The 139,345-nt window shown below is 55.3% G+C and overlaps 3 protein-coding genes across 7 annotated transcripts in view; 2 read left to right on the top strand and 1 right to left on the bottom strand.

Moving 5' to 3' along the window:
- Positions 1-8,366: 8,366 nt before the first annotated feature.
- SERPINH1 (serpin family H member 1) lies at positions 8,367-18,045 on the bottom strand. 3 transcript variants are annotated; one of them, XM_028115738.2, is made up of 6 exons: positions 17,190-17,353; positions 15,617-15,660; positions 12,520-13,184; positions 12,025-12,123; positions 11,686-11,918; positions 8,367-9,375 (listed from the first exon to the last, which is right to left on the bottom strand). In XM_028115738.2, the coding sequence occupies exons 3-6, from the start codon at positions 13,139-13,141 to the stop codon at positions 9,073-9,075; spliced, it is 1,257 nt and encodes a 418-aa protein (XP_027971539.1). In that variant the 5' UTR covers positions 13,142-13,184; positions 15,617-15,660; positions 17,190-17,353; the 3' UTR covers positions 8,367-9,072. The 3 variants fall into 3 exon arrangements, with proteins under 3 accessions (XP_027971539.1, XP_027971537.1, XP_027971538.1); XM_028115736.2 differs by lacking the exons at positions 15,617-15,660; positions 17,190-17,353 and adding an exon at positions 17,977-18,045; XM_028115737.2 differs by lacking the exon at positions 15,617-15,660.
- A 30,596-nt stretch (positions 18,046-48,641) lies between these two features.
- On the top strand, positions 48,642-131,613 carry GDPD5 (glycerophosphodiester phosphodiesterase domain containing 5). Of its 3 annotated transcripts, XM_028116013.2 has the most exons (17): positions 48,642-49,407; positions 80,285-80,368; positions 91,310-91,485; positions 104,834-104,937; positions 107,935-108,028; positions 108,661-108,720; positions 114,865-114,963; positions 115,272-115,365; positions 115,746-115,891; positions 120,594-120,676; positions 121,855-122,005; positions 122,517-122,735; positions 123,258-123,415; positions 123,664-123,811; positions 125,146-125,228; positions 127,868-127,980; positions 130,616-131,613. In XM_028116013.2, exons 3-17 carry the CDS (start codon positions 91,369-91,371, stop codon positions 130,762-130,764), a joined length of 1,818 nt encoding a protein of 605 aa, XP_027971814.2. In that variant the 5' UTR covers positions 48,642-49,407; positions 80,285-80,368; positions 91,310-91,368; the 3' UTR covers positions 130,765-131,613. The 3 variants fall into 3 exon arrangements, with proteins under 3 accessions (XP_027971814.2, XP_027971817.2, XP_027971816.2); XM_028116016.2 differs by lacking the exons at positions 48,642-49,407; positions 80,285-80,368 and adding an exon at positions 97,473-97,515 and having other exon boundaries at positions 91,409-91,485; XM_028116015.2 differs by lacking the exons at positions 48,642-49,407; positions 80,285-80,368; positions 91,310-91,485 and adding an exon at positions 91,649-91,792.
- Positions 131,614-137,126: 5,513 nt separating this feature from the next.
- KLHL35 (kelch like family member 35) overlaps positions 137,127-139,345 on the top strand; it is a 7,663-nt gene continuing 5,444 nt past the window's right edge. The window contains exons 1-2 of the mRNA XM_028115779.2: positions 137,127-138,004; positions 139,138-139,322. Coding sequence (XP_027971580.2) covers positions 137,133-138,004; positions 139,138-139,322 — 1,057 coding nt within the window. The 5' untranslated portion in view covers positions 137,127-137,132. The remainder of the gene's footprint in view (positions 138,005-139,137; positions 139,323-139,345) is intronic.

Below are 139,345 nucleotides of genomic sequence, written 5' to 3'. Positions count from 1 at the left end.
AGGCGCGACCCCGCCTTGGGGGGGGGGCACCACCTCAAGGCCGGTCTTGGAGGCCCTCTAGGAGCTGGGCCGAGGCCTCTCCAGAGCCCCTGGTGGCTGATCTGGGGACAGGCTGCGATTTTACTCCCGCCACGAAGTGATCCCCTCCCTTAACACCTGCCGGCTGCCCGCGAAGCGGAGTCACCTTACGCCGCGGTGGGGGATGAGGCCACAGTGCGTGTGGATCCACAGTAGGCGACAGGGGCCTGGTGGTACTGGGGCAGTACTATCGGTAGTCTTTGTCCCGGCCAGGACGGGTCATCTAGAGAAAAGGGAAGGGGAATGGACCCTGAGTGACCCAGTTCTCAGAAACCTGGAAATCTTCGGGGTTTGGTTTTGCTTTGGGGTTTAGTTTTGTTTTGGTTTTTTTTGCACTAATTTCCAACCCTCCACTTCCAATCCAACACTAAAACATGTCCACTCTACCTGCTAAGTAAATAGGGAATGTGCCCTCTTTCTCTATGGCCATCCCCTTTATACCTCGCAATTATCACGATTTGTAATTCTATATGTGAATTACATCATGGCACCGAGGGCACGAGAAATGTGCATTTCTTTATTCTGATAAATCACATGAAATCTAGCTGGAGTCCCCTGCTCTCACTGCCAGGGTTGGCAGGAACTCTACTCTTTGTCATTTACCAGGAGCCTACCCCTGTCCCCGTGGCCAGTCACGGACCCAGGAGGCTCAGGCCATCCTGAGGGGAAGACACACAGGCTACCACGGCAGCTCCGCCAGGCAGGCACTCGTGGCCCCAGACCCCTAGACCATGCTTGGCTGGGAGATCCCAAAGCCTGCCCAGATTGAGGGATGTTTATGTCATTTCTCTGGGCACCCCTGTAGCCCATCCCTCAGCTCCCCAGCTCCCTGCCTTTTCTACACACACCCACCCCCTTCCGAAGTCAGGCCACTCTACCTCCTCATCCATCAAAGCACCTACACTTTTTTTTTTCAGATTTTATTTATTTATTTGAGAGAGAGAGAGAGAGAGAGAGTGTATGTGTGTACACACACACGGGGGTGGGGAGGGGCAGAGGGAGAGGGAGAAGTAGGCTCCCCCCTGAGCAGGGAGCCTGATGCAGGGATCGATCCCAGGACCCTGAGACCATGACCCGAGCCAAAGGCAGACGCTTCACCAACTGAGCCTCCCAGATGCCCCCAAAGAACCTACACTTTAATCCCTTTTCCTCAAGCAGGCCACTATAACATCCTCAGTGGGCTTAGACCTGATTCTTGGGGGGCATCTCACACTCCCACCAGCAATGTATGAGCATTCCAATTTCTCCACATTCTTGTCAACACTTGTTATTGTCCATTTTTTTATTATAGCAGTGATTTCTTTGCTTATTCCAAACCTTCCATTTTTTCTTACACACCCAATGTGTAGAGTGGATATCCAGGAAACAGCAGGTTGGGGCAGGAGGATGGACTCAGTTCGGTACATGGGAGTGGGAGACACCTGTGGGACAGCCAGGGAGGGGTGGCTAGGAGACTTCTGGATATAGTGGTCTCAGCCTTGGACAGGGGTCTGGAATGAAGGCAGAGATGGGGACCTCATTGAAATTTGGGTCTCACCAGCCCTGGGAAGGTATGTGAGGCCATGAGAGAGGGTGTGTTTACCCAGGCAGAGTGTGGAAAGTGAGAGGTGGAGGATCTAAGATAGAGCCTTGGGAACCGCCAGCATTTAAGGGACAGGAGAGGAAGGCGCCCCTGAGGGGCGCCTGCCGCTGAGCAGCAGACAGGTGAGAAAACTAGAAAAGAATGTTGCCTTGGGGAAAGCATCAGGAGGAAGAGGCTCCGAGAGCAGGAGTGCTTCCCTCCCATGTGGATTAAGAAGTGTCCACTGAGCAATATGGGTAGGATGTCAATACATGTTGAAGTTTTGTGATGAAGTTCATTATACTATGTTCTCAACTTTAGTGTATGCTTGACATTTTCCCTATTTCCAAAATAATTTTTTTTTTTTTTTAAAGTACCCATTGCACTAGCCGTAAAGAGATCACCGGTGAACTTGGCAATTGCAGAATCTCTGGAGCGGAAGAAACAGGAGGCTGATTCTAGGAAATGAGGGAGGAGGAAAGAGAGAAACAGAGTGTATTTTCACCCTGATGCCTGACTCACTGACATCCCAGGTAGCGATCACTGAGCACATACACCCCAAGTATTCTGAGAAAAGCGATGATTACGGGTGACAGTCATTAAATACTTTATAGTTGCTGGTGCCTCCCACACAGGGACCATTCTCAGCTAGGCTCAGCAACAAGCCAAGAGCTCTTCCTCAAAAGGAAAAAAATTGTTCACCAAAGAGAGCCTGAATTTGCTCCTAAATCCTGGATGCTTCACTGTGGTTCTTCTGTCGCCCTCATCCGCTGCAGACACCTGAATCCCTTTGGGGTCATTGAAGCTATTGGAAGAGCTGCCTGCCCTTCCGCCTGGATCACCCGGAAGCCTTCTCCTGCTCCGGGCCCCTCTCAAAGCGGGCAGCTTACAGGCTACTCAGTAAATGCATCAGATGGCACACCGAAACGTGATATAGATCGACTCCCACATACACAGAAGCCCAGCAAGTGTACTTTCTTACTACGACTAAGGGGACGAAAGCACAGCAAGTTCTTTCCCTTTGCAGGATGTGATGTTAATTTTATGTGTTGACTTGACTGGGCCATAGGATGCCAGGATACTTGGTCACACATTATTCTGAGTGTGTCTGTGAGGGATGAGATTAACAATTGACTCTGTAGACTGAGCAAAGCAGACTGCCTCCCCAATGTGGGTGGGCCTCATCTAATCTGTTGAAGGCCGGAATAGAACAAAAGGCTGAGTAAGGGAGAATTTGCTCTCTGCCTGATTGTCTTCGAGCTGGGACATTGGTCTTCTCCTGCCTTCGGACTAGAACTTACACCGTCAGCTCACTTGCTTCTCAGGCCTTCGAACTTGGACTGGAACCATATCATTGACTCTCCTGGATCTCCAGCTTGCCAACTGCAGATCTTAGGTCTTCTCAGCCTCCATAATTGTGTGAGCCAATTCCTTATAATAAATCGCTTTATATCTATATCCATACCACATATACCTGTATCTTCTATTGATTCTGTTTCTACGGAGAATCCTAATACCAGTAATCCTGACCACTGAACACCCAGAAACTTCACTCAGGTGGCAGGCCTCTATGTTCTTATGGGATTTATCTCCCATTCTCAGCACATCTGTACCTTATCCATGCATCTAAAGTACCTGATACTTTCCACTCTCCAAATCCTAGGAACACTCTGTAATCGATGTAGCAGACAAGTATGCTGTCCTGTAATTTGGGAGGATAATCGAAATCCACAAAGATTAAATCATAGCAGAGAACCAGCAACTCAACGAGTTTCAAGACAAGATGAGAAATGTGTGCTGCTATCTCTGCCAAGAGAAAGAAAACTGCTTCTGGTGTTCTCTATAGAGGAAGAGAAAAAAATTAGTTTCAGATACATAGTTTCACATCAAGCGACAAAAAATATGTACATTTGCTTCCACCAAAACAAACAAACAAAACCTACACACCTGGAATAGCAACTGCAACTGCAACTGGAATCATCATCTGAGTAAGCCTCGGCTAGCTCCCTGTCACTCTCTGAGCCCCGCGCCTTCTGCACAGGCCACACCGGCGAGTGAAGGGACACGTGACAGACGCCACCCCTGCCACTTTCAAGTCTTTGATGGCGGCGTGAATTTCTGTGATTCTCCCGGAGTTGAACTATTGTTTCAGTCTACTTGTTTGTAAGAAGGGGACGTTCCAGGGGTTTCCACTTGTCCCTTTCTACGAGAATGACCCTTATTCCATAGGCCTGGAGAGTCATGTGTGAATTCCGCCTATAAATTTCAATTGTTCACCCTGAAACTAAGAAAATAATTCCAGGACGAGTCCAGAGTCTGACTGGGTGCAGCGTGCCTGGATTTGGGTCCAAACTCCAATGACCACCTGATCCACTTGAGCCCCTACACAGTGGTGCTCTGTGTCCTCAGAAATTAGCATTACATAGACTCAAGGTCTGCTAATCCCTGAAAAGTCTGTGTGTTTTCCCTTCACAGAGCACAGTTCTCTGGCAAATGGCCCAGGAAAGATTTACAGTATGTGTCTGGGTGTCATTGAAGGGTTCACTCTCAAGCATACTGGCCCCTCTTCCATTCAAGGGGCTTTGGGTCGGGGAAGAACTGAGGCTCTCTCTCATAATGGCTCAAGTCGGGCTTCCGCAGCCCAACCTGGAAGGGTCTGTTTGTTTATTGTTTTGTTGCTTCCGTTATACAGATGAAGGAGGACTTAGAGGCTGCCTGTTTGGTCCCTTTCGTCCTGTTTGGCCTTGGAACAATTAACCTCTGCTGAAGATATCTGTGAGTTAGACCCTTCTGATCACTGCCTGATGTCTGATGTTCCAGAAGGCCAAGTGCTGCTGTGTGTGCTCGCCTCTCCTGGGGCCCCAGCATTTCCACTGAAATTATGGAGCCCGTTTCCGTGGCAGCATGTCTTGCCAGCATCCCTAGCCTGCAGAGAACAAGTAGCACATCATGTTTCAAAGACACTCCCCTCACTAACGTAGTTCCCAGTGTCTTGCTGAAGGAAGTTTCCTACAGGCTCTGTAAGAGGAAGTCAGGAGTGTGAAACGTGGCTAGGGGCTATGTGAGTGGGTCACACGGGGTAAACCCACCTCAACCTTCCTCCCTCCCTTAGTCTTTGGGTTCCTTCCTCTATTTAAAGCAAGAAATTCCTGGCATTTCAACATCAATGAAGCACAGTTCCCGATTGAATCCGGGGTTCAGTCAGCCAGCTAAGCCAACAGTGAAAACCACCCTTCGCTGCTCCAACTGGCACACTGCATCTAGGATCTCAGGTAAACGTATCCTGTATTATACATAAATTCAGGGGATGCCTGGGTGGTTCAGTGGTTGAGCATCTGCCTTCAGCTCAGGTCATGATCCCGGGGTCCTGGGACTGAGCCCTGCATCGGGCTCCCTGCTCAGTGGGGAGCCTGCTTCTCCCTCTGCCTCTGCCTGTGGTTCCCCCTGCTTGTGCTCTCTCTCTTGCTCTGTGTCAAATAAATAAATAAAATCTTTAAAATTAATTAATTAATTAATTCAGGCCAATGAAATGATGTTTCTCCCTCCAGGGACCAGCACCCACAGAAAACATTCCCACTTACGTTTTTCAGATTTTGTGCTGATGGAAATTAGCAAAGTCTTGCGATGCTTTGGCTGTGCACGCTTCCTCCTTCTAGACTTGACTCCAGAACTAGTCCCCTGAGGCCGGTGAGCATCGAACTCCCCTTGCGGGACTGGAGACAAGGGGACTGGGGCATGAGGAGAAGTGCCTGCCCCTGGCGGGTAGATTGAAAACACGCCCATGCTATTTTGCTGCTCCTGCCATCAAGAGATGGAGTCTATTCCTCACCCCTGGGATCTGGGCATGCCCACGACTTGCTTTGACTGACAGAATGTGATGGAGGTGACATGATGCCGGGCCCCAGGGCGTTAGCTCCTGCCTTCACCCTCTCAGAATCCCGTAGGCCATCGTGCCAGGGAAAAGCCAGGATGCAGGGCCGCAGGTCAGGTCTGTGAGGCTCCGATGCCTCGGCCGCCAAGCACCGAGCACCCACCGGAACACTTCGAGTGAACATCTCTTAGGCACTTCCTCCGCACCAGGCATTGTGCTGGGTCCAGGATGCGGCAGGACCCCGGCAGACCAGGGCCTGCTCTCAAGCAGGTCTCAGCTGGCGTCCATTTCCTCTTCCACGGGTGCAGGATAATGAGCTCTGTGCTTGCAGGGCTGGGGTTAGGATCGCATGGAATCCCACTGGCGACTGTCAAGTGCGGCACTCGTGCCTCCTGTCCGTGACCTACTCCTCCGCAGCCAGGAGATTTGGGTTTCCACAGAGGCCAGGCCCTGTCGTTGACCTGCTGGGTGGCCTTGGGCCGGCTACTTCACCTCCCTGAGCTAGTTTTCTCGTCCGTAACGTGGGACAGCAGTAACTATCCCTTAGGGAAACTCTGCGGAATTAATGAGATCGTCCACAGCAGGGCCAGGCACATAGTCAGCGCTCCCCATCTCCCCACACTTGCCCTACATCCAGGATCCCCGCAGTTCAGCAGAGTCCTCTCTCGGCAACTTTAACAAGCAGCGTGGTGGGAATTACAGGACCTCCCTCCAGTGGCCTCCGTCGGAAAGCTCCACACAGGACCTGGATGGGCCCCTGGAGACACTGACCTGGTGTCCAGCCCCAGCCCACCCTTGACCTGTCCCCCTCTGCCATCGGCCCTGCCACCCTCCACACCAGCGACTCCACCCTTCACTGTGAGGCGGGAGCACAGACCTCTCACCACCTCCCGGCATGTGCCCGAACGGCAGCCAGTGGCCTCAGGGCCCCCTTTGTGTCATCGGGGGTGGCCCCGCACCCAGGCCTGGTTTCTTTCACTGCGAGCTGCCAGCTGGTGAGGGAGCCGTTGCAGCCGGAACTCTGGGTCCAGGAGTCCTGCGTGCTTGTCTAGCCTCTGCCCATCTCTGAGCTGCACTTGTAGGATTAGGGTGACTTCCCACCTAACTGGGCTATTGTGGGGAAAAAGTGGGATGACATTTATAGGCTGGAAGAGGGCTATGCACCTTGAGAATCTGGCTAGTTCTTCTCCTGCCCTTCCCGGGTGGCATGGAGGGAGAACTAGCCAAAGTCCCAGAAGCAATTTCAGCTCAACCCCCCCTGGCCGTGCTGTGGGGCCTCGGGCAGGTTGTTTAACCTCCCTCGGCCTCGGTCATCCCACCACTAACACAGGGATAATTCCACCTAGCCAAGCTGCAAAGAGGTTTGGATAAAATTATATATATCAAGTGACCAACACAGCATTTGGCATAAACATGATGTTAGAAGCAAAATGCAAAGGTAGTACCCGCTGATATTTAAATCATTATTCTAATTTAAAAAAAAAAATACTAATTCACCCTTCAAGGCAGCCCATATGTCCCCTCTTCCTGGGCGCCTTCCTTCTCTCCCCATGGCAGTCATGGCTTCCCTCTGTACTCTCACAGCCCCTGCACCCTTTAGCACAGCTGCTTCACTTAATCAGCAGATATGTTAGTGTCTTCTGTGTGTATGATGCTGAATCCAGGTGCAGGACATACAGGGGTGAACAAGACATGGTCCCTACTCTGGTGGGGCTTCCATTCTAGCAGGGGGGACAGACCGTGAATGCGTCAATAGGTGGAAATTTTCACAGCATTAAAGGGGCAGTAAAATGAGAAAACATAGTACAGAAACTGAGGTAGGGGAGGAGCTGCTTATATTGGGTTATCAGGGAAGGCCCTGATGAGCAAATGACATTCAAGCTGAGTTCTGGATGACAAAAAAAGCACCCGTGGCAAAGAACCACTTGCCAGGCAGAAAGAAGAGCTAGTGCAAAGGCCCTGAGGCAGGGGATAAGTGTGGCAAGTCTGGGAACAGAATGATCACTGGAAGAGTGAGGAGGGAGCCCACTTGTCACTCTAAGTTTCCACCTCCAAATGAAGCCCCTTGAGAGCAGAGATCTAATTTCTTGGGCCCACAGCACAGGACAGACCCGGAGCTCTGACAGCTGTGTTAATATTCTGTGGTGGTACTAACAGGGAGTCAGCTGGCCCTTCTGCAGCCCCATTCGCATTGTGGAAGGACCCCAGCTAGGGTTGTCCAGCTAGGCAGGGACTCCTTCCCAGGACCAACAAACCCAGGGCAAAGTTGTTGGAAGAGGGAAGCGAGAGAGGTGCCCAGAGAGAGGGAGTGACCTGCCCAAGATCACACAGCCAGCAAGCAGCAGAGATGGGGGCCAAATCCAGTTTCCTCCGCTCCTCTGCCAGGGGTCTTCGGCCCTGTGCATCCCCCTCACCCTGTCCCTCCCTAGCTATGGTGTCGGGAGCCCCAAGGACCGTGAGAGGGAATGGGTGTGAGGACTCTCCTGCTATAAACCCGAACAGAACCAGGCTCCCACCAGCTCCTTCCCGCCCAAGCCCTGCCCAGTCAGGCAGCCCGAGCTTGTAGTCTGGCCCTGGATATGGACGAGGTCAGCTTCAAGTGGAAAGCTAGGGGGTTACAGACTGCACAGCCAGCGTTCGAGTCTGCAACGCCCTGGGCTCCAGGCCCAGCACTTCCATTCCATCCCTGCAGCCACGTGTCCAGGGTAGCCAGAACCAAATTTCCTGAGTCGCTATGGACCAGGCCTGCAGTCACCTGCCGGCACTTCAGGGCCCGACGTGGGCCCTGGCTCCACAGCAGGAGCCCTTGTCCCCTGGGAATCTCTGATCCAATCACCCTCCGTGCTCCAAAAAAACTTCACTGGAAAAGTTTTATTGAAAAAAAAAAAATTGTACAAATAAGTCCTTGGTTTGACAGCAACAAAGGCTCATTTTCCCCCTGCCCTCCCCACCTTTGAAAATCTACAAAAGGAGAAAAAAAAAGTTCATCCCCATGATGCCTGACCAGAGTCTGCCCACGAGCGCCCCCATGAGCTAGTTCCTGATCCCCCTCTCTGGGGCCAGGGCCATCATGGAGGTGCCTGGGCCAGGGGCTGCAGCACCTCATTTTAGAGTTGACGGGAATTGGGAGAGGACTGGAATAGAGCTGGAGAGAGGGCTGAGGCGATGGTAGGGTCAGGGAAAGAGGGCCCCCATTCCACAGGGCTGGGCTGAACCCCCCCTAGCTCGATTCCATCTCACAGATGAGAAAGCACTTGGCCATAAATATGAACACTGATTGAGGCAGGCTTAATCCCAGGACTCTGAGGGCAGAGACACAACGACTGCCCCAGGTCCCACAGAATGTGGGGTGTGTGGGCTCACCATCATGATATCTGGGGGCCCACGTCCAAGCAGAGTGAATTTTGCCTGGGAAGATCTGCTCAGACACACAGGAAGCCTGCTCTGTTTCCCCACCCCCACCCCATGGAACATCCAAGGCCGGTACCTCAGCTCCCCCCCATAGCACCCATGTGTCTCAGGAGACTTCGGCTGCCTCCTGCCATCCCGTGACCCTGGGGCCCTACAGCTCGTCTCGCATCTTGTCACCCTTGGGCCGGACCAGGCGCCCAATGAACAGCAGGGAGCCGCTCTGGGTGTCTCGAACCAGGAAGATGAAGGGGTGGTCAGCATAGAAGAGCTTAGGGCTACGCAGCTCCTCACGCCCATAGATGTCCTGGTCGAAGGGGTTGCCCTCCGTGTCCCACTCGAAGGCGGTGGCATGGAACACGCTGGCCAGGTACAGGTCCTTCTTGCCTGACATGCGTGACAGGTCGGCCTTGTTCTTGTCGATGGCTTCGGTCAGACCCAGCCCAGCCAGGTGTTTCTGTGGGACCAAGGGGGTTGCCAGGTGAGGCCACGACGGGCAAGGCTCCTAGACCCTCACCCTCTGCTCACACAACCCATCACCTCCTACGCCGTCTGTTCCCCTCCCGGTCCCCTTATGTGTGCTAGACGTGATGTGGGCCCTTCAGACCACTGCCTCCTCACTTTCATGACAACCCTCCAAGAGCTTCTAATCGCCACTTCATAGATGAGGAAACTGAGGCTTGGGGAAAAGGCAGAATTTATCCCTGGTCCTGCTGAGCAATCTGGGTCAGTGCTTCTCAAAGTACGGGTTGTGGGCAGCCAGTTTGGGCACCACCTGGGAGCTTATAGGAAACACACATTTCCTGACCCACTCCCTCCCAGAGCCACTGAATCACAATCTCTGGGAGTGGACCCGGGAACCTTCTTTAACAAAATCTCTAGGTGATCCTTGGCACACTCAAAATGTGAGAAAGACTAACCTAAGGATAGCTATGACCATATAACCTTGGGGCTAAAACCTGTCCAGAGTGATATATGCCTGGGATTTGCTTCAAAATAATCTGACGGGGGAGGAATGGGTGTGTACAGGTGAATCCTTATTGGTCATGAGTTAATGATGGTTGAAGCAGGGTGATGGATACATGAGGGCTCATTATGCTGATCTCTCTATTTTTAATATATTTTTATATATTTCCGTAATAAAAAATTAAAACACAGCCCCGCAAACATGCAGCCCCCTCAACACACACTTTCCATGGCTCTGCAAAGGCCCTGGAAGCCAAGTACAAGCTCTTTCACACATGAGCTATGCTTGCACCTCAGCCTCACCCCTTAGCATGCCTCACCCTGCTCCCCATCCAATAGCCTCAATGAACCACCGGCACCCACAACGGTGTCTCGATGGCCTACCTGCATCCTGGTGGGGTGCTTTAACCACCTCATCTTCCGGGAAGCCTTCCCTCTCCCCAAGACTGCAGCCCTGCCTCCCTGCGGCTCAGCACCAGAGCCTCTCTCTGTTTCAGTGTCTGGGCCTGTCTATCTCCTGCCCCTGGCTCAGAGCTCTCCCAGGGCAGGGCCCGGGGCCCACACCCTCCCTGGCTCTCAGTGAGGAAGACGCAGCCGTGGAGGACTGCCATCTGAGTCATCGGCAGCCCCGGAGTTCAGGCTTCTGCAGAACAGCCCACCTCCCCAGCAGGGCCAAACAGGCACCTGATCCGGGGTCCTGAGGGTCAGGGGTTCCTGAGACAGCGATTCCAGTCCCAGTGACCGTGACCCTATACGAGTCACACACACCACATTTCCCAACTCAGTGTCCCCCCTGGTCTGGTGTGTCCACCCAGGGTTCCAGGAAGACACGGGAGAAAAAAGGGGACAATGGAGTCAGAGAGCAGAGACTGCAGGAGGAGGAGCTGGGAGGGCCTGGGACGGGCCCAGGACACAGGGATGGCGCCCATCTGGAAAGCGCAGCTCAACCCGCACAAGTGCCACGAGCCTGTGATGTGGAGCCCACACCCCATTTCATCTCAAGCTTTCTGTCCACGGCGGCAGCAGTGAGTCTGAGTCAATTCTGTGAGGAAGAAGCCTGGCAAGGAACCCTTTCTGGCATCCAAGGCAGGAAAGAGATAAAAGCTTCCCCTTTGGAGCAGGTACAAAAGTCTCTCCTGACTGACAAGAAGGCCACCCTGAGTTTTCACCCTGAGGACTAACTACAGCCCCACCACTGACTAGCCAGGGTGGCCTCAGCAAGCCCCGGCTTCGAGAGACCCAGGGTGGTCATGAGGGGAAAATACTACTGAGCACATGGATTCGGGTTCCAGTCATGGCTAGTGCCGCACGGCTGACGGCCATTGTTGCTCTTACTGCTGCATGGGGGTCGACCGTTGGCTCGAACAGCCCCCCACTGGGGGCACCTCAGACTCTCCGAGGTGGCACAGCACAGGATCAGGGCACGGCCTGGTGCCAGACCCCTGAGCTACCGTCTGTGTGACTCTGGATAAGCTGTTTAACCTTCCCGAGACTCCGTTTCCTCATCTGTGAAGAGCTTGATAGTCCCACCTAACAGAGCTGTTTTGAGCATTAGAAGTTTAATATACGTGAAGTGCTCAGAAGAGTGTCTAGCATACAGCAGGCGCCCAGTTGTATTCAGCTACTGATGTCATCATCGTGTTCCCAAGGGCAGGTCCCATTGGACCTCCTCCCCGAGCAGTGCCCAGTCCTGCCTGGACACCCACAGAGACTCAAGACAGACCTGCTGAGCTGACGAATGGGTGCCCCAAGCAACCCTCTCCTCCAGGCCCTGCAGCCCCCAAATGGGGCCCCCCCTCACCTGCAGGTCGTGGGTCACCTCCACCACACCCTTGGGCAGGGAGATGGCAACAGCCGCCTTCTGCATCTTCCCCATCCAGGTCTTCAGCTGCTCCTTGGTCAGCAGCTTCTCCAGGCGCTCCAGGGGCTCCACGTGGTGCGGCATGAGGATAATGAGGCTGGAGAGCTTGTGGGCCAGGGGCATCTCCACGATCTGCAGCTTCTCCTTCTCGTCGTCATAGTAGTTGTAGAGGCCTGGGAGGAGAGCAGAGAGGCCGCTGGGCATGCTGGGCTGGGAGCAGGCCAGGGCCCAAGCACCCCCACAACCCCAGCTCAGCACACGGCTCCGCAGGGCACCCACCTGTGCGGTGCATCATCGTAACACCCACAGTATAGGAACGGGTCACCATGAAGCCTCGGTTGTCCACCATCTTATGGTGGAACTTCTCGTCCCAGTGTGCTGTAGTGGGAAGCAGAACACAGGGTCAGAAACAGGCCCCCCTCTTGGGACACATACCCCCAACTGCACTCCCTGGATTTCTCTCTCTGCCACAGGCCTTCGTTCCAGTCTTTGGGGTTCAGCTGCAGCCCACCTCCCCTCTGAGCACCCAGCCCCCAGAGTACATGCTCCCAGCTTTGGGGGACCGGGGTGCTGGCCCCAGGACATGCTGCCGGAAGCTAGGGCTCTCTACAGTCAGGGCCTGGATCTTTCCACTTGACAGGGAATTCCTTCCGAAGGAGGACCCCCAGCTCAGCCACCGCTGCGTCCGCCCTCCGCCCTGACACCTGTCAGGCATTTAGGCAACACGTGCTGAGCGGCAGCCCCACCCCGGCCGCCCCTCCCCTCCGGACTCACGCTTGAAGAACATGGCATTGACCAGCAGCGCGCCATCCGTCCGCTCCACGTCCTTGGTGACCTCGGGCAGCTTGCCGTCGGTGGTCTGCGCCGCCCACTCATTGATGGACTGCAGGGCGCTGCGCTTGTCGCGGAAGTTGATCTTGGAGTGCTCGCAGTTGTAGTGCTGTTTGCTACTGCGCACGAAGTCCTCGGCGAAGCTCACGGAGCTGGGCCCGTACAGGCGGCTGCCCAGCTTCCAGGTCACGTTGCGCGCTGTGCTGTTGCTGAGCGCCCGCAGCAGCTCGCCCAGGCCCGCGTGCACCTCCTCGTCGCGCAGCTGCTCGGCGCTCAGCACCGCCTTGGCCTGGGATGCCGTGGCGGCCTTGCCCCCCAGCGACACAAGCCCCAGGGACGAGGCCACCACCACGGGCGACAGCAGGATGTTCTCCACCGCCTGGTCCTTGGCCATGGCCTGGTACAGGCTGAAGGCCAGGCCGGCACTGCGCTCAGCCAGCGTGGCCGCTTTGGGGCTCAGCTTTTCTGCTGTACCGGGTGCCGCCGCGGCCGCCGGCTTCTTCACCTCGGCGGCCAGGGCCACGGCCAGGAGGCAGCAGGTGCTGATGAGCAGGAGGAAGCGCATGGCAGGGAGGCGGATTGGACGCACCACGGAGGACCTGTGAGGGCTGCAGACAGGGCGGCCCTGAAACCCTGGGGGTTCCTCCCCGACGACCATCCCCAGCCTACTGGCAGCCACCAAGTCCCCTGCAGATGGGAGCCAGAGAGCCCTGAGCTCTGGGGAACCCAGCCCTAACTCAGAGCTGCCCAGATCCGAGGTCTTAGTCGGCCCGCTCTCTCTGAGGCCTTCTCTGAGCTCCTTATCCAAAACAGGGTTTCAGGCAAGTCACCACCTCCTCCCTATTGATTTCTTACACTGAACTGACAACACTGAGTCTCATGCGTTTATTATGCATTATCTCCATGCCTAACTAGTCTGTGACCTCCAAGAGGACAGGAAATCTAGCCAGTCTGGTTTCCCCGTATATCTCCAGTGCCTAGCACACAATAGGCCTCAGCTGTTCCTGAATGAACAGAAACCAGGGCCGTTTGGCCAGACTTAGGGTCCTCAGTTCGCATAAAAATTAGCTCTCATCTCATACCACCCCGGCTCCCTTTTCCAGTAGAAAAAAGTGGCAGATGGACTGAGGGTCTGCATGAAGCACAGCTGCCTGGGCAAACGATGTCCTGTCAGGACAGGCTGAAGGCCGGCTTCTCCCCCACCCCATGCCTTTCCTTCTGCCCTGGGATGTTAATGAGTCACCGGTTAGCTCACTCATTAAGTGGGGGAGACCAGATGCTCCATTCTGCCGCCCCACGGGTGACCTTGAGTGTGTGTCCCCTCCTCTCTTGGCCTCGGTCCCCATTTTCCAAGCTGTTGGGGGCCTAGGTCTCCATGCCCAAGGCCTTGTCCTAGCAGGGACAGGCCTGCCCAGCTCTCCCCAGTCCCTGGCGTGAAGGGGAAATCCCAGGACACAAGTTGAGTGGGGGGTAGATTTCCTGAGAGGAAGGATACTGGAGGAGGGGTAAGTCACAGCTCAGTGGAGCAATGACACCCCCTCCCCTTCACCGGAGGCTGGCCAGATATGTGTCCGCAGGAAGCTGGGTCCACCTCACATTCCATTCTGCCCTCCCATCTGACAGTTGCTGCCACCCAGGCCCTCTGCTCTAGGGCTTCAGGGTGGCCCTCAAAACCCCTCCCAAACCACAGTGGTAGCAGTGGCCCCTAAAACAAGCCTCCCTCCCCTCCCTGGGGCCTCCAGTCAGGACAGTCTCTCCCCATAGGATACTTCCCCCGCTACTTTCATGCAGGACAGAAGGGGAGATGACCGGGCAAAGGGAAGGGTTGGAAGGACTCTGGTAGAGGCTGGGATCCCACTGCTCTGGCAGATCCCATCTCATGGTCCTCAAGAAAGTCTGAAAATTCAGAATCCTGGTGGAAGACTCTCGGGACTTCGGCCTGCCTGCGGGAGCACCGGGTTTCTGCGAAGACCCCACTGCTACAGCTACCCTGCGAACCCAGGCAGGTCCCCCCCCCCCTCCCTGGGCTGCCACCTCTTTGAAGGTGCAGTGTAAAGGGGAAGCAAAGGACACATGGGGAGAGGGGGGGAGAGGAGGAGGCAAGGCACAGAGAGACCTGTACCCTACCCAGAGTCCAGACTGGGGAGGTGATATATCCCAGGGCCCAGGCCGCCTTCCTCCCAGCCCTAGCTCCTTCCCCACCAGGCCTGGAGCCTCAAAGGCAGAGTGACCATAGGATTATTGTACAAACAAGGGTACCTAAGAAAATGAAATGGAGCGCTACTAATTATTACGCCAGGACAACAGGCATATGGCCGCTCTATTCAAAGGTCACCTCTAGTTCATACAGCTGATGCCAGAGCACAGACCCCGGGCAGAGGCCACTAGCAGCCCCCTGGGAAAGTCAAGGAGCCTAGCTCACAGCCCTGCCACGCGGCAGGCACCATCTTGACAGCCCCCACCCACAGCCAACCAGAACTTCAAAGGACTGGGAGGGGCCTTGCAAGAAAGCTCCAAATGACTAGTTTGGGATTCCTCTGGCAGCCACACAGCTGTGCTCCCACTCCCGCTCCCGCTCCGCTCTAGGTGACGTGGCAGCCTGGAAACAGAATTATCTCCATCCGCCGGCAGAGGGGGGCTTCCAGCCTGGGAGGCGGGAGGCCCGGGTTCAGGTCCCAGGGGGTGCCCCAGGGCCACCCTGGCCTTGGCTTTGAGTCTGCCCATCTGGCTCTGCAGGGAGATGCGTGGCTGTGGAGAGAGCCGCCCTGTTAACCCGGCAGCAGTCACAGAGGAAGACAAGTCACGGCAAGCAAGGCAGCCTCCCGCAGCCCAGAGAAATCCCAGCCCTGAGGCCACGGTTAGACGATTCACAGTCCCACAAAGGACACGAAAAAGAGAGGCTCAGAGAGCCGAGGCCTGTGCCCACAGCTAGCCAGACTCAGCTGAGACTGGATCCCGGGTTTCTGTAAGAGAGGAAGGTAAGCAAATTCTCGGGGGTCCACCAGAGAGGATCTCAAACACTTGAGGGAGTCTAAAGTACCTTGAAACTGCCTCAGAGGGAGGTCAATGCCTGCCTTTTTCATTCTGAAAGAAAACAGAAGGGTGAGGAGAGTGGGATAGGGCAGCGCTGGGGTGGGTGGTGGTGAGGTGGGGCCTGGAAGGCCCGCACCCCGAACGGGACTGGCTACACTGCCCGTGGCACAAAGGAAGGCTTACCCAGTCCCAGATCCACAGGGACTTTGGAGGCTGTCCACCTCACTGTGCAGTGGGAGCAACTGAGGCCAGAGGGGAGAAGGGAGCCACCCCAGGTCCCACACGATCTGTGGGGGTTGGGCCTCCCCGCCCAGGGCTCCTTCCTCCCAGAAGCACCCACAGAGCCCCTGAGGAAGCCTGGATGGGGTCTCCTGTTACACAGGGAGTAAAAAAAAAAAAAAAAAAAAAAAAAAAAATTTCTGCAGGGAATCCCGGTGACCAGAGACAAAAGGAGTGGCTCTCCGGAGGCCTCAGGAAGGGGGGATGGGCAGATGAACCATCTGAGGATAGGAGGGTGTGGTACCAGCCAGAGACTTCCAGGGAACCAAGGCCCCCTCATTTTCCTCTGGCCTCCAGCCTCCATCCGGGCCCTAGAGCCCAGAGGGACCTGCTGGAAACCGGGAAGAGGAGGGGCCGGGCCTCCTGGCCATGCTGGAAGTGGTTTCATTCTTCCTCCACTCCAGCCACCTCAGGAATGTCCCTGGGCTGGGGGCAGGGTACCCTGGCCTTTGGAAGTAGTAGCCTTAACCCTGCAGTTACTCCAAGAACCAGGCAGCAGTGGACAGAGTTAAGAGTGGGTGACTCAAAGCCTTCCGGTCAGCTAACCCTCTGCTCTTGTGTCAGGGGGTAAGAACCCTGCTGATTCCTCACCCCCTTTCTGGAGGGAGGTAGGGGAGATGGTGCTGGTCAAGTTACTCCTTCAGCTGCCAACACATGCAGGCTGCTGATCAGAAGCGGAGCCACCGTTGGTGACTCCTCCCAAACTGTAGGGACCCCAAGACACCCCCCGCCCGGTGAAAAGCCTAGACTATTTCACCTCCTTTCCTACCACCCTACCTTCAGGAGGCTCAGATGCACCCCTCCCCCACCCCCACCAAGCCCGTCCGGAGACTGGTCCACCCACCCCTGCTGTCCCCTGGGCCCCAGCCCCAGAGGCGGAGGCGCCCTTAACTCCAAAGCTGGCCTGGCTTCCTACCCCTACTGGAAAGGGCCCCAGACCCCATCTCCTCCCTTCTGGTTCCTGCACAGGGGCGAGTCTCGGCATCCTGGCTCCCAGCCCCACTGTTTCCTCTCTGCCATCACCACCCCTGCCCCATACTTCTGTGGAATCCCGCACTTTTTCCGAGCCTTCCAGTGCCCGACTCCCCGCCCCGCCCTAGCCCTACAGGCTCACTCAGCCATCACCATCCACCCCCAGGCTCCCGATCCCAAACGCTCCAACGACTCCCAAGGTGCCAGGGACTCCGGTTTGCGGGCTCTGGGTTGGACCCCAACCCCTCCCCCCAGGGCCTCCCGCCCCCTCTCACTCGCCGGAGCACCCCCACAGCGCCCGCAGCGCGCCGGCCGGCCCCCTCCCTCACCTGGGCCGGGCAGGCTGGCGCCGGACGAGAGTCCCACTGGAGCCGCGGACGGATTCCACTCTCCGCCGCTCCCGGCTCCCCAGGTCTATATATGGCGTTCCCCTCCTCCCGCCCGTCCCGAGAAACTTCTGGAAAGTTGGAAAAGCTTCCGGAGGGCGCCCCGGTTCCGCCAAAAAAACCCAAAGACCTCCCCCAGACCGCCCCGGCTCCCGCCCCTCCCTCTGCGGGCTCTCACCCGGCCCCTGGGTCCTACTGCCCCCCACACCGGGCGGGGCGCTGGGAGCCCCCGCAGAGAGGCCGGGCGCTAGGGCCTGCACTACCGGCACAGCGCGCTGGTGTTCTTGGACTCGCCCGACACTGCGGAGACTCCGGACCTCCCAGGTCCTGGAGATGGGGACCCGGCGGGGGGGGGGCGGGGGGGGCGGAGGGGGCGGAGTTCGGACCGCTGAGCTGGAGGGGACACTGAGCTCCAGGGTCCAGCTCCCCGGAGAGGAGCACCCTCCTCCCCACAAGGCTGCTTACCCCTTCCAGCAGCCTTTCCCTTTGCAGGGGCTCTGCCCCGAGGCGATCCACTCCCTCCCCCCCCCCCCGTTTTAGAGCGGAAACTTAATTAGGTCCCCTGACACACCCCCTCCTCAGTCAGGGTCCCTCTCCTTTGTCTTAGGGGAGGTGGTCAGAAATTGAGAGGCAGCATCTTTCTCCATCCGCAGCTTATCCTGAACGCCTTGGAGGAGCTGGACCTCAGTGACTGCCCTGAGGGGAAAAGGGATCCTAACCTAACCAATACCTGACCATAACTCTGGAAAGTCGTGATAGAGGCGGAGACTCCGGGAACGTCGTGGTTTGGCTAGGTCTGGAGGGGTGCACAGGAAGGATAACCCTGGCCGTCCACTAAGTAATACGTTGTATGATCCTAAGCAAGTTACTTTCCTTTTCTAGGCCGTAGTTCCTTCTTTGGCTGTGAAATGTGGTGCTGTCATTCCTTGCTTCCTTACCCTCTTCCCTGGTCTGTATGTCTGTCTCCCTCTCTCCTTGGTTATCCCTGCCCTCTACCTGTCTGGGTCCCCTCCCAGGGCTCCAGGGCTCACTATCAACCCCTCTCACCCCACCCTCCTACAACTGATAGTCCCTTGAGCTCTAAGCTAAGCTGGGTATTCAGGTCTGTTCCAGGTGCTAAAGACGCAGCTGAGAACAGGACAAAGTCCCTGCCCTCAAGGATGTACAGTATGAGGAGGAAATGTGCATGTTAGTAGGGAACTCAAGAAGGCAGAAGATGATTTAGGACATGCCCCTACCTCCCACAAGTCTTCTAATAGTGAAATGATGGATAACAGACTGGCACAGTATGGAGAGGGAGGGACAGGGTAGAGAGACACTTCATTCACTCATTCGTTCAACCAATCAGTAAGCTGTGCTGAGTGTCTTCTTTCTTCCAAGTGCATCCTTGGCTCTTGGGGATCAAATGAATCCCAGCACCCAGTGGATGAATCATCTGGGTCCCCAGCAGTAGGGGTGGGGGGTGACTAACTGTGAAGTCTGGGTTAGGTGCTGCTACTTCAAGTCTGATTACAAGGACGGTGGGAAATCTTCGATTCCAAGAGCTTCAGACTCTTTGAGTCAAGGTCAAAGAGGTGGAGAGGACTTGAATCCAAAAGCGACCATCATAGAAGCTGATATCTTCCTTGAATCCCCATAGAATCTGAATCTCTATCTAGAGAACCGTAGAGTGGTAAATCTCAGAGTCAGAGAATCTTAGAAGAGAAGGAGCAGGGGCTCTGGGCTGCAAGGCTTCTCAGAGGTCATGGATTCCTGTGTGCGGCCCCAGGCAGAAGCCTCTCTGCAGTATCCCAAAGGCAAGTGCACAGCGTCTTCTAGAACAGGGAGTTCAAGTCCCACAGAGGCAGCCCAGTATTCTTTCTTAGGACAGGTCCGATCATTAACAAAATTGTTCCTCTTTAGTGTGGTGTCCATCTCTTTGGAGTGGCTGTCCTGGTTTTCACGTGCTTCTTCCTGCCTCGACTGTGTATTGCTTTTAAGGATATGTCCTTGCTATCCAAGGAAACCACCTGGGTCACAGGCCATAACCCACCCTCTACCCCATCCCCACGCCTAGCTTGGTGCTCACAGGGTAATCAGCCCGTGAACGAAGAGTCCATCAAAACTGGTGGAATAAAGGAAAGGTCTTGGTTTCCAGTGGGTCCAGATGTCAAAAGCCCACAGAGATTTCCTTTCCTCCACACTGTTCCATTTCTTAGCTCTCTGAGGCCTCACCAACACTTTCGGAGTAAGCAGAATGCTATGACTCTCAGTGCCAGCCCTGAGGGGTAAGGGTCAACTGAGGCTCCTGCTGCTGGATAAACCCAGAATCCTAGAAGGTCAGAGTAGAAAGGACTAATGCCCTCCATTTAGAGAGAGAGAAGCTGAGGCCTGAGGAGAAGCCTAGGTCTGAAGACCAAACTGGGTCAGAAGCCTCCACTATGGCATTATTTCTGTGTCATCACCCTATAGTGTCACTGAGTGTCTCTGGAGACCTGGGCCGCCTTCTCTCTAGGAGTCCCCAGTACCCAGCACAGCGCAGGCCCAGAGGAGGAACTTGGTAAGACCCACCAGAGAGCCAGTGGTGGGTAGCATCTGAATGAGTCTGTGGGGCTCCAGGCACTGCCTCCCTGAAGAAAGACAACGGCTCCTTTAAATTTCCAAGATCAGCAAAAAAATGTCAAGAGCCTTTGTCACATTATTCTTAGCTCCGAGCCCAGCCCAGGCCCAGCTGTGGCCCTTCCCCCACACTTCGAGGCTGCACATTCTGGAAAAAGCAATCTTTCTGGAGGGAGGAAAGACTGAATTGCAGAGAGACTCTCCAGCATTTCAGGTCTGGATTCCTCCAGTGCCTTGGCTCCCTGAAGGAGCTGTTCCTGCCCTCCGCCCCATCCCATCCCCAAGAGGGATGGAAAGTTGCCCAAGGGCACACAGCAGGTCTGAGGTAGAGCTGGGTCAGAACCCAGGTGCTGGACCCCCAGCTCTCTTTCCCCCAAACCACCTTCTGATTGACCCAGCCAGATCGGCAGACCCCGTTTTACCAGAGATTACAGAAGCAGCTTTCTTTGGCTCCCGTGGCTGGATTCATGCCGTCCTTGCCCTGTAGAATCCTAGCACAAAAACTAATGTATCACTTAACTGCTCAGCATACCCGTATTTCATATTTTCAGAGTAAGTAAGAATGTCACCAGTTTATTTTCTTTTTAAGTATGATCCACACCCAGCGTGGAGCCCAGTGTGGGGTTTGAACTCACGGCCCTGAGATCAAGACCTGAGTTGAGATCAAGAGTTGGAGGTTTAACCCACTAAGCCACCCAGGCGCCCCAGAATGTTGCCATTTTAAACTGGAGGAAACTGAGGTCAGGGAGGCTCAGTGGAGTGTTTAAGGGCATACATGGAGCTGCATTCAGCACAGGGATTTGAACTAGGTCGGTTTGTCCAAAGGAAGGTAGGGAAAGGGAAGGACTGAGAAATGGCGTTTATGGGTCACTTTGCTACGGCTGGCCGTGCTGGGCACCTAAACCGTATCTCACTCTTAATTATAGGACGCTAATTGGAAGGAAGTGTAATCCCTTTCTCCTTTTCACATGGGATAAAAAGGGCAAAGAAAGGCTCAGCTAAACAGTCCAGGGCGGAACCTCTTCCTCAGAGTAGGGCCAGGGCTATCTCAGGCTGCGCTTTGAGATGCTGTCCGGAAGCCAAGAATATGCTCACAGCCCAAAGCATGAGTCAGGGAAAACGCAACTTCTGCAATCTCTGATTTTCTCTGTGGAGCGTGGGGCCTTCCGATGAAAGGGCTGTCCTGTAAGCTGCCACGTCCGAGGGTGGGAGGCCCCGTGTGGGGCTGGGGGTGGGCGGGCACAGGGTTTCTCCCCTCCTCCTCTCAGAGCCGGCTGCCCCACCTCCCCTCCACCCCCGCCCCCCGCAGCGCTGGTGCGGAGGGAAGTCACACGGGCCGTCCGGTTACTTCACTCACACGTCTGACACGACACCCAGGAGACATATGCGCACTGACACATGACGCTGCACATGCACGTGTCTGTCCACACGCTGTGGCCCCTTCCTGCAGTCCACGCACACACGTGGCTGCGTATTCCCTAGCAACACAAATGCAGCGCGCGGAGCACACGTGCCTCATAGGAACCTGTGTGCAGGGGGACAGGGGAAAGGGCACAGCCAGGAGATCTGGGGTTCCACTCTCATCCCTTCACCCCTTATCAGCTGTGAAGTACTGGGGAAGTCACTTCCCTCTCTGAGCTTCCATTTGTAAAATGAGAGGCTGTGACTCCTCCTTGCACCCCACTCCCTGCTGGCGGCCGGTTGTTCACCCTGCCTTCACCTCAGAACCTGCAGGCTTGGGGCGCCTGGGGAGCTCAGTCCGTTAAGCGTCTGCCTTCAGCTCAGGTCATGATCCCAGGGTCCTGGGATCCAGCCGCATCCGGCTCCCTGCTCAGCGGGGAGTCTGCTTCTCCCTCTCCTCCCCCCCCCCACCTCCTTAATGCTTGAGTGGTCTCTCTCTCTCTCTCTCACTCTCTCTTAAATAAATAAAATCTTTTTTAAAAAAATCTGCAGGTCTTTCTTGAGCATCTACCACGCGTGGGGTGCCCCAAACCCTAGGAGGCTAGGATATAGTTCCCATTGGGAAGTGGAAGGAGCCGGGTGCAGCACACAGGCACAGGACTCCTGAGCCCAGCCCAGGGCTCCATTCACCAGCTCTCCAGTGGTCCCTGGAGAAAGTCCAAGCCCCTTCATTGCCCTCACTGCCCTAGCATCAGGCATGCCAGTTTGCAAAGGCAGGTCCTTGGTGCCCCCAGGGCAGAGATGTTCTGCCTTCTTAGGGTCAGAGCAAGAGAGGAGGCTCTTAAGAAGGCTCAGCTTTAGGGAATGGGGCAGCACATTGTACTTTGGGTGGATTGGTAGCTCCCTCCCTTCTCCCGGCCTCCCCCTCCCAGGCCTCCTCTGGCAACTCCATGGAAATGGCTCCAGCTGCCTGCAAGGCCAAGAGGCCAAGAGGGCTGGTAGGCTGGTAGATGCTTGTTAAATATTGTCTGGTATCTACCAGGGTATGGGTTAGGGTACGGGTTAGGGTTAGGGTACGGGTTAGGGTTAGGGTATGGGTTAGGGTTAGGGTACGGGTTAGGGTACGGGTTAGGGTACGGGTTAGGGTATGGGTTAGGGTACGGGTTAGGGTACGGGTTAGGGTATGAGTTAGGGTACAGGTTAGGGTACGGGTTAGGGTACGGGTTAGAGTACTATATAGTGATGTCCAACTCAGCCACAGGGCTGCCCTCCCTTTCTCACCATCTATCTCTGACACCCAGGAAAGGAACCCTGAATCCTGACCACCCTACACACCCCCAGCCCTAATCTGATTCAGCCCAGGGTGGCCTCCCCAGTGTTATGAGTCCAAGAAGCCCTGGTTTGGAGGTCTGCTATATTTTAGCCTCGTGCCCATGATCTAGGTCCCCCCACCCCCCCGCCAAACTTGTAATGATCCTCTTGAAGATAATGAGAAGTACAGATGAAACAAGGAATTGGAGAGCACTCATGCTCTGCTCATCTCTTCATCATTGCCTGGTCCAGTCCTACCTAGCCACTCCTGCTCTGTCCTCTGAACACTGTCCTGTCGGTTCCACTCACACCTGTCCTTGCACACATACATGAGGATCCCAAAGGGCTGTGAGTGTCATGGTGACTGCCCTGGGGAGGCACAGGCAGAGGATGGCAGCCTGGCAGAAGGGGGAAGAACCCAGCCTGAGAGTCAGGAAGTCTGGGTGCCACTAGCCACTAGTCACTGAGTGACCTTGGAAAGTTGCTGCAAGTCCCTGTGCCTCAGTTTCCTCATCTGTAACATGGGGGATTTGAACAGGATCTAGAAGGATCTGAGGGATTGCATTTTAAACAGAAAGAAGGGTTCTGGCAGGAGAAGCAATGGGCACAGCCTTTCCAGAAGGCACTTTGCAATGGGAGCTTTAAAGACATGTTACTGAATAATTCCCTGCAACGTTGTTTGTAATAGCAAAAATTGGAAACAACCCCTCTATTGGTAGGGAGTGGGAATACCAAGAAGCTGGGAAAAACAAAAAGTAGGAGGTTCTTTATGTCCTGATCCTGATATGGAAGAGGAAAGTGAAGGAGAATGTGTAGGGTACACTGCTGCCTTTCAGATCTGCACACAGCATCCCTGCAGGTGGGTGAGAAGCTTGTAACATGCCTCCCTGCAGGGGAAGGGCCGAAGGGAAGGGAGAAAGGGAGGGGTGAGACTTATTTTTGGACTGCTGCTGACCGAGAACAGCTCTGGTTTGAACTGCAGTCCAACTTATATGCGGATGGGTTTTTTTTTAAATAAATACTGTACAATACTGTAAATGAATTTTTCTTCCTTATGATTTTCTTCAAAACATTTTCTTTTCTCTAGCTTTATTGTAAGAATACAGTGTATAATACATATAACATCCATAATATGTGTTAGCTGACTTTATCTTATCAGTAAGGCTTCTGATCAACAGTAGGCTGTTAGTAGTGAAGTTTTGAGGGAGTCCAAAGTTATTCATGGATTTTTTTGACTGTGTAGGGGGTCAGCACCCCTAACCCCTGTGTTGTTCAAGGGTGAACTCTATAGGAATGCATTACTTATTCACACATTTTTTTCTTTTTTAAATCAGCTTTTTGGAATTTAGCCTAAGGAAATTATTTTTGAAAATATGAGCCGAGGTACATGTACAAGGATGCACATTACAGCCTCATTTGTAAGGGCCAAAAATTGGAGACAGTATCAGTATGGGATGGACTCTTGGCGGCCATCATAAAGGGGGGAGCTATTTTAATCCTCAAGCAGAGAAAGACAGCTCAGTGGATTTGGTGGACAAAAAATAGAGCAGCTTATAAAACAGCATATTTATGAAAACTCTCTGTGCAGAGGCACAGATGTGTGGAAGTATGTTCACATTTCACCGAGAAGTCCACTCTTGGTATTAGATGATTTCCACTTAATTTTTAGAACATTTCTGCTGTTCAAAGTTGTTTTATTTACTTTTTTTATTTTTAAGGGTTTTATTTTTTTAGGGTAACGTCTATACTCAACGTGGGGCTCAAACTTACAACCCCGAGATCCAGAATCGCATGCTCTACTGATTGAGCCAGCCAGGTGCCCCTGAAGTCATTTTATTTTTTTCAATGAATGTGTGTTAATAAAAATATATAAAGAAATGTGTATAATACTCATAGAAAAAGACCAGAAGGAAAACTCTTCAATGGTTTATTACTGTTTATCTTTGGAGATGGAAATATACATTATTTCTATTTTCTCCTCTCTGCTTCTCTGAAATTTTTCAATAGCATATATCACTTCTATAATCAGTTTTTCAAAAAGTCAATATAGTGAATAGGATAGAAACATCCAGTGGGAGGTCAAGCCAAGCCTGAAGGCCACATCTGAGTTGGGGGTGGGAAAGTGCAGGCCAATGGGGCCTGGGGCTCAGGGTCCCTAATTGCAGCTCTGGGGAGGTTGGGAGGCTGGGGCTCGAGCTCTTCTGGCCAGGCCTGGCATTTTCCATGCCTGCAAGCCTGCTGGCTTTAGGCCTCAGGCTAAAATGAGCTAGATCCTGACAGTATTTCATGGGAAGCCGCCAGGGCAGGCAGGCAGGGAAGGTCCCGACAAAGGTCACCATGTGAGGGGTCAGGAGTATGTGTGGGTAAAGCTGCAGAAGATGGCCAGCCAGGGGTCTCCCAGGAGCTTGGGGCTGGGGAACTTGGAGCTTCCTCCTGAAGACAATTTAGCAGGGAACAGACAACGTCCCATTGGTGTTTTTAAAGATTTTATTTATTTATTTTAGAGAGTGGGGGAGCAGGGAGGAGCAGAGGAACAAACAGACTCTGCTCTGAGCCCGGAGCCCACGACCCTGAGATTGTGACCTGAGCCAAGACCAAGAGTCAGGTGCTTAACCAACTGAGCCACCCAGGTGCCCACCCCCCCACCTTTTTTTTTTTTTTAAGATTTTATTTATTAATTTATTTGAGAGAGAGAGAGAGAAGGAGGTGGTTTTTTTTTTTTATTTAAAGATTTTATTTATTTATTTGTTTGACAGAGACACAGCGAGAGAGGGAACACAAGCAGGGGGAGAGGGAGAGGGAGAAGCAGGCCTCCCACGGAGCAGGGAGCCCGATGCAGGGCTCCATGCGGGGCTCCATGCGGGGCTCGATCCCCGGACCCTGGGATCATGACCTGAGCCGAAGGCAAACGCTTAAGGACTGAGCCACCCAGGCGCCCTGAGAAGGAGGTGTTTTTAAAGTAGTTCTCTGCCTGCTGAGTGGAGAGTGATAGAGGCCAGGGGGAGAATGTCACAACAGCCCAGAGCTAGATGCTAATGCCTGCACCTGGATAGGAACCATCGGACTACAGAGGTCCTGGTGGTAGACTGAGCATGGAAGGGCCAGCAGCAGGAGGAAGGAGGACACTGGGGTGTGCAGCCTGGGGGAATGGGTGGCCCATGGTCCCCTTCCTGAGATGGGCGCTGGGAGGGAAGGTGTTGTCTGTAGCTTGGAGACATCTGGGAGGCTGTAGCCTCCATCAGTCTGGCACTCGCGAAAGAAGGCCAAGCTGCAGAGGACGATTTGGGAGTCAGGGCACAGGAGAGTAAGGGACACCATGGGATGGAAGGTGTGGGTGAGGGCAGGTACCGAGCGAGAGAAGAACTGAGCCCAGGGAGAAACAGGCCCACTCCAGGCAGAGGGGGCACCCCTGCCACCGTCAGGAAGGAGAATCAGAGTGGGGTTGGCAGGGCCACCGGTGAGGCCGAGGGGGGGGATGGGGGTACGGGAAGAAGGCCATGCTGGATGCGGTGGGGAGATACTGCCCTCGTCCCCTCCTCCGTCGCCGAGAATGCCGAGGGAGGACCCGGCGGCGGTGATTCCACGGTGGGTGGGCTGGGTCCGGGCCTGGATCTGTACACTCGGCCGGACCCCATTGGCTGGCGGGCGGGAGCTGGCGCAGAGACAGGCCCCGCTGATGCAACGTGGGCCTATCGTTGCAGGCCCCGCTGAGGGGGTGCAGCTGTGCAGGCCGCTGCCCAGAGGTTCCAGCAGGGAGGGGGGACCGCCTCCCGGGGGCAGGCTGGAGCGCTGGGACTGCAGCGCAGCCCGGCTCCAAGGCTGTCTGCTCTGCGTCTGCTCTGACTCACGAGGGAAACACGCCTTTCATGGAAGCACCCAGAGCCCTCAGCCCCGGTGCGTGGGCGTGAGGGTGCGTGTGGGCACGCGGGGGGGGGGGGGCGCGAACCATGCGCACGCTCAGCCGGCCCTCTCAAGCTCAGCATTCCTGAGGCCAGACCGGAAGCGGGAGAAGGGGGGTGGGGGAGGGGCTGGGTACCTGCAGAGCCCAGGCTGGGCGTCCGGTCCTGGGTTTCCCTCTGTGCTCAGCCTCTGACTCTGTATATGACTTTGGGCAAATCCCTCATCCCTCTGAGCCATCTCTTTAGCTGGGACAGAGAGTTGTGGAAAAGAACTCGGAGATTGGGGCTGGAGCGGGAATGGGGTCACTAGGGGGCACAGCTGACCAGTCTGAGCCCCCAAACCAGGCACAGAGGAAAGGAAAGTGGCACTTATGATGCCCACTGTGTGTGCATTCTTAAGTCCCATAACCCTGCTGTGAGGTAGGCATTTTTCATTCCCACTTTGTAGATGGGGAAACTGAGACCCAAACAGCCCAGGAATGATAGAACCTGGATTTGAAGCCAGGTTTCCCTGCTTGAGGTCTGGGGTTCTGTCCACTGCAGCACCTGGGCCGTACCTGAGGGCATCAGGAGGCTGACGCTGGCATCACTGATGGCCAGAACTCACAGTTGCTCAAATCGTGGACACTTTCTGTCCTTAAGCAATGAGCCTCACATGGGATGCTCAGCGGTATGACAGAGGAGAGCAGGGAGAAGGCATTAGAACCCAAAAGTACCTCACCCCATGCAGGGATGAGGGGCAGGGAAGACTTCCTGGAGGAGACTGTCTGGGGTTGAGAAGGCGCTCACAGCAAGCACAGAAATCTTGGGGAGGGTGAGGAAAGTGAGGTGCTCTCCTCACTTGCACAATTAATGGCAACACCCAAACCCACAGTAATCAAGGTAAGTAATATTTTCAAAAATCAAAAGCAACATGTGAAAAATAGCCATGATGAACAAAATATCAAAATTTTAAATAAAGCCAGGAACCAGGCCAACTTCATGAGTGTCCAACCTCTGCAGTCTCCCAGGGCCCCACACTTGGTTAAATGTTCTGCTGTTTCCATCTTGAAATTCTGAATGATTTTTGAGGAAGGGGCCCCAAACATCACATAGCCTGTCCTGGGCGAGATCAGTAAAACAGTACTGTGTCAAGCCGTATTGGAGCCTGAGCCAAAAGAGAAAAAATGTTTAAGATTTTGGTATATTTTTCATCGTGGATATCTTTTCACATTAACTTTGATTTTTTTTTTTTTTAAAGATTTAATTTATTTCTTTGGCAGAGAGAGACACACGAGAGAGGGAACAACTGAGCCACCCAGGAGCCCCAATTTGCAATATTTTTAATAGCAGTTTTTTTTAAAAATCAAAGTGAGGGGCGCCTGCGTGGCTCAGTCGTTAAGCGTCTGCCTTTGGCTCGGGTCGTGATCCCAGGGTCCTGGGAGCGAGCCCCACATCAGGCTCCCTGCTCCTCAGGAAGCCTGCTTCTCCCTCTCCCTCTTCCCCTGTTTGTGTTCCCTCTCTCACTGTGTCTCTCTCTGTCAAATAAAGTCTTTAAAAAATATATATTGCAAATGTTATTTCTTTTGATTACTGAGGTTTTTGATGCCCCTTTTAATTTGCACCCAGCTGAGTGCCTCCTGGCCTCCCCCTAGTCCCAGCCCCGAGAGAAGTTGAGGAAGGGCAGCTGGGGCAGATGGAGCAGCAGGGCAGTGGCCAGAAGCCGGCCTGGCTAGCAGAACTAGCCTGTGAGGAGGTTTTGGCAAGGTTGGGGGGCAGGTGAGCCACGGAGTCCTTGCAAGAGAGGCACCTGGAGGTCTCCCCGCCCTCCAATCACTGTCCAGAGCCTTAGTGCCCTATCTGGGAAGTGAGAACAAGGGTTCCTTTCAACAGCCCCTCTTCCAGGTTGTTCTGAGGGGCAAAAGGAAAAAAAAAAAGTTGCTCTGTAAACGGGAAAGTGCACAGGCAAGTTCTGTGTTGGGTGCCACACTGCTCCCACAGGCACGTGCACACAACCATCTCCCTCCCCCCCCCATGCCTTGGCCTTTCTCACCCTCGGGCCCTCCATTCTGCTTTCTCACAGCCTCCCAAAGCCTCTCCCTTCCCTCGCCCTCAGCGTGCACTGGACAGGGAGCATATTAAGGCTTTCCTTCCTTCCTTCCTTCCTTCTTTCTTTTATGGAACAAATATTTATTGAGAACCCACTGTGCACCGGATACTGTTCTAGGTGAACAAAACAAGGCCTTTGCTCTCAAGGAGCCTCACAATGCAGCCTGGGGGAGACAGGCTATGATTAAGAATCAACTGTGATAACTTCAGGTAATGATAAGGGCTCCGAAGAACTGAAAGCAGGTGGGGGGGCGGGGGGGGGCGGCTAGGCTGAGACCTGAAAGATAAGCTGCATTTGTATCCTGTGGCTGTGGTAACAAGTTACCAGGAACTCAGTGGCTCACTACAATATAAGTTCTAGACGTCAGAAGACTAAAATGGCTTGGCAGGGCTGTGTACTTTCCGGGGCCCTCTAGGGGCAAATCTGTTTCCTGCCCTTTCGAGCTCCTGGAGGCCGCCTGCATTGCTTGACCTGTGGCCCCTTCCTCCATCTGCAAAGGCAGCCGTGCAACAGTGCCCTGTCTCCCCTCTCTCTGCCCCCTGTTGTGCTATCGCACCTCTTTCTCTGACTTGAAGCCCTCTCCTCACTTCCTCCTGCAAGGACCCTTGTGGTTGTGTTGGGCCACCAGGGTAATCTCCCTATCTTAAGATCTGTAATTGCATCACCTCTACCATGTAAATGAACATATCCAAAATTAGGACACAGACATCTTTGGGGGGCCATTATTCTGCCTACCACAGAAGCCAAACCTGTGAAGGCCTTCGAGGGGAGGGTAGCAAGCACCCCAAGCAGAGGGAACTGCATATGCAAAGTCCTCAACGCTAGGCAGGTTCTCAGAATAGCAAGAAGGTTACCCTTCTAGAAAGTCATGTTCCAGTTAGCTTGATTTTAATCAACTTTATCCATGGGGCCAATCTCACCTCTATAAATGAATGTGATGTTCTCCAGGAACCCTAAGCATCCAGGACAACCCTCCCCTTGGCACTTAAGGTCATCTCCTCCAACTCCCCAACTTCTAGCTGGCCAACAATTCACATGCTTAGAATGAGAGCCCTGGATGTTTGAAGAAGGGGCCTGCCTGGGCAGCCACCTAGAGCTGGAGACCAAACTGATTCTGGTCAAGGAGTGGGCCCAGCCCCTGGTACCTACACATAATCCTGCTCTTTCTTCCCCCCTGAAGGCCAGGGTTGTGTGGCTAAGGGAAGATGGGAATAGGAAAGCCTAGACCTCCAGCAGCGGCAATGGCCTTCAATGGCCACATTGTTAGCTCTGGACTGTGGCAGGGAGGGCGCCAGGGTCTGGCTGAATGAGGCATCTGTGATCTCTAGGTCAGGGGTTCTCCTGGGATATACCTCCCACCACCCACCTCTGCCTGTATAGTTGGCTTCCTTAGCATCCTTTGTACTGTCCCACAGGGACCACGGCTGCCTCCCTGTGCCTGTTGGATGGTGGTCTTTCCTGTTAGAACTGAAGCTCTGTGAAAGCCAGAAGCTGTCTGTCTTGAGTGCACCGAGGCCAGGTCCCAGCCCAGGGCTTGGCTCAGAGAAGTTGTTCCATAAATGTATGGAAGGAGGGAAGGAGGGAAGGAGAGAAGGAAGGAAGGGAGGCAGGGAGGAAGGAAGGAAGGAAGGAAGGAAGGAAGGAAGGAAGGAAGGAAGGAAGGAAGGAAGGAAGGAAGGGAGGAAGGAAGGGAGGGAGGAGAGACTGTTGCCATCCTTGCTTCGTCTGATCGCCTCTTCCCTGGACCACTGCACCAGCTTCTTCATTAGTTTCCCCGCCTCTGGCCTCTCCTCCACACTGTTTCAGGGGGTGATGCTAACATTCTGTCTAGTTAAAACCCTCCAGAAGCTCCCTGAAACCCTCAAGATCCAGCCAAGCCATTGCCAGCCTCACTAGGCATTCACCCACCGATTCTCCTCCCGGCTCCTGCACTACCCCCTGAGCACACCAAATACCTCCCAGCGTGTGTGCCCTTGCATTTGTGGGTTCCTAAGCCCAGGATGCCCTTCCTCCTCTTCTCCCCCCCTGGGTGACTTCTACTCATGGTTCAGGAGACAAGCTCCTCCAGGAAACCTGCCTGACTACCCCCAGCCTCTGCTGGGTTCCCATAGCCTCCCCAACTCCACTCTGGGCTTCCCGCCATCTCAGCACCAATTCTGTCTCCTTCTCCAGACCCTGAGCTCCTCAAAGGCAGGCACTGAGTCTGACCCATGTTTTTGTCCTAGCCAGGGCCCTGGACGCGGTCAGGCACAGAGCAAATGCTCAGCACAGGTATAAGCTCAACCCCCAGACAGTGGGAGGCCTGAGGCCTGACTACTGGGCACTTCTGCCCTCTGGTGGCCATTTTGGGTCACTGCGCTCTTCTGTGTCCTATTTATGAGCTTCGCTAGGGTAATGGACTGGCTCCTAGAACAGCGGTTTTCAGAATGTGCCGCCAGGGGGCGCCCGGGTGGCCGAGTCGGTTGGGCGTCTGCCTTCTGCTCAGGTCGTGATCTCCGGATGATCTTGGCATCCTGGGATCCTGGGATCGTGCCCCGCGTCTTGCCCCGCGTCGCGTGGGGCTCCCCGCTCAGCGGGAAGTCTGCTTCTTCCTCTCCCTCTGCCCCTGCACCCCGCTCTCTCTGTCTCTGTCTCTAATAAATAAATAAAACCTTAAAAAAAAAAAAGAATGTGGCCTCAGGACCACACCATCAGCATCACCTTGGAACTTGTTAGAAATGAAAATTCTGGGGCGCCTGGCTGGCTCAGTTAGTGGAGCATGAGACTCTTGATCTCAGAGTCTTGAGTTCAAGCCCCATGTTGGGCATAAAGCGTACTTAAGGAAAAAAAATGAAAATTCTTGGACTCCACCCCAGACCTATGAATCAGAAACTCTGGGGGTGGGGCCTAGAAATCTGTTTTAACAAACCCTCCAGGGGATTCTGATGCAAGCTAGTTTGACAACCTGCCTCCCAGGAGCCCCAGGCAATGGAGGAGACAACAGGACCCACCTGGTGGACTTCCGGCTAAAACACAGGACTCCCAGTTAAAAGTGAATCTCAGATAACAACGAAGGATTTTTATTGCGACTGTTGCACCAGACACATTTATACTAAAACGTTGTTTATCTGAAATTCACCTTTAACTGGGTTTCCTTTCTTCCCCCCTTCTAAATCTGTCAGTCTTAAGCAAAGAACTCTTCTCTTGTTTTAATGCTCTGGTGTCACACCGTCTTGAAATTTTTTTTTAAGATTTTATTTATTTCTTTGAGAGAGCGAGCGCACGAGAGAGAACATGAGCAGGAGAGAGGGGCAGAAGGAGAGGGAGAAGCAGGTTCCCTGCTGAGCAGGGATCCCCATGCGGAGCTCAATCCCAGAACCCTAGGAGTCCAGAGCCAAGGGCAGCCGCTTAACCGACTGAGCCACCCAGGCGCCCCATCCATCTTGCAGTTCTTAATAATTTTTGGACATGGAGCCCTGCATTTTCATTTTGCACAAGTATTCAGTCATAGTAAGGACCCTCGCAAAGCCTTATCCAGAACCAGGGCCGAGAGCTCAAAGACGGGAGGGTTCTGACCTCCAGCAGCTGAGCCGCGCCTCTTAAGTTTTTCCAGATACCCTGTCTTCCACATCCCCCCTTACTCCCCTGCCAGATGGGTCCAACCTTCATTTCCTCTCCCCAGAGTGCACTGTGTCTCCTCGCTGTCTTGCTGTCCCCATCCTTACCCCTTCTCTTCCCCCTTCCACTCAATGCAGTCCCCCAAATGTCTGCCATGTCACCCTCCTGCTCAAAACTTTTCTCGGGGTGTCTTCTTACCACTTCTTAGCCCCCTGCCATTACAGAGCACTGAGCTGGGCACTTTGCCTCCTCATTTCCTGTGTTCCATGCAGGAATCCCACCTCTGGCCAAGGCCTTGGGGTGGGGGCACCGTGGGCAGGACCTGCTGTAGCCTTGACTGGAAGGCTATCATCTCCAGCTGGTGCGCATCAGGAGAGCCGCTGCCTGGGACAGCGAGAGGAACAGGTAGAGAGGCTCCGGAATGATTTATTGAGCACCTCCTATGTGCCTGGCACTGTCCTGGGTAGTGGGCACGAGGACGAAAGCAGATATGAGCTCCACCTTCAATGTAATGACTTCACGGGTCCTGCCAGCTTCGATCCCAGGTTTATGCCCTAAAATGAGAGCCCTAATCAAACCGTAGAGGATGCTGACGTTTTTATTTTTAATTTTTCAGAGGCAAGCAGGAAGTTGTTCTACTCTTTCTTGTAGATCTGATTCAAAATTACACTAGAGGGAGTGGGCCGGAAGCAGAGAAGAAACAAGATTGACATGACCTGATTATCGCTGCAGAGGGACTGTGGGTGATGGGGGTTTATTTTACTAATCTGCCTAATTTTAGGTACATCATCCACATGTGTATTTATTAATTTTTTCTTTGGCAAGGCAGAAGGAGAGGGAGAGAGGGAATCTTAAGCAGGCTCCACACCCAGTGCAGAGCCTGTCACGGGGCTTGATCCCACAACCCCAAGACTGTGACCTGAGCCAAAATCAAGAGTCAGACACGCAACTGACTGAGCCACTCAGGTGCCCCGCGCACGTTTATTTTTTTCAACACAGTTCAAAGTAATATTAAAACACCAAAATCTTTCCAGTCTAGAATTGAGACCCTTCTTTCAGGCTAGGCTTGAAACTGGAAACCTGGAGAGCGTGCTGCTCTCCCTCCATGGTCATCTCTGGCTCCCTATGGCCCCTCTAGAGTGGAGTGCAGAGTGGGAGAGAGGGCAGAAAAGGCCCTCCTTGCCTGACACGGTTGTAACCTGGCCTGGGGACCCTCTGGCCATGGTGGATGTCCCAAGTTATCTTAACTCATGGGATTCTCTTGGAGATTTTTCAGGAAAACTCCTCCTCTGGGGACCTCTCACCTAGATTTCCCCTGATAAAGCAGGGCCTCCTCTGGTTTGCCACTTCCCTGTCAGTCTCCAGCTGTCCCCACTCTGTCGGGATCTCCTCACCACCCCCAAATTGGTCCTCAGGCAGCGGGACACCAGCTTAGGCAGGCAGGCCCTCATTTTCCCCTGGAAAATCAGGCATCCTCTGTCTGGTCTACCCAGGCAGTGGGCCGTTCCCAGCAAGCCCCCCCCCCCCCGCCCCAGCTCTGCTGCACACACACAGCCCCTTGCTGTTAGACTGTGCAGTGTGTGAGAGCCCTTCTGGTCCCAGTGTCTCCCGGAGTGAGGCTCATAGGTCAAGCTCTCTGAACAGTGCTCTGGAAGCCCTCCTCACTTGGCTTAAAGGAGGGAAGAGAAGCAGAGCAGAATGACAACTCTCTCTTAAACAGCCCCTGTACCACGGGTGGGTGATGGCTGGAGGCTGGCAGGACAGGTCTGGGAGCACTCCCTCTGCTGGGCCTGCAGGATGGGCTGACACTCCATTTAGGACTCTGGGTGCTGGGGCCCTCTTGTCCACAGCTTTTAGAGCCCCTGGTGAGACACAAGCAGTAGGACGAGCCTTATTCCCACCCCACCCTGTCACATGACTAGAGAACCCCTGACTCAGAGAGTTGCCAGAGGCTCCTTCATCACCTGGATTTGCCTGGCAAAAACTTGCTCCTCTGCAGGCCTCCACACAAACTCTGCCTCCTCCAGGATGACCTCCCTGATTGCCCCATGGAGCACACTGAGACTCTCCTCCCTCGTGCTCCCACCGTACCTTGTTCTCTCCTCCTACAAGAACTGTTCTAGTTCCTGCATTTTTTGAAATGTCTTGTGTCATGTCTCCCCATCAGATTTTGAGTTTCTTGAAGAATCCCTGGATGGCTTCTGGTTTGTCACTGGGTCCCTGTTATCCAGCACAAAGGCTGCGGGACACAAAGAAGTACTAAAGCAGGAACAGCAATGATGACAGCCTCCACTGAGTGCTAACTCTGTACCAGGCCCTGGGGCGAGCTTCGTGGTACATTATCGCCTTAATCCTGGTAGAGTCTTATGTGGCAGGTACTGTTATCCCTGTTTTACAGATGAGAAAACTGAGGCTCAGAAGGTGAAACCACTGGCTTGAAGGCAGGAGAGCTGGGATTTGACCCAAGTCCTCCTGAGTGCGGGGCCCCTTGTGCTGAGTTGGGGCTCAGCCATGCTTGATAGGCACCTGGACGGGGGCAGGGATGGGTGGGCCCCCTTAGGTCAGACTGATGGCCTCAGACCCCACCACACTAGGACTCTGTGCTTTCTTGGGGGTCACAGGATATGCAGAGAGTCAGGGGATATAGAAGGGTCAAGACAGGTGTGGGAGCTGCTGACTTCTGAGGCCAGTGCAAGGTCAAGTCAAGATGTAAATGGACCTGTCACTTCTTGCCAGCGTTGATGAACCTCATTTCCTTAATCCCTTAAGCCCTGCTCCAGCCCTTAAACAGATCCCAGGGGCTGACAGCCAAGGCCCCAGCTCAGGAAGATCCCAGGGCTCCCGGAAGGAAGAAAACACATCCCTGGAAACGGGCAGGTTGTAATGGCTCAGGGCCTGGGTGCTCACAGGGCAGCGATGGGGGCTGGCTGGGCCATAGTTCTGTGTGGCCACCTGTCCGGGTTTGCCCATGACTGAGGGATGTGGGGCTTCCAGGGCTAAAACTGTCTAGGAATCAGTTGTCACCCTGCAACATTAAAGGCTTCTTCTCATTAGCTGCTTCTGGGCCCTGGATGAAGTGCTCTTGGGAGGCCAGGTGGTGTTAGCGCACGCAGGTAGGTCGGCCTGTCTGTGGCCCCAGGGGCTGGTGGAGAGAGGGGGGCCAGCAGTCAGAACAAATGGGGCTTGCACCCACTTCAGCCTTACACTGGCTGGGTGGCCTTAGGCCACTTGCCTAAAAAACATCCCTGAGACTCCTTCCCTCTTCTCTACAATGAGGTGGGTAACATCCACTCGGTGGGGCTCTTGTGAAGATGAAAATGAGATAACCTGGCAAAAGGCAGGCGTCATTGCAGGATTAGGTTCAACTGTGAGCAACAGATCCCCCGAATTGTTCCTGCTTAAAGAGGAGTTTGTTTCTCTCTCAGATGCAAGTCTAGAAATAAATGGTTCAAGCGTGGTGGGGAGGCTCTGCTTCATTAAGTGCTTGGGCATTCAGGCTCCTTCTAGCTCCTGGCTCCTCCAACCCTAGGGTATGGCCCTTGTCTTCAAAGACCAAGATGGCAGCTAGAGCCCCAGCCATCATGTCCATGTTCCAGGCAGCAGATGAGAGAAGGACCAAAGAAGGGCACGTCACTCCCTTTAAGGGTAACTTCCCAGAAATTGTACACAGCAATTCCGCTTACATTCCATTGGTCCTAACTTCAGTCCCGGGGCCACAGCAAGAGAGTCTGTGAAATGTACTTTTATTCCAAGGGGCCACAGCCCCAGTAAAAATCAGGAGTACTATTATAGTGGAAGAAGGAGGGCACAGAAGGGGAACAAGCTGAAGGGCCGGCCACCTGTACCTGGTATAGTGCCTGGCATACATCAGGATTCAGCAAATGTGAGCTCCTTGTCCCCAGCCTGAGAAAGCTTATGGCTCAGGCTCCCGAGCTAGCCAGACGTCCTGGGTGCTTCGATGGGACACGTAAGGAGGAGAAACTGAGCTGGGATTAGCTGGGGCATAAGAGGCAGGGACATCCCTGGATACCACAAGGCTCAGCCTGTACCACCCCACATCTGAAGGCCAGCACCCCGGGAGCTCAGCAGAGGGGTTCTGGGTGGCGAGGAGCCCTCAAGAGCCAGGCCAGAAGCTGGAGGCAGGAGATTCTCTAGTCAGGGGAAAGGGCTTGACCAACGCCAGGCAGGACATCAGAGTCCACCCAAGTGGCCTGAGATCAGGGTGGAAAGGCAGCGGGCGGGGCCCCTGACAGCCAGGCCTTTACTGATGGCCGCCACAGAGGAAGAGAACACATTGGAGTCAATTTTGTCCGGTTTTATTTTAGAAGCAAGCTAACAGATGTTAAGTCATCTAGGAAAAGCAGCCTCTGCCAAAAAACAGACCCAAAAATACAAAGACAATTAAACCAGACAGGGCAGCCCAACACTGGCTCTTGCCCAGGAGATGGGGGTCTTTTTCCTAAGGACATGACAGGGATAGTATCTGCTTTATGGGTACATTAGGGTCAGTGGCATAAGGGACCTTGTAAGACCACCCCAAAGCAAGGCCCCGCTCCCCACACGCGCAGTTTGGATATGGGGGCAGGGGAGCTTGCCTAAAGATGTAAATCCAGTCTTGGAAGCTTGAGGTGTGCTGGGCGCATTCCTTCTCCTGGACCCTGATCTGCAGCATGCTGTTAAGTCCCCGAGTTGCACGTCTGTCCACGCTGCATTGCCTGGCCCTGGCCCAACCGGGGCCAGAAGAGATTGGTGCTCTGGGGCAGGCACCTGGGCTCTGGGCCCTCCGGGCTGCCTGATGCTTAATGCATGTCTGCTCAACCCAGGGGCCTGCAAGTTTCCAGGCACACATACCAGGGCCTCCTTTCGTGCCTTCCCAGGCAACGGCTGCGTGGCTTCTCCTCTGCCCTCCCGTCTCCGAGACCCTTTCCCTGCCCACATCCCAGCTGATGGTCTTGCCTCCTGAGTCACTGCGAGAATGAAAGAAAACAGAAAGGACTCCCCACAGGCTCCCTCCTGGCATCTTGTGGGTAATACTGCCCTCCTCCGGCTCAAGCCAGCCCCTCCTCCCAGGCAGTCGGCTCTCTCCCAGTTGAACTGGGAAGGCACCGCAGAGTTCAAAGCAGTTGGGTGTCAGTGTTTGCCTCATGAGTTAAATAGACCGAGGCGAGTAGGGTCCTCTCGATCCTTCCCTCGGGCATACACACGTTCTAGTTCTAGCTCCTGAAGGCCCTCTCTGTTTCCCTCCTTGTGCTTTGTCTTCCCTTTCTCCCACAGCAGAACCCCTCAGAGGAAGGGTGCGGACCTCTGTCTCCAGTCCCAGCCTCCTGTTGTTTCTTCTTTTTTTTTTTTTTTAAAGAGAATGAGAGATAGAGAGCACGAGAGGGAAGAGGGTCAGAGGGAGAAGCAGACTCCCCGCCGAGCAGGGAGCCCGATGCGGGACTCGATTCCGGGACTCCAGGATCACGACCTGGGCCGAAAGCAGTCGCTCAACCAACTGAGCCACCCAGGCGCCCTCCTGTTGTTTCTTACCGCCTCCCTACCCAGTGTTTCTCCCATCACTCCACCGAAGGTCCTTCCAAGGTCGCCGTGACCTCCGTGATGTGGACCCAGTCGGTGACTAGTTCAACACGGCTTCCCGGCCCTCTTCGGGGACCCTTTTCGCTCTTAAGTCCCGGGACCCCACACACCCTCGGGGTCCCCCCTCCTCTTCTCCCAGACGCCCCCTTTCTGTCTCTGTTGCTCGTTCCTCCTCTTCTCCTGACATGGGAGCCTGGGGCTCGGTCCTCGGCCTTCTCTACGGCAGCCACCATTTCCTTGTTGGTCTCATCCAACCGTGAGCTTTAAATACCTTTTCCATGCCCTGACTCCCACTTTTCTGGACCTCTCCCAGACTCCGGATGAGTATCTCCAACTGTGTGCCCACCATCTCCGCTTGGATGTCTAAGAGATGTCTGAGAATTAGCACATCCAGCCCCAAATTCTGCTCTGCAGCTCCAAACCTACTGCTCCTGTCACCTTCCTCGAGACAGATCAGGGCCGCGCCATCCTTCTAGATGCTCAGGCCAAGCACGCGGGACCACCCTCGACTGCTCTCTCTCACCACCTATATTCAGTTCATCAGGAAGTCCTGTGGCTCCCTTCCCACAGACATCCCAGAATGCGACTCCCCCTCACACCTCCCTGCGGCGGCCTCCCCGAGCCACCTCTCCTTTGATTGTTGCATCTGCTTCGACCCTGCTCACCTTGGTCTGTTTAACTCATGAGGCAAACTCTGATGCCCTCCTGCTTGGAACTCTGCTGTGCCTTCCCAGTTCAACTGGAGCGAGAGTTAAATTCCTTACCATAGGCTCTAGGCCCTCCACGCTCTGATCTCTGTGACCTCCTGGACCGACCTTTCTCCCCCGCCCCGCCCCGCCCCACCCCTTCCATCACCCCCTTCTTTCAAGCCACACTGGCCTCCTGGCTTGAACATTCCAGGTGTGCCCCACCTCAGGGGCTTTGCACCTGTGTTCTGCTTCAGGTCTTTTTACTCAAATGCCACCTTCCCGGACCACTCCATTCAAGAGGATAACTCCCCTGCTGACCTTCCATGTTCTCCTCTGTCTATGGTTTTCTTTCTTTTCTCCACAGCACATATCTCATCAGATAGCCCATTTTTTTTTTCCTTGCTTATTGTCTACCTCCCTCCACTAGAAAGTAAATTTCACGGTCGCAGAGATCTTTCCCTGCTGTACCCCCAGCACTAGAACAATGCTGAGCACAAAGTAATCGCTCAATATGAATGTACTGAAGGAAGGAAGAAAGGCAAGGAGCAATGACTACGTGAAGGAATTGCTTTCCGGGCTCAGGAGGGCGGGGCTGCCCAGAGAGGGCACTAGAATGGGGGCAACAATGAGCATTGTTGTGAGGACCAAGATGTACCAGGTCCCGTGCTGGGGGCTGGGGGGCGTGTGGCCTGGTAGAAGCAGACACATACGCTGACAGTCACAGAGGCAGGTGGTAAATGAGAGGACAGAGGGAACCCCCAGAGGGAAGCCTGTGGCAGCCCAGAGGAGAGCCTACCCACGAAAGACTCCTGTGAGGAGGGGACGCCTGAGCCCTGCCCGAGTCCTACCTGGCCACTCTCTGCCCAACTCTCCTCTAAGCCCAGCAGAGACTTCGAGGCAGCCAGATGCGGGCGTCGGGGCTACCCGGGTTTGCATGCTGGTTTCTCGGCTGGGTGGCTTTGGGCAAAGCACTACCCCTCACCAAGTCTCGGTTTCCTCATATGTCAAGCATGCCAGCTGCTGAGCTGAGCTTCTCCTAAATTCCTTGCAACTTCAAGCCTCAATCAGATCATGGAAGCTGGCCACTCGGATCTCCCTTCAAGAGAGCCTACGGCGCGGAGTGGAATGAAGCATGGGATCTCTTGGCAGGGGACACTAGCACCCATAAGACTGACGGACCATTTGCAAACTTTGATGTTTATAGTTGAAGAAACCAAGACCAAGTGTAGTAAGCCATATCATTTGTTCTCCATTCTTCCTTCGACCGTTGCCATGGTCCACCGAGGGTAGAGCGTACTTCGTTGCTCTGTTGAGATTGGCTTGGTCGTGTGACTTGCTTTGGCCAGTGGAATGTGGCCAGAAGGGACTGGGTGATTGTTCTGAGCCCAGGCCTTAAGAGGCATCATGTGTTTCCACTCACACCCTGGGACTTTCTGTCATCCAGCTTGAGGAAAGCATGCTCAGGGTAGCCGGTGATCCCAGAGTGAGAGGCACGTGGAGCAGACCTGAGCCTGAAAGACAGCCTGAAGCCTTCCCTCCATCCCAGCCTACATGCAGACCGTGAGCAGGACAGAGGAATATTGCTTACAAGCCACTCAGATTTTTAGTTGTTTGTTATGCGGCTTTATTGTAGCAGTAGCTGACCAACGCACCAAGGTAAGAGAAGTCATATCACAAAAGGTCACGTTAGAAGTCACAGTGTGTGAATCTTATCAATGCTATGCATATAGAATTGTGTAGTAAAACAAGAAAAGTTCAAAATATTATCAGTAAACATCATTGTGACGAACAGAACCCACGTTTGTGTGCTGATCAGTATGGGACAAATTGGGCAGATGGTCTGCCAAGCACCTTGTTTCCGAGAATTGCCTCTGCCCCCTCCATCCACATTTGCAAACATAGATACCACAGTCCTTTGCTCTCAACCTCCACGATGAGGAATGAGGACATAGTCAATCTAGGCCACATGCCTTCTTTCCAAGAACTTTGGACCTAGGACCGAGATAGATAACTCAGTTTCTCTTTGGGGAGATGGACCATAATATTAATTTGGGACCTGTTTGATGGCCCTGTTTCTGCGTCATCCTGAGGCCTGACTGCACCCTGCCCTTCGAGGTTGGGGGACTCCCCCATATCCTTCCATTGAATTCCCCTTTGTGCTGAAACTTGTTCAGTTACAAAAACTGAATCAGAAGAGAACTCTGTGGAAAGTAGAAGGTGGCATTTTGAGTTTATGAAATTTTCTTTGGTGAAGTTCTTACTGTGATGTGGCACATCTGTCTCCCCCCACTAAACCGGACACTCCTCCAGGGCGGAAGATGGGGCCTGGTTCCATTTTGCATGTTCCTGTGCCAGCCTCAGGTCTGGTGTGGTCTGCAAAGTTTCCTTGAATTGAGTCATTATAGGAAGCCACAGTTAGTATCGCCTTTCCTGTGGTGTTGGTTGGTTGGGGGATACTTTTACTCCCATGTTCATAGCAGCATCATGCACAGCAGCCAAAAGGTGGAAGCAATGGATGAATGGAGAAAATACATACAATGGAATATTATTCAGCCCTCAAAAGGAAGGACATTCTGACACATGCTACAACATGGATGAGACTTGAAGACATCATGCTAAGTGATCAGTCTGTATGGTTCCACTTATATGAGGTAACTAAAGTAGTCAAATTCATAAAGACAGAAAGTAGAATGGTGGTTGGCAGGGGCTGGGCGGATGAGGGACTAGGCTGTCATTGTTTAACGGGTACTGACTTTTGTAAGACAAGGAAAGTTCTGGAGACGGATGGCCGTGATGGTTGCACAACATTGTGAATGGACTTCATGCCACCAAACTGGACACTGATAAACAGTGAAAACATAAATTTTATGTTACGTATATTTTAGCACAATTTTTTTTTTTAAGTAAAATGCTTGGACCAGTGCCGAGTACACAATACACACCCCAGAGCAGAGGGTCCAAACTCCTTGCATAATGATCCTAAGGCATCCTTTGCCTTTTTCACGGGGGTGATGTTGCACAGATGGGGGAAAACAAGGGTAGCGCAACCACGGGTGCCCCCATACCCATCAGAGCGCCAAACTGTCCTAGAAATAGCCATATTCTTTGCTGCCGTGCCCTCGCAGTAAAACACCGCCAACACCACTCAAGAAAGCAGTAACATTATTTTATTGATGAAACAATAAAATGTATTCAATTCATTCTATAGTGACCCTTGAATGTACACCTTTTTAATATTCTTTTTTAAAAAAAACATTTTATTTATTGGGACAGAGACATAGAGAGCCAGAGAGCACAAGCAGAGGGAATGGCAGAGGGAAAGGGAGAAGCAGGCTCCCCTCTGAGCAGGGAGCCCGATGCGGGGCTCGATCCCAGGACCCTGGGATCATGACCTCAGCTGAAGGCAGACGCTTAACAACTGAGCCACCCAGGCGCCCCCCCTTTTTAATATTCTGTGTGGCAAAATGGGAAGTATCATAAAGCTGTAGACAGAAGCATCATGGTTGTCTGCGGGAGAAGTGTTTGTGTTTTTTGAATTATTTGAATTGTGAGCTAAACTAGCCACTTTTTTCATGGAACACCATTTTTACTTGGAAGAAAACTTGACAGGCAAATTATGGTTACGCAGACTTGAGTATCTGGCAGGCATTTTCTCAAAAACGAATAAGTGAGCCTGTCATTTCAAGGTAGACTGACAGTATTTGCTGCTAATGATAAAATTCAAGCTTTCAAGTGAAAATTAGAATTTTGGAAAACTTGTGTTCACCAGTGTAAGCCTGACAGCTTCTCAATATGTAAAGATTTCTCTGATGAGATCTGTAGTGATATTAATGAATTTGATTTTTTGATATTATATGCTAAAATTTATCAGTATTTGAAAGATAACTTGGTGAACTTTTTCTTTTCCCCCCTCAACGGCCAATGCATGCTGTTACAAAATCATGCATGGGTAAAAGATATATTCAAAGAGCAAAAGAAGGGCACCTGGCTGGCTCAGCTGCTAGAGCATGGGACTCTTGATCTTGGTGTCGTGAGTTTGAGCCCCAAGTTGGGTGGAGAGCTTGCTTAAAAAAATGCAAGAGACTAATGGATATTACCGTAACTGAGGAAGAAAATTTCATTGATGTGATTTCAAATTCTAATAGCAACTAACTGTCAAGAAATTTGTAGAATTTTGGTTAGTATCAAAGGAGAATATCCACAATTATTTGAAAAGGGCATGAAAGTACCTCTTCTTTTCTAGCTACGAATCAGTATAAGTCTGTATTTTCTTTGTAAGCTTCAAACAAAACAATATATTGTGTCTGACTGAATGCTGAAACAGGAGAATCCAGCTGTCTTCTTTTTTTTTTAAGATTTTATTTATTTATTTGAGAGAGAGAGAATGAGAGATAGAGAGCACGAGAGGGAAGAGGGTCAGAGGGAGAAGCAGACTCCCTGCTGAGCAGGGAGCCCCATATGGGGCTCGATCCCGGGACTCCGGGATCATGACCTGAGCCGAAGGCAGTCGCTTAACCAACTGAGCCACCCAGGCGCCCATCCAGCTGTCTTTATTAAGCCAAGTGTTAAAGAAATTTGTAAACCTATGAAACAATGCCACTCTTCTCACTAGTTCTTTTTGTTTTGTTTAGGAAAATGTTTTTCATAAAAATATGTTAAAATTTAATACGATTGTTATTTTGAGTTAATGACGTAAATATTTTTAAATGTCTGTTTTTAATTTATAATACTGGAAATACCAATGTAAACCATGTAAACAGAAGTTCTGTGGAGTCCTCAATAATTTTTAGGTGTGAAACAGCGTCCTGAGATCCACAAGTTTGAGAGCGAGAGCTCTAGGGTTAGCGCTTTGAACTATTATTCTGTTATTCTGCACCAACCCATATCAGACAGCAGGGGGCAGCAGAGGCAGTCCGTTAAAGTTATCCCTTTGCCTTTAAAGCTATTAGGCACCTTTGGGTGTGACCCGAGCCCCCGTGTGCTGCTGAAGACACAGAAGAAATCCAACGTGGAGTTCATGGTCCAGTGATAAAGCAGGTGACAATAGGGGAGCCAAGATACCCACTCCTGTGAGCAAAGTAAAGTCATAATGATCGCTGTTATTCCCACCCACCAGTGCCGAGGCCTGGTGGAGGCGAGGGAGCCCACAGGAGCTGGGGGCAGAGAGGACCCTGAAGCTTCCCATCCTTTCAAGACTGGAGCGAGGGATCCAATAAAAGGAGAAGGAGGCCAGGTAGAAGTTTTTAGTTACTCGACAGAGACATTTCCCGGAGCCATCCCCAATCCGTCCACCATATGAAAGAGGCCAGCACAGATTTATGGCTCTCACCTCTGTCTCCCTTCTGCTTTCCACGGCCACGCCTCCCAACCTCCTGCCTTGGCTCCTACTTCACTGAGGCTTCAGGCCTGATCTTCCTCATCTGCCCTGGCCCCGCTCTCGGCCCCCCCCCCCCACCTGGAAGCGGGAAGTGCTGTCTCTCCTCAGTCTCTGGTCAGTGCCCTGTCTCTCTAGCACACTGCTACCGCCTCTCCTTCACATGGCTTTAGGCTTTAGGTCCTCCTCCAAAAACAAAAACTCAAAGCCTCCACCTCTGCTTCCTGCCCAGCTGCCACCCAAGTGTGCCCCCTTTGCCAGCGACCCTGGAAAAGGCCACCCACACCGTGTCCACATGCACCCCTGCTCCTGCCTTCACCTCTCCCGGGAACCACCCTCAGTCCCCAGCTGCTGACCCTGATGATTCAGTCCTGATGCTCCAGTCCTGCCAACCTTCTCCCCTTCTCTGATCAGTTTTTCTCTGACTCTGTCCTGGGCTCCATCCCCTGTGGGGTTTCCTGCTGCCTCCTTGTGAACCACATTCCCTCCCTGGGGCTGGTCCCCTCTTACCCCAAAGATAGAGCAAAACCCCACAAATTCTCTCTCTCCCTTATCCCACATAGACACAGTCAGTAGCTTGCTTCTTTCCCCCTAAATGTTCTTGAGCCCTCCACACCCACCCAGCTCAGACCCTCATCTCTCCTTGTCATCGGGACTCTCAGAAGAGGCCCCAGCTGCTCTCTCTGCCTCACTCTTCTCCAAAGAGTCACCAGGGCGAGCTCTGAGAAGCCAAGCTGACTCAGTCCCCTGCCTAAACCCTCCCAACACACCCCTCTGCTGGCAGCACAGAAGCCAAACTCTGTGACAAAGACCTGAGGGACAGGTCTCCCTGTCTACCTCTCCAGCCATGGGCTCTCTTGACCTTTCCGCCTGGGTACTATGGGACCGATGTGTCTCCCTCCCTCCCCAACTCCATGCTACCTCGGGCCTCGCTGACTGAGTGTTTTAGTCCTCATGGCCTTTGAGGGGCCGCCATTTTCATCTCCATCTTACTCATGAGGACACTGAGGCAGAGAGACAGGAGGTGACTGGGCCAGCCCCAGCATCACGTCCCACGTGCCCTACATCCTACGTTGCCTCCAGTGTGGGTAAGTGACTTTGTTGCCCCTCCTGCACCCCATCCACTCAGCACACACTCTTCCCCAGTCCCACCGTCCTTGAAGGCCAGCCAGGGTTTGGATGCTCTTCCTGCCCAGGCGTCCAACCTCACCTGCTTCAGTGGACCACCCTGTGCTTCCCACTGGGGGAGTCAGGCAGGCTTCTCGGAGGGCCCCTGAAGGACGGAGGAAATTCCACGGCCAAGGAATCCAGGCTGGCAGAGGCAGAGAGGTCAGAAATCAGCCTGTGTTGTGAGTTCAGCTGAGCCTCCCAGCCCCACCAGCAGGAGGGTGGTGGGGCTTCTGCCTGAGGCCCCGGGGCACTCCCCCACCCCGCCCCCTGACAGCGTCTGCTTGTGGTGGGTGCGCCAAAAGGATCTGTGGGAAGCGGAGCTCATGGGGTGTGAAGTCATATACAATTTGGTGGCCCTGTTTAGGAAAAAGAATGGAAGATTCCTACTACAAATGTAGGCATAAAAGTGAATCTTTGCGATGAGAATACAAAGGAGCGGTGCCAACAGGGTGGTGGCTACCTCCTCTGGTCAGAAGGCTATAAGGGGGGTGGGGGGCTCAGGGAGCGCTGGGGCATGAGGCTGAGCCTCTTCTGTCAGTCCCCGACACCCAGGTTCAGAGCCCGTCTCCGAGCCCTCCATCACCCTCCCAGACAAGCTGCCATGACCGTGAATCTGTCTCACTTTGTGGGTCTCTCCGGTGGCAAAAAGGCCCGATTCTCCCAGCTCAGGAGACTCCCTCCCCCTGGGAGGGTAGCCAGAGGGCGAATGTGGGTGTCTGAGAACTGTTTGCTGGTCACCTCCTGGTGACCTTGGGCACTCTTCTCCTGGGCCTCAGGGGTGATGGTGGGGCTGTTCTGAAAGCTCCTTTTCATTCTGGCATTCTGCTCATCTGACCCGCCTAGGAAGCTCTCCCAGGGGGCGGCCAGAGAGCGAGCTCTGAGAGCCTCATTCATTCCCCAGTGTTGAGGTCTTCCAGGGGCCTGCTCTGCACTCTGCTGGCTGCTGGTGGGTGGGGGCACGCTGCCATAGAGGTGCTCCCAGCCCAGTGGGGCCAACTAGACATGAAATATGTAATGAGCACGCCTTCCAGCCAAGAGATCTCATACCAGAGGCAGACTCCCTGGGGGGAGTTCAGGAAGCCTTCTCAGCAAGGAGACACTTGATTTGAGAGATGGGACATTCATTCAACAGTTACTTCCTGAGTACCTACTATGTGGCAGGCTCTGTGCTAGGCTCTAAGGGTATAGCAGGAAAGAGGGCAGATGGGCATTTGCCCTAAAGTTCCTTCTCTTCAGTCCAGCAGGGAAGTAGAAATTACTCAGGAGAGAAAAGGAATATGGGGTCCCAGGCAAGGAGAACAGTAAGAGCAACCCCACGCAAAGGACAGACTGCAACCTGCTTGTGCACAAAGCTGAGAGAAGTTTAGTACAAGGGGAGAGGGAAGTGATTGGGAGATGAGGCTGGTGAGGTTGGCAGAGAGCAATAATGGAGGGCTTCTAACACCAGACTAGGGATTTAGGACTTGATCATGCTGGCAACTGGGAGCCACAGAGGATTCCGAGCAGAGGAAGAAGTCAAAGTTTTCTTTGCAAAATAGCCTCCTTCCAGTCCTACCACAGCCACCGGTGTGAGCTTCCTGGGACCAACCTCCACACCCCAACCCCTGGACTTGGCTAAGAGAGGGTGCCCCCTCCCCCGAGCCTGGACCTCTGCCTCCAGCTCACTCTCTTCCTTGTTCTTCCAACCAGACTCTATGGCTGGTGCACTCTCAAGAGGGGATGAGGCAGAGCCTCTGGGCCCAGACCTCATTGAGGACTCCAACCCTTCACTGTGTAGGCCCCAGAGCATTTGCCTCCTGTGGGCTGTAAGTGTTTTCATGCTAACTGGTTTCCCTACAAAGTCTTTCCCATATCAATGCCTGGCTTAAAAACTTCCAGGGCACCCCTCTGACAACCAGTGAGTCCAGGTTGGGGCCTCAGAATAACCCTGCTGGGTTTGGGATCATGAGCGAGACCCCAAGAGAGTTCTTGGCCCTTAGAAGAAAGTCTGAACTCCCTCCTGTCTGGCCCCACCAGACTCTTCTCTTCCCATCAGGTCTGCTGTTCCTTCCCTGGGAGCTCTAGCCACCCTGAACTCTGGGTTCTTCAACGAGGAATGCTCTCCCTCACCTCCAGCGTTTTGCCCAGGCTGGCTTCTCTGCCCAGAGCACTGTCCATTTCCTGAGGTTCCCCCCACAACCTAGCTAACCCCTCCTTCTGGCCTGAGCCTGCCTGTTACTCCCTCCTGGAAGCCTCTCCTAGTCCTCCGGAATAGGCCAGGAATCCTCCAGAATAGGCCAGGGATCCCCAGGAGTGACTCCTGCCTTTGCATATGCTGTCTCCTCTGCTAGGAATAACCTTCCCTCCACCTTTTGAAGTCTGGTGCCTGCCCAGTCCCTGCCAAGTAGCAGCATCTTTATATCCCTTTTACAGATGAGGAACCAGAGGCTCAGAAAGGTCAAGTAACCCGGTCAAAGCCACACAGCTCTACCCTAGAAAGTGATAGTGATGAGTGGATAGAATCCTGTGCCTGGCATATGGTCTTGGGAACATCACTTGGCCTCTCTGTGCTTTGGTGTCCTCCTCAGTGAAATGGGGTACCTACTGTGTAAGGTTGATGTGAGGCTTACAGAAAAGCTGTACTGTGCAGCCTCCATTCCTTTGCTCCCCAGACCAATTAGTGGCTTTCACAAGGCTCCAGCGGCACATCAACACTCATTCATTCATACATCAAAAATCTCCAACGCCTGCCCTGTGCCCTGCCCTGTACAGTCGGCTGGGGACTCTTGGAGATTATCAGACACAGCTCCTGCCCCAGGGCGCTGGGGGAGGGAAAGGGGAGGGGAGGAGAAGGGAGGGGAAGGGCTGGAGCAGACGGCAGATACGTCATTATTCAAGAAGAGTGTGTACGTGTATGTGTGTGCTATCTTCACACACTGCTTTTGACTTCGTATTTCTAAAAACTGACATCGACTCTCCCGCGGATGGGCGCTGGGAAGGGGGAAATGTTGAAGATCCGCTCTTAAAAAAAGAAAGTAAAGTCCGCTCTTTATTTTCAAAAACTTGTTTTTCACCGCTTCCAGAAATCTGAGTATTTCACAGCTTCCAACGTTCACCTCGCGCGCTGAGCCCTAGAAGCTGGGGAGGCGGGGAGAGTACTACGAGGGCGCTGTCCCACCACCCCGGAGAGCTCCCCTATCCCTTGGAGACTCCACTACCCACGAATAACCCCACCTCACCTCCATCCTGTTTCTTTTCCTACCCCAACCCCTGTTCTTATCTCCTGACTCCCCACTCCCCAACGCACGGTAGCTCCCACGCCCCCATCCCACATAAACCAGCTGTCATAGCCTCTCCCACCATCCGGGTCCCCAGGTGACCCTGTACCGTGTTCCACTCTTTACAAACCCCCACCCCTCCATTGTCCTCTCCCCAGCCGCAACCTCTTCCCTGTCTGCCCCGCCCTCCCCGGGCTAGAGTACACGTTCCGCAGAGCGCCGCTCTTTTCCCGCTCTCCCATTGGCTCCTGCTGCCCGACTCGCGGGGTCGAAGGAGGGGATCTGGGGCGTGCCCGCCCCCTGCCCGTGGCCCGGGCGAGGGCGGGGCGCCGGCTGACCCCGCCCCTTTCGGTCGGGGCCGCGCCGGCGGGCGCTCGGGCGCTGGGCGGCGCTGCCTCGGCTGGGCTCGGCTCCGGCTGCCGCTCCTGTGGGGGTGGGCCGCAGGGATGACAGCAGCGGGGGTGGCAGCGGCTGCCGCGCGGGGCTGAGTGAGCCGCGAGCGAGCCGGGGGGAAGAGGAGGAAGTGGAGCCGCGGCCCGGAGCTCCGGAGTCAGCCGCCGCGCCGAAGTCCGCCCCATTTTGCAGAGCGAGCCGAGTCCGGACCTGGGAAGACTTCCCCGCCGGGCTCCGGCCGCCGCGGCTGCGAGCGTCCTCGCCTGCGCCTTGCCCTGCCCCGCCTGTCCCAGCCAGGGGTTCTGCGCCGGGACGCTCCCAGCCCCGCGATCCCGGGCGTTGTGGCGGGGACGCCCTGAGCCCCCGACCCAATCGGGGCGGGACGCTCCTGGCCCACCATACGGGTCCATGGTTGCGGGCTTGTTCCCAGCCTTTCTATAGTGTGTGTCGGAGCCCTCCGCCTGAGACCCAGCTTAAGGCAGGTGCCCAGCAGCCCCCCGACTGAGTGCAAAGGAGCGCAGAAGCCCCCAGGCTCGGGCTCCCGAGACCTGAAGCTTCAGCTGCCTTCGCCGGGTGTTTCGGACTCGGGACCGTGCGAACGCCCAGGAAGCCCCGGCCCGGGTCCAGCGCCCCGTGAGGAGTCCCAGGCGGGCTGGGCAGTCGGACTGAGCCGGACCGAGCTGGTGCTGCGAGCCGAAGCTGCCACCTTTTCTGCCGCCTCAGGCGAGGGGCTCAGCGCTTGCCCCGAAGAAGGGAGCACAGGGCTCGCCCCTGGCCCGGCGGCCGGCCAGAGCCGAGGGCTGCAGGTGAGAGAGCCCCGGATGCCCGGCAAGGGCGGCCTTCGACCCCAGCGGGGCAGCGCCGGGGCCAGCCGCGGGCGTGTACCGGTCACTAGCTGGGGCTGGAGCTGGGTAGGAGAGGGGGCGGGAAAGGGCGGGGGAAGGGAGAAAACCGGCACTTATTGAGCGCCCATTGTGTGCGGGTCCGCGCCCCACCCTTGCGCAAATGGTCCCTCCTGTACCGCTAGCTACAACTCCGTGACATAAAAAGGTGTTGTGTATTGTTATGGGTTCTTACAGATGGGGAAGCTGAGGCTCAGCGGGGTTGAGTGACCCTGCTCTTTCACTCTGGGGTTGAGAATGGGTAGGAGGGTTAGGGTGGAGAGGGAAAGAAGCAGAGAAGGGAGAGAGAAAGGAAGTGGATAGCCGCCAGGCAGGAGGTGATGGGGAGGGGTCAAGGTGGGGCCACTGGGGCATCCAGAGCTGATCCCTGAGGCCCAGGAGGTGGCTTCCTCTGGCCTCCTTCCCTCCCACTCCATGGCCAAGTCACGTCCCAGGAAAGGTGACCCAGAGTTGAGGGCAGAAGTGAGAAGCTTCCCAGTTCCACCGCTTCCCTCCTTGTGGGCCTGAGACCAGGGAGCCTTGGCCCCTTGCCCCTGTGTGCCAGTCTCTGGGGTCCCTAAGACACCATGGCATCCTGAGATGCTGCTTACATGTTGGGAAAACTCACTCTAGAGGTCCCCAAGTCAGAGCCCATCAGAGCTGGGGAGGTGAGGCCTCTCAGCACTCACCAGCCCCCATCCTTCACATTATCCATGGGCCATGGGAGGCTGGGGGGTGGGGGGTGCCAATTGCCCTGGGGCCTAAAGTAAGTAAGTGGTTGAGCCAGAGGTATGCTTTCGAAAACCTTCCCAAACGTCCTTCAACGTATCTACTCCCAGTTAGCATCTTCTGGGTGGGTGGCTGGGGCTTTCCCACCCCTGATGTGAGGTCAGGGTGACCACTTCTGAGGCTGCTTTGAGAGTCTGTGTGGTTGTTGCAGGGGCCCAAGGCAAGCCAGCAGCCCTGTTGCCTTTGGCCCAGACTGAAGGTCCGACCTCAGCTTCTCCTGGGCCGGGGAACTGGCCAGACACCTCTGGCCCCGGAGGGGAGGGGCTTGCTCAAGGTCTCAAGGCTGGGGCTGCAGGTCTGGGGGCACAGTCCTGTGAGTCTGGATTCCCAGGCAGGGGCTCCTTCTGTTGCCCCCCCTGGGGCCATGCAAAAAGAGGGGTGTTGTGAAAGATAGGTTGGCATGAACTCTGTGGGTTCTTGTTCTGAGGTGGGAGGGGGAGGGGATGTGGCCTTGGTCTGAGCCCCATGGCCTTGGCTGGGACTAGTTAATCCCTGCTGTGCCCAGCTTCCTGGAGTCTAGGGGAAACAACCTTGGAAAGCCCCTGGGAGGTAGAGGAAGGTAGAGAGGTCAGCTGAAGGCTGGAAACTCAGTTGCAGGGGCTGGAGGGGTTGGGGGCACCAGAAGAGAAGGTAACTGAGGGGCTCGGCATTCCCCCCACTCCCATCGGTGAGGATTCAAATTCTCATAATAATCCCTGCATCTAAACAAAGATCCTCTTTGGTGAGATAATTTCACACCTGTGATCTCATTTCATGGTGTGGTGGAAAGAACCTGGAACCTGGAGCGAGGCAGAATGAGGGTTGGGGAGGCACCCGGGACCTCTCCGATGCATCCATGGCTCCAAGCCTCACCTGTAAAATGGGGTCAAGGCAGGCTGTGTGTTACCTGCTCAGATAATGGGGCCACCACACCTGGCAAACTGTCAAGTGCTCTAGAGATTTTCATGTCTGCCAAGAATGGGCTTGTTACCAATGGCTACCACGTGTGGGAAACTGAGGCTCAGAGCGATGAAGCCACGTACCCAGGGCCTTTGAGTTTGCTTCAGAAACTTAGTCGACTCATGCCAGGTGCTCTGGAAGTTACCCAGATGGACAAGGCAGTGGGGCGACTAGCTCCCAACTGGGTGGGCTAAACAGTGCAGACAGACCGCGCGAAGTCAGACAGACCAGGTGGGCGTGAATCTGCTCCGCTTCCCACTCACCATGTGGCGCTGGGCAGAGCACTTCACTCCTCAAAGCCCTGGCTTCTCTGTAAATTAGAATTTCTCCTTTACAAGGTTGTTATGAGGATGAAATGAGATATAAATATATAGTGCTTGGCCAAATACCTATTTCCTTCCCTATAAAGGAAGGAAGCTTGAGTTTTGACCAGGAAATTTTCAGGCTTGCCTTAGATTAGAAAGCTCGGTTGCAGGCTCACAGACTTGGGTTTGCTCAGCTGGGAGTCCTGGGTCACGCTCCCCTGGCTGCTTCCCTGTTCCACAGCCCTCTAGAATCTGCTTGGGGACCCTGGTAAGGGGCTCTAGATTCTGACCCCCTCACCCCAGGGCTGTTGGCTTCTGGGGTTGGGGGGAGCTAGTGCTCCTTCCTTCTGTGGCCCATTGCCTGGCCTCCGTAGGCACAAAGGTACAGTGAATAATTTATGGCTCCCCTCATGAGCTGGGAGGCAGGCTTGGGGGAAATTGCTCTGTGCTCAGCTGAGCTTCTGAACCCCGCCAGAGCAGGTGGGTGGGTCCTATCAGTGGTATAAGAAGTCTCGGATATGGGGGGAGGGGGACAAGACAGGAAAAAAGTGACCTATTATCAACCCTGGCTCTTTTCCTGTTGGGGGTGGGGGCAAGGTAGACCCACAGGAAACAATGGAAACCAAGCTAGATGAGCGAGGATCAAGCTGCGGGCCTCTGATTCCAAATGGGTGGTGGAGGCTGGCAGGGAGAGGCTCTTGAGGACTGGAGTAACCCAGAAGGCTTCATCGAGGAGGAAGGTGTCTGGCCTGGGACAAGAGGCGATTTGCTAGAGAGAGTAGGGGTCCCGACATTGGTTCAAGGTGGAATCCTGGCTATGCCACTTCCTGTGTGAGACGGTGAGCAAGACACTGACCCTGCCAGACCTGTTTCCTCCTCTGTAAAATAAGTGTAGTTATGGGTCATATATGTAAAGCACATGGCATGATGGGTACTTGGTGAAAGGGTGCTTCACTGTGAACATGAGACATGGGGTGGGCTAGTAACAGGGGAAATGAGATGGTGTAGTAAGCAGAGGGGCGCGGAGCACTCTGGGGTAGTCATACTGGGGTTTGTGGGCTCAGTGAGGGGTGTGGAGAAGAGGGGTGGGTGGCCAGGGCCTTGAATGTCAGACGGAATTCACATTTCGGAAAGCGTTATGGAGTCCCCATCTTCATCTTGCAAGATGAAGACCAGGCCCCTTTGTTGTGCATTCAAGGCCTTGCCCAGCACAGCCACTGCATGGGCCTCTGGCTTATTGCTCATCGCCATCTCCTAGCCCTATCCCGTGGAGCCCCATCGCTATCCCTTTGCTGCTGCTTTCCTGACCTCCCTGTCTCTCTAGGCCCAACTTGGGTCATAGTTTCCCCCAGAAACATCCCTGGATTATCTAACCCTCTGGTCACATCTCTGAATTTTTAACACTCCACGGGAATAGTAATAAATAATACCTACCCTTGCATCACATTTTACAGTCAGTAGAATATCTCCATACTCATTCATAACACTATGCTGATGATATTAACAGCAGCTAATGCCCTTGAGTACTCACTATGAGCCACTGTGCTAAGCACTTTATAAGGATTTTATTTATTTGTCAGAGGGAGAGCGCGTGAGAGAGCACAAGCGAGGGGAGTGGCAGGCAGAGGGAGAAGCAGGCTTCCTGCTGGGTAGAGAGACTGATGCAGGGCTTGATCCCAGGACCTGAGCCAAGGCAGACGCTTAACCGACCGAGCCACCCAGGCGGCCCTGTGCTAAGCACTATATAGACACTCTCATTCACAACTCTGGGAGGTAGCAGTGTTATCACCCAGAAACTGGGCTCAGAGAGGTACATTGTCTTGTTCAAGGTCACGGAGCTAGACAAGCTCCTATCTGCCACTGAATAGATGTCCTGTCTCCTCAACTTTACCCGAGTACCTCGAGAGCATACTTCGCGTGTAAAACGGCTGGAAATGAGTCTTCTTCTCAAGGCTAGGGAAAGACCAGGTGTCCAGGCCCCGGCTGTGTGACTGGGGGTGAACCAGGCCCCCTCTGTGGTCCTGTGTGCCCATGTCTGTGGTGAGTGGGGTGGTGTCTGAGCCCCCAGAGCTGCAGCCTTCTGCAGTGTCCTCTGTGACTCTGGAAGGTAGAGGAGGAGATGACAGCAATCCGGCCAGAGGATGTGTGGTGTGACAGGCAGCTGTGATTTTTGGCCTGGCCACTGTCGGGGCCAGCAGGCTCTGTAGTTAGCTGCTGCCTTCCCTGAGGGAGGGCGGCCGCCTGGGCTGCCGGCAGCACAGTCATTAGCCGGCCCGACAAGACCCTGTGATTGGGAGCCAATGGGGTCAGGCCAGGTTGGCAGGGCCACAGTGGGGTCATCGGCAGGGCAGCTGGCCAGGCAACTCCTTCTTCCTTCGTGGCCTCTGAGGTGGTGACAAGTATTCACTGGGCACCAGCACTTTGGAGGCCAAGGCTTGCCTGTCTTCCTGTTGTGGTGGTCACTGGGAGTAGAGCAGTGAGGCTTCTAGCCACACCCGAAGATGCCTCCTACCAGAAGCTTCTACAACTCCTCCCAAGCAGGCGGAATCTGAGCCTCCTTCTCTGCAGATCCACAGCCCTCACTCACGGGCTATGGTCTGCGGAGGGAGGCTGTGTAGGTCTGTTAACCTTGCCAGCCTGTCAGGACTAGATTCTCTGCCACTCCGGTTCTCCCCTCCTGACTGAGCGCCTGGCACAAAGTAGCGATCCCCTGGTCAGGGGAGGCAGTGCAAGCAGCCCCTTGGGCGGGCTGCTCAACCTCTGTACCTCTGGTCCCTTCCCTGTAAAACGGGGCTGATAATAACAGTGTTGGGGGGGTTGCTAAATGCGATGACAGAAGAGAGGCGCCCGGCCAGGCCTGGCACACAGGGGCTGCTCGGTCAGCCTGAGTCCACTCCCCTGTCCCCTTAGTAACCCCATGAGGAAGTGACTCGGAAAGAAGAGGATTGAAGAGTCCAGCCAGTGATACCAGGGGGGAGGGTGTGCCAGGGGGCGGGGAGGCAGAAGGACTTCCCAGAGGAGGACACTTTCCTACCTGGGGAAAAGTCTGTGTCAGAGAGCTGGGGTTCCCGTGCCTTCCCTGTAGACAGGAAGCTGTCAGACATGGAGGGCCTGGAGCTAAGTTCAGGACAGGGGGCGGCACCAGGATGGCCAGGGACCTGGTTCTTCTCAGGCGTTCGCAGCAGCAGGGGCCCAGTTGGGAGGGGCCGTCTGGGTCCTACAGGTAGCAGCAGACGCTAGGCAGAGTGAGTCCTTCCTTAAAGGGAATCAGTGTTCATTTGGTCTGTTTCCGGTCTCTCTGTCTGTCTCTCTCAGCCTCACACATGCACATCCAAAATGTGGTTTGATTGGAGACTTTGGCCTGGGGGGTAGGGTACAGACATTAAACAAGTAAGCACACATACAAAACTTCCAAGTTGTGAAGCGTGAGCTCCTGGGGCAGGGCCCGTCCTATCGATGTTTGTGGCTCGTGTTATAGAGTCATGCTCAAACCACAGCCTGAGTGCACGTACTTCTTAACCATGTGACTTGGGCAAGTGATTTAACCTCTCTGGGTCACAGTGTCCCTGTCTGTAAAATGGGGACGATTATAGCACCTGGTGCATAAGGTTGGGGTGAGGAGTCAATGAACTATAAGTATAAAGCACTCAGAAAAATACCTAGCACGCAACAGGTACTCGATGCCTGCTATTATTAGCTCAATCCCCAGCATCCGGCAGGGAGTTTGACAGAGATCAGGAAGGGCCTATGGAAGGAATCCCAGGGAAAGGGCAGGTGCTCTGTGGAATGAATGAATGAATGGCCTGGGAGGGAGGGGAGGACACAGGAGCAATGACAACACAGCGTGGGACAGAATGTGGCAGGGAAGGCCGGGGGCTGGGGTTGTCTAGTGCTGGGTGGGGAGGGTGTCGGGAAAGGCTTCCTGGAGGTGGGGCCCCCAGAGCTGGGTATGAACGTATCCTTTAACCACACATGCACGCAAACACACACAAGGACCATGGCGCCATGCACGTCCCTTTGGAGTCAGCACTGGGAATTAAATGAACTCAGAGAGGAGAGGCTCCTGTCCCAGGGGAGCCGGCTGGAGCAGAGCTTAGGCAGAAGCCAGATCTGCTGGACCCCACAGGCTTCCCTCTTCCCACCACCACACGCTGTCTCGCCATCTGTGACATTCTGCTTTGAGGGTACGAGGAAGGCAGGTGGGGAGGAAGTGTGGGCTGAGAGTCTCAGCTCTTCCCAGGCCTGGGACAAATCTATAGAAAAGTATAAATGGGCCTCGCTCAGAATTGTTTTATCTTCTCGCTTCCACAGCACACCCACAGGTAGAGGTGGTCGGTCTTCCAGCATTAATCCTGTGGCTATTTAGTTTTTAAATAAGTGGACTCTATTAAAAGAAAAAAGGCTGTGAAGAATTTGTCTCACCCTCCCACCCAAGAGGCTCAAAGAGAAAGTTTTCTTCCACTGACAGGAGCCAGGATCCCCAAGTATCTTAAAGGAGTTCGCCCCTGAGACACCCTGAAGTCAGGGGTCCCTGGGGCTGCCTGTGCTCGTGGTTGGCTGTGGGGCCTTGACATGACCTCACCCCTTATTGTAAAATGGGCTCTTCTTCAAGAGGCAGACGGGGAGCTTGTGGGGTGGGAGAGGCTCTAGAGGTCATCTGGGCCCATGGCTCTCAAATTTTGCTGCACACTAGAATCATTTAGGAAACTTTGACAAGTCCTGCCTGGGCCAAAGACCGAGGCATTAGGAGTTTTTAAAGCTTCCCAGGTGATGTCAGCTCCCCAGGCTTGACAATCAGCCACCACCCTCTGTGGCCTGCGATCTTCAGCATCCTCAGGAGGATACCTGCACACCCCCATGAGCAGGAGCTCATTGCTTCCAGGCTGTGCCCTCCTTTGGGGCACTGCTCTCCCCGGGAGCTCCCTGCCTGGAGAAATGGAGGAGTGGGAAGACTTTGCAGTCTGACAAGCCTGGGTTCCAACCCTCTTCTGCTCCCTGCTTGGTATCTTCTCTGAGCCTCGAGATCTTCAATCTGAAAATAGGAGAACCAATCATCTTTCTCTGGCAGGGCTATAGAGACTGCAGGCGGCCACACACACAAAGCACCAGCGCGATGCCTGACTGAGGAGTCAGCAGTGTGCAGTAGAAGGTCACAGTCAGACTCTGGAACCCCCCCCCCCCAATGGTGCTCCTCCTAGCCCCAGCCACCTGACGTTGGGTCTCTTAGATGGAGGTGTGAGGAGGGATCAACACCCTGTCTTGGAGCCCTTACCTGCCCCCCTGCTCTGAGAGATAAGACAAGGCAGCAAGCATTTTGTTTTGCTGGGATTTGTTTTAATGGCCAAAGCGCCAGGCCCTCCATAACAATGAAGCCTTGTCTGAATCTGCTTGTTTTTCCAACCTGGACACCCAGCTGCACCGCCCGCTTGGGGCCCTGTCCCACCTGGGAGAACTGAAGAATGTCAGAAGGGGTTTTTGTTTTGTTTTGTTTTGTTTTCCATCTAGGGGAGGGTCACGGGGAGACATTGGAGGCCTCTGTCTGGCCCTCACCAATAATTGACCCCATTTAAGTGAGCTGCCTCTGCTGGAAGCCAGTTCAGTGAAATTATTTCAAGGTAGTTACCAGCATGGGTTTTATAGGCCAAAAAACTTGCATTTGAGCCCCGTCTTTGTCACTCATGGGCGATATGACCCTGGGTGCGTCGTTTCAGCTTTGTGAGCACTGATTTTCTCTTCTGGAAAATGCATAAATAGGACGTCCTTCTTGGGCTGTTGTGGGAAGTGAACGAAGCGCTTGGTGCCTCCTGTAGAGTGACCACTCAGAAACTGTCCTCTGTTGTCCTCCTTTGGAGCCGAATGCTGCCTCCCGGTCCTCTCTTCACTGGCCTGGTCCCGCCCGTGCCTCCAGCGGACTCCATGTGCTGGGCCAGGCCCGGGCTGCCATGGTGGAGGCCTGGTGCTCAGTAATGGTAACGGCATCCCCATAGCCGCCCTGCTTTCCTCATTCATTCCCTGTGTATTTAGAGGCGACTCTAAGGGCTGTTCAGGGAGAAGGCTGCAGAAAGGGGGTCATCGGGGTGGTGCTTGGTCTCCTCTGCTCTGGTCCTGCCAGAGAGGGTGTCTCAGCCCTAGGTGAGCTGCTCAGCTAGAAGTAGGGGTGTGGCAGACCCATAAAGCAGTGGGCAACACTCAGAGCTCACAGCCCCTGGAGCAGTTACTGCCCAGGACTGAAGTGGGCCGAAGTGGCCAGTGATGGGGACCGGGGCTGTGGCCCGCAGGACAGGGAGTCAACCCCGGAGACCCCGGGCGGGGAGGGGGGCTCAACTATCTCTCTTCCTTCCTCCAGTCTCCCACTGGGGCTTCCCAGTGGGTGAACCTACCCAGAAGCCAAGTGGCACGGAGACCAGTGCAGCCCATGAGGATCAGCCTCCCCGGCCCCACGCAGTGTGGGGAGCGGGCCTGGAGTGGCAAACAGAAGGTATTCCTCGCTCGCATGGTCCAAAGCCATGGAGTCCAGTGGACCCACCCTCCTCAGGATGCAGTTTAAGGATCATATGTTGTTTCTTGAGGATCCGCCTTCTGAAGGGGATCTCGGCCCCCACACTGAAGACGAACCAAAGCATTCCAACTGCCACAATCCTCCCAGAGAGAGGAGCTCGGGGGGCGGGGGGCACCTATCTTTCCATCCCTGCCTTAACCAGGGGGGCCTTAGTCCCCCTTTGAGATTGGTGCCTAGGCCCCTCTGCCTACCAAGCCTGCCCATCTGTCTGGCTCCACCCCCACCGGTCCTCTGAGTTTTCTCTAGCCTGATCACCTGAACAGCCTGTGTCTCTGTCCCTCTTTCTTAGGCTGTGTGGAGTCGTGGGTAGGACACAGGCTCTGAAACCAGACTTTCCTGAAATCCTGACTCCACCATAAAAGCCTGGAGAACTACACAGTGTGCCCCTTAATCTCTTGTGCCTTGGTTTCTTCAGCTGTGAAATGGGGGTAACAGAGTACGCAGGGCTGCTGTGAAGACCAGATGAGTGAGTAAACGTGCAGTACCCGGGACGGTGCCTGGCGAGCAGGGAGTGCCCGGGAAATGGTAGCCTTTGCCGTGATCACAAATAATACAGTAGGAGCCCAGAGTTCACGGTATGGCTGGACCGTTAGGGAGGGGACGGGGACTGTCACCGCCCTCAGTCTAGACTCCTCTCCAGTGACAAGGCTACCATAGAGTCGTGCAGCCCGGCCACACTGTGGACACTCACCTGTTGACTCTCCACCCCCCCACCTCCCCCCCATCCTCGGCTGCAAATCATGTCCTGTGAGAAATGGCTTCTCATTCTTTCAAGCCTCAGTTTCCCCATCTGTGACAGAAAGCAGTTGGACTGGATGTTCCCAAGTTGTGCCCCCGAGTCCCATCTGTGCCAGAAGAGGGGTTGGGTTGTCCCTGCCACGGAGGAGCCCTTGGGGGGGCGCGGGGTGGAGGCGAGTGGTCAGGACACAGGCCAGTTCTGTTCCTCATGGGCAGGCCGGGCAGCCATGAGCAGGAGGCAGAGGAGAAAACAGGAGCTCAGAGGAGAGTGAGAGAAATCAGGGAGGCTTCGTGGCAAAGCAGGCGTCTGAAATGAGTCCTAAAGGTAGGCTAGAACCTCGGCTGGGCCAGATTGGACGGGAAAGGAGGCCTGGCCCGAGGGGAGCAGCAAACAGGGACTGCAGCTAGCAGAGCGCACAGCAGGGACTCAAAGGGAGAGTCGTGTGGTGGGAAAACATTTGGCTTCTGGATTCAGGCAGACCCGGGTTTGAATCCCCGCCCAGTTTCCTATCGGTTCTTTGACGGCAGGCAGGTGGCTTGGCCTCTCTCACCCTCCATTTCCCCGTCTGTGGAATGGGGTAACTACTTAGAGGGCTGGGGCAGTGCCGTGCGAAGTGCCGAGTGTGGCCAGAGGAGTCCGCCTTCTCCCCCGCCCCGTTGCTGCAGAGAAGTCAGGGAGCCGAGGGGCCTGCCTCGGTCCATGCCTCATCCCCTGAATCAGGCTGCAGGTGGCTTCCAGGGTGGCCTGGAACAGTGGCCAGGGACAGCCTAATCTCCGGGCTGAGGCAAAGGTTATGGGTAGGCCGGCGTCAGGTGAGCTCCAGTGGCCTGCTCTCTGTAGAGCCGGGCAGCCATTGGTGGCTCGGGGCAGTCCTGGCCCCATCATCAGCCTCTAACACCCAGAACAGGCCATACCACTCGGAGCTCAGGTGGCTCCAGGGAACCTCTAAAGACCAGGTGAGGGGAGTGTGGGGGCGGGCAGGCCTGGGACAGGCTATGCAGGGGGTGCTGTAACTGGAGCCTCCTTCCGCATTCAGGCCGACTGAATGCTTCCTCTCTGCAAATGTGCCCCGTCAGTACCTGCAGTGAGTGAGGCAGAGGGTGGAGCGGCAGGGGGTTGGTTTTCACCTTGGGGCTTGGGGGCCTAGTGGCCCATGGCTGGCGCCTCTTGACCACCGGGGAGTGGGGTGCATCGTCTTGACTGTTCACACTATTCTTCCTTTCTGTGCTCAATCCATGTTCCAAAAGGGTTGACTCAGGGGCAGTGCAGAGAGCCCTGAGCTGGGCCTAGGAGGCCTGGGTCCTGGTACCCGCTGACCTGTCTTGCTGTGTGGCCCGAAGCCAGTTAGCAACCTCTCTGGGCCATGGTGGGGATGTCTGTGCCCAGGGTTCCGCTCTCCACCTAAAGACCATTTTCCTACCTCTCCGCCCACCCTGAGCCCCAGCCAACCTGGAAAACCAGCATATCAGGGTCCCACTGGTGCTGGTAAAGGCTGAGTCCACTCTCAGACCAGAGCTCCCAAGGGCCCCAGCCTGAACAGCCAGGGAGTTCAAGGTTAGATGGGGGATTCCTGGTAGGTGGGGTAGCACCCTCCTCTTCAAACCAGGGATTTTGAAAGCCTGGATCTCCTCCTTACCTACCCAGCTAAACTCACCCAACTAAAGGTCAGTCACATTTCTTGAGTCCCTCCTTGGAGAATATCTTTTCCCTCATGAAGTCTGCTTTAATCCCTCCTGTTGGCGGGGGGAGCCCGAGGCTCAGAGAGATGAGCAGACTGGCCTGAGGCCCCACAGCCTGTCTGTGGGGAGGAGTGAGGGAGCCCGGAGCCCCCGATTCCTCCTGGAATGTGTGTGCCCTCTCAGTGCTTGGCCGGGTGGAGCACGGGGGAGCCAGGTGGTCACGAGCAAGGCTGTTTCTGGTCTGGGATGGGGCTCTGGGAAGAAGTTGGCCAAGGAGCGGAGAAGGCAGAGGGGTCAAGAGCCCAGGAGTCCTGAGCTGCAGCCAGTTCTCAATGCCCCTGTGAACTTCAGTGTTTGGTTTCATGGAAGAATCAAGATTTGTTTCTTGTTGGCTTTGGATACCTAATAGTTTACCTTTTAAAACACTTTGATATCCATGGTGTCACCGAATTCTCATGGCAATCAGTGAGAGGCAGCCTGGGACTCCTCTGGGAGGGCTGGAAAAGGTGAGCTCTGGAATCTGACAAACCCGGGCTTAAATTCCAGCTCCCACCAACTCTCTGCCCTCGAGCAAGTGAGTAACCAGCTGAGGCTCAGTTTGTTTATCTGTGAAAGGGACGATCATTCACCACAGCAAATAGCAACAGCTGTCTGGCTGGCTGTGCCCACCAGGGAGGATAAGGTCTGTAACCACTGGTCCAGTGCCTGGGGCAACATAATAGTTTTCATGATATTTAGTATCGCCCCACTTTATAGATGGGAAGATGGAGGCTCAGGGAAGAAAGGTGACTTGCTTGAGGTTGTGAGGTCATTTAGCTTGGTCCTCCAGACTTCCTGTCTGTGGCTTTTTCCTCCAGCACTTCCTTTTCTGTCCTCAAGTGACCTCACACCTCATTTATCCAGTCTTCAATGTGTGATGCTATCTGATGAGGCCCTGAATCCGCCCTCCCCCACCCACGTACCTAACAGCACTTGCCTGGCGCACAGTAGGCACTTTAAAAATGTTTGTCCCTCACACAAATATGTTGATAAGTTGGTAGACAAATGTAAGAAGTATTTTTCCAAGCAGCTAAGCTTGTGTCCCTAAAGTTAACTTCTGCTCCCTTATCCCTTTTAAAAACAACCCTTTAACAGTTTTGGTTGGAAACCTTTGTGAAAAGGATAGATCACTCCCCCCCCGCCCCCCCCCCCCCCACAATGCCGACATGCTTAACCTCTCAGGGACGGGCCTGGGGAACGCCTACTGCAGACTGAGTCGCTGGGAGTACCGAGCCCCGCCAGCCCCTGCACCCAGCGGCCCCAGCTGCCGACCTGCTCCGCGAGAGTGTCTGCTTTTGCAGGCTTCCGGCTCTTCTCACCCTGACCTTCATTCTGGGGCCCACAGACCTGCCTCCAGCAGTCCAGTACCTTTCTTCTCTCTTGCACGTGCGCGTGTGTGTCTATGTCCTTTCTGATTTACTCCTTCTGCCAGTTGGGGACTAAGAAATGGGACAATTGAATTTATCGGAATTGGTTCGTTCATTCATTCATTCATTCATTCATACATACCTATTCAAATAGACCCATTCTGGGTCTTACTAGGGATTCATTCCGTCTATCTGTCCATCCATCCACCCACCGTCCCTCCCTCCCTCCCTGATTGAGGACTTCTGCAGTGGCTTGTGATCCATCCAGACATGACCACAGCCTCCATGCAGGGCAAGAATGATGTACATCGCGAAGCCTCTGCGTGCATTACCACACAGTCTTTACAACAGCCCTGGGAATAGCATTAGCCCCGTTTTGTGGATGATTAAAGCAGAGCTCAGCAAAATGAGGTCTCCTGTCCAGTGACCAGCGGTGAGCACAGAATTGCAGTGGGAACTCAGGTCTCCAGCCTGGCCTGTCACCTGTTCCTTTTCCTCTGTGCTCCACTTGTAAGCTGTATGATGCCCCTTTCATTTTCTCCTTCTGTCACAAAAGATTGTTGGTGGTGGCTTAGGTCAGACCTTGCCTCTGTAAAAAGGCCAGCGCAAGGAAGGGTGTGTGGCCTTGGCACAAACGCCCTTTAGTGCACTTACCTCGTCCTGCAGTGCATCTGCGCACACCATCCAGTCCACACTTGGTTCCATGGGATGGTCAGGGTCCTAGGATGCATGCACATACAAATCCGGGAAATGCTAGGTCACATCAATCGAAACAGGACTTCTCAGGGCTTTTAACGTGTGTTGATGTAAATTAGCGATCCCAACAGGTGGCACAGTATGCAGCCAGCCTTTCCCAAGCTTGCTTCAGCCTGCAAGTCCTTTGTCACAGAGCAGGGTCTGGGACTCACTGCCTAGAGGGAACACTTTGGGAATGGCTGATCTGCAAACCCTTACTTTCCCATTTTGTACAGGAGGCCTCCAGCTGGAGCATCTTTCTTGCCTGGGGCTGTGTGCATTTTGACAGAGGATCACAGGGAGCGTGGTTTAGCCCCAGGAAGGAATTGGTAATAATGGTGGAGTTTCAGGCAGTGGGAGGAAGTGCAAGGTGGAGATCCTCTTATTCTTTCATCCACCACGGAACATATCTCAGACATCTACTCTGTGCCAGGCACAGAGCCAGCATTTGGAAATGCCAAGATGAGTCTGACTAAGAACCTTCCATTTCATTTCCCTGTACCCAAGGGTTTTTATTTTTTTTATTTATTTTTTATTTTGATTTTTTTTTAAAGATTTTGTTTATTTATTTGACAGAGAGAGAGAGACACACACACACACACAGAGAGAGAGAACACAAGCAGGGGGAGCGGGAGAGGGAGAAGCAGGCTTCCCGCCGAGCAGGGAGCCCGATGCGGGGCTCGATCCCAGGACCCTGGGATCGACCTGAGTCGAAGGCAGACGCCCAACGACTGAGCCACCCAGGCGCCCCCCACCGCCCCATCAAGGGTTTTTAAAGAAAGACAAATACAAGCCCTAAAAGGAATAAGTAATTCTTCTCATTTTTCAGGGGTCTTTTGGGGTGGGTGTGGGTGTGAAACTCACTTCATCTGGGCTTTAGTCCCAGGTCCTGAAGGGTATGAGTGAGCCGCTTCCAGGAGCAGTTACCCTGGGCAGAGTGCACAGCTGTTGTCCGGGAGAGCAGGAGTGTGGGGAGGCTCAGGAGAGGGAAGGAGGGAGGGAAGAGTACCTCCCCTGGGACTGGCAGCCCGAGCTGGGGAGGGGGCAAGGGCAGGCTGGGGGAGCTCCAGTGAGGCTCTGCAAAGAAGCACAGAGGTTATCGTGGGAGTTGTGGGCGTGGCAGGCTCTGGCCAGCTGGGAAGAGCATTCTTGGAAGAATAAGAGCCTGAGCAAAGGTAGAAAGGTGGCAACAGGTGGGTTGTCTTCAGGATGCTGTAAGGAGCCAAGGTGGTGGGGGAAGAGGGAGGAAAAGGGGTTTGTTGGAGATGGGGCTGGAGAAGCTGCCTGGGGCCGATCACGAGAGTCTGAACACCAGCTGAGTGGAAGCGTCTGGAAGGGCCAGACCACGTCACATTCATCCCCATGTTCCCAGTACCTGGCAGTGCCCCATTTGTAGACTGGCTGGACTCTTCCACTGTGGGACTTTGAACAAGTCCTTCTCCTCTCTGGACCTTGAGTTGCTCATGTTCATGTCAGGCAAAGTCACCTAGCACTTCCCCTCCAGCTCTGAAGGACTCTCAGGAATTCTTGACACGTGTGCAGGCAAGACCAGAGTGTTTCTCCCCACCCCGCCTGAGGTCCACTGGACTGCCCTAATTGGGCAGGGGCCAGAGGCTCCCTGGGTTGAGGGCAGTCCATTTGCTGGGGCGGAGGTCAGGCTGGCTCTGCTGGTAGAATTCGCTCCTTTCTCTCCGTTTAGCAGTTGGGCACTGGGCTCAGGATGAAGTGCCTTGGTGTCATCCCTGCTGGCTCTTCTAAGGCCCCAGACTGGGATCTGGGGGGACGGGGAATTGAGCCAGCCTGGGGTTGAGGGTTGTGTACATGAAGCAGTTTGGTGCAGAGTAGGAAATTCTACTCCTTCCTTCTCTGGGAAAATGGGTAAGTTACTTAATCTCTGAGTCTTAGTTTCCTCATCTGTAAAATGGGAACAGTAGTAATTCCCACACTGGTCTTTTTGTGAAGACTCCATGAGATAAAGTTTATGAAAGTGTGTAGGAAACTCACCCACACAGGTGTAAACCATTCTTGTTGTCAGTAACATGTATTTGTCCAATTTCCATGATCCCCCAGGCCTCTGGCCCACTCACTTCTTTCCCAGAAGTGCCCCCCCGCCCCCGTAGCTGCTTACTATTCACCACGTGGATTTCTCCTGCTGAGTACATTTTATCCAGGCCAAAGCGATAGGAGCCCATGAATTATGGACAAGCAGCACACGCAGGCCAGGGCTGTTTGCACTCCTGTGTCTGCGTGCATTCCAGTAGGAGAAACAGTCCTGCCCTTCCTGTATGCTGGGTCCTGGACCAGATGCTGCCCCCTCTCCAGCTGCTTCCCAGACGTCTGCAGAGTGTTGGGTCCTGGCCTCAGCGGGGAGGGTGGGGAGGACATGAAAGGAACGCCTCCCCTCCAGCTTACCTGTCCTGTTCACAAGGCTGGGTCCAGCAGGGCCCGCCCACCTACAGGAGCCTCTGGCCTGTGTCCCTGGGTAGGTGGGGGGGAGGGGAGTGGTTGGGGCCCATGGGCAGAATAAGACAGTCACCCCTCCCTCCCCTCCACTTCCCAGTTGGTACCAGGAGGTGTCAGTCAGGGCGACTCAGATCTCTGGTGTGGAAGCTGCTTTATTTCAGCGGGGTCTAGGTGCCCACTCTGGGGGGCAGCCTGCAGCTTGTCACACAGAGCACTTGGTCAAAGCCACTCTGCCCACGAGGAGGTGCAGGGGGATAGGACTGGGCTATGGCCAGCATCCCTTTCCTCAGAGTTCTGAGGGCCCTTCTCAATGCCCTTTGTTCTGGAGAGGCTCCCAGATGGTGTCCTGGCACGAGCAGGGCTTGGGGTCTCTGCAGACAGCTGGACTCAGCGAGCACCCAGAGGCATCACAGATGCTCCCTCTGCTTAGGTTGGCATGGGGGCGGGGGGAGGGGACAGGCAGGAGGGCGGATGTAATGGAATAGAAACGTAAACTTAAGCAGTTTATTGAAAGAAGAACCAGGAACCCTAAGCATCAATCCCCCCCCCATCCTAAAAAGGCCTGACACACCCCAGTTCCTGTCCAGCTCTATCCAGTGCCTGTGCAACCTTGGATTTGTGACACAGCCTCATCTGGAACATGCTGATGACAAGGCCAACCTCACAAGGCTACTGTAAGGTCAGATCAAACCACCCAGCAGGTGGGACATTCAGTAAGGTGCCGGACACATAGTAGGCCACCAATTCGCAGGGAGGATCTAATTATAGCCCAGAGCAAAGACATCGGGTTTTTAGATTCTCGATGTGGTCCTTAAGCAGGAGAGAGAACATTTCTGTTAAGCTCCTTGAAAAGGTCAGTGCAGCTTAGACGTGTTCTCGCACCTCTGACCCCAGTGGAGGAGCTTCGAAGTCACCGGGTGTTGGGGAACTTCCTTCTGGGACCAGGCCTCCTGAGGTGCGAGGTGTGACTCAGCATATCTGCCAGTGGCCCAGGGTGAGCCCCTCCTCTCCCCATCCCCGTGAAAGGTGGGGAACGGGCACCTAACTCTCAAGAGTGGTGAGATTCAGGTGAGAAATGATCTGTAAAACTCTCCTGGGAAAACAAGCACAAGGGACACAGAGTGGGTGCTTGGGGGCGTCTGTAGGAGGGTGGCCCGGGGTGCAGGCCAGTGGCTCAGGGCAGAGAACCCAGCCTCGCCTTCCTTCCCGATGTCACGGCTGGCACTGCGCAGCCCCCTCGTGCGCACGGGTTCCAGTTGGGTCAGGGGCTGCGGGCCACCTCCTCGTGGTCACGATTGACCCCCAGGCCTGCACCGCAGGGCTGGCAGCCCTGATGGCAGCGGGCGAGGCCCTAGGCCCCTGCTCGGCTAAGAATAGACGGCTTTGTGTGAGTTAAGTAGCCGCCGGCTCATATGGGTCCTCCCAGCCCCGCCCACGGGGCTTATTAAGCAGGATCTGGGGCCATCGTGGGTCCTCCCAGGTGGAGGAGGGAGAGTGTGGGTGAAGGGTGCTTGGGCCGCCACGGGCTTCCCCCGGACTTCTCTCGTGTTTACACGTGATGGTGATTTGATTTTTTCCATAAGTAAGGCTCATTGCTCCTCCCTTCTTGTCCCTGGGGCTGGCTAGGGAGCATCACCCAGTGTTCCTGGGGGAAAATCTCTCTGAGAAGTGTCCAAACAAACAAGCTGGCTCTGAGAGGAACAAAGGGATCAATGAAAATGGCCTTGTCTTCAAGGAGAGAGCTGATGACGGAGGTCATTTACTGAGTATCTACTATATCCCAGACCCTGGGCTCCGCGTTTGGGCCCTTGCCTCATCTGACCCTCACAGGGGTGCCGCGGGGAGGTGACCTCATCCCCACTATGTGCGGGAGGACACCGAGGCCCAGCTAGTACTTGGCAGACCTGAGATCGGAACCAAGGACTGTCCCACCTCATTCCTTCTGGGGGCAAAAGATTTCTGAGCCGGGGGAGAGGTGAGAGTCCCAATTCCTGGAGAGAATGCTGGGCATGGAAGACTTCGTCTTGGCACAGTGAACTATACTTTACTTTATGTTACTCCAGGACTGGGTTGGGAGGAGGATTTATGATCCTATCACAGATGGAGTAGGGGCAGGCACCTGTTTGTTGAGTTGGAACGAAACCAAATCCCCTTGGGTCTCAGACTCCCCTTCTGTAAAGTGGACAGAAGCTGCTTGGGGCAGGATCATGAGGCCATAGCTCCAGATTCCTGGTCTTTTGAACAGTGAGTGTCCTGGTTCCCCCCCGCCCGCCCCCCCTCTGCAGGTCCCTGGCACCTGGCACCTCCCACCTCCCCCTCCCCTCAGAGATTACTCCCAGCGTGAGAATTGGAAGGAATCCTGGGTCATCCTCTGGTTGTACAGGTGGGAAGACTGAGCCCCAGAAGAACAGGGGCTGGCCTAAGGTCATGAAGTAAGTGGGAAGGGAGCCATAGAAGGTATTTAAATAATTCCTTCTCTCTTCAATGCGTGGTCCCCTTTGGGCACTGCTCTTGTGTGCAGATCTGAAGGGCTGGAGTGGGCTGGGGGATGGAGTCAGCCTGATCCTAGGAGAGACCAAGGGAGGCAGAGGCCAAAGCTGTGAACCTATAATGCCCCAGACCCATCTGTGCTTGCCCAAACCCTGCCCAACTCAAAGCCCCTCTTCTGTGAAGCCTGCCTGGACTCCCCTCCCTAATTGTCTTTATAATCTCCCTCTCTACCCCTAGAGTGGGAAATTATTTTAACTGTGGTAAAAAACATAACTTAAAATTCACCATCTTAATTGTTTTTTAGCCGTTCTTATGTTTATTTATCAGAGAGAGAGAAAGAGAGAAAGCACACGCAAGGGGAGTGGCAGGCGGAGGGAGAGGGGGAAGCAGACTCCCTGCTCAGCAGGGAGCCTGGATTCAGGGCCCGATCCCAGGACCCCGGGATCATGACCTGAGCCAAAGGCAGACACTTAACCGACTGAGCCACCCAGGCGTCCCCCATCTTAATAATTTTTAAGTGTACAGTTCAGTAGTGTTAACTTTATTCACATTGTTGCACAGCTAATCTCCAGAACTTTTCAACTGGCAAAAGTGAAATACCCAGGGGACCTGGGTGACTCAGTCAATTAGGCTTCTGCCTTTGGCTCAGGTCATGATCTCGGGGTCCTGGGATCGAGCCCCACATCAGGCTCCCTGCTCAGCAGGGAGTCTCCTTCTCCCTCTGCCTCTGCCCCTCACCTTGCTCATGCTCTCTCTCTCTCAAATAAATAAATAAAATCCTTAAAAAAAAAACACCCCTGAAAAACCCATTAAACTATAACTTCTTATTCCCTCCACCCCCCCAGCCCCTGGCAAGCTCCATTCCATTATGAATCTGACTATTCTAAATACTTCATATCTGTAGAATCATACCTTATTTGTCTTTTCGTAACTGGCTTATTTTACTTGGTATAATGTCCTCATGGTCTGTCCGTGTTGTAGCGTGTGACAAGATTTTCTTCCTTTTTTATGGCTGAATAATATTCTGCCATATGCACATACCACATGTTTATCCATTTGTTTGTCACTGGACATATGGGTTGTGTCACCTCTTGCTACTGTGAAGAGTGGGAGTTTTGAAGGTGAACGGGCCTGGTTTGGACCATGGCTTCTGGCATCACTTGAGCTGTGAGTTTGAGTCCTTCATCACTGCTGAGTCTGGTGGAGTTGCAAGGATTAGAAATTGTGTGCATAAAAATGCCCTGCAAGGCAGGTTTCCAGTGAGGGGGGCGGGGTATTCGTCCTCATTATGCACTTTCCATCTCGGGATGGACCCCTTTTGGGATTTATGGGACCCACATACCCAAGCTCACCTTAACCTTCCTCCACGAGGCTAGCTCAGCATCTGGTGAATCTTAGAGCAGTGGAGCTGGAGAGCACCTGGGCCCAAAGAGGGGCAGGGACTTGCCCAGGTTCGCACAGCCTGTCAGTGGCCATGCCAGGATTACACTAGGGTCTCTAGCCTTCTTGCTCAGGGACCTTCCTGCTGCAGTCTCCAGGATCCACGGGCCTTGTCCTCAGGTGGGACTGGCTCTCCAGGGGCCTGTGTATAATCCTGCAGCGTGCAGGGCTGAGGAAGGCCGGGAGCAGGAAGATGGGCATCTCAGGCTCCTCTGCGTGGGGCCAGAGGCAAGTGGCATCTTGCCAGGTTCCTCTGATGGCCACCTGCTCCCAGGGCTGTGGTCGGCAGCGCCGCCCCAGTAATGAGGGGCTCGTGTCAGACTCCTCCCCATGGCTCAGGCTTGCCTGAGGTCCAGCCTTGCACCTGGGAGCTCACACTCCGCTTTCACTCACCTGTTCATTTGCTTATTCCTTCCCTCAGTCATTTATTCAGCAGGCACTCCCTGAGGCCTGCTGCGGGCTTGGGGACGAAGCAGAACTTGAAGGCAGTTAGTATGGCATAGCAGTGAATATTGTGCATTCTGGGGTGAACTGCCTGGGTTCAAATCCTGACCCTGCTAATTAGCAGCTCTGTGACCTTGGCCAAATTGCTTAACCTTTCTGTGCCTCAGATTCTTCTTCCCTAAAGTGGGCATAACGATGTTCCGGTTACTGTTAACGCAAAACAAATCACCTCGAAATTCTGTGACTTTATAGAAGAACAACAATTTTATCATCTCAGTGTGTACAGGTCAGGAATCTTAAGGTGGGCTCAGCTGAGTGGTTGTGGCTCGGGGTCTCTGACATGGTTATAGTCACATGGTGGTTAGAACGGTGAGGGGCTGGGGCAGCTGGAGGTTGGCTGGGTCCCTCTCGCTCTTTGGGTAGTCGCAGGGCTCCGTTCCTGGCTGTGGACTCATCTGGGCTTCCCCACAGAATGGCAGGCTCGGAGCAGTCAGGCTGTCTCCACGGCGGCCCAGCGCTCCAGCAGGAGTATTCCAGTGAGCTCAGCAGAAGCTGCCTCACGTTCAATGAGCTGGCCTGGGGAGCCTCAGGGTATCTCTTCAGCCATTAGTCCCAAGCCCCCCCTGCCCAGATTCAAGTGGGGGTAGCTTAGACCCTACCTCTCCCTGGGAACATTGTAGAAAGAGCTTGTGCGATGAAAGATACTGCTGCAGATGTCTCTGAAAATACAGTCCGCTACGGTTGTGAGAGGTGAGTCAAAACATGGGAGCCGTCTAGAACGGTGACTAGGCATTGTAAATAAGCTAGATGTAGTCAAGGGTGATTTTGACCATATGCGATTTACTCATGGTGTGCGGACCTTAAGACCTGATTCCCAATGCAGAAGCCAATTCACTGAACTGCAGCATTTCCCATTTGGGTATTGAGGGATCTATAGGAGTTCAAAGTGCAGAAGAAACTAGCTGTGTAAAGGTGTGGCAGGTCAAGTTCCTGGGGCGGGGACTTAGCTCCAGGTGGCTGGGGCTCCCCTGAGATGAGGTGGGGGGGGGGCTGGGAAGGTGAATCGAGGCCAGGTTGACAAAAGCTTTGTATATGGCGTTTCTCCCAAGGGGTTCTTGGCTGTTTCTCGGGCAGGGCTGGAGAAGGGGCCTGGCTAATGAGGGAGCCACTTCTGAGGTGCGATCAGCAGGATTTGGGAAGGTGCTGCCCTTAGGGGGTATAGGGGGAGGACAGGAATGTTGGGGCGCATGCCCAGGTGTTTGCCCAGGGCATTTGCATGGGTTTTGCATGTGATATGCATACCTACGCTCACTTACCTTTTTCTCCCCTTCTAGTATATTGGATACTTTGCAATTTTCCTCCGCTGCAAGGGGAGATAGAAGGGTGGGAGGGTGCCTGCCTTGGCTGCGAGGTCTGGGGGAGCCTAGCAGCTAACCTGAGGGAAGCTGGCAGGGCCAGAGAACACCCAGTGGCCTCCTCCTCTGGCCTCAGCCCCATCGGTGTGGAAGGGCCCCTGCACCTCTCCCGGCCTCTCCTTTCAGCACCCCGTCCTACTCTGCAGCCTCGCAGGGTCCGAGTGCAACAGATCCCGAGGGTTGTGGTGTCCACCTCCCACTCACATCACAGATGGGGAAACTGAGGCCCAGGGACTCGCTCCACATCCCACAGCGAGTTAGTAAAGGAGCCAGCCTCAGCCCCTGCACGTGGCTGCAGCATGCAGGGTGCCTCCGATTCAGCTCGGCAGGCACGGTTCCTCCCTGCGAGTCCCTCCAGCCTCCGCTCCTGCAGCCTCCTCCAGGCACTCTTCTGGCCGGTGCTCCCTCCTGAGGGCTGGGTGGCTGGGAACAGGATTTCAGTGACAGAGAAGAAGGGCTTGGCAGCCATGTGGCCCTGGGAAAGTCACCTGTCTCTCACCTGTAAAGGAGCAGCACCCCAGCAGCACCCCACAGGGCTGTCCTGAGGATCACATGGACTCGTCAGGGCTGGCTTCTCCCTCTGACGTTGGCGCCGCCTCTGAGAAAGGGAACCGCCAAGGATTACTGGGGGGGGGGGGGGGGGGCGTGGCATATGAGCTGCCATGGGGAGGCAAGGCAGGACCAGGGCTGGGGAGGGGGACTTAGTCTTGATCCTAAACTGGGCCGGTCCAGCCCTTCCCTTACACGTGACAAGGGGCCCAGGGGAAAGATCAGGATGCGATCTGGGCAGGATCCCCTCTGGGGGCCTCCTCCCCACCTAGCACTGAGAGGGAGAGCTTCCTGGAGGAAGAAGTCACGGAAACTGAGGGGAAAAGAAGGGCCGAAGCTGCGGAGCTGTGTGCTGTCGCTGTCGCTGCCGCCCCCTGCCCCAAGCCCCTGCCCTACGGCTGTGAGAGCCAGCTCGGAGCCCCAGCCAAGCCAACCTTGACTCCTGGCACCCATGGTGTCCATGAGGGAAGCAGAGGCCCCAGTCCACGCTGCTTCCAGGATGTGCATCTGTGGGGCTGTCTACACCTCCATGAGCCTGTGTTTGTGCCCGTGCGTCCGTGTGTATTTGCCAGGGGCTGTCTGTGATGCGCGCTCTGTATTTGTGTGTGTCTGCCTCTGTGTGTTTGTGCACATATATGAGAGTGGCCCCTTGCTTGCCTGCAAGAGACCCCCGTGGGGTCTCTCCTCCTACATGGCAGACAGGTTAGAATGTGTCTCCAAGGGGCTAAGAGCTCCTGTGTTTTAAGCCCTGCGGAGGGGCAGAGCAGAGACAGCCCTTGCCCTGGGACGTGTGTGGGCAGAGGGGAGATCCGGATCTCACCAATGGGGCAAATTCAGCAGAAAGACAAGTTCCCCAGATTTGGGGACTCTCTCCCAGGGGCTCTTGTGTGCAGAACTTGGGCTGGGTGCTGGGACCCACAGTCAGATCAGGCACTGCCTCTGTCCTTCCAGAGCCAGCCAGGGGCATCAGTATGCAGCTGGACACAGCCTGGCTGCTGAAGCGGGCAGTGCAGGGCTCACGAAAACAGGAAGAGGCATGCCGATCTACCAGGAGAGTCAAGGAAGGCTTCCTGCAGGGAGGAGTTTGAGCCGAGACTTGAGGGCTTTTTGGTGGGAGGGGAGGGGAGGAGGGTGAAGAACAGGTCTCAGGTAGGCCTGGGGGCTTGAGGAAGGTGGGTGGGAAGGGTGATTCCCATCTGCCAGGCCTGGAAGACTGGAGGATGGAGGTGCCTTGAGATAGGGATGGGGGGCGGGGAGCAGGCTTAGGGGAATGTGATGAGTTCCCCTTGGGCCACCGTGGGTACAAGGTTCCTGTGGGGTGTCCAGGCCAGGATGAGCAGGGGTCACTGGATACTCGGGCTTTGAGCTTGGTCCAGGCAGAGACAGCAGTGCTGGATGATCTTGCACGAGGAGAGGGTGAAGGAGGACAGAGGGCTTGGGAGAAAGGCCTGGGCTGAGAGGGGGGCCCGAGACGGGGAGGGGAACCAGAGCAAGTGGTGTCCTGTACACCAGGAATGGAGGATGTTTCCAGAAGGAGGGTGAAGCCCACCGTGTCAGGGAGGACTGAGAGCTGCCCAGTGGGCTCACTCACACAGAGGTCATGGTTGAACTTGGTGGGAACAGAGGGCTGTGGGTTTAGCAGCAGATGGGAGGGAGGAAGTGGAGACGTGAGTGTAGACAGCTCTTTCAGAGGTTTGGATGAGAGGGAAGGTAGGAAAGAGAGTGCAGGCTGGAAAGGGGCGGAGGAGAACCAACTGGGTGAGACACAGGCCCATTCGTTTGTTGTCTGGAAGGAGCCCAGAGGAGGTGCGAGGGAGGGGCAGGGAGAGAGAGACCGGCTAGGAACACCTGCTCTGGTTCTCTGCAGGGGCGGGGGCATTTTCTAGGAGGGATGGTTGTGCAGAGCAGGGGAGGAGGAGGCGGCATGGTGGCAGCCCTCCGTGCTGCCCTGAGCTCTGCCAGGCTGCAGGGCCTCCGTCCACCTTGGGGGTGGGAGAACTGGGGGACCCTTTCCTGTGGAGACTTCTGACCTCCTAGGAGGCAGAAGCCCCACAAACTCCGAGCATCCTCATAAAGCGGGTTCCGAGTCAGTGGTTGGTGCTCAGAGCTGGGCGGAGTTGGTCTCCGGTGGTCTTCTGTCTCCGGGGCTCTAGGGGTGGCTTCGGAGCTGCTTCAAACAAGAAAAGCCTGGGAAGGTCAGGGCATGGATCCTCTTGCTTCCAAGGAGGACACACCCAGCTCCCCGGGGGGCCTGCAGGGAACTAGAGCAGGTGTTCATAGCCCGAGTCCCCCTCCTCCTCCTCCCCAGACACCTCTTCTGGACTGACTGCTTCCAGGGGCAGTGGACAGACCTGAGTCTCGCCCAGTTTGCCCCCCTCCACCCCTTTCCAGCGAGCACTCCCTTTCTTCCCAATGACGGGGAAGTTCTTCCTCTGGGTCTAGCCGAAGTCTGTCCTGCTGTGCGTTCCCTGCTGGTGAACTTGTTCAACCCTGCACCGTGGAGCCAAGCTGATCAGCCGGTCGCTTTGAGTGGCGGCCAGTGTTTTTACAACTTGTTTTCATAAAGTTGGTTTGAAGTCTCCCTGCATTCCCAGAATGTCGGACCCGCCCTGATTCACAAGGATTGACCAAAACAGGATCTGAGCCAACCAGAAGAATCTGAGGACTTAGTCATCCCCCTTGGATCATCTACAGATCCTCCTGCTTTCCTTCTAATTAAAAAAAAAAAAAAAAATGAAAGTTAGCTCGGATGGCCAGGAGGGGACAACGTTGAGGGCTGTAAACAGATCAGATGATGCTGGCAGGAGAGGGGTCAGGGCTCGGGCTTTGCACCAGGGGCCACCTCAATTCAAGTCTATTCTGCTGCTTGCCACATGGGGGAGCTTTAACAACCCGAGGTCTGAGCCTCAGTTTCCTTGTCTCTGAAATGGGAAAATTAAGGGCACCGACCTCATAGCCGTCTGAGGTTGGGTGATCTAGAAGCAGACCCTGAGACAAGGATTCAGGTGAGAGTGATTTATTAGGAAGTTTTCCAGAAAAGACGCTGCTAAGAGAAGAGTGAAAGTAGAACCAGAAAGAGGAGGAGAAGCGAGAGTGGAAGGGCACTTGGCTCAGTCTGCAGAGGAGCTCTGGGGACATGGGGCCAGAGCTGACTGTCAGAACAAGGTGCTAGAGACCTGGGACCTTTACCCAGGTGGTTGCTGGTGAAGGGGGCCCCGGGGAATGGTCATGATCGCAAGCAAAGGGATTCTAGCAGCCCAGGGCAGTCTGCCCACACACCGCCACAGGTGTTGGCTGTTGGGAGGGACCACGCAAGCGGGTATGCCCCTGAAGAGTAGAGGGACCCCAGGGGACGTGGGTGGAGCATGACAGAGGCCTCTCCTGAGAATTAGTCCGTGGATTATATTCCAATAAAGCATATGTGGTGCTGATTATGTGGAGCCTGGCCCAGAGGAAGTTCCAATAAGTGATAACTCTTTGCACCTGTTAGAAAGGGGGGTGCAAAAGAGGTGCCCCAGGACTGTGTGGTCTGCTAGAGGCAAGACCTTCTGAGAGCTTCCTTGCGCTTCCACTGTTCCCTCAGGTCCACGTGCTCTCTCTCAGCTTCCAGAAGCAGAATCCCACAGAGCTCCCCAACTGGCAGACCTGGCTCCAGCCCCCAGCCCTGTCTAACTTGGAACCTGAACTAAGTTCTCCACGATCAGGATGGACTGAGCTAGGTACCCGAGTGGTTAGTCACTGCTGTTAATCACTAGCACATCTGACAACCATCTGTGGAGCACGTACTGTGGAAAGGGTTAGCTCTGTGCTCAGATGGACAGGGTCCTGCTCTCACCAGGCTTAACAACTAGGACACTGCAAGACCTATTCTGAGGCCCGGGCCCCTCCCTGCCTACCCTGCTGAGGAGCAGGGGGTAAAACAGGAAGGCCCAGTGCCAAGTGTGCAGGACCCAGAGCAAAAATACAGTTAGAGGCCCATAATATCTCTGTCGGATATTTGAAGATTATAAAACAAACCCAGAAACTGTGAAATAAAGTAATATGATTTTCTCACCTTAACAGTTCTATCGTCATAATATAAATTGAAATATACATGTAAAGTTATGATTTTATACAACTGAAAGTGACAGAATAGCAAAGAAGACTGAATGTAATTATGAGTACACATCTGGGTGGGTTTTTTTTAAGATTTTATTTATTTATTTGAGAGAGAGAGAGATAGCGAGAGCAGGAACACAAGCAGGGGGAGTGGGAGAGGGAGAAGCAGGCTCCCCGCGGAGTAGGGAGCCCGATGCGGGGCCCAATCCCAGGACCCTGGGATCATGACCTGGGCTGAAGGCAGACGTTTAACTACTGAGCCACCCAGGTGCCCACATCTGGGTGTTTTGTTGGTGGGCCGGTGATGTTCCAATGAGTGATAAAACCGAATTCATACATTACTCCTTATTTATTTCATAAAGTATATTGTGTTCATTTGGGGGTGGGAGGGATGGGGTGGCTGGGTGATAGACACTGGGGAGGGTGTGTGCTACGGTGAGCGCTGTGAATTGTGCAAGACTGTTGAATCACAGATCTGTACTTCTGAAACAAATAACGCAACATATTTTAAGAAAAAAGAAAAAGAAGAAGATAACAGGAGAGCAAGAATGAAGGGGAGTAAGTCGGAGGGGGAGACGAACCATGAGAGATGATGGACTCTGAAAAACAAACTGAGGGTTCTAGAGGGGAGGGGGCTGGGGGGGATGGGTTAGCCTGGTGATGGGTATTAAAGAGGGCACATTCTGCATGGAGCACTGGGTGTTATGAACAAACAATGAATCATGGAACACTACATCAAAAACTAATGATGTAATATATGGTGATTAACATAACAATAAAAAATTAAAAAATATATATATTGTGTTCATTTTAGCGAAATCATCAGAGTTATATCCTTATAATCAAGATTTGCACATCATTTGAAAGTTGGGTATTGATAGTAACAATCTGAAAGATCAAAAATAAAATGCAATTACAGGGCGCCTGGGTGGCTCAGTCGTTAAGTGTCTGCCTTCGGCTCAGGTCATGATCGCAGGGTCCTGGGATCGAGCCCCACCTTGGGCTCCCTGCTCCGCGGGGAGCCTGCTTCTCCCTCTCCCGCTCCCCCTGCTTGTGTTCCTTCTCTCGCTTTGTCTCTCTCTGTCAAATGAATAAATAAAATCTTTTAAAAAATGCAATTATATTTAAAGTGCTTGGAATTTGAGTATATTTCCATCAAAAATGTAAATGAAATGCAAAGAAAAGAAAACTTACATCTTCAAAAATCATTTTTTGCCTTGAAATTATCTCTGGAAATCAAAACTATACACATTATAATCAGTGAATATCAGATTTTAAAATAAAATCATTTGAATCGAGATGAAGTATTCAAATTTTTAAACATTTATAAAATTGAAACTATTCAGTCCCAGCCTTTCACGTCCACCTAGTTGCCGATGTGAAGAGTTCGTGTCACATTTCATGTTACACTAATTGGAGTAATGTGAATTCTAAGATACTGTGAGATATTCTTTGGCCCCTTTGTGCATTTATTGTGGGTACCACACTAATTCATGAGTACTCTTAGGACCACAAATTGGAATAGGGAGAAAAGCCGCCCCCCCCCCCCCCAAATAGTTGCTTGGCATTCCTGGGAAACAGATAACTTTGTTATGTAAGAAGCTATTGCTCATTGCTGTCTGGAGAAAGGATTTGACAAGTTGCATTTGCGCCTAAACATTCCTGCCTTTTGGTCCCCTCCTGTTCCCCCCTACCTCCAGCACCACCCTCTAGTGTCCCTCTTCCCCATCAGCAACAAAGCGACCCACAGTTCTTCATCGGGACAGAATCACCTTTTGTTCCTCATGCCCCAGGAATGGAGAAGGGTTTTAGGGGGGCCCGAGGGGCGTTCGGGGAGCAGATTATGCTGGTGGGTCCCACGGATGTCCTGTGGCAGAGGCTCCCATATGTTCTCTGCTATGTTCATTTGTGAGCGTGTGTCTGTGATGTGTGGGCTCCGGGCAGTAGCCCTTTTTCCCTGTGCCTCAGGGTGACCCAGGGGGTGGGAGGAGATCTCATCAGCGAGATCTCTATCATACAGCTAACGTCAGATAAATGATGGAGCTTGTCCTACGGCTGGTGTTTAAATCTATGTGTCTGCATTCACTCATGCCTTTCATTCATATTTGCATTTGCTCATTTTTTTAAAACCCATATTTGCTTCCTCCAACCCTTTGTTTCATTGTGGAATGCCAGGCCACAAGCAGTCTTGTTTTTTTTGTTTTTGTTTTGTTTTGTTTTGTTTTAGAGATTTTATTTATTTGTCAGAGAGTGTGAGCACGTGCACACACAAGCAGACTCCCTACAAGGAGCCTGATGTGGAACTTGATCCCAGGGCCCTGGGATCATGACCTGAGCTGAAGGCAGACGCTTAACCGACTGAGCCACCTAGGTGTCCCTTTAGGCAGTCTTGTAATGCAGCCCCACATCCGGCAGATGAGGGAATAAAGGCTCAGAGAAGGGCACTGATATACCTAACGTCACACAGCAGAAAAGCCCCTGGCCACGTTTCACAGTCCAGAGGATGGTACCACGTTTGAGTTTCAGGTAAAATCCGAATAGGTGTTACTATATCCCAGTCAGTTTCCTCAGGCTCTGCTCCCCCCAGCCACCTGCTGCGGGGCCCTGGGGATCCTGGAGGGGTTTTCAGCTTGAAGAGCCACTTCCTGTTTGGGGCCAGGCACTTCCTTCAGGTGACTCACAGGCTCCCACTGGCCCTGTGCTGAGAAACCAAGGTGGGGGTGGAGCTGGGCCCAGGCCATGTCACCTTCTGCCTGCCACCCCAGCTGGGGGACCCTGAGACCAAGCAGTGCCATAGACTGGAGGTAGGAGATGGAGATGGAAGGAGGCCCCCAGACTGTTCTCACCTGGCCTGCTGGGCGGGGCTCTGAGAGCGCAGGTGAACCCGGGCCATGGTGGGCAGGGGGCTGGCCTCCACATCCCGCCATTCCCACATCTGGCTTCCAGGCTAGCTACAGACCCTGTGCAGGCTGATAGCAGAGGCTGGGACTCCTCAGAGAGAATCTGTGACACTTTCTCTTCAGTGCAGAAGGGTAGTTAGGTGGAAAGAACAGGAGGCTGGGAGTCATGAGCCTGGATTTCTGACACCAACTTTCTCATAAACTTGCCAGCTCCCCGCCCTTCTCTGGGCCTCAACCTCCATGTGTGGGGGAGGGCTTGCCGGCTGTGACATTTTAGGGTGGCTTAGTATCTCAGGATGTACATGAAGAGATTTGGGCTTGAATTCTGGCTCTGCCACCTTGCTCGCTGTGCCCGTCTCTCAGAGTCTTCGTTTTTACATTTGAAATAATAATCACTTTAAGCATTTTACATAATTTAGTCCTCACATCAACCTCTGTGAGTCAGGTTTAATACTGTTGTTGTCATTGTTACTATTTTATAATAAGGAGATAGAGGCACAGAGAGATTAGGTAACTTGCCCAAGGTTACACGGTAAGAGTCAAGATTCTCACTTGGGCAGTTTGACCCCCGTGTCCATGCTGTTAACAACTGTGTTCTTGCTACTCAGACTGTGGCCCTTGGATCCGCAGCACCAGCATCAGCTGGGGGCTGGTCAGAAATGAAGAATCTCAGGTCCCAGTCTAGACCTCTTAGCACTGTGTCAGACTGTGTTTTAACAAGGTCTCCAGGTGATCTGTTTGCACACTGAAGTTTGAGAAGCCCCGCTCTATTTATATTCCATCTGTCACTTAGGGTCATAGTGGGAGACACAGGAAGTAAGTATGCTTTGTAGACGGTAGCGCTGGGAGAAAGCTGGGGACTGCAGGTAGAAAGAAGCAGGGTTGGGGTGCCCCAGGGGTCTGTGTCTCAGGAGCTGGATGTCTCTCCTAAGCTGTCACTGAGTCCAGCTCGGTCCCCCTCCAGTCTGAGGCTGAGACTTGGCTGTGTGTTTCTTGCCGGCGTGTGGCTCCGGGGACTGATCGGGCTGGAGAGTTCTCATGTTGGCATGGCCTCGGGCAGCGGGCCTGAGCCACCCCTGTCGTGGGTCTGCATGGCAGCAGGAGGTCTAGGTCCCAGCCCTGGCTCTGCCTCTGACTTTCTGGGAGGCCTAGGGAGGCTCCCAGCTGTGCCCTGGTGGGCTGGGCATTGTGGCAGCACCCTCATAAGCCAGCAGCACTGCCCTGGGGCTGCCTCCTCCTTCTCTCCCCAGGACCTGTTGGTGCCGTCTCTCCTCCTCAGGAGGGCTGCCCTGCTGGCTGTAGGAACTGGGGATGGGGGAGGCAGGGCATGAGTCAGAAGTTAGCCACATAATTGCGGTGCCCCAGATCCCGCTGCCAGCCCCCTGGCCCTCCCTCAGTAGCTGCCTTAGAAGAGCAGCTGGTTGGGCAGCCACCTCCAGAGAAGCAGGTCTCTGGGCTGCACGAAAGGGCCTCAGCACCGCCCCCCCCCCAGGAGCCACACGCAGCCCCAGTTTCTCTCCAGGATGGCTGGGACTTGGACTGCATTTCCCTGGGTTCCGGAGGGGGTGAGAGTGGTTTGGGGTACTGGCTGTCCTGGGTTTGGGGCTGGGGTTGGTTTGCAGGCAGCATGCATAGCGGTGGGATTGTTTGTGCGGGGTCTGGTGGCCCACAGCTGGACCACCCGCCGACTCGGCGGCTTCCCCAGGCAGCGACAAGGCGTGGCCCATCCCTGGGTCCCATACCCAGCATGGCGTGGGCGCCGCGTGGGCATTCGCGAAGGGTCAGGTGGGAGAGGAGAAGGCAGGGTGGACTGATGAGTGATCTGACTGGGTTTGTCCCCTTGTCCTCTCAGCTGTCCCAGGGAAGTGACATCACCACCTCCGTGGACAGGACATCCTCAGGAGCCCCGCTCACAGCCACTGATACCTTCTTCCAGGTAAAGAAAAGAGAAGCAAAGGGTAGGGGGAGAAAGGAGTTAGACACAAGTTACAGCAGGTAACACACTGGCTGCTTGTAACAGCGCCTGCCTCTCCCAGGGGGACAGCGCCTCACAGTTTACAAAAACAACAGTAATAATAATAATCCCCACTTTACAGATAAGGAGACTGAGGTCTGGTGGTATTATACCAATTAGTAAGTGGTAGAACTGGGTCTCAAACCCAGGCCGACTGGCTCTCATTGCACATTCTCAGTCCCTGTGATTTCCTGCCTCTAGAGCCATGTATTAAACTAAGTTTCCTTGACCTCCAGTTTCGGGGTTTAAAGGGCTCCCATTTCCAGGGGGGATCTGTATTTTAAAAGATAATCCTAGAGCAGGTGATGCTTCAGCCAAAGGAATGAATAGCAAATGGTAGAATTGGAGGTCTTGAATCATGGAATTGGCGTGAACCTTCAAGGTGTGCTGAGCCAGCAAATTCCTGCAGCTTTCTTCCTCAGTATTCAAGTAAGTCCAGTTTTCTTTTGTTACGGAAGGGAAACGAAGACATTTGAAAGGAGGGAAGAGAAGGTCAGGCCCCAGGTTCTCAGACATGCCTGGAAGTAGAGGGGCCGCCATCCTTCACAGGGCACCACGATGAAGAGAGACAGAGTGACAGGAAGTCAGTATTCTGTGCTAATGCTGAGGTCGTCTTCTGCTAGACCCGGAACAGATGTGTGCAAACAGATATCAGGGGGTTAGGCAAAAAATGTGGGAGAAAATAATTGAGACTTTTTTGGGTAACATTTTTTTTTTCCTGTAAATCGGGAGAGGCTAATTATTATTCAGGAGCAGAAGCGGAAACAGGCTCAGAAACGGCTCTGCAGTCTAATGGTTGAAGAGGCTCTGATCTCCTTTCCTTCCACCGCACGTTTGACCAGCTTTTCTGACTGACAGATAAACCAGGGCCTCCTTGGTGCCAGGCCCAGTGCAGAGACACAGGCCCCCTGCGCAGTGACTCCCCTCGCAGGGATGGGGCCTGGGGTATCTTGTGTCCCCATTGCCCCGTGCAGGGCCGCAGACACTGGGGCACTTCAGAAAGGCTTGGCCAAATAGTTCCGAAATCTCAGCCTGGTGAACAAGGCAGCTACGGAAGCAGACAATTACTGGGCACAGAGGCCTGCGATCATGTCTCGAGAGTTCTGCCGGGTGATGGGAACACAGAGACAGGAGGTGGTGGGCTTCTGGGGGGATGGGGGGTCAGACCAAGCTTTGCACAGGGTCCATTTGTTAAGATGGGTAGGACTTGAAGTGGGGTGGGGAGGAGGGCCCAGCGGGAGCGAAAGGCATGGAGGTGGGGAGACTGGATAATGTGGTGTGCTTGGAGCAGAGTGGTGTGAGGAGGGGCAGGGGGAGGTGAGGCTACACAGGTAGGTGTAAGGGGAAGGAAGCAAGAGAAAGATTCCTTAAATGGTAGGCCTTGCTTCTCTTCCCATCCCCAAGGGCCTGCTTTGGGAAGCTCGTTTGTATGATAACTCTGCTGGTTTACATAAATAAAATAAATCATTGCTCTCCATTCCCTGGGGGGGGGTTAAAAACTGAGCTTGGACAGGTTTGCTCAGTGCAAATCTCTGTCAGATTCAGCTTTCTCCTTTTCCTCCCATTTGGATGCCACCGCTCCCCCTGCCCCCCGTGTCACGGGGACCCAGGAAGAGGCCCTGGAAAAAGTCACATGCTCCTGGGAGGCACTGGGGTGTCAACTGAGGTGAGAGGTTGATGAAAGGCTCCTCCTCATCAGGCCCCCAGGCTGACCCCTGAGGCCCCACCAGAAGCCCTAAGAATATTTGCTCACTCTGCCTGTTCTGGGAACACCCCGTCAGTGCCAGCCAGGGAGGAGGGGTAGGGGTCCTGACAGCTTCAAGGGGGAAAGCACTCAGCCCTCCAGGGAGGGAGGGGCCTGTCACAGGATGCCTGCAAGCCTACGCATGCCACTCTGCTGGGGAACCACCCCTAGGAGCTGTACAGGGGATTTCTGCATGAGAAGGGTGGCTGGATGGAATGGCTCCAGATCTGGTGCTGACATTTGAAATAGTCTGAAATCCAAGGATAGTTCTTAGATCCCTGTAGGACTGTACCAGGATTCCGTGATTGTATGTCTTGAGTGAGGCGATTCTAAGACCCTGGTTTAGAGAGCTTATAGCTAGAGATTTTGAGTTCTGAGATGCTAAGCTCGGCATTCTGGGCAAGGCCAGGTCACTCCTAGGGACTACTCAGCCCACGCTCATAGTCCCGACTTGGGAAACAGTGGTCCTGCCTATGCCAAGAGAAGCCAGGTCCCCCGGGCAGGATCCATTCCTGGCTCCTGTCTAGCCTGTAGCCCCAAACACGCCCAAGACACGCGGGTCAGACCCCGTAGGGCCTTCACTGAAGCTCAGCACGCCTATCCTGACCTCCACCAGCCTCTCCTCCTCATGGATCCATATGCCAGGGATCTGGTGCTTCCCTGCAGAGCTGGCCAGATGCTTCCATGAGCTGATGCGTGGAGGCCCACGTGCGCTGGAAGGCACTGTGCACGGGGTGTAGTTGTGGCGGCCGTTGTGCAGTGAGCTTGTCTCCTTGAAAGGAAGGTTCGTGTCTAATTCTCTGTGGATCATTCTTGGCTCCCAGCAGGGCCTGCTACAGAGCAGAGGCTTCTTAAACATTGACTAGGGGAGCTTAAGAGCTTTAGGTAGGGGATAAATTGTCCCAGCGGACACAGTTCCAAGGAAGCCGTCCCTTCCCGAGGGAGAAGGAGGGAGCCCTTTCTGCGGGAGGATGGCTGAGAGGGGCAGGAGAACTGGGGCTCCCACTGCGGGGGTCGGGAGCCAGCCCGCCCAGAAGGTCGGGCCAGCTTGGCCGGCTCAGAGCGGAAATCAGGGGTCTCCTGGCACGGAAGTGTTGGATAAACAGCAACCCTGGCACCACTGTGGAAAGAGATTAATAATGACCCTAATTATGGCCTGATTGATTCTTTCAGGGCTCCTGCAGAGCCCAAGCCTTGGCCACTGAGCTGCTTTTCCCCAAAGAATGGGCAGGCGTGATGGGCGGGGGGGGTGGGGGTGGGGGTGGGGGCTGCTGACCTGCCTTATCTTTTTCCCTCCCCCAGCCTCTCCCCCTAGGCAGCTGCCCCCGGACAGCCTCCCTTCCTTCCCTGTATCTGGCTACCTTCTCTGCTGGTTTCATTAAATCTCGGGCTTTGTGTGAGGCCCAGAGAAGTGGACCGACTTGCCCAGGGCCACACAGTGAGATGGGGGCAGCCAGATCTCCCCATTCTAGCCATCTGATGAGGCCCACAGATGGGATGGTGGTCAATGCTTGAGTACCCCTCAGAAGCTAACTGCAGAAACCCAGGCCTCTGGGCAGTGGGGCAGAGTCTGGGATTGGGTGGTCCTGTTATCAGCCCTATCTTGTCCCGCCCCCCTGCCGGATCCAGCCGTGGGGCCAGGGATTTGTCTCCTGGGTTTGGGTGTGGTGGCTTGATGAGCTGGCCAGATGTGCCCTGCTACCCCTGGGCTCCCAGAGGGCGAGGCGTCTCCTGTTGGCAACAGGCCCCCCACCACCTCCAGATGGAGCCCACATGGGGCTTAACTTGCTGACTGGAGCCTGGGGCTGCCCTCAGCTCTGCAAGAGGCCCTGCTCATGCATCCCTGCCACCAGGCTTTCCTTGTGCTGCCCCCCTATCTAGAGCCCCCGTGTTCCCCCCACTTTGCCACATATCCTTCCTTATTTCCGAATTCCACTTAGATCTGCCCTCTCCTCGAAGCCACCCTGCAGTGATCAGTGCTGGGACTCGAGGAGGCACAGAAGTTAATGGGACCCAGAAGAGACCCTGACCTGGGCAGGGAAGGTTTGCTGGAAGAGGGGTTGTTGAGCTGAGCCCAGTAGGAGTTTTCCAGGCCTTGAAGATGGGCAGAGGGGCCCATAGCGAAGGCCGTTCACAGGCACACTTGTGCTGGGCACAGGGGATGGGCAGGGCAGTGAGGAAGAACACAGGGAGTCCTGGTCTACCTCTAAGGCCATGTTCCCTGAGCACTATGGGGAGGCGTCCTCATAGCCCTGTGCCTTTTATGCCTTGGGTTTTACTCTAGGGGAATGCTGGGGTCCTTGCTGTGAGTTATCGAGCCTGTGACTACCTATCCCTTGGTCCCTGTCAAAGATGGTGGAGGCACCTCGGCGGGGGCAGCCCTGGCCTGGGGCTCAGGGTGAGTAGGCCTCTAACAATGTTACGGGCCTTCCTGCAGCTGTCATCCTCATTTTGACTGTTCTAGTCAGCGGCAGGCTCAGGGCTCCCAGCGTGCATCCTGGGAAGGGAGGGGCCTCTTCTCCTCAGACTGGGCAAGGACCGTGGGGTTTGTCTTTCCCTCCTTCCTGTCCTGCCCCGTCTCTGCCTTTCTCCTGAGGCTGAACAGAGAGCAGGTGGTTAAAAGGCTTTAGGGTATGTGCCAGAAAGGCCCTGGGAGATCATCTGGTGGCATGGATCCCATGACAGAGACAGGAAAGCTGAGGCTAGAGGCTTGTGGGGTCACCCGGCTTGCTGGTCACCCAAGGCTGGGCTGGGGTTGAAGCCAGGGAGGGCAGCTGTGGCCAAGGAGAAAGGGGGCTGTTCCTCGTGCATGCATGTGCCCTGCCTCCCTCCCTGGGGTCCTGGCAGACTGCTCGAGAAGCTCAGGTCTCCTCCTCCTCCAGCCCTGCACTCATCAGGGGTTTCCCTTTTCCTCCCCTGGGTTCTCAGCCCCATTCCCTGCCCCAGCTGCCCTGGTGCCAACCAAAATATTGGGCTTGGCCCTTTGATGTGCAGTTTGCAGGGATGCAGGCGTTGTGGCCGGCGCAGACGTGGAATGCAGCAGGAATGGGCAGACCTTCCCTCTGGGGCTGGTGGCACGGAAAGACTCGGCGGTCCTGGGTTCAGATCTTCCCTTCTTCCCAGTTAGCTGTTCGGCCTTGGGTCAATCACTTAGTCTCTCCCTCCTGCCTATCTATCTATTCACCAATCGATCTATATAGGTTTCTAAATTGAATACATAGGTACTTAATTAATAACCTTTGGGGAACATTTTTCGGTTTACGGGAGAATTGACCAGGAAGTAGAGAGCAGCTCCATACACCACCCCCCCCGCAGCTGCCCTCGTTAGTGACAGCCTACGTTGGGGCGGTACGTTTGTTCCAGCTGATGAGACAACGTTGACACAGGATTATTAACCAAAGTCATAGTTTCCACCAGGGTTCACGCGTGGTGTGGGACATTCTGTGGGGTTTGACAAATGTCTGATGACATGTGCCCATTATTACAGCATCCATGAATCGTGTCATTGCCCTAAAAACCTTCTGCGCTTCTCCCACCCCCGACCCCTGGCAACCACTGATCTCTTCACTGCTCCCATGGCTTTGTCCTTTCCAGCACGTCATGGAGTTGGAATCATACAGTATGTAGCCTTCACAGACTGGCCTCTGTCATGGAACAATACGCTCTTAAGGTCTCTTCATGCATTTACGTGGCTTGATCACGTATTTCTCTTTGTCACTGAGAACTATTCTATTGTCTGGGTGGACCAGTTTGTTCATCCATTCACCTGGGGCCCACGTTTCCAATGCGTAAAAGAAGGTTGTGGAGGTCGACTTTGGAAGATTGTCATCAGGAGATGACACAGGTATAATCCATGTCACTTTCTGTGACTGGCTTCTTTCACTCTGCACCATGTTTTCAAGATTTATTCCTGTTGTGGCGTATATCTGTGTTTTATTCCTTTTTATTGCAGCCTGGGTCCTTTTAAAAAAAATTTTTTTTTTAAAGATTTATGTAGAGAAAGAGCACGGGGGGGAGGGGCAGAAGGAGATGGAGAGAGAGAATCTCAAGCAGAGTCCATGCCAAGCATGGTGATCAGTGCAGGGCTCAGTCTCACAACCCCGAGATCATGCCCTGAGCTGACATCAAGAGTCAGGTGCTTAACTGACTGAGCCACTCAGATGCCCCTGCTTGGGTCCTTTTTTGGTGTCACTCCATCTAGTCTCCATTTCTCAGGCAAGTAAAGAGAGAGCTAGTAAGCCGTCCGAGGTTGCACAGCAGGTCAGTTGAAGACCAGGCTGGAACCTGGGCACTGACACCTGGCCTGAAATGCTTTCCACTCTCAGGAAAGAGAACGGGCTTGGGCAGTGAGGGTGGTCACGCGAGAGAGGAGCAGGGACGTGGGTCAAGTCCATGTCCAGGATGTCAGGGTGGGAGAGGAGCCTAGAGGTGCCAGTACCCTGCTTCTGCTCCATAGCAGGTGCTCACTCCATCCCAGACCCAACCCCTTGCAGGCCCTTCTGTGTATAAAACAGGAGGCTGTGAAAGTTCAGGGCAGGGGCCAGGAGTTTGGACAGAAAATGGAACTTTGGACTGAGGGATGCCCTTGAACATCAGGCTCAGAGGTGAGGGCTTTCTCTTATCCCAGAGCAGGAGGAGCTCCTGGCTAGGGATTTCTTGGGAACTTGGCTGATGTCAGCGGTCCTGGAGGTGGCTTGGAGAAATCGATCAATCCTAAGTAATGTCATTAGCCCTGGCAGGAAGAGGAGGTGTCGGGGGAGGCTGGGGAGAGTCTGGTCTCTGGGAGCTTGTCTGACTGCTCAGTGACTGAACAGCACATCTCTGTTAGCAGAACTTGCGGGCCGCCGCAGAAGTCCAGTCTGGCAAGTCCCGAGTGCCCCCCGCCTCTTACGGCTGGTCACTGGGGACATGGGAATAACTCAGGCCATTCCATGGGGGAGGCAGGCCCATCAGCCGTGCTCACATGGGGTGCCTGGGGAAGACTGAGGGACACTTGGGGCTATGGGAAGCTGGGAAACCCTCTAACCAAACCTGGAGCTCAGGGCAGGCTCCCTGGAGGAGGTCACATCTGAGCTGAGACTCAAAGCGTGGGGAGTTGTTCATCAGCAGAAGGGACAGCAAATTCTGGAAGGTGAGGCTAGGAGAGTCAGATCCTGGCCATTTGCCTGTTAAAGAGCTCACTTTGGCCACAGGGGAGGGCTCAGATTGGTGGGGTGTGACCCCCATAGGGAGGCCAGAGGATTTCCTGTCTAGGGGAGAAAGGAGACCCGGGCCAGGCCAGTGGCCAAGGGGCTGGTGAGAAGAGGCTGTGAGGGATGTTAGAAGCAAGTTGGGGTGGCAAGGGGGTCAGGGTGGTCTGTGCTGGGTCTGTAGGGCCTGGGGGACACCCCTGGAGGCAGCCAGGAGCCACTGGCTGTCTCAGTCGGGAGACAGCAATTGAGTGGGCTTGGCCACACCTGGTAACCGAAGCCCTGGGAGTGGACGGAAAGGCCCCAGGAGAGCATGCAGAGGCGAGAGAAGAGGTTTGCCTCCCCAAGATGCCCATGCAGTTATGAACAGTGTGAAAATTTACCAGGCAGGGTGGCAGGGAGGGGAGGCAATTCCCAGAGACACGATCAGCTGAGTCCTGGGCCAAGGCCTAGTGCAGGCAGTTCTGCTTCCCTGATGTGAAGTGGAATTTCCATTCTTGGTGCCTTGTCATGTTTGCGGGCTGGGGCGGGGGAGGGCAGGGGACACGTGGGAATCAGTCCCGGGCTTGGCGAGTCCTGGAAAAGGCGTGTGAGAACAGGGGACCCTGGGTGTGGGCTCCCGTTCACGGAATGCCTGCCGACTGTATACCTCAGTCACTGCAGTGATGTTGTCCTTGCACCCTCCCCCCCATAATCCGGTCTCCTATAGGAGTCAAGGCACAGGCTGTTACCCATTTTACAGATTGAGAAACCAAGGATCAAGGAAGAACCCTGGAGGCCCCAGCCACAGGGCAAAGGTGGGACAGATGTGATTGATCTGGCCAGTAGAGGCCCTAATCTTGGGGTAAGATTTGGCTCCCTGGCTCTGTAAGATCTGGCCTTCTACCCCCTCTGGAAGACTGGGAATGTGGGAGTACATTTGTGAGCACACAATCCTTCTGGAGTAGAATAAAGTAAAGCTGAGAGCACCCCTCCCAACAGCCCCTCTCCTCTCCCCAACCCCATGGGACCTAAGCCACCAGACTGCAACAGCACACGCATCCCCTAAAACCTGGGCTCAGCTTGGCTCCGAGAGCCCCCAGCAGCTGCACGGTAGTCCACATGCCTCCCCAGGGAGCCACGGGCCCAGAAGCTATTCCCAGCAATTAGGAGGCTCCGAGTCAGTCGATATTCCCAGCAAGGCCCTAACGCATCTCGCCCCCTCTTACCGACCAGAGGCTCTAATCCCTGCGCTGAGGTGAGCATTTGGTGGTGGGGGGGGTGGCGGATGACAGTAGATAGAGGCCCTGAGTGAGGCCAAGGTGGAAGTAGTGAGTGGGCCTGAGGCCCAGCCTGCCCCTCTTGGAGCGGCCCCTGGGGTACTTAGAGACAGGCCTCAGCTCGGGGCTGCCTCCTGGAAGCGTGTCCTGACTATCCATGCACAATGCTAAGTACCCACAGCCCACCTTTACTCTCTCCAGAATACCAGCTCCTGAGCCACCGTGGCCAACCCAGTGGCCGAGGGGTCAGCGGACTGCCCCCATCAAGGGCTGGGCAGTAAGTTCTAGGCTTTGTGGGCCCTTCGGTCTCTACTACAACCACTCCCCTCTGCAGTTTCTGTTGCAGCCATAGACGATACATAAACAAACGATCATGCCTGCAGCCAATAAAGCTTTATTTATGGACACTGAAACCTGACTCTCCTATAATTTTCATGTGTTGCAAAATATTTTTGTTTTGATTTTTTGCCCCTGAACTGTAAAAATACAGAAAAGCCATTCTTAGCTTGCGGCCTATATAAAAATAGGTGACTGGTCAGATTTGGCGCCTGAGTTACAATTTGCCAACCCCGGGGTTAGAGCAAGGCCCCTGGAGCCAGGCTGACAGGCTCTGCTGTGTGACCTTTGGCCAATGGCTAAACCTTTCTGTGCTTCAGATTTCCCATCTGGAGAATGGGGGTGATAATGATGATACATGGGAATGTAAAATGGTGCAGTGCTTTGCTGTTTTTATGAAATGGCTCTTGGCCGTTCTTCAAAGGGTTGAACATGGAGTCGCCACATGACCCAGCACTTCTGTTCCAAAGCATGTACACAAGAGAAATGAAAACACGCTCACGCGAGAACTTGTTCATTAGCAGCGTTATTCCTAACAACTCAAAAGTGGTAACCTAGATGTCCCTCAGCTGTTGAATGGATAAAATAGTCTGTCCATACAATTGAGTGTCATTCAGCCCTAAAGAGGAATGCAGTACTGATTCCTGCTATAACAGGATGAGCCTCGAGAACTATTAATTAACATATTGTATGATTGCAATGATAGGCGATGTCCAGAAAAGGCAAACTCATAGATTCAGAAAGTATATTAGTGGTCTCTGGGGAAGGGGTGGGGGGGAAGAGGGATGGGGTGGTGAGTAGTAATGGGTCTGGGTGTTTTGCTGGGATGATGAAGATGCTTTGGAATCAGATGGTGGCGATGGTTGCACAACTTTGTGACTATACTGGAAACAATATGCTAAATACTGAATTGTACCCTTTAAAAGGGTGCATGTCTTGGCTTGTGAATTTGATTTCAATAAAAAAATAATACCTCACAGGGTCGCTATAAGAGTTAGTGTACAAGCGCCGTGAATTGTACAAGACTGTTGAATCACAGATCTGTACTTCTGAAACAAATAATGCAATATATGTTAAAAAAAGAAGAAGAAGAAGATAGCAGGAGGGGAAGAATGAAGGGGAGTAAGTCGGAGGGGGAGACGAACCATGAGAGATGATGGACTCTGAAAAACAAACTGAGGGTTCTAGAGGGGAGGGGGTGGGGTGATGGGTTAGCCTGGTGATGGGTATTAAAGAGGGCACATTCTGCGTGGAGCACTGGGTGTTATGCACAAACAATGAATCATGAAACACTACATCAAAAACTAAAATGTATGGTGATTAACATAACAATAAAAAATTTAAAAAAAGAGTTAGTGCACAGTAAGTGACTGGCTTTGTCCCTCACTGGTCCTGTGGGGCCCTGAGGGCATCAGTGTGCCTGTCCCATTCACGGTGTCTCCAAGACCAAGGACAGGACCCCATACATAACATGTGGCTTAGAGTCTCTGGAGTCCCACAGACCCGGGGTTGAGTCCTGACTCCTTGGGCAAATCGCTGGGCTGCTCTGAGCCCCAGGCTCCTCGTCAGGGTGTGTGAGGCACCCAAGCCAGGTCCTATGTGGCCGATGCTAGCCACGAGTGGCTGATACCCCAGCAGGCATCTCCAGGGTGCCGAGCAGGGCCGGGGCACTTGCTCCTGGTGGCAGCGACTCAACCCACAAGACACCTCTCATTGTTCCCACAACCATGGCAGGACTCCTGGAGCCCAAAGCTGTGAGCACTTTGGGGCACAAGAGCAGACTCTCAGGTTGGCCACAGCCAGGTTTTGGACTGCATGTGCGGCACTGTCCCTTTCTCTCCCTGAGCCTCCGTTTATCCAGTTGTCAGTCGGCTTCGAGGCATACAGTGGTCACACCGTGCCTGGTCTATTTTAAACAAAGTACACTGGAGGACATGATTGAGAAAATAAAGCTGAGAATGGCTGAGGGCGTATGGGAAGGTGTTGCAGTTTTATAGGAGGTCGCCTGGGAAAGTGTGGTGGAGAAAAGAACATTTGAGCAAAGACCAGAGGAGGGGAAGGAAGGTGCCCTGTGGAGTTCGAAGGGAAAAGCATTCTGGGCCGAGGCAGCAGGGGCAGGTACAGAGCAGGTGTGGCTGGGGGTGAGGGGGTCAGGGTGAGGGGCAGGAGACCGGCCCCGGGGAGCCGCGGGGGTGCAGGCCTCCAGCTGTGTAGGCCTCACGGCAGGGCCCTGGGCGGGGACTGGCACCTAACAGGGCGACAGGGACTCTTGCTGTGTCTGGGGCTGAGTCCCCGCGCCCTCCCCTGCCTCACAGGCCTGTGCTTCCTCCTGCAGGATCGGCCGGAGGCCTCCATGGGCGCCTGAGGGCCGGGCACCCGGCGGCGGGCGAGAGCATGGTGAGACACCAGCCGCTGCAGTACTATGAGCCCCAGCTGTGCCTCTCCTGCCTCACGGGCATCTACGGCTGCCGCTGGAAGCGCTACCAGCGGTCCCACGATGACACCACGCCGGTGAGCCAGGCTGGGACGGGGTCGGGGGACCTAGGGCGCCCCAGGGCCTGGGGGAAGGGTCTCCGCCCTCTCACTCTGCCGGGCGGCTCTGGACGGAGCAGTGCCCCGCTGGGTTTCAGTTTCTCCTTCTGTAACACGGGCCCACAGTCATTCCGGAATCTACCTGACCAGGCGGGCAGGGAAGTAGGCCATCTTGTCCTGGATGGAGCTGGTGAACTCTCCTCGGGCACATGGGACCTGGGCTGCTCCGGAGGTCTGGGCAGAAAGGGGCGCTCCAGGAAGGGCTCATTCCCCCGCTTCCCCCAAGGTGAGCAGAAGCCTTCAGCTTCCTGGCAGCTAGGCAGGCGGGCAGGCGGGTGGCTGGAGGGGAGGGTGAGGAGGTGGGCCAGGCCATCCCAGAGCCTGGGAGCTGGCAGGGGCCGTGGCCTGGCCTCAGGGCTCCGTCACCTGAGCCACAGACCTGTCAAGAGCTGGCAGCAGGATGAAGAAAGCCTCGCTCAGTGTCCGGCACCCCAGGCTAGACCCTGAGCTGAGCCGAGCCGGGCTTCTGTCCCTGGGGCACTGTTAGCGGCTGGATCTAGTTTCTTCTCTGAAGGAACCCAACTCCTTCAGGAGGAAAGGGAGGGAGATAAATAGTGTTTATCTAAAAGCTTTGCTGCCTGGAAAACCGCTCTCCTCCTCTCTCCTGCTTGTCTAAACAAAGCCAGCCTCCGAATTGAGCCAGCTTTGAAACAGGATGGAGTGGCCAAGGGTGTGGGTGGCAGCTGAGGTCAGAGGCCAGGTATCACCAGGCTCCTTGAATGGGGGGAGGATGGGGAAGCTTGTCCACCTTCCCACCCTCCTCCTCTGTCTGTGCTGGGGACCAACAGAGCACTAGCCTGACTCAGGAGCCTGGGTTCATGACCCCTGAGTGGTGAGAAGCAGGTGTCAGTTGGTGAGCACGTGGTCTGACATCACCACGTACCCACTCCCAGCCCAGAGAAGGGGACATGCCAAACTGAGGCAAGGGAGAGGGAGAGGGAGAGGGAGGGGCCCGCCCCAGGCCACCGGGCAGGTCCCAGGGACGGGCGGGCGGCAGGGCCTCCCCGTGTCAGGAAGGGCAGGAGCTCGGCAGGCAGCGGGCAGCAGGTGTCTGTGCCGGGTCCCCTGCTGAGCACTGACACGCCACTCTCGTTCCTCCCACCGAGCCCCTAAGCTGGGTGTCGCCACCACCGTTTCACAGGGGAAACAGAAGCCAGGAATGCCAGTGAGAGGGCAGAGCTGTGATCCGGCTCCAGGGCAAGTGCGGGTCCAACAGCCCTGGGAGGGAAGACAGCTGACGGAGAGGGAGCAGGATGGCCGAGCCCCCCAGCAGCAAGCCCCTTGGCCGTCGGAGTAGCTGCTGGAGGAAGGCATAGCTCCCAGGACATTTGACAGCCCTCCACAGGCCCAGGGCAGGCTCATCCCAGGCTTCAGAGTCAGGAAGTGATAGGCCGCGGCTGTGGCCAGCACAGGGCCCAGGGTGGAGGAAGTGGTGGGCTGAGGCCGGTTTTGAGCTGACTGGGAGCCCAAGCCGTGCAGTCTCTGAGAATGCAGTCTCTGCGAATGCCTACGTCTCGGGTGCCTGGTGTGGAGCGAAGGGGGGAGGGGCCGCAGGAGGCCACAGGCCAGCTGGGCTGCGAGAGGGAGGGTTTTGCTGCAGCCCCGGGTGTCAGGGCCTCCGCAGAACGGGCTGAGCTCACCTCAGGCGACCCTCCCTCCGAGACTCCCAGCTGAGGATGAGCATCCTCCACCTTCCCTGCCACTCACCTCATTCTGCTTCCCCACCCACTTCCTGGGTTCTAGCCTCAGCCTGCTCACCCTTTCTCTCTCCCCCCCTTTTTTTTCTCCCCAGTCCCTCCAGAGATGGGCAGCTGGGGACCGTGAGGGGGGCTGGGCTCTCTGGCCTGACACAGGGAGGGAATAGCAATCCGGTGTTTCAGAGTCGGGGCTGGTGCAGGGTAGGTTTTCCGTAAGCTTTGCTGAACAGGCCCCGGAGTGAGCTCTGGGGGCACAGATTGGGTGTGAAGGAGCATTGCCAAGGCAGTAGAGGAAAGGCCCCCAAAAGGGGCAGGGGCTCCAACTTCGGGCCTGTGCCTCTTCTCAGCCCCACCTTCCCCTCTGACTTTGGGGACCCCTCCCCTCCCCCTGCCCAGGCACGGCCTCCCCTCAAGTCCTCTTGAGGGAGCCTCCCCTAGCGCCTCCCAACTCCGACAAGCCCTGGGTCAAATTCTTCTGTGAAGCCAGACCTATCTGATCCTCATCTGTGAAATGGGGTGACAGACTGTGGGTGGTGAGTCACAGAAGCCTTTCATCATGATCCTGCTCAGGCTGGGAAATAAACCATGAGAGGAACAGTTAACACTTATTGAGTACCTATTGTATGCCAGGAGCCGAGAGCTTACCGAGAGCTTGCCCTGTTAGGTCGCCGCTGTGGGGTGGGTTTAACTGTGATGCCAATGGAGATCTCGAGGCTTCAAGCCGCATCACACCTGGAGTCCAGGATAGATTTACAAGAGGAGCCACAGGAAGATGAAGGCTGGAGGGGAGAACACGCATGTTTTGAGTATGTGATTAAGTGAGAACTTGCCAGAAGGGGAAGAAAGGAGGGGCGGGAGGAGGATTTGGGAAGTTGCCAGGTGGAGGAAGAACTTGGGACCAGGAGCCTGCGGGGCAAGAGTGGGCGTGGCTTGTGGGACCAGGAGCTTGGGGCAAGAGTGGGCGTGGCTTGAATGCCAGAGGAGGAGCCCTCCAAGGTTCTGGGATCAACAGTGGCCCCGGAGTACTCGAGTGGATCCTGGGGAGTGGGGAGGAGCCCCCTCCTCTTCACTGGAGCTGGCAGCCTCCTTCCTGCCCTACCAGCCCGATCCTTCCTGTACCCCCAGGCCGATGCAGTCCCACCTCCTCCAAGCCTTTGCTCTTACTGTCCCCCAGCCCTAGGACACATACTGGACACATAAGGAAACAGGAAACAGGACCAGACCGGAGAGGTGAAATGCCCTCTTCTGCCCCCAGCCCCTAGGGAGTAGAAGAGCCTGGCAGCAGGAGGCTGGCTCACTCGACAGCTAGGAAGGGGAAGTGAAGCTTTTTATAACTGGAGATAATTAATTGGTTGTTGTCTGTGACTCATTACTCTAATACTGCCAGTTAAGGACTGGGTAGGACAGAAGACAGTTCTCACGCTGTCCCCCAGGGCCCCCTGAAGACTGCATGTCTGGGCGAGGTAGCACAGTGTCAAAACCAGCTTCTTGTGTAGCAAGAGGCATACAAGTTGGATACCTGGAGAATCTTCCCGGCCCAAGACCCTGAAGGAGACAGACAACGACCGTCAACTCTCTTGAATTTCTATGGTACATTTGCCTTTCAAGGGCCGTTTTAAGCTCGTTTGACCCCTCCATCTCACAGAGAGGGCTCCAGGAAGAATAAGTGATTTATTCAGGCCACAGAGTTGGAGGCCTGGCCTGCACTGCCCTCTGCTTGCCTCCCCAGGCCTATGCCCCCTCGTCTGCTCCACACCAGCAATCTTGTCTGGGATGCACCAGTTCCTTATTTCCTCAACAAGAACCAACACACCCAGGCCACCCAGGGTGCTCACTGCTGAGGCCCAGGAAAACCCCAGACAGGAGAACTGGCCTGAGCTGATGTCTGAGAGTTAGTCCTGTCTAACCGAATGGGGAAGTGTTCAAGGCACGGGATGCTCTGGGTGCCAGAGCTTCTTGTGTTTGGGAACTGAAAGCAATCTGGCCTCAGCGTAGCTCCCGTGTGAGGAGGGGAGGTTGTTCCTAGGCGGCCTGAGCCTGAGGCTGTGCTGGGAAGCCTGCTCCCCGTCCTGGGCGGAGGGGGCGCTGCCAGACTCAGGCTGTTCGAGGACCAGTCTCCTTAGGTTGTGGGGAGTGCAGAGGTGCCCAACTGGAGGCGGGGGAACAGGGAGCCAGACAGCAGGGCAGAGGCCTCACCTGGGGGAGGCATATGCAGGTTCCTGGTGAAGGGAGGGATTCTAGAGACACTTGGAAGGTGTAATCAACAGACTGGCTGTGGAAGAGATTGGGGGAGTCCCATGTGACGCCTCCCATCACCCCATGATTTCTAGCCTAGCCGGATGAGACCATTCCAGAGACAGAAATGGGAAAGCGTGCTGTGCCCGGGGCTGAGTGGGAGGGGAGAGTGGTCCCCATTAGAGCCCAGGAAGTACATGGTGGGGGTGGGACACAGACAACGAAGTCTCCCCACCACCAGTGGCCTATCTCCTATGACCAGAGCCCCTGCAGCCATGCAGGAAGCCCCCTGTGGGGGAAGTCCATCATCCCCCACACACACCCCACCCCTCCCAAGATTGCCTCACCCTTTCATAGCACTGGGCCTGTGCTCAGGCTGCCCTCTTGCTTGGAATCCCCTTCTCTCTTTACTTCTCAAGGCTCATGGCAAATGCCTATTCCTCTAAGAATTATCCCCCTTAAACCAAAAAAGAACCAGACCCCCTCCCCTGGGCTCCTGTAGCGCCTCTGGCCTGAGCTGCCCACATGGACTGTGACTTTCTGTGTCTCCCAGGGGAGGGTTGCCATGATGATAAGAAAATCGGAGATGATGATATTGCATCCATGAGAGAGAGGGGAGGCCGGCAGAGCCCCTGTCTGTTGCAGCGCACGGAGCTGCAGATTTGTCGCCGCAATAAAGCCATGCCGTCTCTACCTTCGGGAACCCCGACGCTCCACCCAGCTCCTCTCTGGCTGTGCCGAGGGTGCCTGGAGTGGCCATGCCACACTCCAGGGCAAGCGGCTAACATTCCATGACCGCCTTGAGTGTCTGCTTAGGGAGCCTGGAAGAGGCAGGAGATGATAGGGGGCACAGCCGCCCAGCACCCTGTGGCCCCGGCAGGGCTCTCTGAGGGCCCGGGATAACCCCTGCTAAGATCTCCCAACTCTTCCACTCCTACCTCCCCGTGGGCTGATGTAACCCACAGGATGGATGCAGAGAGGTGGGCTGCTCCAGGCTGGGCCTGGTTTCATCCTACCGCCTAATGAGCCACTCTCGGTGCACCCCAGCAGAAGCAAGGGTCTAAGACAGAGGCCTAATTGCCTGGCTCTCTGTAGCCCAGAAAAATCAATCCGGCCTCTTAGGCTGTCAAGAGCTGGCTTGGGGTGGGTGGGGGGGGACTCTGATCCCTTTCCCTACTTGGCCCTGATGCTATAATACATCTCAAACCTCCCCAGGCCACCCCCTCCCCCAAATCTCCTGGGTCAGGGCCAGAGTAATCCTGCCAGGGCCTGCCTGTCTCTCCCCTCCCCTGCCAGGCTTAGAGGATAACGTGAGGTCTTATCCCCACTTTATTTGTTTTATTATTTTATTTTTATTTATTTAAAAAATTTTTTTTTAATTTTTTTATTTTTAATTTTATTTTTTTTCCCACTCCCCATTTTAGGAATGGGAAAACTGGAGATCAGAAGGCGCCCCTCTGCCCTCTCCCCTCCCCCTTCCCAGCTGACATCTCCCAGGCTTTTCTGGCACATCAGTCCTCCCATTTGGCACGTGGCGAGGGTAAAACAGGCTGATGACAGGAGGATGTGGCATGCCTGAGACCTAGCCCCCACGAGGGCGGACTCCGTGGGTAGGCACCCCTCAAGCTCTCTCCCGTCTCTGCAGGGCTGCGTGGTGCCGAGGACCTTAAAGCAGGGTGGGGACCCTGGGGGTGGTGCAGGGCGCAGAGCTCAGCCATGAGGAAGGCCCGCCAGGCAGCGCCCACCCACAGGGAAAGGGCTGCTCTGGGACAGACCAGAAAGCCTTAGAAGCAGTGCATGCGCACCATGAACACAGAAATGATGGCAGACTTCACAGACCGTGCAGGGACAGCTGAGGTATCCATTTGGTGGAAGTAAAATTAGATCTCTGCCTCTTACCTCACACCCAAATACATTCCAGATGGATTAAAATGTATGTTTTTTTCTATTTTTAAACTTCTCTTTTCTATTTAGGAAGCACACATTTGTTGAGAAAATTCACACAACTTGGAAAGAGGTAAAGTAGAAGGAATTCTAATCTTTTTTTTTTTTTAAAGATTTTATTTATTTATTTGACAGAGAGAGACACAGCGAGAGAGGGAACACAAGCAGGGGGAGTGGGAGAGGGAGAAGCAGGCTTCCCGTGGAGCAGGGAGCCCGATGTGGGGCTTGATCCCAGGACCCTGGGATCACGACCCGAGCTGAAGGCAGACGCTTAACGACTGAGCCACCCAGGCGCCCCAAAGGAATTCTAATCTTTTTTTTTTTAAGATTTTATTTATTTATTTGAGAGAAAGAATGAGAGAGAGAGAGAGAGAGAGAGCACATGAGAGGGGGGAGGGTCAGAGGGAGAAGCAGACTCCCCGCTGAGCAGGGAGCCCGATGCGGGACTCGATCCTGGGACTCCAGGATCATGACCTGAGCTGAAGGCTGTCGCTTAACCAACTGAGCCACCCAGGCGCCCAAAGGAATTCTAATCTTAATGCTTGAGAGAAATGGCTTTCCAGCCTCTCTCCATGCACGCATACATCCACGTGGAGCCCTAGACAGAGGCGGACAGAGAGCTGGCCGGATGACAGATTTGAATGTAAACAACGAAGCCAAGAAATTACCAGTATAAAATAGGAGTCAGATATATAACCTTGGCCTGCCTTTCTTAAACACAATACCAAAGGCAAAACCTATAAAGGGAAAGAGGGGTAGATTTGACTACATAAAAATTTTTAAAAAAATTTAAAAAAAAAACACAAAAAACATGGGCTCAGCACATGTGTCTAGGGTGACTGGAAGAGGGTGGTGGCAAGGACACGGAGGGGAGCTGCTATGATTTGGTTCGGTATGGGGTGTGAGGTAGGGGTCTAATTTTTTACCAAATGGATGTCTAGATGTCCCATCTGTTGAATTCTCCATCCTTTCTGTACTAATTTACCAAGTCTTAATCCTGTATCCTTGCTTCCAGACTATCCCCCTTCTTTGGGCCTCAGTTTCTCCATTTCGGAATTGGATCTGTATAGGATGAGGCGAGACGCTCTCTGAACTCTTTTCTAACTGAAATGCCAGGGTTCCTGGCCTGGCACTGCCTATGACTCACTTGGTGACCTTGGGCCCGGCCTTGCCTCTCTCAGCCAACTTCCTCCTTGGTCAGACAAGGATAATTACCTGTCCTGCTTATTGTTGCTCTGGGATAGTTGGAGATGCTAAAGGCGCTCAGACCTGGGTGTGAATTCTGGCTTCACCATTAGGGTTGCCCTTTGTGGCCTTGGGCAAGTCACTTCCCCTCTCTGAGCCCCGCTTCCCTCTAACTGTAGCGCCTGCTTTGCAGAGCTGAGAGAAGAGAGGATGAGAGGAGCCGGAGCCGGTGGAGGGCTCAGGAGCATCCGGCCCCCACTCTGTGAAGAGCTCACGCAGGGCTCTGTCCTCCCGCAGCCAGCAGCTTGGGCGGGGGGGGGGGGGGGGGACGGCGCCTGGGAGCAGCCCGGGGCAACTGCTGTACCAGGGTCTCCTTCCTTCATCTGGGCCCTGCTCCTAGGACCGCGGCCTGCAGAAGTGGGCCGGCCCTCTGCGCCCCGCCAAGGGGCAGGTGAGCTACCGGCTGTCCTCAGGAGCAGCCAGAAAAAACTGGGCGTAGAGGGACATCTTGATCGCTGTCTTCACATAATTAAAGGGCTGTCAGATGCGAAATGATAATTATAGGCACGACCATGGATTTGGCAACTTACAGCTTACATCTGTAATCACATGCGGGCCTGGCAGCCCTTCCGTGAGGTGGAGGTGATGTCATCCCCATGAACAGAGCAGGAAACGGGTGCTCGGAGGATAAACACATGGCTTCTCCAAGGCCACCCATTTAGTAGGTGGCCAGTCTGGGGTCCGAAGCCAGTGTCGCCGGGCTCCCAAGGCAGGGTGCTTCTATCCAGCTGCTTGGAAAGGAAGGACGTTCAGTCCAGAGGGAGAGGGCCCGTCCCTGTTGCTGCAGGAGCAGAGGTAGTCTCTGCCCCTGGGGTGACAGGTGGGGAACAGGAGGCCAGCACCCAGCGCCGGCTCCGCCATCCTGTGACTCTGAAGTCTGTGGCCGAGCCAAGACTGGAAGGCCGGCTTCTGGACCCTGGGGCCTGTGGGAGTGGGAGCGGCGTCTGTGTGCATCCTGGGCTGGGGCTGCGGCAGCATGGGGTGGGCCGGGGCCTGAGCTGAGCAGCAAGCTTGCACAGCCTGGGCCCACACTTCCTGGGCAGGGCTGGGGGTGTGGCTGCAGCCAGGCCTTGGGACTGTGAGAGCCCACCGCTGCTTATAAGCTCTTTCAGTTTTTCTCCGAATGCAGAAGGCTCTGGGGTGGGCGGGACAGAGGCGAGGAGGGGTGAGGAGAAGACGTGACAATCAGGAGGAGACTGAGGAGGAGCAGGGGCCTCTGGGAAATTGGCACACTGTTGCTTGGTGTGCGGGATGGAGGGACCGGTCCTCCTGGAGGGTGAGGGCAGGTATGGGAGGAGATGAGGCAGGGGGTGCGGGGCTGGATGCCCTAGCCTCTGGGGCTGGGGCCTCTGGGGTTCTCTCTCACCCCCTGCTGCGAGCGCAGGGATGGAGCAGCCTAGCCAGCTCACAGCCAGGGCCTGGCCCCTTCCCCAGCTGCTCTCCGCCTCCCCTTGCGCCCGCTGCTGCCCAGTCAGCTCAGGGACTACCTGACCTTTGTTCCGCTCCGGTGGCTAGAAGGCTCTGAAAGGAAGGAGGCAGTGTATCACAGGAGCTCCTTCCCTCGGTTCCTTGGGGCCCGCGGGCTCAGCCTGAGGCTATGTCTGGGTTGGATGATGGCCTTGTCCGCTGGTGGCCTGAAGCCTCTCTGGGTCAGTCATGTTGGCACCTTCTTCTGTTCTTCACACCAGATCCGAGCACCACCTTGTGCTCTGCAGGATGTGGGCCCAGGGCACACAGACCTAGTTCAGCCATCCCTGCCCTGAAGGAGTCCACGGCCCAGGGAACGGTCCCCTTTTATGCACCTCCTATGTGCCACTTAACATACATCACCTCATTTACTATCAACCCTCCAAGGTAGGGGATTTTTCCCCCCGTTTTACAGGTGAGGAAACTGAGGCTCAGAGGGATTAACTTGCCCAAGAGGCAGAGACTGGTCCATCTGCCTCCTGAGCCCAGGCTCTTTCCATCTCCAAATTTCAGAATATGATTGAGGGCCAAGTTGGTGGGTACCAAGAGTCTGTGCGGAAGTGCTCAGGAAAAGGGGAGCTTCAGGGGCTGGGAGGGATGGGGGCGGAGGGCTTGCTGAAGGAGAAGGAGGTTTGGCCCAGGGTGGAGCCCAGGGAGAGAGGAGCAAGGAATCGCAGGGGGCCAGGCTGGGCCTGGGACTACTATACTGGGTCCCAGCTGGCTGGGGGGAGGGGTGTGGGGGAGAGCTGTGCAGGGCTGGCTCTCAGGGGGACCTGCGTGGGACTGCCCTGTCAGGACACCGGGGTTCAATCCCACCTCCATCTTCCCCTGCTAGGTGACCTTTGGTATGTAGCTCAACCTCTGACTTCCCTCTCTTCACCCATATTGAGCCTTTGTGCAAATTAGCAAAAGGTTCCCCTCCTCCAGGACCATGTCCAGCATCTGCTGGAAAAGGGCCGTGATTAATATACACACTGAGAGTAACTATGACGTGAGCGCCACTTCTTAGGGATGGGGTCCACAGCTCACTAAAGCTCATGTGCTGGCCCTTCTCTGAGGCTTGGGGTCTTCTTTTGCTCTTGGATGGGGATAAAAACCCACAATCGAGAGCCCCAGGCCCCGTGCAGAGTGGGAGAGGTGAGGGAGGGCCGATGGGTGCACCATCCCTTGCAGCTGGCCGTGACCTCGGAGCCTGCACCTCCTGGGAGGCCTCTTTCCTGTCGTGGCCCCGACAGAGGACCCCTAGTGCTGTTTGGAGCCTCTTTATTGGTGTAGCTGCTGCCCACCACTTCCTCCACCAGTTCCTGGCCTTCCTCTCCCCTTTCTTCCAGTCCCTGCCATCCAGATTTTTCCTCTGATTGTTCTTACAATGACCTGCTGCCTCCCCACTGGGGTCAGGCCTCTTCATCCGCATCTACTGGCTCCCTGTGGCCTTGGGGCCCCCAGCTTCTAGCTCCCAAGATTTTCTTTCTTTCTTTCCTTCTTTTTTTATTTTTTTAAGACAGAGAGAGAGCACAAGTAGGCAGAGCGGCAGGCAGAGGGAGAGGGAGAAGCAGGCTCTCCATGGAGCAGGGAACCCAATGCGGGACTCGATCCCAGGACCCTGGGATCATGACCTGAGCCAAAGGCAGACGCTTAACTGACTGAGCCACCCAGGCGCCCCTCTCCCAGGATTTTCATCTCTACGTGGCCCCCAGCCCCAGCTCATGCCTGGTTCTGGTGATGGGGTTCCAAGTTCCTTGGTGCTTAGGCCGGGCCCCCATCTCCGCCACACCCGGGGTGCCTCACCCACCTGCCGGCTCTAGTTTTCTCAGCCGGGCCAGTGTGGCGCTTCAGTCTTGCCTTGTCCTTCTGCCCCGTTGTCAGGATCTGGCCAAGTGGGGGCAGCGGCCCCTGTGGTCTTCCTGGCCACCTGTCAGAATTGCCCCTGGGTCCTGCATCGTACCTCAGCCTAAGACCCCTCCCCAGCCCCTGGGGCGGGTTCTCTAACCTGCCACAGTCCCTGAATCCCAGGCTGCTTGCTGGGCCAGGAGTCATCAATCGGCTGAGGCTCACCCCTTACCCCCGGCCCTCTGGGGACCTCGTCTATGGGCCACAGGCGCAGCAGCCTTGCCCCTGCGGTGGAGAGATCTCCATGGACAGATGGCCCCCCACCCCTGCCAGCCGGGGCTGCACGGAAGCCCATGGCCCCTCTGGGGGGGCCGGTAAGCCCCCAGCGAAATCTCTCCTGGGTGGGTGTCCTCATGCCGGAGTAGGAGAAAGGATCTTTTCTCACCTACCATTTCATTAACATCTTTTTTAAGTTTCCACCCCACCCTGGGAATATGAAGGCCACCCAGATCTTGAAGGTGCTTATAGTACTGCAGAGGAGACTGACATGCAGAGACAGTTTCAGAGCTTCGGGGTCTCTGCCCGAACAGACAGGGGGGCCAGGGCTCTGGAAGCTCTGTGGAGAGGAGGTTCTCCCTGCTGGGACAGGGAAGGCCTCAGGGAGGAAGAGGGTCGCCCCGTGAACTGGGGAGGGATTGCCTTCTAAATGGAGGGTATGGCTTGTGCAGAGGCACAGGGCTTGAAAGAGCCCACTTGAGGGACTGCGGGCGATTCGGTGCGAGGCCTGCAATGCCTGGGTGAGGGCACAGGGGAGGGCTGAAGCCAGTGAGACTCTTGAGCTGGGGCGTGACATGACCAGAGGTGCCTCAGTCTTGGAAGACCGATGTTTAAGCTGGCCCAGGACCAGCCGGCTGCACTCTGCAGGCAATGGGGCGGTGTGGGGCGGTGGGGGGCGCGAATGAATTCGTATTTGTGAGCAAATAAGGACTGGGGGCAGCAAGAGGGGCTCTGGGGAAGTCAAGGCCCAGGAGATGCTAGGCCCGCCCAGCTGGGGGTGCCGGCTCCGATGGGGCTTCCCACGGCCCTCTGCCCCATGGCTGCTGAAGCGTGGCCCTTCTCTGCTCCCCCCAAACCGCCCCGGCCATTCATGGGTGGCTGTCAGATTTCCAGTGCTCCAGGAGGGCCCGTGGCTTGCCCTGCTCCCATCTGGGGTTTCTCCACTCCTGAGCGAGGCTTAGCCTCGCAGGCCGAGAGCTGGGGCTCGTGCCCTTCTCTGTCTGGGCAGGACAGACACAAGTGGTCAACCGTCGAAGAGGCCACCCACCACCACCTGCTGGAAAGATGGTTCCAGGGAGTTGTCACCTCCACAGCTCTGTTTATGTACAAAGTGGGGCAAAGCAAGGCAGCCTGGCTCTGTACATGACGGTGAGTGGAGGCGGCTGCTTTCCCTGTCACCCAAGCTCGGACCCTCTTGCCCAGGGCGAGGCACGGAGTGGGTGCTCCATGTGGAGCATCATGGCTCCTCTGGGTTTGAGGGCGTTTCCTGCGTGCTGGGAGAGGCAGAGCGGGCTTGAGGATGCACTGCTAGAGCACTGACTGCTTGTGGACCCCCGGTCGTTTGGGAGACACGGCCCCATGAGCAGGTCACGGTACACAGGGCATGAGTTTAAAGATGGGGGCACTGATGCTGTGGGAGCCAAGGTGGAGTCCAGGAAGACTTCACAGAGGAGGTGACATTTGAGCTGACTTGAAAGGTGAATGGCGATGTTAGGCAAATAAGCCAGGGTGAGGGAACTGGTGGGGGAAGGGGATGAAGCTCAAGAGGTGAGGGGAACACCCCCAGGGGGGCCTCCTTGCTTGGCTAAGCAGTGAGGAGCCATCAAGAGGTTACACCGGGGTTAGAGCCATGCCTCTGGGCTGGAAGGGTCAGAGAAGCCTAGGGGAGCTTGCGGGGTTCTGGGCCGTGGCCAGGCAAGAGATGCCTGGGCCACCCGAGCCCTGCAGCCCCTCAAGGTGGGGGTGGTCTTGGTTCTTTTCTGCACTGACTTCCCCTCACCCGCTGTTGGATTATGCTGATGATCTCAGCAGTTTCCTGGAGAGCAGGATGTTCCAGCTGGTTGTGCCTCTGAGATAAGAGGACAGACGAAAGCAGGGATAAACCTGAAGGCCCAGCCGGAAGGGCCTGCAGACCTCTCTGGAAGCAGCAGTGTTGGGGCCCCCACCCCCATCCCTGCAGAAGCTAGGGGGGGGGGCTACGTGGCCTAGGCCTGAGGGGCCGGTGCCTGGTACGGGGGGCAGAACCCTGTGCTTCCTTCAAGCCCCCAGAGGCTGGGGCGCTGGTCTTGAATCCTCTGCTGGCTTGCTGTGTGACTAGGGCAAGTCGCTTCACCTCTCTGGGCCTCAGTGTGTCTGAGTAGCGTGGGGCAGAGGTGAGAAGGAGCACCTGCACTGCAGGTGTGTGTGGGAAGGGACGGAGGTGAGGGATGTGACCTCACAGACGGCAGAGGACTGTGCCAGTGTGAAGCCTTTGTTCCTGGGGGCCATCGCCAGCATGGGCAGATTGGTGCACCCAGGACAGGCCTCAGCCAAAGGGGCAGAGAAGACCCCTGGGGTGGAGCCCTGATGCCACCCCTAGCTCCCTACCATTTTGTGGCTTTGGGCTCTGTGGTGTTGAGCAGGTCACTTCCCACTCTGAGCCTCAGGTCCCCACAAGGATGAAGAGGGTAGTAATCCCTGCCTGGCAGGTTTAGCTATAAAGGGGGAGGCAGGAGGAACATTCTAGGTGGGAGGTGGCCTGAGGGGCCAGCCCCTGACCTCACTTGACCCCTTTCCTTGCTCTGCTCTTCCAGTGGGAACGCCTCTGGTTCTTGCTCCTCACCTTCACCTTCGGCCTCACGCTCACCTGGCTCTATTTCTGGTGGGAAGTCCGCAACGACTATGATGAATTCAACTGGTGAGTGGGGGGGGGGGAGCACAGGTGGCACGGGGGCCTGGGCAGGCACTGGGGGGCTGTGGTTTGAACCTGTCTCCCAGGCTGACTCCTTCCTGGTGTGCTATCATGGAAAACAGGAACGGCACACTTGGGCAGGGCTCAGCCCGGGTCTGGGGCCTCTGGACCTCATCGTAGACAAGAACCCCAAGGCCCAGAAAAAGACCAGGGCCTCAGCAGAGGAGGTGACCCCAGGGATCCAAAATCCCTGAGTAGGACCTTGGGCAGGGCTGGCAGATGCTATGGTTCTAGGGTAGCTCAGGGTCCTTTGTGGGCATGAGCCTCGGGTCCAAGGGCAGGGCTGCCTGACGCTGGTACCTGGGTACACAAGGGTACCTGCTTCTTCCTCACCCCCTCCGTTGCCTGCCTTTGTCAGACAGTGAAAGGCACGGGAAGGAGAGCAAGTTCCCTGGGTCCTAGTGGGGAACTCCTCCACTGACAGGTGTGGAAACTGAGGCCCCAGGTCACACAGGCAGTGGGAGCAGAGGTGGGGCTTGGAAGCCAGGCCTCCTCGCTCCCCATCCCGTGCTGCCTTTTCCTTCTGGCTAGAAGTTCAGTGTGACCACCAGCACACTCAGTTGAGCCCCTCTTAAGCTCAGTTTCCTCTTCCATAAAATGGGATAACTGCCCCCCTCATCAGGTCATTCTGAGGATGGAACGAGATGTTGGCTGTGGGAGGGCTCAGAGCTCCACGTCACCCTCAGGGCCGCTTCCCGGGCTGAAAGGCGGTGGCCATGAGGTTGGAATGTGGGATTTCTAGGACTCTGGGCTTCTAGTGGGCTGTGGTTCTAGGATTCTGGGATGATCCTAAGATGCCTTTAATGGAGTCTGGGCATCTACTCCCCTCTGCGCGGCACGAGGCTGTGGCCCCGTAATTAATGAGCACAAGAACGGATGTGTGGCTGTCCCCCAGCTACCCGGCAAGATGAGCCTGAGTCCCAGAGGTGGCCTCTGGCCTTTATTAACTGCCATCCATCAATTATTCATCCCCCCAGGTATCCAAAGCACGGCACTGTCGTGCGGGAACAGAAACATGCCTGCTGGCCCTCCGCTGCACACCTCGGACAGTTCGGCTGAACTGGAGCGGGTCCACCCCCATCATGTACGGATGGGGAAACTAAGGCCCCAGAGGGCAGGACTCACCCACGGCCACAGAGCCAGTTAGTGCCAAAACAGTTTGAGGACCGTCCGAGGAGCCTGAAGCTCAGAGAGGCTAAGTAGACTCTCCAGTGCTCGCTTCGGCAGCACATATACTAAGTAGACTTTCCAAAGTCACACAGCAAGATGCGGGCAGATCAGGGACTTGAGCGTGGCTGACTGTGTCATGCTGTCCACAGAGATACCTCACTCTGCCCAGCGACTCAGTGCCCTGTCACTGGGCAGTTCAAGCAGAGGACGGGTGCCTGCCGTGTTGGGGAGGCGGCAGGGGGAGGGCCTGCCTGGGACTTAGGGATGGCCTGAAGACCCGCAGCTCCCTCAGCCTGTCACTGAAGTTTTTTGGAGTCGGTGCTGGGATGCAGGAGACCCTGCCTTGGCACTCCTGGTCTCGACAGGGTCTGGGGATCGTTCACGCAGTGAGAGGTTGTGAGCGAGGAGCAGGTGGTCCGGGTGGGATGTGGAGAGCCAGGGAGGGGCCGTGGGGGCCGTTGCTCTCCAGCAGGGCTCCCTGCCGAAAGTGAGAGACAAGTGCCACCAAAACATCTTTCAGGAGTCCTTCCCAAGGAGCAGGTCCTGCCCCTCTTTAGGCCTCAGTGTCTTCAGCTGTACGGTGAGAAGAGTGAACTCAGTGATCTAAGCAGTAGATTTTCCCCTGGAATCTGAGGATGAGGGCCTCGGGAGGGTGCAGGAGAAGGCGGGTGCCCCTCAGTGTCCTCCCGGTGTCCCCTCCCAGCCCCCTGCCCAGGCCCAAGATGGCAGCAAGCCAGAAACTGCCTGGTGCTGGCTCACATTCTCTGATTACCCTGAGTAAACTGCTGCCTTCTCTGAGCCTCAGTGTCCCCAGCTGTCCAGGGAGGATGTGGGTGGTTCAGTCTTTCTGGAGAGCAACTAAGCAGCAGTAATCAGGAGCCTTGAAAAGTTCATTCCCTTTGGCCCTGTAATTCTATTTGTAGGATCCTATCCTAAGAAAATAATTAATAATACAGAAAGCTATGTGCCAAAAAAAGTTTTGTGTGTTCATTTATAAGAGTGAATCATTGGAAACTGCTTTCATTGGTAGAAAGTTGGCTACATACGGCACATTAATTCAGCAGACCACATGGCTGGCTGTTCGAAAGTCATGCTTCCTCGCGATTTTTACTGACATCAGTAAATTCTTGCATGAATAATGAGAAGAGACTTGATTGAGTACTCACCACATGCCTTGCCTCACTTCATGCTCAGGAAGCCCTGTGAAGGGCACTTTGTTCTCTCCATCGTATAGATGAAGAAACAAAGGCTCAGAGAAGTCAGGGATGACATCTGATCAATCCTCGGATCCCCAAATTTTCATATTTTAGCATTGAAATTGAGATGAACGTCACAGTCAGTGGCATCTTAGACTCCGGAAAGCCTGTCACCTCTGCAGGGTCCTGCAGGCCAGTAAGAGACAGAGTGGGGATTGGAACCCTCTGTACCTCCCTCCGAAACCCAAGCTGAGCACGTGCTAGATGTGGCAGGGTCCTGGCTTTGCTCTTTTACAAATATATCAAACCGGGGGAAACCCACTGGAAGAGCGGTCTGCAAAGTCTTGGTGATGGTTCCTTCCAGGCAGTAGAATTATGGTGAATCGTTGTTTTCTTCTTTATGCCTCTTGGCGTGCCCCAGTGTCCACTGGCCAGACTGGTGAGCACGGGAACCGTGACGGCGTTACGGAGCGGTCCCAGGCCTGGTCGCTGAGCCTGGCTGAGAGCCGAAGGCCCACTGGCCCTGGAGAACCTCCTGGTTCCCTGATGCAGGTCTGACCTCTTCCCCTCCCGGCAGGTACCTCTACAACCGCATGGGCTACTGGAGTGACTGGTCTGTGCCCATCTTCGTGACCACTGCCGCTGCCTCCACCTACATCACGGGCCTCCTGGTACGTGGGGCTGCCCCAGAGGGCAGGCGGGCCTGCTCCCAGGGGGAGGGCGAGCCACCCTGGTCAAAAGGGGGAAGCTGGCTTGTGCCAGGGCCTCTCAGCCTCCTGCACTGCTGGGGCTTGGTCGCCCTTAAGGTGGGAGGTTCTCTTGCTTTTGTCCCATCCTGGAACGTTTTCCTCCTGACGCAGTGCGAGCCATCTTGCTGTTAGGGCCCACTGCAGACTGACTCTTCCAGAAGCTTCTGCTTTGGTTCCTGCTCCCAATTCTCTATTCCCTCAGACTTGGGTCAATCCCCCTGCTGGACTGGAGGCTCTCGGGGGACTAGGCTCACGTCTGCTTCAGAATCCTGGGGCCTCGAACTCCCAAGACATTCACTGGGCAGCCCAAGTGCAGCAGGGCCCAGTGAGCTCTTGAGGGAGAAATTGTAGAGGAGGAGGAGCCTAGAGGCCTAGAATAATCTGGGGGGGGCCAGGTTTGGGCTGGGCTGGGCATTCCCATGGCCTATGGGGAGGTTTGTCGACGGCTCCGAGCCAGGCCCAGAGTAGCAGCGGGTGGCAGAGTGTCTGGGAACTAGCAGAAACCTTCGGGTCACACAGGACCCTAACTGTCCCCCTGTGGGCCCCCTCTTCAGGTCCTGGCACTATGTCACATTGCCGTGGGCCAGCAGATGAACCTGCACTGGCTGCACAAGGTAAGGGTTACCTCCGCGGGGGCTGGGGAAAGGGAGTCGAGGCTGTAGGTGGCAGCAGCAGCGGCAGAGGACGAGCTTGGACACGCCATCCTCGCTCCTTGGAAGGAGGCCATCCTTCCTCTGGATCCCCATGACAGTTCAGTAGCTACCAGAGTACTACTCACTCCACGCCTGTTCTCACAGGCTGGCCTCCGCTAACTCATTCAACCCTCACCGTAGCCGTATGATGTAGATACTGTTATCATCCCATCCTACAGTTGGGAAAACTGAGGTACAGCGAGGTTACGAAACTTGCCCGGGGTCACCCACTTAATAAGATCCTAGCTTTGTAGCTGCTCACTGGCCAGCACAGGTCACAACCCCGGTCCCCTCTCCTCCTCATTCTTCAGTGAGCCCCCACTGTAGAACTCGGCCCAGGGATGGGACTCCCAACTCAGAGCCCTTCCCACCACTCCCCTTGCTCCCGGGGTGATCCCACCTCCCCGACTAGCACTAAGGCCCTGCAGGACTTGGGCCCTGCTAACAGCTCCTGTGTGGGACGGTCACCGCAGCTTCTGCTGCATGAGACAGCCCAGGCCCTCCCAGCACGGCGGCCTCTTCTCTGCCCTACCTCTTCGCCCTTGCCCTCCCTTTCTCTCTCCTTTGGACTCCTTCCTTGGTTTGCCTCCCCTACCTACAGCCTGCTCAAGATCCTCCAGCCCTGGCAGGCTCCCCTGCCACAGTCCTGAGCGTCTGTGCTGCCCACTTCCATGGGCTCCCCTGCCCCAGCCCTCCCCAGTCTGGGAGCTCCCTGCCAGCCAGGTTGGCTTTGCCCATCTCCATGTCCCCCGTGCCCCCTCAGGACGGGGCCCATACACACATTCTGAGCCTCAGCACTCAGGCCGTTGATTGCACACGTGGTGCTAAATGTATGTGACCGATGCCTGCCCTTCCCGGGGCCTCAGTGGGCATGGGGTGTGGTAGAAAACCCATCAAGAGAGCCCCTCCTTCCCCGGAGCACGTGGGCCTTGGAGGGAGGCTGGACATTTCTTTTTTCCCAGAGCCTGGCTCAGAGTGAGCATGCTGTTTAGGAAGGGGCAGAAATGTCCAGAAGTAACCATGAGCCCGTGAGAGGGGTGCAGAGCGACAAGGGGAGGGCTCACTTCCTGCTAGAAGGGGGACACGCAGCAGGAACCAGAAGAAGGACGGGGGGGGCGTGGGGGCAAGAAGCTGGGCTGTGCGGAGTGGCAGGTGCCAGTGGGCATCCAGGGGGCCTCCGAGGTCAGACGCTGGGGAGTCAGACCCTGGTGACTGAAGTCTGAGAGGAGTGAAGACCAGCCGGCCACCCTCCCCCTTCCTCCTGCCTGTCACTCTATCCTGAGGTCTCCTTTGGGCTTCTGAAGTCCCCTCATGAGGCACTTTCTTCTCCCGGCTGAGCAGCTGACAGTTGAAAGAACTGCCCCAGCCAGCACGCCAGGTGGGGCCGGCACCCACTGGGGTCCCCTCCTCTGGCTCACGCCTGCTTCTCAGCAGGCTGGGTCACACCTGCTTGATCCTGGTGGCGAGGCCTCTGGAGGCCCGGAGCCAGCCCGGAGAGCAGATCAGTACAGGGAGTCGTCCCCTGGGGCTGGAAGGATCAGATCCCTTCGTGGGCACCAGGGCCAGCTCCTGGGGTGTCAGTCCTGCCCTCCTCCCCCCTCGGTCCCCTCCCGTGAGATCTCAGGGTGAGCAAGGTCTTTCTAGGCAGACTTGATCCATAGCTGGACCCACTGCACCCGGAGGGAGGGAGTTCCTAGGGGCTGGGAGGATTCAAGCAGGGCCTGGAAATTCTACCGTTCTGCTTCGAAGATTCTGTCACTGGATTCTAAGATTCTAAAGAATCCTATTTTTTGTTTTAACCAATGTTTGACCATCTAATACATTGACACGGTTCAAAATTTTAAAAGTACTAGGAAGTATGGAATGCAAATCTCCCTGCTATCTTCCCAGAGATATTTTAAGTATGTGCAAATATGCATGTACATTTCCTGTTTTCCTCCTTCTTTCCCCAAAAGTAGCCTGCTCCCTCTCTTCTGCACCTTGGCAAAACCAGAGCCCCTTGCCCTTCGTGTGTTGAGAGCCTTCCCATTGGCATCCACCCCTCACCCCAGCCCCACCGGCTCATCCCTGGTTCCTGCAGCTGATGGGGCTGCCCGACACCCCACGCTCTCGTTTCCTCACCAGCGCAGCGTGGCGGTGAGCTGGGCGGGGAAGTGTGCGGTAAAGAGTTCTTGCCACGTAGCCACATTGCCCAGGGCCACACACAGATCCATGACCCGCAGTCTGGGCTTAGAAAACACCCTCACCATAAAGCGTTCACCGATTTCTTTTCTTTTTTTTTTTAAAGAGTTTATTTATTTGAGAGAGAGAGAATGAGAGACAGCACGAGAGGGAAGAGGGTCAGAGGGAGAAGCAGGCTCCCTGCTGAGCAGGGAGCCCGATGCGGGACTCGATCCCGGGACTCCAGGATCATGACCTGAGCCGAAGGCAGTCGCTTAACCAACTGAGCCACCCAGGCGCCCCTTCACCGATTTCTTGACTTTGGCCAATCCATCGGGTGAAGATGCCACTAGTTTAAATGTGGGTTTCCCTTATGATGAGTTAGATTCAGCATAATCCACATGCTGGAGTCACTTACGTTTCCTTTTCTGTAAACTGGCTTTTCCTCTCTTTTGTCCTTTTTGTGATGGTGTTTGCTTTTTGCTTATTGATTTGGAGGAGCGCTTTCTAGATTCAGAGAATTAGCCCCTTGGCCGATAAACTGCAAATAATTCTTCCTTATTTGTCTTTCGACTAGGCTTGTGTTTTTTGCCATAGGAACTTTTTTATTCTTTAGTGTGTGAATGTGTCATCTCTTTGAAGTCTCCTGGGTTTTGTGTCAGAAAAGTCTTTCCCAGAAAAAAATGTCTCTGCTGGTATCACTTGGCAACTGTAGGTTTCTACTTTTTTTTTTTCCCCCAACATTTACCTGTTTTATCTTTCTGGAATTTATTTGGGGGTATAATGTGATCTTTGTTCTTTTTTAGATGGCTTCCCAGGTCCCAACTCTCTGTTCAGTAATCCATTCCTTCCCTCTAACTTGAGATGACACTTTTATATTAGACTAATTTTTTTTTTAATGTATTTAGATCTGGGGGCACCTGGGTGGCTCAGTCAGGTAAGCATCTGACTCTTGATCTCAGCTCAGGTCTTGATCTCAGGGTCGTGAGTTCAGGCCCCGCAATGGGCTCCATCCACGCTGGGCAGGGAGCCTACGTAAAGAAAAAAAAAAAGATCTGTTTCCACTTATCTCTCCAGTCTCATGCCAATATCGTACTGCTTTACCTATGACAGTTTGATGTTTTAATCATTATCTTTGAGAGTCTCTGGTTCCCTGGGGTCATGAGTAGGTGTGGGCTGCAGAACAGAGGGGCCCAGGATGGTGCAGAGAGGGAGTCATTTGGGGCAGGCAGGGTACTGTGAGCAGATCTGGGAGTCCACCTGGGGACCTTCCCCCTTCCTCCCCAGTCCTCCCAAAGCTTCTGTTTCCCAGAAACAGGAGCCAAGTCCAGGGGCCCAGAAGGTGAGAAGGTTGAAGTGTGCTCGGCGCTTTCCAGTAAACAGGAGGTCCTTTCCCTTAGATGCCCCACTTCCCGCCCCACCCACCACTCCAGAATCGGCTCCCACCTCCCCAGGCCCTTCCCCATCCTGGCCCCGGTCAGACCCCACCGCCCCCATCTGTGGCCTTGCCTGACTCGTCTGCTGCAGTGGCAGCAGCCCCCAGCCCAGGGCCTGCCCGGAGGAGGTGTCTCAAACTCTGCCACTAACATTTAGTAAGCGTTTACTCTCGGGGTGCCGACCACCGTGCTTATTAGCACGCCACCTGCTTTCTCTCCCTTGTCCCCACACCCCTTTCAGGTGGGCACTCTCTCTCCCCGTTGCACAGCTCAGGAGACGTGCTTCCGGAGGCTAGCCTCTCCCCGTAGGGCCGTATCACCGGGGTCTGACTGAAGGAGGGGACGTGTGGGGCCCCCGAACCCTGGCCAACCATCTGCATGGGGACCGCAGGGCCCAGCGTCCAGCCGCCCCCGGGAGGCCGCCGTGCAGCCCCTCTGCAAGGCCGGCTTCCAGCCCCGCGCTGCACGGACAGGCTGCCTGTGTCCTCTGTCCCGCCCACTGTCCTCTCAAACCACAGTCCCCTGTACAGAACTCCAAAGACCGCTTTCACAGGAGCCGAGTGCGCCATCTCTGGGCCTTCTGGGTGGGCTTTATCCTTTCCAGAGAGATTTGAGGAACAATGGTCACGTTGGGCACCGGTGCTGTTACTGTGGCTTCGGGAGACAACATGGGGTGGGGGGAGGGTACCCCACAGACATCGAGCACCGTGGTGATGCTGCTGAGCATAATGGTTGCCACGACAGCCACGGCAAGACTCGGAGAGAATAACAATTTTAACTGCGTTAGGATTATGGGAAATCAGTGTCATCGCAGGTCTCTCCACTAGCAGCAGTTCAATGTGGTGAGAATGTCAGAAACAATCCTTCAGAGACCTTGGCTGTGCCCAGGGCCTGCCTGGAGGGGGCGGGGGGGGGGGCGCACGCAGGGAGCCCGTGTGTGGAGGGGGATTTCTCAGGGATGGCAAGCACACTCCTTGGCCTCCCTCCACTGCAGCGGGACACCCCAGAAAGAGCACGACCTCCGAGACAGGCAGGATGGGGTTCGCTTCTGGATCTGCCCCCTCAAAGCTGCACCGCAAGCAAGCCCTCATGCTGAGCGGTTTCCCTGCATGTAAAATCAAGGTGATCGTGACCTCACCTGAGACATTAGAAGAATAAACATGAGGAAAGCAGGACGTCCCTCCCCTGGCCCCGGGCACGCAGGCCCTCTTGTCTGCCTGCGTCTCTCCTCTTCTCGTTTTTCAGCCCATAAAGGCCCCCACCCATCTCAGCCTTATTACTGCTTCTTATGGGAACATTCATTTCCGGGCTGATGGGCTGGAATGACAAACCTCCAAAGGAAAACTTAATCCCAGGCAAGGATGAATCTTCCCTGCCTGGCAGGGAACGAAGATGGATCAACTGCTGTCTCTGGCCTCCCCATGCCAGCTCATTCAGTTGGTGGCGGGCCTTCAGAAGACTTCTGCCTCGAGGAAGGCCCTGCAGGAAGAGAAAGGGGGTTTCAGTGAGGAGACAGCTTGCAGCAGCTGCGGGGCAGGGGGTGGTGGCCTTGACTGGCCCATTACGGAGAGGGGGGTGGGGGACCTGGGGGAGAGGTGTGACCTGAGCCTAGAGGTGCCAGGCTTGGCAGGGAGGGGAAGGTGGCTGGAGTCGGGGGGAGGGGGTGTTGAGGTGGGGGGCTGGGGACTGAGTAGTCAGAAACCAGGCTTCACTTAGTTTGGGGGAGCATCTTGCATTGCATGAGATGTTTCAGATCCATCTGTCCCCAAAGCTGTCTGTCCTGTGGAGGTCCTGTCTCGTCTTCCCTCGGAGTCACGCTCCTTGCTTTCTCCAGGAGGCAGCTCCGGGGGCAACCCGCCCCCCGCCCCCACCGCACACAGTAGAAGTTGGAAGCAAGCCTTGGCAGTGGGGCCCGTGGGGCAGAACCCCACCTCACTTCTGCTTGCTGCACCCTCAGGCGCTATCAGTCTTGCAGGGGACCCGGCTCCTCAGCCTCCTGCCCCCGAGGCCTGGACAAGTCACCCTTCACCCCAAGGGCTGCTGGCCGGGCTAGGAGAGGCCTTCGACGTGACCAGCTGGGCCCAGGAGAGGTCCCCACTGGCCGAGTGTCTTCCTTCCTCACACCCTCAGGGGGGCTGAACCCTGGGCTGAGCCTCCGCCTCCCCCCAGCTTCCTCCCACCTTCTCTCCCCTCTGGCCTCCCTTCTGTTCTCTTGAGGTCTGCCTGCCTCCTCCCGCCCCTGTCCCTCGCTGTCACTTCTGGCTGGCTGTCTCTGGCTCGCTTTCAGTCGTGCCTCCTTTCCGCTTCCCCACCTCCCTGCTTTGTGGGTCTCGCGTTCTCCATTCCTCCCCGTGTCCATCTCTCGGCCTCCCCCTGCTGCCTCTGCCCCCCTCTGTGACACACTGGGGACGCTCGGGCTGTCCAGGCCCACCTGCTCTGACCCTCTGTCTGGTGATTCTTCCACTTCCAGATAGGGCTGGTGGTCATCCTCGTGTCCACGGTGGTGGCCATGTCAGCCGTGGCCCAGCTGTGGGAGGACGAGTGGGAGGTGCTGCTCATCTCCTTGCAGGTGAGTGGGGGGGGGGGGTCGCTGAGCAGCTGCTTCCTCGCGACCTTCCAAACAAGGCAGTGCCTTTTTATCGCTCACATCTCTCCAAAGGCCCAGAGGGGGCAGGGAGCGGTCTAGGTCACATAGTAAGTCAGAGCAGGGTGGGGGCTATAGCTTGGGGTTTCTGCACCCCGAGTTTCCTTCCACTGAAAAATGGAGACAGAGTTGCCTGCCCCATGGATAGAGATAGGCTGTCGGGATGTTGGTGACCAGAGGGTGTGGGCGTGGCTGGGAGCCAATGGTCCCTCTTGCCCCTTCCCACACACAAGGGCACAGCGCCATTCCTGCACGTGGGGGCCCTGGCCGCCATCACTGCGCTCTCCTGGATCGTGGCGGGACAGTTCGCCCGGGCAGAACGATCCTGTAAGTATGACAGCCTTCCCAGTACCCAAACCGGCTTATCCTGCCCTCACTTGGACATCACCTAGGTGGCCTGGGGATAAGGTGTTGCTCTGAGCGTGAGGGTTCTGATTCAGAGTGGCCCACAGGTTCCACTGAGGGCTGCAGCATGTTTCCTCCTCTGCTTGCCTGTCTATGTGGGAGTGAAAAGTCAAGCTCACCTTCCCAGCAAGAATGGGGGCTGCCCGTGGTGCAGGGTCCCCGCAGAGCATCTGGGTCCTGACAGGGGGAGGGAAGAGAGGTCCGGCATCCCCCCCACCTCCAAGCTGCCCAGGGTTCATGGGTGGGCCTCACGGGAGCCACACAGCTCACCAGGCAGCCTCACTCACGGCCCGTGTCTGCAGCCTCCCAGATGGCCATTCTCTTTACCTTCTTCACCGTGGTGTTTGCCTTCTACCTGGTGCCTCTCACCATCTCCTCTCCCTGCATCATGGAGAAGAAGGATCTGGGCCCCAAGCCAGCCCTCATCGGCCACCGCGGCGCCCCCATGGTGAGTGCCACCTGAGCGTCCTAACAGAGCAGGGTGGGCTGGAGCTGCCATTCTAGGAGAGACAGGCCAAGACCTATCTTCTTGTAGAGAGGACCTTGTAGGGAAAGGGATAGAATAAGCGTAGTGTAGTAATAGCAATAATCTTCAGCCCTTTCGGAGGGCATCTGGGAAGAACTGGTGGAAAAGCTGGGGAGCTTAGATGGGACTGAATCCTGAAGCGTCCTGAAGGCATCTTGCTTAAAAGATTTAACTTGTATCCCGGGGGCCCTGGGAAGATGCAGGAGGGCTTCAGGCTGGGGCCAGACCCAGCCAGGTTGTGGGTTGGGAAGGCCCAGGAGAGAGAGGTGCCAGGTGTGGGGAGAACAGCAGGGCCCTGGGTTCCAAGAGTCAGCAGGAGCACCTTTCAGGCTGTGGGGGGTGGACGGGATGGGTACGGCTCAGAGCCCACTGCTAAAGGGAAGGTAGCTGAATGGGGTTGAATTGGAGAGAGGAAGAAGTCAAAGTCAGAGCCCTGTGACCCCACAGTAGACCTTCCATTTGAGAGGATGGCTTTAGAGTCATGCTTCCTCAGCCTTTTGGCAGCTGGGGGAGCCTGGATCGATCCCTATCTGCGCTGTGCCCGTTTCCTCATCTTGTGCTCTGGGCTAACGAGAGTGTCTGCGCCAGTGGGCCATGCAAAGCAGGACTTAGCACGTGCGAAGTGCCCAGCTATGAGCCTGGTACACAGAAAATAAGAGGCAGACATTCCTGCTTTCTGGGGCAGGCCTTCTCCCTTCTCTGGACCAGGGTTTCCTTTCCAAGAACACCCTGACTTGTGGTTCTGAACAGGGGCAGTACCACTCTCCACCCCCAGGGGGCGCTTGAGGACCTCGTGAGAGCTTTTTCTTGTTTTTTGCAGTGATTGAGAGTTCCATGATGTCATTGAATTTCAGGGTAGTCAAGGTGGCCTCACAAAGTAACTTGTAAAAGGAGGTGTTGAGTCTGATGGGGCTGTGAATCACCCTTAGGTTCTTCCCCACTACCTGTGGTGGGTGTTACTGTGCCCATTTTTTAGATAAGATTCAGACATCTGTGCCCAGCTGGACCCTGGTGCTCTCCCAACATACCCTTTGCTGGTCCCAGCACCTCCTGGAAGAAACCAGCTGGAAAGGCCATGGCTTTGGAGTCAGAGGGATCTGGATTTGGGGTCCAGTTTTGCTCCATGTTGCCTGTGTGTCTTGGGGGTGTCACCAGTCCCCTCTGAGCCTTATGCTGCAGACTATCATGAGCATAACTTAGAAGCACAGCCCGTGCAGGTGGACGGGGACCAAGACTACAGCCCCTCTTCTGCTCAGGACCTAGATTACCCACCCAGCCTGCTCTGGAGGCCAGGGGACAAGCTCCTGCACTGAAGGGGTGGTGCTCAGCCAAGGGGAAGGAGCCAAGTGGCCCCAGCATAGATCATTTTTTTAGTAGGAAAAATTTCTATTATTCATAGAAGTTGCAAGAATGGTATAAGGAATCCCAGACCGAAGAATAGTATAATGACTCCAAGACCACCTTCAACATCTATCAGTATTCTTGCCATTGTTTCATCTGTCTCCCTTTTTCTTTTCTGCCACAATATTTTAAAGATTTTTTGAAAGATTTATTTTGGAGAGAGCACAGTAGGAGGGACAGAGGGAGGGGGAGACACGATCCCAAGCAGACACCGCACTGAGTGTGGAGCCAGATGCAGGGCTCGATCCCACAACCCCAAGATCACAACCCGAACTGAAACCAGATGGTTAAGCATCTGCCTTCGGCTCAGGTCATGATCCCAGGGTTCTGGGATCGAGTCCCGCATCGGGCTCCCTGCTCCTTGGGAGCCTGCTTCTCCCTCTGACTCTTTCTTTAATGAATAAATAAATAAATCTTTAAAAAAAAAAAAAAAGAACTGCATGCCCAGGACACCTCAGTGGCTCAGTTGGTTGAACATCGGACTCTTGACTTTGGCTCAGGTCATGATCTTATGGGTCGTGGGATCAAGCCCCGGGTTGGCCTACACTCTGCCCTCGGTGTGGAGTCTGCTTGGGATTCTCTCCCTCTTCCTCTCCTTCTGTTCCTCCCCTCCACACTCTTCGCTCTTTCTCAAAAATAAATAAATAAATAAAATCTTAAAAAAAAAAACAAAAACTGCATGCTTCACAGACTGAGCCAGCCAGGCACCCCTCTGCTGTAATATTTTAAAGCAAATTCCAGACATCCGGACATCGTATCGTTTTGCCCATACGTACGTCAGGATATATCTCTAATCCTTAAGGACGTTGTTTTAATATAATGATAACTACAATGATGCTGTTACACCCAACCAAATTAATAATTCTTTAATAACCAAATTAATAATTCTTTAATATTATCTAATACTGAATCCATGTTTAGTTTTCCTTTATTGTTTCAAAAATACCTTTTTACAGTTGAGTTGTTAAAAATCAGGATCCAAACAGGGTCCACATGGTGCATCTGGCTGACATGTCTTCCAAGTTTCTTTTAGTATATAGCAATCCCCCTCCCTTTTTTCCATATGCTGTTTGTCAAAAAAACTGAGTCATTTGTCCTGTAGAATTTCCCACGTTGTGCCTGTGGCTGGTTGTGTCCCCGAGGTGGCTGCTGAGTGGCTGGCACGAATGCCTGACACAGCCCCGTGGGTCACTGCGCCTGCACGTGTGTTGGAGTCCACACCTGGGTGCATCACTGCCTCTGGATCCACACGTGTGTGTGTGTGTGTTCTTTAACATTTGGTCAGACCAACTCCAGCGTTGGAACTTTGAACCACAGTGGCCTGCCCAGCCGAATTTGTGACAACCGCCCCCCCCCCGCCCCCGCCACATACACACTCAGAATCCCACTTGGGCTTAGGCCTGAGGCAGGTAAGGATTAAGAATTCGCCCTGAGGGGCGCCTGGGTGGCTCAGTCGTTGAGCGTCTGCCTTTGGCTCAGGTCAAGGTCCCAGGGTCCTGGGATCGAGCCCTGCATTGGGTTCCCTGCTCCGCAGGAAGCCTGCTTCTCCCTCTCCCACTCCCCCTGCTTGTGTTCCCTCTCTTGCTGTGTCTCTCTCAGTCAAATAAATAAATAGAATCTTAAAAAAAAAAAAGAATTTGCCCTGAAATCCTGCATGCTTCTTGGAGCCCTCTTGGGGCCCCCAGGCTGGCCAGGGCAGGCTAGGTTTCCACGGCTCTTTTCTCCAGGAGGCCAGCACCTACCCCAGGGAGACCTGAGTTTACAAAGCCTCTGCCCTTCCCCATCACTTCCCCTGCTCCCCAGGGGTCTTTGTAGCCCCTGCTGGGCTCCTTTGTGTCTCCCCACAGTCTACCTTCTGCAGCCTCAGCCGACAAGGGAGCTTTGGCACCTCTGAGGTGGTCACTTGTGAGAGGCCTGGCCGCAGGACATTTAGAGGCGAGATGGGCAGGAACTCCACCGAGTCCATGCCCGTCTCTAATGCCTCTCTGGCCCTGTTCTGCCTCTGGGTGGGGCCTCACACAGCTTACCTGACTGGGAGAAGGGAGCCGTGTCCCCCAAAGCTGCTCTGCCCCAGGGGAAGGGGAAGTAAGGAACTCGGGTATAGAGACTGCTGATGTCTCTCATCTCACCAATGAGCTTGATAACATTAGCCTGTTCTATAGCTAGAGACGCTGAGGTTCAGAGGTGAGGTGAGCGGGGAGTGGAATTGTTCCTTCTTGGCCCCAAAGCCCTTGCTGTGCTAGGCCACCTCCCAGAGGCAGGGAATGTGTTAACGTGTGGGAGCGGCACGGCCAGAGGGAGAGAAGGTGGGCACAAGTGTGTCTTGGTGGGAATAAAATCAGCCACAGGAACCCCCTGCAGCCCATCCCTTCACTGCCAGAAGACCTCCCTTCCTCTTAACCACCCCCCCACCCCTCGCACTGGGTCCTAGCCCAATCCTTGGTCTGGTGGTGACGCCCAGTGGCTACAGAGGATATGACAGGGTCTTCAGACTGGACAGAACTAGGGAGGGCTACCTGGAACTCCCAACTGGAAAGACCCCCAAATGGAAGGACCCAATGAATTCAGAGAACACTGAATATACATGCCCAAGGGGAAAATGGGGAAACTGAGGTCCATAGGAGAAAGAGATGCACCGATGGTCACAAAGCTAGTTTATGACAGGGCCAGGGCTAGAACCAGGATCTTCTGGTATATATGCTATAGGACTAATAGTAGTCACTTATTAAGCACTTACTGCATATCGGATATGTTGGGGGCTTATTATCCATGTAACGGTCTAGGGGATCGTCTTGTCATGCCTGTATAGATGAGAAAACTGGGCACCCTGTGGAAACTCTGCCATCCTGAGTACCTTCTCCTCTCCCTCTGGGATATCCACCCAGACCCGGGGTGTAACCAGGAGGAAACATGGCTGCAGCCCCAGCCCCAGATTGCCACAAGGCAGAGGACTGTATAACAGCCCTCACACCCCCACATTTATATACATCAACACTAACCACCCCTGCCTCCTTTCCTGCAAAGAAAACCTGTGAGGCAGGCAGGATTTAACAGATAAGGAAACCGAGCCTTGGAGAAGCTGCGTGGTGCCCCGGGTCCCACAGCTACTGCCTGGACGACCAAGAACTAGAACCAGGCCTACTCCAGCCTCCCAACACGGAAGGGTCTACGCTAGCTGGGGAGGTGTACATCAGCTAAATCTTGGCTCTCCCTTCCTACCTAGCTGGCCCCAGAGCACACGCTGATGTCCTTCCAGAAGGCCCTGGAACAGAAGCTGTATGGGTTACAGGCTGATGTCACCATCAGGTAGGTGTGGGGGGTTGGGAGGACCACAGCACCCCTCATCCCTGCCACATACACATCTGGGACTTTGCTGGAGGAACCTCGGGTCCCAGAGCCTGAGATGGGAGGGCCAGGGCTTGGCTCCACTGCAGGGCCCACACCCTGTTTGTGCCAAATGCCAGAATATAAAATAGGGAAATAAACAGATGCTCTTGCTTCAAGCAGGGGTTGGGGAGTGGGACCTGGAGTCCTGCCACAGATCCAGTTGAAGGAAAGACTAGATCTATATGGCTCAGCAAGACGGAGCTCAAACACGGATAGGTGAAATAAGAACAGTGCAGAGCGATAGTCACTGTGATGTCATTTATATTGTAGTTCGAAGACCACATAAAACGATTTCTATGTTCTCAACATGTAGATTTTAAAAGTACTTGGTAGTATAAAGGTTGAGAAGAATTCATACCAATCTCACAACAGATGACCTCTGAGAGGGGGGAAAGAGGCGGGGCTACCGTGTGCAGTTTACACAGGCGGTGAAGTGAGTGAATAAGGGCACCACACACGTGAGGTTCTGAGTGTAGATACCACCGTTAGAGAAGCCATCGTTCCCAGTGTAGGTATCACAGAATTGTGTGTTTATCACTTTCTAGCAGATGGTGGTAAAATGCCTTGAGGAAGGGGGCCACATGTGCCTCTTACTGTTTCACACTAAGATACCATAGGGGCTGCTCACAGCTCCAGTGGGGTAGACCGGGATGGTGCTAAGGGGGAATGTGTCAAAGGGGCCTGCATTTGTCCTGTCTTGTCACATGGACTGGGTTCTAAGTCAGGTTCTACCACTTCCTGGGCTAGTGCGTTTGAGCTAGATACTTCCCTCTCCCAGCCTCAGTTTCCCCATTATCAAATGAGGTCACACCTTGTCTGCTAGTGGTTGCTAATAGGCCCAGCCCTCCCTCTTCAGCAGTCCCTACCCACCCCCCCAACCCTCACAGAGCCAGAGGGACTCACCCCCTGTCCTCCCTGTGCACACAGGGAGCCTGAGGCCCAGAGAGGAGCAAAGCCTGCCTGGTTCCACCACCTCCACCACGGGGGCTGGTGCAGGTGGGTGGGAAGGAGTGTACGGATGTTGGTGGAGGGGATCACTGGTGGGCAGGTGAGGGACCTGGGTGGACAGTGACCTGGGGGATTCCGCCTTCCCGCAGCCTGGATGGCGTGCCCTTCCTCATGCATGACAACACCCTGCAGCGAACCACTAACGTGGCGGAGGAATTCCCGGAGTTTGCCCGCAGGCCCGCCTCCATGCTGAACTGGACCATCCTGCAGAGGCTCAATGCTGGCCAGTGGTTCCTGAAGGTCTGGCTCTACCTGTCCCAGTCCTAGGCATGGAAAACACAGGCAGGGACCCCACAGAGTGAGAGGGCCAGGGGCAGCCAGCAGCTCAGAGGACCCCTAGTCCCCTAGCATCAGTGACTCACAGCCAGGCTGGTTAGTGGCCTGCTTGAGCTCCTACCACTGGAGCCCGGATGTCATGGTCGTTAGTGCTTGTTCGCGTTCTGTCTTCCCCATCAGAAAAAGTTGACAGTGATGATAATAGTTAACAGGTAAAAACTGGGAACTCTGTCAAACTCCAGAGGGAGATTGGTTCCTGGTCTGAAATGCTACTAGAGGAGAAATGTGCTGGAGTCTGGGAGAAGTTCCAAGCAAATGACTTTCAGGAAACAGGGGTGGCGTGGAGAAGTTAGGGGTGGGATCTCCTAGACTCCCCACAGGGCCCCTGACGTCAGTTTGCCTGACCCCGCACACCAGCAGACGCTCCGTGCTCGGTGGCTGGTGAGGCAGCCCTGTGTATCCCTCTCTCTGCCAGACGGATCCCTTCTGGACGGCCAGCTCCCTGTCGCCCTCTGACCACAGGGAGGCGCAGAACCAGTCCATCTGCAGCTTGGCAGAGCTCCTGGAGTTGGCCAAGGGCAACGCCACACTGCTGCTCAACCTGCGTGATCCGCCTCGGGAGCACCCGTACCGTGGCAGCTTCCTCAACGTCACGCTGGAGGCCCTGCTGCGCTCCGGCTTCCCCCAGCACCAGGTGAGGCCCTGCCCGGCTGCGCCCCAGGCCTGGCTGGAGCAGGCCTCCAGCATCGATGCACCATGCCACCCATCCGGACCTCAGCTTCCACATGTGCAGGATGGGGGAGCGGGCCCCGTGCCTTCCTGACAGGGTCATCATGGGGACGGGAGGGAAACAAGAAAGGCCTTTAAAATGGACAGAGGGCAGGAGCTGGTTCTCTGGAACACTGGTATTTCCGCATCCCTGTGGTAAAATACTCAAGAGTTCAGAGAAATTGGAAACCACTTTCTGGCAGCACACGGGACCGGTGGCAAGCTACAGAGTGACGTGGGTTATCAGTCTTGGGACAGGGGTCTAGAGGGGAGAGCAGTTCACAGGCTTGGCTGGACCACGTTGTCCCCTGTAGATGATTATTACACGTGAGCCTCACTATGGGCCATATCCCATCACTTTTAACCCTTCCGGGGGCTTTAGGAGGGGTAGATGCTGTAACCCCAGGTGACAGAAGAGAAATCTGAGGCTGCCCCCTCCTGCCTGCAGGTCATGTGGCTGCCCAACCGGCAGAGGCCCTTCGTGCGGAAGGTGGCTCCTGGCTTCCAGCAGACGTCGGGCTCCAAGGAGGCGGCCACCAGCCTGCGGAGAGGCCACATCCAGAGGCTGAACCTGCGCTACACTCAGGTGTCCCGCCAGGAGCTCAGGTGCCCACCCCAGCTCACGCAGCGGGGGCCGGACATGCTGGGGCTCGTGGTTCAAAGAGTAGAGGTTGAGAGCATTGGCAGATCTGGGTTTTGTCTGAGCTTGGTCCTCTGTGGGTGGAGATTCCCTTCTCTGGAGACAGTGGTGAGGATAGTGGGTTTATAAAGGGGGACATGCTTTAGAGGCGTCCCACGCTGGGCCCGGAGGGCCCCCTCGGAGGGCTGACAGCCTCTGTCCGCCTGCCCCACAGGGACTATGCGTCCTGGAACCTGAGTGTGAACCTCTACACGGTCAACGCGCCGTGGCTGTTCTCCCTGCTGTGGTGCGCGGGGGTCCCCTCTGTCACCTCCGACAACTCCCACACCCTGTCCCAGGTGCCTTCCCCCCTCTGGATCATGGTGAGTTGGGGGATGGTCAGGGGGCAGAGGGTCCCTGGGGGTGTGTAGAGAGAGCCTGTGGCATGGGGTGGGGGGCAGGCTCCACGCTCGGGGCTCTCTGGTGAGGTCTCAGGGGTGGGGAACAGCGCGTGAGGAGGATTTTCATGGCCTCTGGCGTCTGCACTAAGGTGCTAGGGGGTGGGAAGAACCTGGGCCCAGCCCATGGGGAGGAAAACATCACTCAAGGGCCCTAGAGGAGTAAATTAGTACTTGGGGTTTGGGTTTGGGGGGCGTTTATTATGTTTTGTTTTAAAGGAGGGGAAGGCATTAGAAAAAGTAACAATAGAACAAGGATAGGGGTCATTAAACGCCGTTCTGAGAATACAGCAAATAAAACCAATTTTCACCTGGCTGATCAAGCCCCTGCTGACAGGCCTGAGCTCCAGTCCCAGCTCTGCTACTGGGGGCTCGGGAAACCCTTGACCTCCCTGCTGTGCTCCTACTGCCACCTCCCTGAGGATATGACAGCCAGTCCAAGGGTCTTGTTATAGCTGAGACAGTGTCAGGGTCACGGAATCGGATCTCGGTTATGGAGGGTGTGTCCATCCACCTGCCCGTTGTCCTTACAAACCTCCAAGGGCTCTGCTCAGAACAACATGAAGTGACTTACTGACTAGCAGCAGCAATGAGCACACTCGAATTTTCAGGCCACAGGAGCTGAGCAACAGCAAGGACTCCTGGCACAGCCTCACCCCCCTTCAGTTTACCTGAGATCAAGGGCCCTGGAGGCCTGGCCGCACTGGAGGCTTTGCTCTCCCTGGCCCCTGGAGGGGGAGCCCACACTCCACACGTACTCTTACACCCACACAGATGCCGTGTGCCTCTTCACACACACCCCTGCATACTTGCTCGTCATTCACACCTTCACATACAGCTGTCTGCCTTCCATTTACTCACTTTCTGCTTGGAGCCCCCTTAAGCACACAAACCCTCCAGGCTTATTAACACATGCCATCTCTGCCCTGACCACCGCATCTCTTTACACACACACACACACACACACACACACACACACACACCCTCAGAGCCCACTTATTAACACATGCCATCTCTGCCCTGACCACTGCATCTCTTCTCTCTCTCTCTCTCTCTCTCTCTCTCACACACACACACACCCTCAGAGCCCACTCCTACAAAATACCATCTCAAGGCCCCAAGCCCCAAACCCCCTCTAGGCCCTCCCTATTCCTTCCCTGATGGTGACATAGGGTCGTCCTACCCACGGACCCTCAGTCTAGAGCCCCGGTATGGACTGGCCATGACTGAAAACTGGCCATGGCGCCATCTGTCCACAGCCCCCAGACGAGTACTGTCTCATGTGGGTCACCGCGGACCTGATCTCCTTCATGCTCATCATTGGCATCTTCGTGCTCCAGAAGTGAGTAGGCTCTGACTCCCTTGCACACCCCACAAGCCCAGCCCCCACCCTAGCCAGTTGAACTTCCTCCTGAGCCCTGGGCCTGGAGAAGCCCTGATCAGGCAGCCTGTTCAGGGTAGGACTGCCCAGCGGGTCCCCTAGCCCATCCTCCTCAGCCAGAGCTGAGTGGCTTCTGGAACGAACACCCAGCTGGGAGCCCAGAGCCAAGCTCTGCCATGACTTGCTGTGTGGACTCTGGCGGGTTTGGGCTCCTCTCCGGCTTGTCCTCACCTGCTCCCCAGGGCTGTCACCAACACCCAGCACTCGGGTGTGCCACGCTGGAGGCCTCCTGCCTGTTCGGGTAGCACCCCGGAGAGCGGTGCAGTGGGGAAGTGGGGTTGGGCCTGGGGAAGGGTTTAAGGCCAGGCAGGGGCCCCGATCCAGCCACCACCACCAACTGGCTGTTTTATTCCTGACTGACGTTCTCTCTCTGTCACTCACCGCTCTGATCCGGCGCATGTCCCCCCTCTCTCCCCACCCCCTCTCTGCTGCACTCTGGTATCTCACAGCTATCACTTGATCAGGTAATTCTGGTGTGGTCTTCCTCTCCTGTTCCTCTTTCTCCCTCCTCCTTGCCATCGCCTTCTTCAGTTCCATCCGAAAACCTGCCGTGCGCCAAGCCTGTGCCTGGGTCAGGGTCCCTCGCGGGTCACCCTCCCAGACACCTCCGCTCGCCTGACGCCTCTTGCTGTCCCCATCTCGCCTCGTGTGCGCCCCCGCCCCCTGGTCCTCCTGCTGTTCCTCACAGGTTGCTGACCTGGCCCCTCTCAGCACCAAAGCGGCTCCCCCTGGGGAGGGCCTGGGCCTGGCCACCCCTCCCACGGCTGGCACTCGCAGGGGCCTTCACCCCTGCCCTGCGCCGACCGTACCAAGTTCTGTCTCTCCCTTCCCATCTCTCAGTGTCTCCTCTCGGGCTTTGCCTCTCGAATCGCTGCTTATCTTTCTGTGTGTCTCTCATCTCTCTCACTCTCTATTTCTGCCTCCCACCTGACTCCTCCCGCCTTATACACACAGCCTCCCTGCTTTCCCCTGCGGGAACCCCATGGTGGTTGAGCTTCCTGTCCTGGATGTGCCTGGCTGCAGAGACCCTGGCCTGACACCTTCCTCCTGGGTTTACTGTGAATTTCCAACATGAGTCCTAGGTCCTGGGGATCCAAGCCCCCACCTTGGTCCAATGCCTTGGGCCCTCCTGATTTAGATAGCTTTACAAACTGCTCCCTGGCTGAGGGACCGAGCCCAGCGAAGGGACATGTACTGGTCCTTCCTTCATCGTCTCCGTCAGCAGACACACCCCTCCCCCATGCTGCACCTGTGCTGGGCCTGCAGCAAGGAGCCAGGCCTTCACCCTTGGAGCCCCAGGGTACTGGGGGGCAGCCGAGGTGGCCCAGGTGCTGGGATGGACATGCCAGGCCTGCTCTTTGTCCAGCCAGGGCCATGACATGGTCTTCCTGGGGGTCAGGAGAGGACTGACAAGAGGGGACCCTGAGGGAGACCATTCCCTGCAGGCCGCCTCCCTCCACTCACACTCAACAGATCCTCTGGGCACCTGCCACACAGCAGGTTTTGAGGTTGGTGCCAGGGACACTGTGACAAATAAGAGACCCAGTCGCTGGCCTCAAGGACATGTAGGGCAGCCAGCCCAGCCAGAGCACAGGCTGCCTTCCCCTCTGCTTCTTGCTTTCCCCTGTCTGTCTGCTCTTTTCATTCATCCACCTGCCTGTCCATCTGCCTGTCCATTTCTGCTATGCTGACCCCATCTGGAAACAACTGATTTCTCATGAGTCTGGGCTCCCCCACCCACCCCAGCAGGGCTCAGTGCCTGGGGGGTTGGGTTCTTGTTTCCAAGCTGACCCCTGCGCTTCTCTCAGTGGGAGTGGGGGTGGGGGTCCAGTGAATCTTTCTGTCTAGTTTGCAGGTAAAGTCTTAAGTTCGGAGACCAGGGATTTGGGGCTGGTTGAGAAGAACCGCAATAAGCAAGAACTGCCCTGAGCTGGGCGCAGGACCCCGAGTCCCCGGCTCTGCCTGGCCCCTGCACACCCCGCACAGCCCCACCCAAGTCACTCGGACACCCTTGCCTCTGAACCTGTGAAGACAAGGCCCCCACAGCCTCTCCCTCTCTCCCTCCCCCCCTTCACTCCCCACTCCCCCGGGCTTTCCCCACTGGCTTCACTCACCTGGCCCCAAGGGGGAGCTGGAGGATACAGCAGCTGGGACTCCCTGAGATTGGTGTGTACCCCACAGATGGGTGTCAAGAGTCATGCCTGCTAAGCTCTCCCCCAGTTTGTCCCATCCAGAGTCCGTGTGCAACTGTGGGCACCTGAAACACAACTCACCAACCCCAAACCAACCATCTTCCAGGGCAAGGGGACCTGATCTCGGGTTCTGGGGACAAGGGGGAGGCTGGAGAGCCCTGCTGAGAGTCAGTAGACTCTGATTCAAGCCCTAGCTCTGCCCGTGTCTGGACCTCCGTTTCCCCATCTGCAGTTAGACAAGAGACCTGCTGGCTCTCAGGCCAAATCCAGATAGGTTCTGGGATTGGGCAGGATCCCTGCTCCAAGGAAGGGTGGGAAAGGACCTGTGCCCATGGGCCATCTCTGCAGGTGGCGCCTGGGTGGCATACGGAGCTACAACCCCGAGCAGATCATGCTGAGTGCTGCGGTGCGCCGGACCAGCCGGGATGTCAGCATCATGAAGGAGAAGCTCATCTTCTCAGGTGGGCAGCCCTGCAAAATGAGGCCGTGGGCTCAGTTATCTCCAGCCCCCACATGCACTTGAGTATGCGTGCACACATCTGCACGCAACACATACAGGCAGGGATACAGCGCGGACATACATCTACCCACCCAGCTTCACATACACAGAGAGAAGCATGCACCCCTCCATATGCGGTCATCAACTCCAGACCCTGTGGTTGTCAGCCCCATGGGTGGTGGACAGGGGTGACATGTGGCGGGGGTGGGGGGGTTGCTTTCCCTTTGCCTGGTTTATTCACCATAAATACTGATTTTTCACACCTGCTTGCTGCCAGCCCCTGTTGGCATTCCCAATCTGATGGAGGAGGCGGCTGTATAAACAAATACACAGAAAATTGGGTGCCACTAGAGCTCTAATAGGGGTACTGAGCCAGAGTGGGGTGCAGAGGAGAGTGGTCAGAGCTCTCTGGGGCAGTGAGGGTCTTGGGGCCCACTTTGCAAAGGGACCTAGCTGGAATGGGAGAGATGTGTAGGTGGGGCCTGGGTGATGGGTTTGAGGTGAGGGCTGACCAAGCAGAGGAAAGGAAGGGCATTCAGGCAGGAACAGTAGGTGTTCAGAGGCAGTGAGGGGGCATGGCTTACTGGAGTACCAAGAACTATCCATCCTTCCATGTGGCGTGAGGGGTGGCCTTGTGCTCGCGAGGACGGCACTAGGGGGGCACTTGGGCCTTGAGTGTGTGGTCAGGAACTCGGGCTTCACTTTGAAAGCAGAGTAGGGTCCTGGGCAGATTTGTCGTTGTTACAGTAGGGTTGTAACAAGCACCACAACCTGGGTGGCTTCAATGACAGAAATTTATTGTTTCAGTTCTGGAGGCTAGAAGTCCACAATCAAGGTGTTGGCAGGGTTGGTTCATTCTGAGGGCCATGGGAGAAGGATCTGGTCCAGGCCTCTCTCCTTGACTTATGGATGCTCATCTTTGTGTGGACATGGCATTCTCCCAGTATGCATCTCTGTGTCCAAATGTCTCCCCTTTATAAGGACACCAGGCATACTGGACTGGGGCCCACCTTAATGACTTCATCTTAACCAATTAACATCTGCAGCAACCTTATTCTCAAAGTCACGTTCTGGAAGTACTGGGGGTTAAGACTTCAACCTGTGAATGTGGGGGAGAGCACAATTCCATCTATAGCAAGTGTGGATGGTGGACAAGAGGGGGAAGCTGGAGGCAAAGAAACCAGTAGCTCAGGGGAGAGATTGGGTGTGGGAGCACAGAGGAGAGGAGAGATATGAGGGATATTTAGGAGCCAGATGGGCTGGGGTTCAAATCCCAGTCCTATCTCCAACTAGACAGGTGTACCAGAGCACATTAGCATCAGACTCCTCCTCTGTAAAAGGGACTGGCCCTCCCGCACAGGGTGCTTGAGGGGTTAGCACCACACCTGGCCCAGAGGTATGCTGGGTAACCACTGTCTGAATGACCGAGACTCAAGTGGGGGTGACTGATTTGGGGGCTGGTTTCCAGGATTGTGTGACCATCCACTCATTCATTCACTCCTTTATTTATTCATTCCTTCAACAGATGAACGCCAGGCACTGTTTTAGGTGCTTAGGATTTACAGATTCCTGCCAATGGGGCACTCACATTCCTCCTGCCTTGGCTCAAAAGGAGCCTTCCCTGAGCACCAAGGCTGGGTTGGAGTGCCTCCCCTGGTGACCCACAGCCCTCTAGCCACACTGGGGAGCTCCTGGAAGGAGGGGCCAATCAAAGGCCCCTGGGGTGCCCAGGCTCCCACAGCCTGGCCCAGAGAAGTCAGAAGGGGCAGAGAGAATGAATGGAAAGAAAGAGACCAGCCCCTAGGCCTGGCAGGTTCTGTGCCTCCAGGCCCCCACCTGTCCTTCAGTGCCAAAGGCCATTCACTGAGCACCTTCTGAGTGGAGACTCTGAGGAGCCAGCCAGTCCTCACCCCATCCTGCCCACTGCAGGTTGAAAAGTCCTTTCCAGAGACCCTCAGCCTCCCCTCCCCTCAGGGTAGGCTCAGCTCCACTCAGCAGACCTTTTCTGAGCCCCTGTTATATGTACAGTGCTGTGCCAGACAGTAGGACACAGATGCCCAGACCTCACCCCTGTGCTTGAAGTACTCCAGTTGGTGGGGGCCACAGACAGTGACAGTACAGGAGGTGATGGGGCAGGGGGAGGCAGGGGCTAGGGTGGCCATGAGGAGGCCCCATTCCAGCTTGGGGGACTCAGGGGAGGCTTTGAGGAGGCGGTAATAACACAGATGAGAAAAATTGAGCTAGATTTTAAGAAAAGGAAGTGTTGACAGGGAGGACACCCCCAGGAGAAGGACCAGTGTGTACAAAGGCCCTGAGTAAATGCATGGGCACCAAGATCAGGAGGGTACAGATGGTTTTCTGTGGCTGGAAGGTGGAATTCCAGGGGAGAGTGGACTGAGGTGTGGCCAGAGTGTTTGCAGAGTCCAAGGAGGGCCTTGAAAGCCAATCTCAATAGCAAACCTGAACCCAGTGATTTCATCAACCTCCAAGTGCCTGACCAGGACTTCCCGTGGGTTACCCTTCCTGCTGCATTTGCCAGCCATCCTCATGGACCCCTCTTCTCCCCACTCATATTCTGCCTTCCTCTGGCCCCACAGAGATCAGCGATGGCATGGAGGTCTCCGATGAGCTCTCTGTATGCTCAGACAACAGTTATGACACGTACGCCAACAATGCTCCCACCCCTATGGATAACCGCAGGAGCGGCAGCCGCACCAAGACGCTCACGGACCACAGTGGGCGTTAGCCGAAGACCTGTCTGTCCCAGCCTGTACCTACTGTGGAGACCAGGGAACCCAAGAGAGCTGGCAGAAGCATGTCTGGCCTGGGAGTGCACTGGGAGCTGGCTCCATGGCCTCCTCGTTGGCTCCAGCCCTCTGTCAGCCATGGCCTCCCTTGGAGGGGGCTCCCCTCTCTCCTGAGGCCCACTTGGGTCAGGACTCCAGCCTCACAGATGCCCCTGCAGGCCTGGGGCTCCTTCTGGAAAGTTTGGAGCCTGGGGCCTGGTCCTCCCCTGGAGGCCTTCCCTTATATCCTGATCTGGAAGCTCTGATGAGTCACTGGGCTATGCCATGCCCCCTGTGGCAGTTGAGAATGTGGATGTCCACCTGTCCGTCCTCCTGTCTATCCTCAGAGGCAACCGACTCCTGCATGTCTCCTGCCTCGAGGGCCTGGACTGGGCCTCTGTTCTTCATGTCAGTCTCAAAAGCACAAGGATTTTCAGCCCAGGAGGAAAGCCTGCTGCAGTGGTGGAGACAACTCCTCCCCGACCGGCCTCCTACCACCACTGGCCCTGCCCCAGGAGAGGGACCGAGCCACATCCCCAGGAGCAGCTGGAGACGGCCAGAAGAGTAGGCTTAAGGCTGCTTTTACCCCTTACCTAAGTGTCCAGCAGGCCTCTAGGGCAGAGTGGCTCAGAGGCCCAGGAGATCCACAGACTGACACAACCTCAGGTTTCCACATCTGTGGCCACAGGGCAGTGGCCACGTGGGAAAGAGTGTTCTAGGCATGGCCAAGGGTGGGCATATGGCCAAGGAAGCCTACAGCAGGGCGAACCTGAGGGCCTTGGTCAATATGATTAAAGCTGCCATCTTGACATGTGTCATCTCTGAGTGGTCTGTGGGAGGGTAGGGAGAGGGTTTGCTGGGTTTGGGATTCAGTTTTGGGCTGATGATTTGAGGAGGAAGCATTCTCAGAAATGAATGGAAGAGCGCAGGGTGCTTGGGCCCCTACCCAGCATCACCAGGACACTGGGACTTCCTGAATAGCCCTGGGATTGGGGACCAGTATCCCCATATTGTGGTGGGGGGAGATGGTCCTGGAGTGGTAAAGTGACCATCCAAAGCCACACAGCTGAGAATGGGCAAAGCCAGGAGCCCGCCCAAGCTCTGGCCCCGGAGTGGATGCATGCCTTCCATAACCAGCCAGAATGGTGAGGCAGATGGGGAGGCCTCCTGGGTCTGATGTAGGGCTGGGTGGCAGAACCAGCAGGGCCCCTCACAGCTATATGGCGGCTTTCTGAGGTGTTTCCTAGGAGCCAAGGGATGTATCTCTTCTCAAAACGGGTCTTCTGGATAGAATTCTTGGGGTCTCAGCAATTCTGGCACCTTCTTAGAGGAAAAGAAAAGAAACCCCTTCCAAATGCTGGAATTCAGACTGCCCCCCCATTAACCTCTAGGACTGCCCACTGGGAACTGAGGGGATTCACCCTCCTTTCATCCTACTGAACATCTGCCAAGTGCATCCCTTCCCGGGCCAGAGGTCAACTCCCACCTCTCCCTGGGCATGAAGTATAAGGGAAATCCTGCATGGCTGGATTAGGGATGGGGCACACTGCTCTACCCAAAATGCCTCAGTAACCTCTCCAGCCTCTGGCAGACCCACCCAGGAAAGTGGATTTGACCTTTCACTCCAGCCTTTCCCTGACCCTTCAGTGCCCCTGGCTAGGATATCCCAGGCTCGTGGCCACACTTGGCTATTTGAGACATCCTGGAGCCTTCAGGGGCAGGTAGAAGGGGCTGGGAGTTCTGAGTGGGACAGCGAGTTAGCACCCCACTCTCACCAGGGCCCTACACTGTACCCACCTCCCCGATGCGGAGGCAGTCTAGCTGCCTCCCCTCACCCCAAACAATAGAGGGAGGATGGAGGCCATCCCCTAGCTGGGCAGACGGCCAGTCTTGTCTCCACCCTCAGCTGAACCCGCAGCCTATGGTCAATACTGGCTCCTGCCCCTTGACCCGAAGAGTTACTGAGAACCCCACCTTCCTGATGCCATCCCCCACACTCTCCCCTTGTCTACACAGGACAGACAAGACTGCCCTGTTCACAGGAAAACCAGAGACAGGGCCCGTTCCCTTCCCACTTCTCTCCTTCCTTGGACCTCAGGGTTGTGGCCTCCACCAGGTGGAGCCTGCCCTCCACCTGCTCAGGGCCCTCCTTCCCAAGTACAGATATAAAAGGGCCCAAATCTCTCCTGTCCTTTGACACACAGCAATGCATACTCCTTTTTTAGGGAGAAAGGAGATATACCTTTCCCTGGCGTGGGGTACACGAAACAGATTCTGCCCCCAGGCCTCGGGACACATACTTGGCCAGCATCACAGTGAGCCCATCACGGTTCCTTCCACAAACAGCCTGCCCAAGCTAGCCAGGCCACTGGCAAGGCCACGTTCCTGCAGCACCCGGGCCTCACGGACTCCACACAGCACATGGCTTTCACAGACAAACCTCCCCGAGTGTCACAGCAACCCAGTAAGATAAGGCCGGGCAGGAACTGCAAGCCTCCCTCCTGCCAAGATGAAGAGCTGAGCCAAGGGATGGGCAGTGATCTGCCTAGGGCTGCATGGCGAGTCACGGCAGTTCCAGGACCAGACCCCAAGTGCCCTGGGCCTGTCTGGGCTCTTGTCAAAGCAACCTCCTCCCAATTGCTGTCCTCTTCTATGAAGGCAAATCTCACCAGCCCCTCAAACACCAGGCCCTGTGGCCCTTTGTGGAGGCAGCAAATGACCTAGGACCAGCCTACAGGGTGGCCTCCCCTGGCTCCGGGAGGCCAGGCTGGCCCAGAGCTGCCTGCTCTTATCTACCCCAGCCAGGTCTGCTCAGTACTACCACGGCCCACCTCACTGAGTCCCCTCCAACGTGGGTGCACTGCTGAAAACCACCTCAACTCATACAATGCCACGGCCATAAGACCACACATGGGCCCCAAGTCACAACCCCCTGTCCTGCAGACAGACCCACGTCACACAAAGGATCACATAGACAAAGAGGGACCCACCAGGCAGACAACCAGACACATGAAGTCCTACGATGACAATGTCTGCTGTCCAACAGGAACACAGATAGGCAGAGTCACACAGAGGTAGGAGGGAATCCAAGGTCCCAAAGCTATGCAGCCACAGTGTTAGTCCCACCTACAACTACACAGTCACACCCACCACATCCCTGTGTGCTCCCACACTCACATACAGGCACCCTGGCACACCTGGACCCTCACAACCACCCGACTACACCCCGACTCCTTAGGGCAGTCCCCCCCCCCGCACCTTCACATCCATACATTTATTCAAGGGCACAGCCAGTGCCAGATCACCCCCAATCCAGGTACAAGGATCCCCGAGATGCATGCACAGTCAATGCCACGCTTACTCGCGCCTCCTGCCTTCCCTCCCTCCCAGGGCTGGCCAAAGAATGGAACAAAAGCCCAGCGTCCCCTCCTCCCCCTCTCCTCTCCCCTCCCCCCTGGCGTCCAGCCCCTTTGTCCTCCTGCAGCTGAGCCGGAGCCGGAGTCCAGGCAGAGCGGCAAGGACACTGGAGCCCGACTGCCAGGGCTGTAGCAGCAGGACAGACAGGAGTGGTCAGTACGAGAGCAGCACCTGCTGAGCCCCCGGGTGAGCCATGGCCAGGTAAGTGCCAGGTACATCCGGGGACTTAGCCCCTCAACCAGCAGGGCCGTGTGGTGTCTACAAGTCTGAGTGTGTGTGTGTGAGAGGGAGTGTGGGTGTGAACAAGAAATGGGGGCATGTCAACTTCTAGGGGCTGGATCCCTTAGTTCGCATCAGAACTCTTGGCTGGAGGTACCCAGATGCTTAGCTAGGACGAGAGAACGTCCAATGGAGCCCTGCCTGGGAATCCCTACCATCCACGTTGCAACTGGGTCCTCTGGCCCCCAGACTGGGAATCCCCAGGGTGGAAACGGAGTCTGATGTCCCAGTGTGACCACAGTGCCCGGCACAGTAGACAGCAGTAGAACGAATGAAAAAGTATTGGTGCACTTCCCAGGAGGAGACTCCCTCTCCTTGTGCTACAGGGAGAGGTCCCTCCTTACTCTAAAGAGACCTGCCTTCCTGGATCTCAGCTCAGGGGGTGACTGCTTTCTTAGCAAGCAGCCAGCAGAGAACCGAATGGGGGCAGCATGCTCCAATGACCCCTCTCACCTCCCTCTGCTGATCCTGGGCTGCTCCTTAGGACATGCCCTCACCCTGGCAAGTGTGGCCAAGCAGCTAGGCATGCAGAGTCTGCAGCCAGGTGGGTTCAGGGCCCACCCCCTCTGCTTGGGCACAGTTAGCTTCCTGGGACCCTGCCCACCAGGGAGCTCATTTCTGTAATCCTGACATGGGGATCCACCACCCAGGATGACCGGGGCATGAGCAGTGAAAGCTAGATCTGACCTCCGAGGCAAAGCAGTCTCAGAGAAGGCAGAGCATGGAGCATGGAGGGAGAGGCAAGAGGTAGAGGGCAGAGTTGTGCTCCCCTACAGTAAGTTGCCACATAAAGAAGTGAGCTCCCTGTCCCTGGAGGTGTGCAAGCAGAGACTGTATGTTCATAATGACCAAATCACAACCAGCCCAGTACCGCCCCCGAGTCTGTACAGTGCTTTCACAAACACCCCTCCTTTGGTCCTCAGAGCAACCTCTGAAGGGCCGGTTTCCTGTGTGCTTCTTTTAAGGAAAGACAAACTTAAAGAAGGGCAGGGGCCTCTAAAGAAATGCTCAGGGTTGTGAGGATCAGATGAAATTATGTACATAAAAGCAGCCAGCACACCTGGCATGCTCCCTTCCTCTTGTGTTAACGGAGTCTGTACTATGTACCTAGCACTTTTCATACTCCACTTCATAAGCACAACGTCACAACAATGCTGTGGGCAATATCACCCCATTTCAGAGGAGGAAGCTGAAGGGGAGTGACTTGCACAGCTCACACAGTGAGTCAGTGACAGAGGCAGGTTTGGAGCCCGGATTAGTCCGTAGAGCCAGCTCTTTCCATCTCCCTCCAGGGCTTCCTTGAGAACACCAAGAGAACTCGCTAGAGAGAGAGCTAACTTCCCTCTCAGCCTGGGTTCTAGTCTCCTGCCCTCCTTCCCTCTGGGCCTTAGCATAGATTGTTCTCTAAATGGAGACATCCTCCCTGAACTCCCTTCCCTTCTCCTGGCTAATTCCCCCTATACTTCTCAGTCTGAAGATCCCTCAGGGGATACCTTCCCTGACTCCCCTCCAACAGGGTCTAGTGCCCCTTCTATTGGCTCCCACACTCCCCCATGGGACCCCCACCAAGCTGTGAGATCCAGGACTCATAGGGTCTATGCTTGTCTTGCCCACTGCTTGGCACAGAAAAGGCTCTAAATACATGCTAGCTTAATGCGTCCACTCAACCTTAAACAGATATTAACTGAGCACCTACTGTAGGAGAGGCAGATATTAAATAGAATAATCAGGGGGCACCTGGGTGGCTCAGTCGTTAAGCATCTGACTTCAGCTCAGGTCATGACCTTGGGGTCCTGGGATCGTGCCCAGTGTCAGGCTCCACACTCAGCGAGATGTCTGCTTGTCCCTCTTCCTCTCCCTCTGTCCCTCCCCCCACTCCTGCGCGTGCACGCTCTCTCTCTAATAAACAAGAAAAATATAAATAAATAAATATCTAAATAGATCAATCAATCATCAGGGTTTGGTCAGCGGGGAGCACCTAAGGGCAAGAGGAGACAGAATACGGTGATGAGAGGGAGCAGAGTTATTCCTCCCCACACCACACTAGGTCTCTGTGGGGTAGCCTGAATCCTACAGCTCCTGTCAGGGGGCCGTTCCTATACAGATATTTTGTGCAGGTTCCTGTAACCTCCCGGCCCTCCCGTTCCAGACCTTGGAGAGGTAAACACTCCCTGCTGTTGGTGATCACGGGCACTGCTTTACCCCTTGTGGGAGGCCCTAAACACTGTCTACGTGTTTGTAAATCGTTCCCTTATTAGACTATCCTCAAATTATCCCATTTGAGAGCTTGCCGTCTGTCTCCTGCTTATATTGATGACAGTTTAACGAGTCTGAAGAATAGAAAGAGTAATATGACTGAAGTGGGTTAGCGAGGAAGACGGCGATATAGCTAAGGCAAGGCCTAGCCCTCCAAGTAGGCAGGGACTAGATCGCTGTAGCCATTAGGGCTCTGGATGAAGGAATGGAAGGAAGAGCCGCTGAGTAAACGTAAGTACCTGCGTTACATTCATGCATGCCGGCTTGGGTAAACCAGGGAACGAACAACGGAATGAATGGATGAGGGGCCTCCCGTCCTCTCCCCCAACCCAACCAGGTGAATTTCCAACGCTCTTTGTATTCTTTACCTGACAGGATGCTGGAGGGCCCAGTGCTGGAGGAGTCGGAGCCCGGCTCCGTGGCGCCGTGTGCGGGGTCCTGCCACGCGCAGCGCGTTCTGCAGACTCTCAACGCGTACCGGCGGAGCGGCACCCTCACCGACGTGGTGCTGCGCGCCGGCGGCCGCGACTTCCCGTGCCACCGCGCGGCGCTCAGCGCGGGCAGCGCCTACTTCCGCAGCCTGTTTGCCGCCGGGCGGCCGGAGCACGGCCTAGCCGTGGTGCCCGTGGCGCCCGTGGCCTCGGAGGCGGGGCCGGGCGCGGGGGCGGCAGCGTTGGCCGTGGTGCTCGACTACGTGTATGGCGCGGGCGTGCGGCTGGGCGCCGAGGACGAAGCGGCGGCCGTGCTGGCGCTGGCCGAGCGGCTGGGCGTGGCGGGCCTGCGCGAGGCCTGCGCTAGCTTCCTCGAGGGCCGCCTGCGCGCCGCCAACAGTCTGGCGCTGCGCCGCGTGGCCGCGGCCTTCTCGCTCGCCTCGCTGGCCGAGCGCTGCGGCCGCGTGCTGCGCCAGGCCTTCGTCGAGGTGGCGCGCCACGCCGACTTCCTGGAGCTGGCGCCCGACGAGGTGGCGGCGCTGCTGGCCGACCCGGCGCTGGGCGTGGCGCGCGAAGAGGCCGTGTTCGAGGCGGCCATGCGCTGGGTGCGCCACGACGCGCCGGCCCGCCGCGGGCAGCTGCGGCGCCTGCTGGAGCACGTGCGCCTGCCCCTGCTGGCGCCCGCCTACTTCCTGGAGAAGGTGGAGGCCGACGAACTGCTGCAGGCCAGCCGTGAGTGTCGCCCGCTGCTGCTCGAGGCCCGCGCCTGCTTCATCCTGGGCCGCGAGGCCGGCGCGCTGCGGGCCCGGCCGCGGAGGTACGGCCCCCTTCCCCCTTGCCTTCCACCCATCCTCATCCCAGATTCTGCAACCACTTAATACCTGTAGCATCCTTTAATTCTGCTCACTCGTTCACACATTTCATGGGCTTGGTATTGGGAATTCTGCCCTTGAGAATTCACAGTCCAGTGGGGGAGAGGCAGGGATCTCACACCTTGCACACATCCTTTCTCTTGCCCATCCATCCATAATTCTGAGCGCTGTTTCTGTGCAGGTCTTGTGCTGGGTGTCTGGGACTCGGGAGTAATTGGCAATACCCTTTACCCTCCAAGAGCTCAGTCTAGGAAGGGATAAAAATAGGGCCTGGAAAAAATGAGAGAGGCTTACTCTCCCACCGCTGGAACGCCAGACCGGGAGACTTTGGGTGGAGTAATCCAAGACGTAGTCCAAGTAGTACCCTCCCAGGGATAGAAGACAGGATGCCTCTGTCTTACCACACTGTGTCTCCAACACTAAGCTCAGGGCCTGGGACAAAGAAGATGCTCAATATTTGTCAAAGGAATTAGGTAGGAAGCCGGTGGCTTGGTTTGGAAATTCTGGTGGGGTCAGAAGCCTGAGGGGGGGGTTGGTTAGTGGGAGGGGAAAATGTTTTACTGAAAGGGTGTGTATTCTAGAAATAGTTATAGTAGGAGGGAGGCAGCACAACTGGCAGTCGGGGATGAAAGGCAGAAAAGGGTAAAGAGAATGGGTTAGTGGCAGCCAACTTGGGCTTGGAATTCCAACTCTCTCACTTACTGACTCCATGACTTCCGGCAGGCCAAAGTCTGTGAGCCTGTTTCCTCCTCTGCAAAAGGAGTAGTAACCCCCGCCCAATAAAACTATCATAAGAATTAAACGAGGTGACTTTTCTAGGTAAGGGCTCTGTAAAGATCCTTTCCCTGTAATGTAGATGTCAGTAGTTGGGGTTAAGGATTGGTGACTCTCTTCCCATCGATACTAGGAAAGGAGGTTGGAGGTGGCAGAGTCCAGCATGGGACTGGGAGACAGGGAGTGCAAAAGGGCATAGGGGCATGGAAGGGCAGCAGGACGGTACAGTGTGGTCAACGAGAGGATGAGAGAGGGCCAAAACTTGGGTGCGGGTCAACAGGCATTGGGCTTATCCCCACGCCAGATTCATGGACCTAGCTGAAGTGATCGTGGTCATCGGCGGTTGCGACCGCAAGGGGCTCCTGAAGCTGCCCTTCACCGACGCCTACCATCCAGAGAGCCGGCGCTGGACCCCACTGCCCAGCCTCCCAGGCTACACACGCTCAGAGTTCGCTGTCTCTGCTCTCCGCAATGACATCTATGTCTCGGGTGAGGGCAGGGCCACAGCGGGA

Source organism: Eumetopias jubatus, unplaced genomic scaffold (assembly GCF_037043125.1).
Source record: "Eumetopias jubatus isolate StellerSeaLion01/CBP00866 unplaced genomic scaffold, mEumJub1_p1.0 scaffold_13, whole genome shotgun sequence".
NCBI lineage: Eukaryota > Metazoa > Chordata > Mammalia > Carnivora > Otariidae > Eumetopias > Eumetopias jubatus.
This window is presented reverse-complemented; position numbering and strand designations above follow the sequence as displayed.

Excerpts from the sequence above, each read along its gene's own strand:
- GDPD5 (XM_028116013.2), top strand. The coding sequence starts at position 91,369 with ATGGTGAGACACCAGCCGCTGCAGTACTATGAGCCCCAGCTGTGCCTC. Across the intron at positions 108,721-114,864 it reads ACCTGCACTGGCTGCACAAG|ATAGGGCTGGTGGTCATCCT; the intron begins GTAAGGGTTACC and ends TTCCACTTCCAG. Across the intron at positions 127,981-130,615 it reads GGAGAAGCTCATCTTCTCAG|AGATCAGCGATGGCATGGAG; the intron begins GTGGGCAGCCCT and ends CTGGCCCCACAG.
- SERPINH1 (XM_028115736.2), bottom strand. Across the intron at positions 12,124-12,519 it reads CAATGCCATGTTCTTCAAGC|CACACTGGGACGAGAAGTTC; the intron begins GTGAGTCCGGAG and ends TTCCCACTACAG. Across the intron at positions 9,376-11,685 it reads AGGTGACCCACGACCTGCAG|AAACACCTGGCTGGGCTGGG; the intron begins GTGAGGGGGGGC and ends TTGGTCCCACAG.